We start from the raw sequence: 123,571 nt of genomic DNA on the forward strand, positions 1-123,571 counted from the left end.
GGGTCAAAATCCTGGAACTCCCTTGGTGTACCTACCCCACATGGACTGCAGCAGTTCAAAAAGGTAGCTCACCGCCATCTTCTCACGGGCAATTAGGGATGGGCAATAAATGCTGGCACAGCCATCAACGCCCACATCCCATGAACCAGTTAAACAAAAGGAGCCAGCACAGGCACAATGGGCAGAATGGCCTCCTTCTGTACTATATCATTCTCTGACTCCACTCCTGCCCTCTAATACGTTATCGAAATGGCCATTCTGAATTCGGACAGTGAATGTTGGTAGACTGTGTGTTCTCACCCAGTGCCTATATGTGCCCACTTTTGGCAGGATCGTGACCAGGAGCAGGAAGTCTGGCTGATGTCTTTCTTCCTACCCTGGTGCTAAGGCCAATTGATGTTAATGTCAGGAAGCAGAAAGGGTAGTGGAAATTTGGAACTCTCCCCTCTCAATAAATTTCAGAACTAAGATTGATAGATCTTTGTTAAGTAAGGTTGTTAAGGGATATGTCTAGGGGACACAGATTGAAGATTTTGGGCAGGAGATGCAGGGGAAATGTGAGGAAGCACTTTTTTACACAGTGGGTGGTATTGACCTGGAACTCGCTGCCCACAAGGGTGGTGGAAGCGGAGACACTGTGGGCGTACGTACACCGCACAAACTGCAGTGGTTCAAGAAGGCGGCTCACCAGCACCTTCTCCAGGGCAATTAGGGATGGGCAATAAATGCCAGCCTTGCCAAAGATGCTCAGATCCCATGAATGAATAAAAAAAAATCCAGAACTGCAACATAATTCCAATGCAATGCTCCAGACTGATTCTATTCAAGGCCACTGGTTAAAGGATGGAGTAAGTCAAATTCTATGATATTATATGGGATTACAGAACTCCTGCCATTGGTCGGGACATCACCTCCCCTGACTCTGTCCATTTTCTGCACTCACCTTTATTATACAAAAGGGACCAGTGAGTTATGGCAACTGAATAAGTCAGACGTGGTTAGGGAGGTGATTCTGTTCATGAAAACCCTAAAACCAGTGACTGTGATCGTGAACACTTAACGGAGCTTCGCGAACAACAACAACTTATATTCATACAGCATCTTTAACGTAATGAAAAAAACCTCAAGGTGCTTCATCGGAGAATTATAAAGCAAAATTTGACACTGAGGCACAGGAGGTGATATTAGGGACGGGTAACAAATGCTTGGTCAAACAGGTAAGTTTTAAGGTGTGTTTTATGGGAGGAGGGTGAGGTGGAGAGGTTTAGGGAGGGAATTCCAGAGCTTAGGGCCCAGGCAGCTGTGGAGTGATTAAAATCGGGGATGCTTAAGAGGCCAGACTGATATGAGTGCAGGTATCTCAGAAGGTTGTGGGGCTGGAGGAGATTACAGAGATAGGGAGGGGCGAGGCCATGGAGGGATTTGAAAACAAGGATGAAAATTTAAAAATCGAAGCGTTGCTTGACCAGGAGCCAGTGTATACAATGGTTTGCACAGGGATGATAGATCATAAAATGGTTACAACACAGAACGAGGCCACTCGGCCCATTATATCTGAGCCAGCTCTCTGCAAGAACAGCTCAGCTAGTCCCACTACCCTCCCCATTATCTGTAGCCCTGCAATTTTATTTTTCTCTTCAGGTGTTTATCCAATTCCCTTTTGAAAGCCATGATTGAATCTGCCTGCACCACACTCTCAGGCAGTGCATTCCAGATCCGAACCACATGCTGGGCAAAAATGTTTCTCCTCATGTCGCCTTTGGTTCTTTTGCCGTTCACTTTATATATCAGTGTCCTCTGGTTCTCGGCCCTTCTGCCAATGTGAACAGTTTCTCTCTATCTACTCTGTCTACATTGGAAAAAAAATGCAGGGAAGAGTCAGCTCTGTGACTGGGTCTGCGGCTATTCCATTGTCTTCCTGGACTGTCTCCCGCCTTCCCCCTCCGTAAACTCGAGCTCATCTATAACTCTTGTTGTCCGTGTCCTAACTCGCACCAAGTCCCATTCCCCTGTGCTCGCTGACCTACGTTATTGTTGTTTTCAAATCCCTCCATAGCCTCGCCCTCCCCATCTCTGTAACAACCTGCAGCCCTACAATGCTCCAAGAACTTTGCACTCCTCCAATCTGGCTTCTTTGTATCCCTGACTTCCTTTGCTCCACTATTGGCAGCCACACCATCCGCTTAAGCTCTGGAATTCCCTCCCTAAGCCTCTCCACGGCTCTCTCTTCCTTTAAGACACTTTTAAAACCTACCTCTTTGACCAAGCTTTGGATCAATCACCTGTCCTAATATCTCCTCATGTGCCTCGGTGTCAAATTTTGTCTGTTGAAACTGCTGTGAAGCGCCCACGAAAGGTTTACTCAGCTAAAGGTGCTATACAAATGCAAGTTGTTGTTGGTAATGGTCACAGGGTTGGGAGGTGCTGTCAGATTAAGCTTAGCGAGTTGTGTCCTGTCGATACAGGATACAGTACAGCAGACTCAATGCTTTGGTGGTGGAGGGAGTGGATACTGGGTCCAGCAGCAATTCTGAAGGTGAGGTCATTTATCTTGGTTACGGTTGTTACCTTCAAGCTCTTGGAAGCTGACTCAACACACACCTCTGCAAACCACCAATCAGGAGGAAAATACAGACAAGCAAATCGAGAGACTCCCATAGCCAGAAAGGCAGGACTGCCAAACAATGCCAAAATTACACTACAAGAACAAGAGCAAGTTGGTCTAACCCTTTACGAGAAAAATGCTTTGGATGTAGACACACCCATGTTGACCTCAAGGGAACAAAAAGAGCTTGTCTCTAACAGGGTGGCTTTAATGTAGAAAATGACCCAAGGTGCTTTCCCAAGGCGAGGTGGAGAAAAATAAGAACTAGGAATGATGTGAGGGAATGAATGCGAAGCCACAGAGGGAGAGATTGGGAGGGGTGACCGAAGGCTTTATGGGAAAGATGGTTTTGACAAGGTGATGAGAAAAGCAAAAGGAGGGAAGGGTTTAAAGAAGGGGGGTTCCAGAGAGTGGGACCAAGGTAACTGAAGGCTACCAGTGAAAATAACGTGTATTTATACAGCCTCGTCATGACATCCCAAGGTGCTTAACAGCCAATTAAGTACTTTTGAAGTGCAGTTGTAATGTAGGAAACACAGCAGCCAATTTGTGCACAGCAAGCTCCCACAAACAGCAATGTGATAATGACCAGTTAATCTGCCCAATCTGCCCTCTCAGGTGGATGTAAAAGATCCCATGGCACTATTTTGAAGAAGAGCAGGGGAGCTCTCCCCAATATCCTGGGCCAATAGTAATCTCACAATCAACATCCCAAATATTGATTATCAATAAAAGCAAAATACAGCAGATGCTGGAAATCTGAAATAAAAACAAGAAATGCTGGAAATACTTATATATAATATATATATATATATATATAATATTTACAGATATCAGTATTCAGCCTGAACCCATGCCAACTCTGGTTGGATGTATTCCTGGAGGTTTTATCTTATCACCAAATCCCACCCTCTCCCTCCCACGCTTGGTCAAATGGCCTTTTCTCCACCCACCCCCTATTTCTTTTGTTATAACTGAATGAAAGATTTCAAAGAAAATGGAAACATTTGTTTTAATGCCCCCACTTTGATTTTTCTCCCTGGGTTTTTCTTGTCACAGAGTCCTGGAGATTAATCTTCACTTCATGCAGATGCTCCAGAGCAATCCTGGAGGGTTGGCAACCCTAAGGTTAAGCAGCCCAAACATTCCTTCACCATGGTTTCATTCTGTGATTGTGATGCACGAGGGTTCTGTCACCAAGGATTCCCTGCATTTATGCTGGAACATTCTGTCACCGGTATCAATTAACAATTGTATGTACCCATTATTTTTCTTTTGGGTTGGATAATTGCTGTAAAGTGGGAGTTGCTTTCCATTCTGATCATGACTGGTTATTCCAGTTTGAACTGGATTGAGGGATATTATTAAAGTGAGATCATTGTCCTCTTTACAATAGTTGTTTTTTTCCTGCTTTGTGAGTGTGTAAAATGATGGACAGACACATTGCTGAGGTTTTCAGTGCATTTCCATTCCAGTCGTCTTTGACCGAGATTGTTCCTTAGTTTGCATTTAACTGTACACTGGCTATTTTGTTTACCTGGGAACGTTGGCAGGTGATAAGAGGAAGGCGTTGTCGGCTGTACCTTCAGCCGCCTCAGCCCTAAGCTCTGGAATTCCCTCCCTAAACCTCTCCTCTGCTTTAAAACGCTCCTTAAAACCGACCTCTTTGATCAAGCTTTTGGTCACTTGTCCTAATATCTGCTCAGGTGTCTGATAATGCTCCTGTGAAGCGCTTTGGGACGCTTTACTACAAGGTGCTATATAAATTCAAGTTGTTGTATTGTTGGGGGGGGGGGGGGGTGGAAGGAGGGGCTCACATCACACCAGAGTCTCACTTGACTTCCAAAAAAAGCTGCCCTCCAATAGTTTTTATTTTAGAGATACAGCACTGAAACAGGCCCTTCAGCCCACCGAGTCTGTGCCAACCATCAACCATCCATTTATACTCATCCTACATTAATCCCATATTCCTACCACATCCCCACCTGTCCCTATATTCCCCCTACCACCTACCTATACTAGGGGCGATTTACAATGGCCAATTTACCCATCAACCTGAAAGTCTTTGGCTGTGGGAGGAAACCAGAGCACCCGGAGAAAACCCACGTAGACACAGGGAGAACTTGCAAACTCCACACAGGCAGTACCCAGAATTGAACCTGGGTCGCTGGAGCTGTGAGGCTGCAGTGCTAACCACTGCGCCACTGTGGGGAACATTGCTACAAACTGGTGCTGAGTACCTTAGGTGAATAAATCAGCCATTGTAGTGTATGCTGGTATGTAGGTCGATGCCAGAGCTACTCTACAGCAGGATGTATACAACACAATACCAGACTTTATTCTTCCCATTTCACTATTCTTTCTGTGATTGCTTAAATAGATTTGTAATCAGAGGGATTTTTCTTCCTTTTTTCTGGATGATGCAGGAGAGGTTATACCCTGTCTGGAATGCACTGCCTGGGAGTGTGGTGGAGGCAGATTCAATCAAAGCCTTCAAAAGAGAACTGCATCATTATCTGAAGAGAAAGAATTTGCAGGGCTGCAGGAGAAAGGCAGGGAATGGGACTAGGTGAATTGCTCTTGCAGAGAGCTGGCACGGACACAATGGGCCAAATGGCCTCCTTCTGCACTGTAAACACTCTATGATTATATGATACCCTTAAGGAAAGATTGAATGGGCTGGGGCTCTTTTCTCCAGAAAACAGAATCCTGAGGGGTGACCTGATAGAGGTCTTTAAAATTCTGAAAGGGTTCGATAGCGTGGACACAGAGATGTTTTCACTTGTTTGGGACGTCAAAACTAGGGGCCATAAATATAAGATAGTCACTAATAAATCGAACAGGGAATTCAGGAGAAATCTTTACCCAGAGAGTGGTTGAGATAAATAATATTGATGCATTTAAAAGGGAAGCCAGATAAACTCAAAGGAGAAATAGGAGATGCTGATAGGGTGAGATGAAGATGGGTGGAAGGTGGCTCAAGTGCAGCATAAACACCAGCACAGACCTGTTGGGCCGAATGGCCTGTTTCTGTGCTGTACATCTATGTAATACATGCATAATTTACATCGTCAATCTGAACAAGAAATTCTAATGGAAATAAAAAGACTGAACACTCCGGGCCAATTATTTCCTGCTCCCTAATTCTGCTTTACTTGCAGATTATACTTGGTCTTGAGTCCCCGTGAGCAACTTGCATACAGTAAATATGTAAGTTTGAAATACACTTTCAGACTTCATTTTGGCATTTTGGCACAGTGTTTATTTCAGATGCTGCATGAAGCAACAAGACATGTTGGGGGATCTGATGATGTGCTGTAAATTCTATGTAATTCTCCTATCTCTCTTGTCTGCGATGCCGCGGCAATTGTTCCGATCAGTTAATTTCCCTAGGCTTTGTTGTAACAGAACTTCCCAAAGTGGAGATCAGGCACCCAGTGGGTGTTGACAGGAGGAGTGAGTAGAGGTGACTGATGCCACCGTTGAGATGGTTGACAGTCTCCGGATAGCTCAAGCTGCTGATGCTACTTGATCTTGTTTTTCCGATTTGGGATTTAACCTCCAGTATGGCAAACGGCCCTTTCCAAATCTCTGGACTCATGATTTCCATGAGAAAACAGCCTGAAAACACAGATGAAAGGTTATTGACCTGAAACGTTAGTTAACCTCCAGTATTTTCTGATTTTAATATATATTATATTAGCATCAATTTCCGTTTGCGGAATGGAGTTCCAAACTTCCACCACCCTTTGTGTGGAGAAGTATTTTCTAATTTCACTCCTGGAAGTTCTGCCTCTAATTTTTAGACTATGCCCCCTCATCCTCGTTTACCCAGCCAGCAGAAATAATTTCTATTTATCCTATCAGTTTGTCTTCATATCGCAGAATCAGATAATTGTTACAGCAAAGACAGAAGACGGCTATTCGTCCCGTGTCTGTGCTTGCTCTCCAAAAGAGCAATTTACCCAGTGCCACTCCCCAGCCTTCTCCCTGTAGCCCTTCTTCCTTTCCAGATAACAATCCAATTCCCTCTTGAATGCCTTGATCGTAACTGCCTCCACCACACTCTCGGGCAGTGCATTCCAACAGAATATCTTGAAAACTTCCATCAAATTACCCCTTGAACCTTCTAAATTCCAGGGAATACAATTCTACAATTGTGCAGCACTCTCCTCGTAATTTAACCCTTGGAGCCCGGGTATCATTCTGGTAAATCTACACTGCACTCCTTCCAAGGCCAATCTATCGCACCTAAGGTGCGGTGCCCAGACCTGCTCACAGCAACTCCAGGTGTGGTTTGCAGCTGCAGCATGACTTAAGAGTGAAGGCATTCACTACACAAATGCAGGGGAATGATGTCATCAATTTTCATAAATTGTAAGGTTGGCACTGTTTTATTTTTGTTAAACTCAGCAGGTATGATCTCCACTTCGCTTATTGTTTTCCTTCTCCTCTTTTTCATTATCCGGTATATTGTTGACCGGATGAAAAATTCCAGCCTGCCACTATCCAGACAAAACATCCGCTTGTACTCAAGGTAGGAACCTTTCTTTTCCATCTACAGTTGGCCGGCCGGAAGGGTTTTGGGGCTGGACCGGAAACGGTGGGGAACATTTCTGCCGCGGTAGAAGAGCGAAGTGAGGAATAAACAAAAGGACCGTGTGGACGTCAGAATTCCCAATTAAAAAGGCGGATTGAATTTTTTTAAAAAACATCACAACAGTGGCGTTACGAGCTTTTTCAGAGCGCCGGAATGAACTCAGTGAACAAAATGTTGTGGCTTTGCTATGACGCAACCTGATTGATTGACAGGTCCTCTAACCTATCAGGTCAAAGCTCCTGTCGGCGACTGAGCCAATCACGTTAGGGACAGGGCAGGACCTCATTGCGTAACAAAGGACTCTTAAAGTATTAAAGGTCCTATTAGATTGAATTAATGTCGGCAGGGATTTTAATTCTCTATTAAGGCAGCCACACCTCCAGCCTTTTATGGCTTTATCAAACAAAATTCGCCATTGAGCCATATAAGGCGATATTAGGGCAGTTGACCAAATGTTTGATCAAAGAAAGTGTCTTAAAGGAGGAATAGAGGTTCAGGAAGGGAATTCCAGAGTTTAATGGCCCAGGCAGCTGAAGGTGCGTCCACCAATGATAAAGCTGGAGCTAAGCCACACTCAAAACTTTAATGTCTTTTCACGGGTGCTGACGGGTCACTTGCATATTTCCAGGATTCTTGTTTTAGACTTCAGATTGGCACTCTTGATTCATGCTTGGTTGCATCACTTCTTGGCTGCATTCCTGTACCTCACAAAGAGTGGCCACTCAGCACTTGACACTAGACAGTGAAAGACTGAATAAAAGCAAAATACTGCGGATGCTGCCAGACCTGCTGAGTTCTTTCTTTCTTTTGGGCCTCCTTATCTCGAGAGACAATGGATACGCGCCTGGAGGTGGTCAGTGGTTTGTGAAGCAGCGCCTGGAGTGGCTATAAAGGCCAATTCTGGAGTGACAGGCTCTTCCACAGGTGCTGCAGAGAAATTTGTTTGTCGGGGCTGTTGCACAGTTGGCTCTCCCCTTGCGCCTCTGTCTTTTTTCCTGCCAACTACTAAGTCTCTTCGACTCGCCACAATTTAGCCCTGTCTTTATGGCTGCCCGCCAGCTCTGGCGAATGCTGGCAACTGACTCCCACGACTTGTGATCAATGTCACACGATTTCATGTCACTTTGCAGACGTCTTTATAGCGGAGACATGGACGGTCGGTGGGTCTGATACCAGTGGCGAGCACGCTGTACAATGTGTCTTTGGGGATCCTGCCATCTTCCATGCGGCTCACATGGCCAAGCCATCTCAAGCGCCGCTGACTCAGTAGTGTGTATAAGCTGGGGGTGTTGGCCACTTCAAGGACTTCTGTGTTGGAGATATAGTCCTGCCACCTGATGCCAAGTATTCTCCGAAGGCAGCGAAGATGGAATGAATTCAGACGTCGCTCTTGGCTGGCATACGTTGTCCAGGCCTCGCTGCCGTAGAGCAAGGTACTGAGGACACAGGCCTGATACACTCGGACTTTTGTGTTCCGTGTCAGTGCGCCATTTTCCCACACTCTCTTGGCCAGTCTGGACATAGCAGTGGAAGCCTTACCCATGCGCTTGTTGATTTCTGCATCTAGAGACAGGTTACTGGTGATAGTTGAGCCTAGGTAGGTGAACTCTTGAACCACTTCCAGAGCGTGGTCGCCAATTAGAATTAGAATTAGAATATTACAGCGCAGTACAGGCCCTTCGGCCCTCGATGTTGCGCCGATCATCTGACCTACACTATTCCATTTACATCCATATGTCTATCCAATGACCACTTAAATGCCCTTAAAGTTGGCGAGTCTACTACTGTTGCAGGCAGGGCGTTCCACGCCCCTACTACTCTCTGCGTAAAGAAACTACCTCTGACATCTGTCCTATATCTTTCACCCCTCAACTTAAAGCTATGTCCCCTCGTGTTTGCCATCCTCATCCGAGGAAAAAGACTCTCACTATCCACCCTATCTAACCCTCTGATTATCTTGTATGTCTCTATTAAGTCACCTCTCCTCCTCCTTCTTTCTAACGAAAACAACCCCAAGTCCCTCAGCCTTTCCTCGTAAGACCTTCCTTCCATACCAGGCAACATCCTAGTAAACCTCCTCTGCACCCTTTCCAAAGCTTCGACATCCTTCCTATAATGCGGTGACCAGAATTGCACGCAATACTCCAGGTGCGGCCTCACCAGAGTTTTGTACAGCTGCATCATGACCCCGTGGCTCCGAAACTCGATCCCCCTACTAATAAAGGCTAACACACCATATGCCTTCTTAACAGCCCTATTAACCTGGGTAGCAACTTTCAGGGATTTATGTACCTGGATACCAAGATCTCTCTGCTCATCTACACTACCAAGAATCTTCCCATTAGCCCAGTACTCTGCATTGCTGTTACTCCTTCTAAAGTGAATCACCTCACACTTCTCCGCATTAAACTCCATTTGCCATCTCTCAGCCCAGCTCTGCAGCCTATCTATGTCCCTCTGTACCCCACAACACTCTTCGACACTATCCACAACTCCACCGACCTTCGTGTCATCCGCAAATTTACTAACCCACCCTTCTACACCCTCATCCAGGTCGTTTATAAAAATGACAAACAGCAGTGGCCCCAAAACAGAACCTTGCGGTACACCACTAGTAACTAAACTCCAGGATGAACATTTGCCATCAACCACCACCCTCTGTCTTCTTTCAGCTAGCCAATTTCTGATCCAATATTGATGGATGGAGCATTTCTGACGTCCTGCCCCATGATGTTCGTTTTCTTGAGGCTGATGGTTAGGCCAAATTCATTGCAGGCAGCCGCAAACCTGTCGATGAGACTCTGCAGGCACTCTTCAGTGTGAGATGTTAAAGCAGCATCGTCAGCAAAGAGGAGTTCTCTGATGAGGACTTTCCGTACTTTGGACTTCGCTCTTAGACGGGCAAGGTTGAACAACCTGCCCCCTGATCTTGTGTGGAGGAAAATTCCTTCTTCAGAGGATTTGAACGCATGTGAAAGCAGCAGGGAGAAGAAAATCCCAAAAAGTGTGGGTGCGGGAACACAGCCCTGTTTCACACCACTCAGGATAGGAAAGGGCTCTGATGAGGAGCCACCATGTTGAATTGTGCCTTTCATATTGTCATGGAATGAGGTGATGATACTTAGTAGCTTTGGTGGACATCCGATCTTTTCTAGTAGTCTGAAGAGACCACGTCTGCTGACGAGGTCAAAGGCTTTGGTGAGATCAATGAAAGCAACGTAGAGGGGCATCTGTTGTTCACGGCATTTCTCCTGTATCTGACGAAGGGAGAACAGCATGTCAATGGTCGATCTCTCTGCACGAAAGCCACACTGTGCCTCAGGGTAGACGCGCTCGGCCAGCTTCTGGAGCCTGTTCAGAGCGACTCGAGCAAAGACTTTCCCCACTATGCTGAGCAGGGAGATTCCACGGTAGTTGTTGCAGTCACCGCGGTCACCTTTGTTTTTATAGAGGGTGATGATGTTGGCATCGCGCATGTCCTGGGGTACTGCTCCCTCGTCCCAGCACAGGCATAGCAGTTCATGTAGTGCTGAGAGTATAGCAGGCTTGGCACTCTTGATTATTTCAGGGGTAATGCTGTCCTTCCCAGGGGCTTTTCCACTGGCTAGAGAATCAATGGCATCACTGAGTTCCGATTTGGTTGGCTGTATGTCCAGCTCATCCATGACTGGTAGAGGCTGGGCTGCATTGAGGGCAGTCTCAGTGACAGCATTCTCCCTGGAGTACAGTTCTAGGTAGTGCTCAACCCAGCGGTCCATCTGTTTGCGTTGGTCAGTGATTATGTCCCCCGATTTAGATTTGAGGGGGGCGATCTTCTTGATGGTTGGCCCAAGAGCTCTCTTCATGCCGTCATACATTCCTCTGATGTTTCCGGTGTCTGAGGTCAGCTGAATATGACTGCATAGGTGTTGCCAGTAGTCGTTTGCGCAATGCCTAGCTGTTCTTTGTGCAGTACTTCTGGCTGCTTTAAGTGCTGCGGATGTTAAATCGCTGGGGGCTTTCTTGTAGTTCAACAGTGCAATGCGCTTAGCGGCTATGACAGGTTCCAGCTCTTCATTATGAGATTGAAACCAGTCTGCATTTCTCTTCGCACTTTTGCCGTCGGTGGTCAAAGCTGACTCATAGATGGCGTCTCTGATGTGGGCCCACTTGGTCACAGCATCCCCTGTGGGAGTGTTTTGAAGGGCTGTTACAAGTGAATTTAGACATTTTTGTAGCAGCTGTGGGTGAGAAATTCTGCTCGTGTTGATGCGCGGGTGGCCCTTCTGCTTGGAATGATGCAACTTCTTTGGTCTGAGTCTAACCTTGCTGCACACCAGGGAGTGGTCGGTGTCGCAGTCCGCACTGTGGAAGCTGCGTGTGATTTGAACACTGTTTAAGGCGGCTCGCCTTGTGACAATGAGGTCTAGCTGATGCCAACGACGCGATCTTGGGTGCCTCCATGAAACCTGGTGACAGGTGACAGAGTATTTCCAGTGAAAGACAGAAGGCTGTTTGACCATTGGACGGCGTAGAACCGAGGCCAATAACATTTTCAACCGGCATTTAAAAGCGCTCATTCTCTCGCACAAATCTAGTACTGAGGGAGTGCTGCACTGTCAGAGGTGCCGTCTTTCAGATGTGACGTTAAACCGAGGCCCCACCTGCTCCGTCAGTTGGTCACAAAAGACCACATGGCAATATTTCAAAGAAGAGCAGCGGAGATCTTCCCGGTGTGCTGGCTAAATATTTATCCCTCAATCAACATCGTTATAATAGATTATCTGGTCAATATCATGATGCCGTTTGTGGGAGCTTGCTGAGCACAAATTAGATGATGCGTTTCCTACGTGACATCAGTGATGACACTTTATTCCTTGAATAGAGTCCAAAAGCAAGGAAGTAATGCTAAACTTTTATAAAACAATGGTTAGACCTCATCTGGCTAGCTGTGTTGAATTCTGGGCACCACATTTTGGGAAGAATGTCAAGGCCTTGGAGAGGGTGCACAGGAGATTTACTACTTTGGTACCAGAGATGAAGTTTGGAGAAGCTGGGATAGTTCCCCTTGAGGCAGATAGATGTGTTCAAAATCATGAATGGCTTTGATAGAGTAAACAAGGAGAAACTGTTTCCACTGGAGGGAGGGTCAGTAACCAGAGGGCACAGATTTAAAGGTGATGGGCAAAAAGAACCAGTGGTGACATGAGGAAAGATTTTTTATTTTTACAAAGTGAGTTGCTGTGATCTGGAACACGCTGCCTGAAAGGGCAGTGGAAGCAGATTCAATAGTAACTTTCAAAAGTGAATTGGATAAATACTTGTAGGAAAAAATTACACGACTATGGTGAGAGAGCAGGGGGAGTGGGACTAATTGGATATCTCTACCAAAGGACAAGCACAGGCACGATGGGCCAAATGGCCTCCTCCTGTGCTGTACCATTCTATGAGTCTCTGATTCTTCTGAGAGGATTGAGAAGTTTCCCATACTGGCACATGGAAGCGTCAGCAGGGAACCATCCGCAGCAGCCCTTGTCATGTCAAAATATTACCCCTGTGCACAATATCATCGCATTCTATTGTCCACACTTAAAAATTAACATTTTATAATTCCCTGCCAATCACTTTTGAGATTGCGAAATGTGCAGTTCCCTATCTGATTATTTATTTATTTATTATTTATTTAGAGATACAGCACTGAAACAGGCCCTTCGGCCCACCGAGTCTGTGCCGACCAACAACCACCCATTTATACGAACCCTACGGCAATCCCATATTCCCTATCACCTCCCTAAACTAGGGGCAATTTACAATGGCCAATTTACCTATCACCTGCAAGTCTTTGGATGTGGGAGGAAACCGGAGTACCCGGCGAAAACCCACGCAGACACAGGGAGAACTTGCAAACTCCGCACAGGCAGTACCCAGAAATTGAACCCGGGTCTCTGGAGCTGTGAGGCTGCGGTGCTAACCACTGCGCCACTGTGCTGATTGTTCCTATATTTTCCTTGATGTTAGTTAACAGCTCTGGAACTCAGGCTATCCACAAGCTGTCCTACTGAGTCACTGATCTGCAATTATGCCATCACTTCTCATTTAAGTTTAGGGGTTGCAATGATTTTTTTTTTAAATTGTAAAAATGCATTGCATGTGCCACTTCCCATTAACATTATGATTATATTCTCTTACGCAGCTATTGTGTTCTTTGTATTGTCTGTCCTTATCCTGCTTCTTATTGACCGCATGGAATTGACGACCAGGCCAACGTCCCAACACAGCATTCAGCTATACAATACAAATCCTTAGGGCGGAACCTTTGTTTAGGTCCCCAGTTGCCAACCGGACGGATTTCCGGGCTGGGCAGAATCCGGGGGGTGGGGTGGAGTCGGACCTGTGAAGGCGGCGGACAGCCAGCCGGTGTGACAATAAAGCGGCTCCATGTCGGAATCAGAAGGTGAAAAAGCGGATTAAACCTCAGCTCATAGAGGCGGTCCCGGCGCTCTTTATAGCCGTGTTTAATTTTAAATTCGCTCGAGGAGGAGTTGACCGGTTCGAACGGGGAAAAGATGGCGGTGGGTTGCCGTGGGGGCGGGGCTTTTGCGGTGACGTAATGTGATTGACATAGCCCTAGACCAATGGGAAGCGTGTGTTCCTGCGCCATTGTTAAACGAGCCACTCAGAATCTTGGGTAGGCGGGCCTTAACCACATGTCGGCAGTTAAAGGGGATAATTAAATTAGGGGGATAAATAATACATTTAAAGTCAAGATGGTTGGAAAACAGTAAACAATTTGGCTGCACTCATTCTCCACTCAGACCTCCTATACTGTTCTAGTGAAACCTTGAGGAACAGCAACTCAATTTTTTTTTGATTAGGTACTTTTACAGCCTCCCTGACTCATCAGTGAGTTCAACAATTTTAGTTCATACAATAGTTACAGCACAGAAGGAGGCCATTTGGCCCATCCTGTCTATGCCGGCTGTCTGGAATAGCAGCTCACCAAGTCCCACTCCTCCGCCTTTTCACCCCGTTAGCCTGAACATTTCTTTGCCTCAGATAATTATCCAATGCTCTTTTGAAAGGCTCGGTTGAACCTGCCTCCACCACACTCTCAGGCAGTGCATTTCCACTTATTGTGTTTTAAAAAAAAAAGGTTTTCCTCATGTCGCCATTGCTTCTTTTACCCGTCACCTTCAATCAATTCCCTCTGATTCTTGCCAACGGGAACAGTTTCTCCCTATAACTTCTGCCCCAATTTGTTTAATGGTTTTTGGATGGCAGCTGTTGGCAATGCTTCTGCTTTTTCCCATTTACGCCTCATCCGGCCCCATCCTTTATTTTTTTGTCCTATTATTGTCTACTTTTGCTTTGCATCGTTATCCCTTTTGTCATTTAATCTCTGCTGCCTTCCACCCAATCACAGACCTTCCCCTTTTTATTTTTCCTCCTCCCCTCCTCTCCCCTCCCCCTTTCCTGGCCTCTATATTTTTTTTAACTGCCACGTTTCTAATTTTTCCCATTTCTAATTAAAGACCATCAACCGAAAACGTTACCTCTGTTTATCTCTCCACAGAGTCTACCAGACCTGCTGGGTATTTCCAGCATTTTCTGTTTTTATGCTATATTAGGCATTTTGCACTTTCAGATTTTGCCTGCTTTACCGTATTGCCAGAAAGTGACAACTTGGCTTACTTGGTAACCCTCTTGCGTCTGGGTCATGCTAGGATTTAAGTGCTTAATTGAAAGGAATGTCAGTGCAGCACTGAGGGAGTGCTGCAGTGTCTGAGGTACCATCTTTTAAATGGGGTGTTGAACCAAGTTTCCCATTGATGTAAACTTGCCCCTTGCACTATTTGCAGGAGAGCAAGGGAGTTCTCCCCAGTGTCCTTTTTGGCTAAAACTCCTCCCTCATTCAACCCCTGCAAAAATAAAGGCTAATTGGGCTTTTAATCTGAATTCTGTATGTGGAATCTTGCTGTGCACAAACTAGCTACTGTGCTTGCCTACAAAACAACAGTGACGCTATGACAAAACAGTGGCTGTCAAGCATGCAACTGGTCCACAATCAGCAGGAGAGAAGCTTTCCAATATCAACATTAGTCAGACAGACCTTTGGCACTGTTAGAGCAATGGGCATTCCTCCCCAGTGTCCTCGTCTACATTGGGTGCTAGCTCTTTTCTCCTCTTTCTAGTGTGTTGTCAGCAGGCACCAAAACATCTTGGTCTTTATGCTTTATTATTGTGAGAGTAGCAGGTGATGCCCTTAAAATCCCAACTTATGTCCAGGTATTGCAAGCGGTGCCATTTGCTTCTATGTTTGCAGTGCTATGTACAGTTGTCCTGTATTGTACTGGTGACTAACAGTGGAGTCCAACTCTTGACTCTGTCAATAGAATTTGACCGGACACTGCTCGGGTGGGAGTTGGGGGAATGATGAACTTTTATTTGGCAGGGAGAAGGTCGTGTGTTATTTTCCACCATGTTTGATGTGATTGTGCAGTGGATGTGTAAGTGAATGGGGAAAAAAGCAGTCTGCCAGATCCTTTCTTCTGACGCTGATTTTACGCCCTTTAAACCCAAGAAAATGTACTTGCTAACTAAAAGAATTATCTTAAATGAGTTTCTTTTCCTTCATCAGCTCTGAACGCGAAGACCGACGCTAACTCTGGAAGTGAGGTACACAAATAATATTATCGTTTATTGTAAAAGTACATCTTTTGGACGTTAGAATCTTGTGATCAATCCTGATCCCAAAAATCGTCTTAGTATCTTGACAACAACTTGTATTTGTGTAGCGCTTTTAACAGAATAAAACATCACAAAGTGCTTCACAGGAGTGTTATAAAGCAGAATTTGACATCGAGCCACATAAGGAGATATGGGGGCTGACGACCAAAAGCTTGGTCAAAAAGGTAGGTTTAAGGTGCGTCGTAAAGGAGGAGAAAGAAGTCGGGAGTCAGAGAGGTTTAGGGAAGGAATTCCAGAGCTTAGGGCCTCAGCAGCTGAAGGCCTCGGCCACCAGTGGAGGACCAATTAAAATTGGGGATGCTCATGAGACCAGAATTTGAGGAGTGCAGATATCTGAGGGTTGTGGAGCTGGAGGAAATTATTGAGATTTGGGGGGGTGGGGGGATGGAGTTTGAGGCCATGGAGGGGTTTTAAAACGTGGATGAGAGTTTTAAAATTGAGGCATTGCCGGTCTGGGTAGGTCAGCGAGCACAGGGGTGATAGGGGAACAGGACTTGGTGCAAGTTAAGACATGGGCAGCAGAATTTTGGATGACCTCAAGTTTACGGAGGGTAGAACGTGGGAGGCCCAGGAGTGCATTGGAATAGTCAAGTCTAGGTGTAACAAAGGCATGGATGAGGGTTTCAGCAGCTGAGGCAGGGGCAGAGTTGTGCAACGTTATGAAGGTGGAAATCATTGTTTTTGTGTCTGTAGTCACACGACATGAAGTCCTGTGACATTGATCACAAGTCGTGGGAGTCAGTTGCCAGTGTTCGCAAGAGCTGACGGGCAGCCATAAAGGCGGGGCTAAAGTGTGGCGAGTCGAAGAGACTTAGCAGTTGGCAGGAAAAAAGACAGATGCGCAAGGGGAGAGCCAACTGTGTAACAGTCCCGACAAACAAATTTTTCTGCAGCACCTGTGGAAGAGCCTGTCACTCTAGAATTGGCCTTTATAGCCACTCCAGGCGCTGCTCCACAAACCACTGACCACCTCCAGGCGCTTACCCATTGTCACTCGAGACAAGGAGGCCAAAGATAAGATATAGTTTCATTCAGCAAAAGGGAAGATAAATGTTATTGCTGTGACTGTTGAACCCCTCTTGGGTGAGGTGTGATTCACATTATAGGCTGAGATGCCTTACTCTCTGGATAAAGTTAGTGTATCAGTAACAATGCATAAACCTGGGGCTTGCACTAGGGGGAAATTAAACATTTTTTCCACAAAGAATTATCAGAAAGGTTATGGCTCAGTGGATGGCATTCTCTCTTAGTCAGATGGTAATAGGTCCAAGCCAAGGTTATTATGCAGGTACAGCAAGTGATTAGGAAGGCAAATGGAATGTTGGCATTTATTGCAAGGAAATGGAATATAAAAGTAGGGAAGTTTTACTGCAGCACCAGGACCTTGGTGAGACCACATCTGGAGTATTGTGTACAATTTTGGTCTCCTTATTTGGAAAAGGATATAATTGCATTGGAAGCAGTTCAGAGAAGGTTCACTCGACTGATTCTGGGGATGAAGAAAGTTTGAACAGGTTGAGCCTTTACCCATTGGAGTTTAGAAGAATGAGAGGTGATCTTATTGAAACAGATAAGATCCTGAGGGGGCTTGATAGAGTGGATACCGGGAGGATGTTTCCTCTTGTGGGCGAGACTAGAACTAGGGGACACAGTTTAAGAATGAGAGGTCGCCCTTTTAAGACAGACTTGAGGAGAAACTTTTTTTCTTTGAAGCGTTGTTAGTCTGTGGAACTTTCTTCCCCAGAAAGCAGTGGAGGCTGGGTCATTAAATTTATTCAAGGCTGAGTTAGATAGATTTTTGATAGACAAGTGAGTCCAGGGTTATGGGGGGAGGGGAAACAGGAAAGTGGAGTTGAGACCACAATCAGATCAGCCACGCTCTTATTGAATGGCAGAGGAGGCTCGAGGGGCCGAATGGTCTACTCCTGCTCCTATTTCTTATGTTCTTATCTCATTGCTGAAGACATTTCAAAAGTACGTAATTGGTTGTGAAGTGCTTTGGGGCATCGTGAGGTTGTGTAAGGTGCAATACAAATGCAACTTCTTTCTTTGTAGCACGCAATGTTTTACCACAAGTGGTGACTGAGACGGAGATTGTAGCGCCATTGTAAAGGAACTGGATAATTATTAGAAGCAGAAGGTACAAAGAAATGGGTTAGAGTGAACGGTTCCAGTTGATGAATTGCAGCAGCGACTCTTGATCAGTTTTCTCTGTCTTTCAGAGCTCGGATTCACAAAGGGAAGGGACTGAGCCTTCTGATTCTGAAAGTACGTACAGTTTCTGTGGATAGTGTTTTACTGACTTGATTATTCATGATTCTAATCATGCAATTTCCCCTCCCTCCTCTTATCCCTTCCCTCTAGCCTGAAGGCGCTGACTTATTTTTGGAAGGCATTTCCACAGCCTCCAATGTGGCACTTTATTGGGATTAGTCAACAGGTTGCTATTTTGTTCCCAGGCCTCTGCCTATGGGTCCTTGCATGTGGTTTGATAGTGATGGCCTTTCTCTTCAGTCCTGTGTTACTTGGACCAGTCTACAGTGAATTCTAAAATCACAACATGTAAAATATGTTGGGGAAGTATACACATGTGCTTTGGCAGAATGGCTATTGCACGAAATATGGGTAGGCTCAAATGTAGCAATATGGCCAACAGTTAGTTATCTGAAGCCCTTAACTCGGGCTAAAATATCTTGAGCACTACCCACCCCCCCTCCCCATACAGGACGCCGCAGTTTAGTATTTCCAAATAGGTTATTTTAACCAGCAACGCAGGCAAGTATTTTGGCAGAGAAACATGTAATGGAGGATAGTTGACCATTGTGTAAAAGGATGATCCTTTTTGACAATGGAACAGGATCTGATAAGGTTGAGGCTCCTGTGGTTGTGCACATTCAGCAAGCTGTTCATGACCTAAGGGGTTATAAGATGCCCAACCAACAATTTCACACTTTCCCACATTCCCACATTATACTCCATTTGCCAGGTCTTTGCCAACTCACTTAACCTATCTATATCCTGTTGTAGCCCCCTTATGTCCTGTTCACAAGTTACTTTCCTATCTATCTTTGTGTCATTAGCAGATTTAGCAACCATACCTTTGGTCCCTTCATCTAAGTCATTTATATAAATTGTAAAAAGTTGAGGCCCCAGCACAGATCCCTGTGGCACACCACTCATTACATCTTGCCAACCAGAAAATCACCCATTTATGCCTACTCTCTGTTTCCTGTTAGCTAGCCAATCTTCTATCCATGCCAATATATTACCCCCCTACACCATGAGCTTTTATTTTCTGCAATAACCTTTGATGTGGCACCTTATCAAATGCCTTCTGGAAATCTAAGTACAATACATCCACCGGTTCCCCTTTATCCACAGCACATGTGACTCCCTCAAAGAACTATTTGTAAAAAATGAAATAACTATTGTGAGGGGCAAAGCTTTTGTTGTTCCTCAATTTGGGAAAATAGGAGACAGACTCTGAACCCAACTCAGCTGTCCCGAGCGTGAGTTAACAGTCAACTGCTTAATTATAGCTTAATTATGTTTAGAATAGACCTGAGACTGTTTCTAACTGTCTATTAATCTAACGTCTAATTAAGTTTGCACGGACTACTAAATATGTTAAACTGATGATGCATGAGTTAATTAGAACTGGGACAGAGCTAACGAAATATAAAATCTTCTGTCGGTCACAAATCTAAGTGTCACACTTTAGCTGTTATACTTCAGGTGAATCCTCTGAATCAGTGCAAGCAATGCCACGGGAGGCCTGCTAGTATTTATAATTATTTAGGGGTAAAAATGGTGATTTCGAACAGAAATAAGTAGTTTTAAACTTTTTATTGTGTGCTGAAGTGGTGAGGGATGCCAGTCAAGGGGGGGGGGGGGGGGGGGGGGGGGACACACTTCCGGTTTCCGGCAGTCAGTCTGCAACCAGGATTGATAGAATGGTACCAGGGATGAGGAACTTCAGTTAAGTGGAGAGACTGGGAAAAGCTGGGTTTATTCACATAACAGCAGAGAAAGTTAAAGGGAGATTTAAATAGAGGTGTTCAAAATGATGAGGGGGTTTTGATAGATTAAGTAGGGAGCAACTGTTACCACTGGCAGGACGGTTGGTAACCAGTGGATACAGATTTAAGATAATTGGCAAAAGAACCAGAGGGGAGTTAAGAAGTTTTTTAACGCAGTGAGTTGTTGTGATCTGGAACGTGCTGCCTGAAAGGGCAGTGGAAGCAGATTCAATAATAACTTTCAAACCGGAATTGGATAAATACTTGAAAGAGAAATATTTGCAGAGCTATGGGGAAAGAGCAGGGGAGTAAGACTAATTGAATAGCTCTTTCAAAGAGCCAGCACAGGCACGATGGGCCGAATGGTCACCTTTTGCGCTGCAAGATTCTTTGATTTCTTACTGTCTGAGCTTTTCCCTGCAGTGGACTTTCTGAGGAACTTGCTGTCGCGTTCACTTAATCTGCAGGATCTGCAACCCACGAAGGTTCTGGAGGAACGTAGTGTGGAGGGGATAGCGAAATACATACTGAGTGGAAAATGTAAGTTGTCTATTAAATCTCAAATGCCGTTTAAGTCTAGGATGTTGCTTGGCTTTAGTCTTGCTTTATGTTTTGGGGAGTGGGGGGGGAGCTTTTTTGAGATTTTGGCATTCAACAAAGCTTGACTTCGTACTTTTTGCAGATCTGTTACAACACCCGTGACAGATGACATTCCCTTGTCGAGAATACGTTTGGGGGGTGGGTAGGGACCTCCATCCCCCCCATCCCAAACCACCCCTTTTAATGCACTGAGATCCAAAGACAGGTCCTACGCATTGCACTTGTTGTGATGTCCCTCCTGGTCGCACAGGAGGGATGTCAGTGGTGTGGGATGGAACACTTTTAACAACAACAACTTGCATTTGTATAGCATCTTTAATGCAGTAAAACATCCCAAAATGCTTCATAGGAGCGTTATCGAACAGATTTCGACACTATGCCGCATAAGCAGATCTTAGGACAGGCGACCAAAAGCTTGGTCAAACAGGTTTTTAAGGAGCAACTTAAAGGAGGAGAAAGAGGCGGAGAGGTTTAGGGAGGGAATTCCAGATCTTAGGGCCCAGGCAGCTGAAGGCACGGCCGCCAATGGTGGAGCGAAGGAAATCAGGGGTGTGCAAGGGGCCAGAATTGGAGGAGTGCCAAGATCTTGCCGTACAGGGATAGGGAGGGGGGGAGCGAGGCCGTGGAGGGATTTGAAGACAAGGATGAGAATTTTAAAATCGAGGTGATGGCAGACTGGGATGCAGAGTAAAGTGCCCTGTACCCTACTCCAGCAATATGCTGCAGCCCTGGTTTTCAAAAGTGTTCCCACTTCACCAATTTTTGATTTCCCGAGCAATATCCATCCATCCAGTGGCCTCTTTGGACCATATTGCCAATTAATTAGTGTTAAGTTTTTATTTCCCTCGCCCTTTCTTGCACTGTGCACCATTGCCTTTAGCAGATGGGCCAGGTACCTCCTCCCAGGCTTCAGGCAGCCAGTATTATATAGCATCCCCATTAGAGGTGATGTGAGGGAAAGCTGAGGTGACATTTCTCTATTCAGCTCCTGCTATGAACTCAATCTGCAGGAAACGGAATCGAAATTACTGTCTTACCATTTCCGGTCACAACCCTTCAAAGCAGCACGTGCTCTGGTATCTTACTGGCTGGTGTTAGATTCGTGGATCTTTAAGCAAATATATTTTTTATTCGTCTTTTCATGAGCTGTTGTCTGGCAAAATTGAAAGGCAGAGGGAGGAAAGAAAGGAATATTCTTGAAGTGTTTAGTCTTTGTCAAACAATAATATTTTTTGTTCAATTTCCTTCCAGGTCAAAAGATTATATGCATGGTTGGAGCTGGCATATCAACATGTAAGTGTGCGGACTTAAGAGTCATAGAGTTTTACAGCACAGAAACGGGCCCAATGCGCCTGCGCCGACCATCAAGCACCCGTCCAAAACTAATCCCACTTCCCCGCACTTGGCCCGTAGCCTTGTATGCTATGGCATTTCAAGTGCTCATCTAAATACTTCTTAAATGTTGTGAGGGTTCCTGCCTCCACCACCCCTCAGGCAGTGCGTTCCAGACTCCAACCACCCTCTGGGTGAAATTTTTTTTCCTCAAATCCCCTCTAAACCTCCTGCCCCTTACCTTAAATCAATGCCCCCTGGTTATTGACATCTCCGCTAAGGGAAGAAGTTTCTTCCTATCTATGCTATCTGTGCCCTTCATAATTTTGTATACCCCAATCAGGTCCCCCCTCAGCCTTCTCTGTTCTAAGGAAAACAACCCAAGCCTTTTCAGTCTCTCTTCATAGCTGAAATGCTCCAGCCCAGGCAACATCCTGGTGAATCTCCTCTGCACCCTCTCCATTGCAATCACATCCTTCCTATAGTGTGGTGACCAGAATTGTACACAGTACTCCAGCTGCGGCCTAACCAGCATTTGATACAGCTCCATCATAACCTCCCTGCTGTTATATTCTACGCCTAGTCTGATAAAGGCAAGTATCCCGTATGCCTTCCTAACCACCTTATCTACCTGTGCTGCTGCCTTCAGTGATCTATGGACAAGCACCCCAAGGTCCCTCTGACCGTCTGTACTCCCTTGGGGTCCTACCATCCATTGTATACTCTCTTGCCTTGTTAGTCCTCCCAAAGTGTATCACCTCACACTTCTAAGGATTAAACTCCATTTGCCATAGCTCCGCCCATCTTACCAGCCCATCTATATCGTCCTGTAATCGAAGGCCTTCCTCCTCACTATTTACGACACCGTCAATTTTCGTGTTGTCTGCGAACTTACTAACCCTACCTCCTATATTCACGTCTAAATAAGGGTCCCAGCACCGATCCCTGCGGTACACCCCTAGTCACAGGCCTCCATTCGCAAAAACAACCCTCGACCATCACCCTCTGCCTCCTGCCACAAAGCCAATTTTGAATCCAATTTGCCAAATTACCCTGGATCCCATGGGTTCTTACTTTCTTAATCAATCTCCCACGCGGGACCTTATCAAAAGCCTCACTGAAGTCCATGTGGACAACATCAACTGCTTTACCCTCATCTACACCTCTAGTCATCTCCTCGAAAACTTCAGTCAAATTTGTTAGACACGATCTCCCCCTCACAAAGCCATGCTGACTATCCCTGATCAATCCCTGCCTCTCCAAGTGGAGATTAATCCTGTCTCTCTGAATTTTTCCAATAATTTCCCTACCACTGACGTTAGACTCACAGGCCTGTAATTACCTGGTTTATCCCTGCTACCCTTCTTGAATAATGGTACCACATTCGATGTCCTCCAGCCCTCTGGTACCTCTCCTGTGGCTAGAGAGGATCTGAAAATTTGTGTCAGAGCCCCTGCTATCTCCTCCCTTGCCTCACTTAGCCTGGGATACATCTCATCTGGGCCAGGGGATTTATCCACCTTTAAGCCCGCTAATACAGCTAATACTTCCTCCTTTTCAATGCTAATTTGATCAAGTATATCACAATCCCCCTCCCTGATCACTACACCTACATCGTCCCTCTCCATTGTGAATACAGATGAAAAGTAATTGTTCAAAACCTCACCTTTGTCCTCCAGCTCCACACACAGATTGCCTCTTTGATCCCTAATGGGCCCCACTTTTTCCCTGGTTATCCTCTTGCCCCTAACATACTTATAAAATGCCTTGGGATTTTCCTTTATCTGGTCTGCCAGTGATTTTTCATGCCCCCTCTTTGCTTTCCTAATTACTTTTTTAAGTACTCCCCTACACTTTCTATACTCCTCTCGGGCCTCCACTGTTTTCAGCACTCTGAAACTTCCATACGCCTCCTTTCTTTTCCTTATCCAATCCTCTATATCCCTTGCCATCCAGGGTTCCCTGGACTTATTGGTCCTACTCTTCACCTTTACAGGAACATGCTGGACCTGAACCCTCACAATTTCCTTTCTAAATGACTCCCACTGGTCTGATGTAGACTTTCCTATAAGTAGCTGCTCCCAGTTCATTTTGGCCAGATCCTGTTTTATCATATTGAAATCTGCCTTCCCCCAATTCGGTACTCTTATTTCCTGTCTATGTCCTTTTCCATAACAACCTTAAATCTTAGAGTTATGGTCACTATCCCCGAAATGCTCCCCCACTGCCACTTCTACCACTTGTCCGTCTTCATTCCCTAGGATTAAGCCCAGTACCGCTCCTCCCTACATACCGGCTCAAAAAGCTCTCCTGAATGCACTTGAAGAATTCTGCCCCCTTTAAGCTTTTTGCACTAATACTATCCCCTCTAATATAGGGGAAGTTGAAATCTCCTATTATTATTACCCTATTATTTTTGCACCTCTCTGAGATTTGCCTACATATCTGCTCCTCTATCACTGCCTGACTGTTTGGAGGCCTGTAGTACACTCCCAGCCAAGTAATAGCCCCCTTTTTGTTTTTAAGTTCTACCCATATGACCTCATTAGAGGAACCTTCTAAGATATCATCCCTCCTTACTACAGTAATTGACTCTTCAATCAACAGTGCAATGCCACCTCCTCTTTTACCCCCTCCCCTATCACGTCTGAAGATTCTGTACCCTGGGATATTCAGCTGCCAGTCCTGCCCTTCCCTCAATCATGTCTCAGTAATAGCAATAATATATTCCCATGTGTTAATCAACACCCTCAATTCATCTGCCTTACTAGTAAGACTCCTTGCATTAAAATAGATACAATCCAACCTTGCATTATTTGCTTGAGCTTTAACAGGTCTACATTTACTCTGTCCTCCAGATTGACTTAGCTTCACATTTATATTTGATTGTACAACACCCCCTACTGTTCTTCCACTCTGTATCCCATCCCCCTGCCAAATTAGTTTAAACCCCACCCCCCCAAAAGCACTAGCAAACCTCCCAGCAAGGATGCTGGTCCCGTTCCGGTTCAGGTGCAACCCCTCCATCTTATACAGATCCCAGCTTCACCAGAAACAGGCCCAGTGATCCAGGAAACTAAAGCCTGCACCATCTCCCCCCCCCCCCCCCCCCCCCCCAACCATGCATTCATCTGCTGTAAACTCCTATTCATATACTCACTAGCCCGTGGCACCAGAAGAAACCCAGAGTTTACAACCTTTGAGGTCCTACTTTTTAATCTGCTACCTAGCTCCTTAAATTCTTTTTGCAGGACCTCATCCCTCTTTCTACCTATGTCATTGGTACCAACATGGACCACAACCTCCAGTTGTGCACGCTCACCCTCCAGAATAACAGAATACTTCTGTTATCTAGTTTGTTCTCACTGCAGCCTAAGCTTAGTCCTGTACAAGGAAGTGAAAACAGATTTTCAGAGCTACAGCCAACAGAACAGTCTGAACTTTTGTCTTTACCACTGACTCGCAGTGTAAAACCAACAACCTTATATTTATAAAGCATTCACAGGAGCTTTATCAAACAGAATTTGACACCGAGCCACATAAGCTGTTAGACGAACAAAGGCTTGTTCAAAGAGGAATCATAGAATGGTTACAGCTCAGAAGGAGACCATTCGGCCCATCGTTTTTGTGCCACCTCTCTGCAAGAGCAACTTGCCTTGTTCCACTCCCCCCCCCCCCCCCGACCGACTCTTCCTTGTTGCTCTGCAAATTTTTTTCTCTTCAGATAATTATCCAATTCTCTTTTGAAAGCCACGATTGAATCTGCCTCCACCACATTCTCAGGCATTGCATTCCAGATCCTAACCACTCGCTGCGTAAAAAACGTTTTACCTCGTGTCGCTGTTGCTTTTGCCAATCACCTTAAATCAGTGTCCTCTGGTTACGGATCCTTCAGCCAATGGGAACAGTTTCTCTCTCTCTACTCTGTCCAGACCCCTCATGATTTTGAACAATCAATCAAATCTCCTCTTAACCTTCAGTAAGAGAAAAATACTGCGGATGCTGAAACTCTGAAATGAAAACAGAAAGTTCTGGAAATATGCAGCAGGCCTGGCAGCATCTGTAGAGAGAAAAACAGAGTTAACCTTTCAGGTCTGCGACCCTTCATCAGAACAGATGTTAACTCTGTTTCTTTCTCCACAGATGCTGCCAGACCTGCTGCATATTTCCGGAACTTTCTGTTATCCTCTTAACCTTCTGTGCCCCAAGGGGAACAATCCCAGCTTCTCCAATCTCTGAAGTTTCTCATCTCTGGAACCATTCTTGTGAATCTTCTCTGCACCCTCTCCAATGTCTTAGCATCCTTCTGAAAGTGTGGTGCCCGGAACTGGACACAGTACTCCAGTAGAGGCCGAACCAGTGTTTTATACAGGTTTATCATGATTTCCTTGTTTTTGGACTCTATGCCCCTATTTGTAAAGCCTAGGATCCCGTATGCTTTATTAACCATTTCTCAACCTGCCCTGCCACCTTCAATGATTTGTGCACATATACCCCCAGGTCCCTCTGCTCCTGCTCCCTCTTTAGAATTGTATCCTTTATTTTATATTGCCCCTTCTCGTTCTTCCTACCAAAATGAATCACTTCATATTTTTCAACATTAAATTTCATCTGCCACTTGTCCGCCCATTCCACCAGCCTGTCCATGTGCTCTTGAGGTTTATCACTATCCTCCTCACAGTTCACAATACCTCCAGGTAGGTTTTAAGGGTCATCTTAAAGGAGGGGAGAGTGATGGATAAGTTTAGGGAGGGAATTCCAGAGCTTAGGTCCTCAGGCAGCTGAAGGTACAGCCGCCAATGGCGGAACGATGAAAATCGGGTTGCTCAAGAGGCCAGAATTGGAGGAGCACAGAGATCTCGGAGGGCCGGAGGAGATTACAGGTGGGCGTGGGGGGGTGGGGGGGTGCAGAGTTGGGGGTAGGTGCAAGGACATGGAGGGATTTGAAAACAGGGGTGAGAATGTTAAGATTGAGTTATGGCATGACTGGGAGCCAGTGTAGATTTACATTCATTTGCACATTTGTCACCTTCTGCTGTCCATGGGATAATGGTGATGCAGCACAGAAGCTGCCCTTTCCTGAATGGGAGATCCTTCACTTTGAAAGCAGTTCAGTGTTGAGAGACTGACGGCCTGATCAGCAACAAGTCTCTTTCTAAATGCTCTTTCTGTGAATTCTTTTTTCCTACACAGCGGCAGGGATCCCTGACTTCCGCAGTCCTGGTACCGGTCTCTATGACAACCTTCAGAAATACGACCTGCCATATCCCGAAGCAATATTTGAAACTGGCTACTTCAAGGTAATTGTTGCTTATTTTCCTAGTTGCACTTGTTGTGTTACAATGCATTATATTTCTGCTAGGCAAGGATGTCCATGCACAAAACTTGACAGTGCCTTATCAAGTGGTTTATATCCTGGCTCTGGAGGGGGGTTGCTGCTACGCTGCCCTCGCTCGTCGAGTCAATCTCTGGTTGCATCACGATAGACTGCGGGTTACAGTGTTTAATCACGAGTTAAGACACTCCTTAAAGCCTGCCTCTTTCACTAAGCTTTTTGGTTGCCTGTCCTAATCAAAAAATCTAATCAAATCTAATTACAGAAAATGCTGGAAATGCTCAGCAGGTCAGGCTGCATCTGTGGCGAGATAAAGAGTCAACGTTTCAGGTCTGTGGGTGCCAATACAAAGTCACACAGACCTGAAACGTGAACTCTGTTTCTCTCTCCACAGATGCTGCCTGACCTGCTGAGCATTTCCAGCATTTTCTGTTTTTGTTTCAGATTTCCAGCATCTGCAGTATTTTGCTTTTGTGTCAAATTTAATTCCGCTCCTCTGAAGTGTCTTAGGACATTTTTACTACGTTATAAGCACTGTATAAATAGAAGTTGTTCGTCTCCTTAAAAACATGAGATATAGGAGCAGAAGTAGACCATACGGCCCATCGAGCCTGCTCCGACATTCAATTACGATCATAGCCGATCTTTGGCTTCAACTGCGCTTCCTTTTAGTCTGGGTTTCTCCAGCTAGCAGCCTGTGTTACAGGACTAATGTACTGTGCCAAGAAAGGCATGGAATTGCACCTGGGATTCCCTCCCCATCGTGTTTCCTATCTTGGCTGGATTGTCCGAGGGAAGGTGAAGATCCTATTAGAGGATTGGGGGGGTGGGGGAGGGGGAAGTATTATTGTGGTGCTGTAGATTGGCCCTTTTCTCTTTTCATTAAGTTAAAGGTTCTCCATTCGAATTGGTTGCACTCCCCAGTGTCTGCAACTGCCTGTCAATATCCTCTGTCAACTTTAATGTTACTGACGTTCATCTGTTACATTTCAGCAAAATCCAGAACCATTTTTTGCATTGGCAAAGGAATTGTACCCGGGACAATTTAAGGTAAGGGATGTTGAGTGCAGAAGCGTTTGCAAAAAAACATTTTAATCTAGCTGCCCCATTGTAACTGTAGCCAGACAGACCCAGGCTTATTTCTTCCTGTGCAGTTAGTTGCTACCAGCTAGAGTAGGGTCTCTGCAGTTACCGCCAGTGCTATACATGTTTATTCAATGTAAAACGGGTTCATACTTTGGAACAAATGCCATCCTCCTCCTTTCTGTCTCCTTCTGCAGCCCACAGTTTGCCATTACTTCATGCGGATGCTGCGAGACAAGGGACTGCTGTTACGCTGTTATACACAGGTACGATCTGCCATTGTCGAATTGATTTGCTCGCAAACTGGGTGCTACCATAATCTGGCTGTGAAAGGTCAGTCGGTACAGGCTTTCTCCACAGATTCACTACCCCTCCCTCCCCCCTGCTAAGCCTGTTAATACACTCACTATAAGTGTTGGGGTCTGTAATAGGAATGAAGCAGTTATATATTTCCCCTTCCTGTTGCTTCTGATCTGGCTGCCACCTTGTGGCCCAGCGGATAACTGCAGCCATTATCTTGCTCTTGAACTGCATTTACTGCTGTACAAGGGGCTCTGGTTGCTGACACGTGGGTCTCAAACAACCCACAGCTTCGTCAAGGTGAACTTATTTGATTGGGTGTGGGAAAGGCTGAAGACAAAGCTGAAGCATTTGCAACAATCTTCAGCCAGAAGTGCTGAGTTGATGATCCATCTCGGCCTCCTCCTGAAGTCTCCAGCATCACAGATGCCAGTCTTCAGCCAATTCGATTCACTCCACCTGATATCAAGACACAACTGAAGGCACTGGATACTGCAAAGGCTATGGGCCCTGACAATATTCCAGCAATTGTACTGAAGACCTGTGCTCCAGAACATGCGGCGCCCCTAGCCAAGCTGTTCCAGCACAGCTACAACACAGGCATCTACCCGGCAATGTATAAAATTGCCCAGGTATGTCCTGTACACAAAAGGCAGGACAAGTCCAACCCGGCCAATTACTGCCCCATCAGCCTACTCTCAATCATCAGTAAAGTGATGGAAGGTGTCATCAACAGTGCCATAAAGTGGCATTTGTTTAGCAATAACCTGCTCAGTGACGCTCAGTTTGGGTTCTGCCAGGGACCACTCAGCTCCTGACCTCATTACAGCCTTGGTTCAAACATGGACAAAAGAGCTGAACTCAAGAGGTGAGGTGAGAGTGACTGCCCTTGACACCAAGGCAGCATTTGACCGAGTGTGGCATCAAGGAGCCCTAGCAAAACTGGAGTCAAATGGGAATCAGGGGGGAAACTCTCCGCTGGCTGGAGTCGTACTCTAACTTCCACGCTAAGGAAGATGGTTTTGGTTGTTGGAGGTCAATCGTCTGAGCTCCAGGACATCACTGCAGGAGTTCCTCAGGGTAGTGTCCTAGGCCCAACCATCTTCAGCTACTTCATCAATGACCTTCCTTCAATCATAAGGTCAGAAGTGGGGATGTTCGCTGATGATTGCACAATGTTCAGCACCATTCGTGACTCCTCAGATACTGAAGCAGTCCGTGTAGAAATGCAGCAGGACTTGGACAATATCCAGGCTTGGGCTGATAAGTGGCAAGTAACATTCATGCCACACAAGTGCCAAGCAATGACCATCTCCAACAAGAGAGAAGCTAACCATCTCTCCTTGACATTCAATGGCATTACCATTGCTGAATCCCCCACTATCAACGTCCTAGGGGCTACCATTGACCAGAAACTGAACTGCAGTAGCCATATAAATACCGTGGCTGCAAGAGCAGGTCAGAGGCTAGGAATCCTGAGGCAAGTAACTCACTTCCTGACTCCCCAAAGCCTGTCTGTCCACCATCTACAAGGCACAAGTCAGGAGTGTGATGGAATACTTTCCACTTGCCTTGATGGGTGCAGGTCCAACAACACTCAAGAAGCTCGACACCATCCAGGACAAAGCAGCCTGCTTGATTGGCACCCCATCTCCAAACATTCACTCCCTCCACCACCGACGCACAGTGGCAGCAGTGTGTACCATCTACAAGATGCACTGCAGCAATGCACCAAAGTTCCTTAGACAGCACCTTCCAAACCCGTGACCCCTACCAACTAGAAGGACAAGGGCAGCAAATACATGGGAACACCACCACCTGCAAGTTCCCCTCCAGGTCACACACCATCCTGACTTGGACCTATATCGCCGTTCCTTCACTGTCGCTGGGTCAAAATCCTGGAACTCCCTTCCTAACAGCACTGTGGGTGTACCTACCCCACATGGACTGCAGCGGTTCAAGAAAGCAACTCACCACCACCTTCTCAAGGGTAATTAGGGATGGGCAATAAATGCTGGCCTGGCCAGTGACGCCCACATCCCATGAATGAATAAAAAAAATGATCTGTCTTCCCAGCTTGCGAACCCAGTGTATTGTGATTGACTGCTGCTGGAGCCAGAGGCACAAGCTTTGTTTCAAAGCCTCCTTTAAGGCAACCCCAGTGAGGAGTTGGTTACTGCCTACCATCTACGGATCTGAAGGTGCTGGCTCCTGTTGGGATTCAGTTCTGTGGGAGCTCTACGCATTTGAATACTTTGCCTAAGCAACCCTTCTCGGTGTGTGAGGTTAGTGAGTGTCATTAGGTTATTTGGCCATGGGGGGCATCACAAGCAAGCCCCATCTAGTCTTCACCTAATATGTGCCAGCTGTGGCTCAGTTGGTAGTACTCTCACTTCTGAGTCAGACGGCTTATGGTTTAAAATCCTGCTCCAGATCTTGAGTGCAACAGGCTAGGCTGGCACTCCCAGTGGAGTACTGAGGGAGTGCTGCACTGTCGGAGGTACTGTCGTTCAGATGTGCTTTTACATCGAGGCCCCTGTCTGTCCTCTCAGGTGGACATAAAAGAACCCATGGCCCTAATTCGAAGAAGAGCAGGGGAGTTCTGCCTGGTGTCCTGGCCAGTACTTATCCATCAATCAACATTACAAAACAGGATAATCTGATCATTATCGCATTGCTGTTTGTGGAAGCTTGCTGTGCACAAATTGACTGCTGCGTTTCCTACATTACAACAGTGACTACACTTCAAAAAGTGCTACATTGGCTGCAAAGTGCTTTGGGACATCCAGTGGTCATGAAAGGCACTCTAAAAATGCAATTCTTCCTATTTTGTAATGCTGAAGTGCACACTTTTAAGCAGGGGTCACTAGAGAGCAATTAGGAGCAGGGAAGCAGCTGAATTTTCCATTCCCTAGACCAGTAGCAACACAGCAGAATGTGTTTATAAAAAATATACATAAGCGTTTATTAGCATTAAGGCATAGCCTTAAAGTTAAAGCGATGTTAGAAAGCATTTTTTCATACAAACGTTAGTGGAAATCTGGAACCCTGTTTCCCAAAAATCCTGTCAGTTGGAATTTTGAAAACTGATACCAGTAGATTTTTGTTGGATAAGCTATTAAGGGATGTGAAGTTGAGGTACAGATTAGTCATGATCAAATTAAATGATAAGACAGGCTCGAAGGGCTGAATGGCCTCTTCATGTTCTCAGGAGAATTAATAATGCTATGGTAATGATCCAGACAGCTGATGAATTCTGCACAGTTCCCGTGCGCCTTTCTTACAAAAGTAAAAAAAAAAAAGGTTGGGATGAGACCATCATCCATGTCCCATCTAATCATGATGTCGCCCAAGTGCATCTTCGAGGCCCCAACTCCCAGGCACACAATCCACAGGGAGAAAAACAGAAGAGAGGAAATAAAGACTGGTCAATTTATGAAAAAAAACGGAGAAATTCCTCCTTGACCCCAAAAGGCAATTAAGCAAGTTTCAGGCGAGAGTAGGAACGCATATCAATAACTACCTCTTCCTCCTCACCTGCCGTTATCACTTGAGAATGTCATTGGGTCTCAGTGAATTCAGACTTGTACATTTTGGAAATCTGTGGCTCTGTGTGATAAGAGATACCATCTGGCCTCAAACCTCAGCTTGTCTTGTTATTCATTTTCCTTAATGCTCCATTGTAGAACATTGATACTCTGGAACGAGTAGTTGGGCTGAAGGACGAGGACTTGATAGAAGCGCATGGAACGTTCTACACCTCCCACTGCACCAACAGTGTGTGCAGGAAGCAATATAACCTTGACTGGATGAAAAGTAAGTCTGCATTGATAACATCCCTCGCCAACGCATGTACCAGGATGGTAATTCAGCATTTATACACCCTCCTGTACCGGTACAGTGAGCTTGCTTTGCCAATGAAAGCCAGCATTTATACGCTGCTGCTCAGCACTGCACAGTAGTGACAGCCTAGATTTTTTGCTCAAGCCTCTGGAGTGGGATTTGAACCCACAGTCCTCTAACTCAGGTGAGAGTACTACCCACTGAGCCTCGCTGGCACCTACTTTTCCCTACTTGTAATTGTCGAGGGATTTTAGTCATTTTCATCAGTAAAGCCTGCCTCAGGACTTGAAGCAATCTCCTGCCCTGGCCTTCCCTCCACTGATCAGCCCCCGCCCCCCCCCATCAGTTGTAGTAAGAATAAGAGGAGTTTTCAAGTTGTATACAGTTTTTGGGCAGCCTGGATTGTTTGCTAGGCTCTGTCTGTAGGAAGGAACACAGCACCTTACTGAGTGTTAACTTCAAGAGAGCGAACTTGGGAATGATGAGACGGACTGGAACAAAGCCACTTCCAAGCGATAGGTGGTGCTGCGATTCAAGAAAGCAATCAGTTTAACTTGCCTCCTTTACTTTCTGTTTCCCTTCTCGTGTTTGATCTGCCGTTTGCTAAAACTCGCTTTCACAGCTACATCGCTTTCCTCAGCAACTGTCTTCCGCTCCAACTCAAAGGGTGTCCGTTTGTCTAGTTTAACATGAACATGCAGATTGCACCTGCTTGTAAAAGGATCTCTATCTACATTTATTATGTGCTGTACACTACAATTGCCAGCGTTCGCCAGAGCTGGCGGGCAGCCATAAAGACGGGGCTAAAATGTGGCGAGTCGAAGACACTTAGTAGTTGGCAGGAAAAAAGACAGAGGCGCAAGGGGAGAGCCAACTGTGCAACAGCCCCGACAAACAAATTTCTCTGCAGCACCTGTGGAAGAGCCTGTCACTCTAGAATTGGCCTTTATAGCCACTCCAGGAGCTGCTTCACAAACCACTGACCACCTCCAGGCGTGTATCCATTGTCTCTCGAGATAAGGAGGCCCAAAAGAACACTACAATAACAACTTTTCTACATTACAATATTGATTACATTTAAAAAGTAATATAAATATCTCCCAGAATTAGAGGTTCAAGGGATTAGGGGGAATGAGGAATTGAAGGAAATTAGTATTAGTAAGAAGGTTGTATTGGAGAAATTATGGGGCTAAAGGTTGATAATTCTCCAGGACATGATATTCTACATCTCAGAGTGTTGTAAGAGGTAGCTATGGAGATATTGGATGCATTGGTGATAATATTCCAAAATTCTATAGATTCTGGAGCGGTTCCTGCAGATTGGAAGGTCGCAAATGTCACCCCACTATTTAAGAAGGGAGGGAGGGAGAAAACCGGGAATTACAGACCTTACATCAGTAGTAGGGAAAATGGTAGAATCTATTCTAAAGGTGATAAATCGACACTTGGATAATAATGATTTGCTTGGGCATAGTCAACATGGATTTATGAATGGGAAATCATGTTTGACGAATCTGTTGGAGTTTTATGTGGATGTTACTAACAATTGATAAAGGGGAGTCGGTGGACGTGGTATACTTGGATTTTCAGAAGGCTTTTGATAAAGTCTCCCACAGGAGATAGGTTAGCAAAATTAAAGCACATGGGAATGGAGGTAATGTACTGGCATGGATTAAGGATTGGTCAACAGGCAGAAAGCAGCAAGTAGGAATAAACGGTCATTCTCACGTTGGCAGGCTGTGACTAGTGGGGTACCGCTGGGATCAGTGCTTGGGCTCCAGCTATTCACAATATATATCAATGATTTGGATGTGGGGACCAACTGTAATATTTCCCAGTTCGCAGAAGACACAAAACTAGGTGGGAATAGAGTAATAGAGCATTACAGCACAGAAACAGGCCCTTCGGCCCAATGTGCCTGCGCCGACCATCAAGCACATTTTCCAGCACTTGGCCCGTAGCCTTGTATGCTTTGGCGTTTCAAGTGAATGTGTGTTGTGAGGAAGATGCAAAGCGGCTTCAAGGGGATTTGGACAGACTTAGTGGGTGGGCAAGGACGTGGTAGATGGGATATAATGTGGAAAAATGTGAGGTTATCTACTTTGGTAGGTGGAATGGATGTGCAGAGTATTTCTTAACTGGTAAGAGATTAGAAAGTGTAGATGTACAAAGGGACCTGGGTGTCCTTGTCAATAAGTCACTGAAAGCTAACATGCAGGTGCAGCAAGCAATTAGGAAGGCTAATGGTATGTTAGCCTTTATTGCAAGAGGATTTGAGTACAGGAGTAGTGAAGTCTTGCTTCAATTGTATAGAACCTTGGTTAGACAGCACTTGGAGTATTGTGTGCAGTTTTAGTCCCCTTACCTTAGGAAGGATATTATTGCCATAGAGAGAGTGCAATGAAGTTTCACCAGACTTGTTCCCGGGATGGTGGGACTGTCCTATGAAGAGAGATTGGGGAAACTGGGCCAGTATTCCCTAGAGTTTCGAAGAATGAGAGGTGATCTCATTGAAACCTACAAAATACTTAGAGGGATAGACAGGGTAGATGCAGGTAAGATGTTTCCTCTGGTTGGGGAGTCGAGAACCAGGGGACACAATTTCAAAATAAGGGGGAAGCCACTTAGGACCGAGATGAGGAGAAATTTCTTTACTCAGAGGGTTGTGACTCTTTGAAATTCTCTACCCCAGAGGGCTGTGGAAGCTCAGTCATTGAGTATGTTTAAATGAGAGATTGACAGATTTCTAAATACCAATGATATAAGGGGATATGAGGATAGTGTGGGGAAAAGGCATTGAACTGGATGATCAGCCATGATCATATTGAATAGTGGGGCAGGCTCGATGGGCTGAGTGGCCTACTCCTATGTTCCTAATTCATTGGCTGTAAAGCGCTTGGAAAAGTCCGGTGGTCATGAAAGATGCTACATAAATGCAAGTCTTTCTTTTTTAAACTTGGTTGTGAAGTGCTTTGGGACATCCCAAGAACAGGAAGGGTTTAATAAAAGTAAAATACTGCAGATGCTGGAAATCTAAAATAAAAACAAGAAATGCTGGAAATACTCAGCAGGTCTGGCAGCATCTGTGGAGAGAGAAGCAGAGTTAATGTTTCAGGTCAGTGACCCTTCTTCAGCAGTTCCTCAGGAGTTCTGAGGAAAGGTTTAATGTCTCATCTGAAAAACGGCATCTCCGACAGTGCGGCACTCCCTCAGTACTGACCCTCCAACAATGCGGCACTCCCTCAGTACTGACCCTCCGACAGTGCGATGCTCCCTAAGTACTCCCCCTCCAACGGTGCGGCGCCTCCTCAGTGCTGACCTTCCGACAGTGCGATGCTCCCTAAGTACTCCCCCTCCAACGGTGCACCGCTTCCTCAGTGCTGACCTTCCGACAGTGCGGCGCTTCCTCAGTACTTACCCTCCGACAGTGCAGTGCCCCCTCAGTACTGACCCTCTGACAGTGCAGCGTTCCCTCAGTACTCCACTGGGAGTATGTAAGCCTGCATTATATGCACTAGTCTCTGCAGTGGTACTGAAATCCACAATCTTCTGATTCAGAGGTGCATCTGCTACCCACTGATTCACAGCTGAAGGGATTAAAACTAAAATCATACCTAAACAAGCACAATTCTTCACCTTGCCACCACCAAAAACCACAAACTTGGCCATGGGCAGGGGAGGGCACTGGAGGTGAGGGCACATGGGGTTAATCTATTCTAGAGCTTCTGGCAATTCCACATGGGAGTTTGCTGCGATGAAGTTAAAATGAACGGAGAGTGATCAACATACGTTGCCTATTTAGGAAATCCCTCTGAGACTTGTGCAGTGGTTTCCAGTGTTTAAGTTGCAACTTTATAATGCGTTGAGTTACGAATTTCATTTCCCCTTTTTTGTCTCCCTCAAACAGCACAGATCTTTACAAAGCCGCTTCCAAAATGTGAACAGTGCAGTTCTGTCGTGAAACCTGGTGAGTAATATCAATGATGTGGTAAAAGCCCTCAGACACATCTGTGCTCTCCATAGTCCAGCTTGGATCATCTGTGTTGATTAACTGTTCTTGGAACAGGAGGGGGCTGTTCAGTTTCCTGAGCCTGTTCCACCATTCAGTTAGACCATGTCTGAATCATATCTCTAAATTGCTGCCTTCCTTCGTTTATACGCTTACACCTCTGTGACCTTACCCCTCCCTATCACTGTAATCTCCTCCAGCCCCACAACCCTCCAAGAGATCTGCACTCCTCTAATTCTGGCCTCTTGTGTATCCCTGATTTTCACGCTCCACCACTGGTGGCTTAGCCTTCAGTTGCCTAGCTCCCAAGCTCTGGAATACCATCCCTACACCTCTCTCCCTCTCCACCTCACTTTCCTCCTTTCAGGCAGTCCTTAAAATTTACCTCTTTGACCAAGCTTTTGGTCATCTGATCTAATACCTCTTTTTGTGGCTCAGTGTTATATTTTGTTTTTATAATGCTCCTGTCAAATGCTTTCATATGTTTTATTACATCAAAGGTGCTATATAAACACACTCTCCCTCGCACACTGTCTCTCTGTTCCCCCTTGCACACTCTCTCTCTCTCTCTCTCCCCCTCGCGCGTTCTCGCTCTCTCTGTCCCTCACACACACTCTCCACCATGCACCCTCTCTCTCTTCCTCGTGCACTTTCTGTCTGTGTCGCGCTCTCTCCCTCGCGCTCTCTCCCTCGCGCTCTCTCCCTCGCGCTCTCTCCCTCGCGCTCTCTCCCTCGCGCTCTCTCCCTCGCGCTCTCTCCCTCGCGCTCTCTCCCTCGCGCTCTCTCCCTCGCGCTCTCTCCCTCGCGCTCTCTCCCTCGCGCTCTCTCCCTCGCGCTCTCTCCCTCGCGCTCTCTCCCTCGCGCTCTCTCCCTCGCGCTCTCTCCCTCGCGCTCTCTCCCTCGCGCTCTCTCTCCCTCGCGCTCTCTCTCCCTCGCGCTCTCTCTCCCTCGCGCTCTCTCTCCCTCGCGCTCTCTCTCCCTCGCGCGCTCTCTCTCCCTCGCGCGCTCTCTCCCTCGCGCGCTCTCTCCCTCGCGCGCTCTCTCCCTCGCGCGCTCTCTCCCTCGCGCGCTCTCTCCCTCGCGCGCTCTCTCCCTCGCGCGCTCTCTCCCTCGCGCGCTCTCTCCCTCGCGCGCTCTCTCCCTCGCGCGCTCTCTCCCTCGCGCGCTCTCTCCCTCACTCTCTCTCCCTTGTGCGCTCTCTCCCTCACTCTCTCTCCCTCGTGCGCTCTCTCCCCCCCCTCACGTACTCTCTCTCTCCTTCGCGCGCTCTCTCCCCCTCGCATATTCTCTCCCACCCTCTCCCACCCTCTCCCACCCTCTCCCACCCTCTCCCACCCTCTCCCACCCTCTCCCACCCTCTCCCACCCTCTCCCACCCTCTCCCACCCTCTCCCTCCCTCTCCCTCCCTCTCCCTCCCTCTCCCTCCCTCTCCCTCCCTCTCCCTCCCTCTCCCTCCCTCTCCCTCCCTCTCCCTCCCTCTCCCTCCCTCTCCCTCCCTCTCCCTCCCTCTCCCTCCCTCTCCCTCCCTCTCCCTCCCTCTCCCTCCCTCTCCCTCCCTCTCCCTCCCTCTCCCACCCTCTCCCACCCTCTCCCACCCTCTCCCACCCTCTCCCACCCTCTCCCACCCTCTCCCACCCTCTCCCACCCTCTCCCTCCCTCTCCCTCCCTCTCCCTCCCTCTCCCTCCCTCTCCCTCCCTCTCCCTCCCTCTCTCTCCCTCTCCCTCCCTCTCCCTCTCCCTCTCCCTCTCCCTCCCCCTCCCTCTCCCCACTGCGCACCCTCCCTCTCTTTCCCTCGCGAACCCTCTCTCTTTCCCTCGCGAACCCTCTCTCTTTCCCTCGCGAGCCCTCTCTCTTTCCCTCGCGAGCCCTCTCTCTTTCCCTCGCGAGCCCTCTCTCTTTCCCTCGCGAACCCTCTCTCCCTTGTGCACGACTACTCTCTCCGGCAGGAATCATTGAGTGGTGTTTAGGAGCAGGATGCTGGCTGTTTAATGTTAATAGGTCAAGCCAACATTGGTTTGAGAGAGTGGGAGAGTATACATGTAAAGAGAGTGTCAGTTATACAGCTTGGGTCAGATTTGTAGGGTTAAAGCATGAAATTTGATGGTATGCAACTAGGCCATCTAAGAAAAAGAAGAAAACTGTTGTCTCTCTCCTTTCCTGCACCCAACAGAGAAACATCATTGAATGTCTTGCCATGCTGGCTGAGAAAAAAATGACTTTAAAATGTGCCTTTAGTCTTGTGAAAGGAAACTTTTGTGTGCTGAGTTTAATTCTCATCTCTATCCTCTAAATAGACATAGTTTTCTTTGGCGAGAGCCTCCCCCAACAATTTTTTGCTACCATGGAGTCTGTAAGTATCATTGCAATCAGCAGAGTCAATATTGAAACATGATTGATCCCCAAAGCTTGTGTTTCCACGTTTCTCTTGAGTATTATGTTTGATTAATGATGCATCTTCAGGAACCCTGGTCTCCTGGAGCTTGCTATAGCCAAGGAGGGATTGCTTTGAGTTTTGCTGAAAATTGGCAGCAGGTTTGTTTGTTTTTTTAGCCGTCCACCCTTGAGGAATTATCCCACCGGTTGCCAAGGGCTTGGACTAGGTTCCATTTTCTGGTGGCTTAGGGTGAAGGTTATTTTGTATTTAATTAAATTCCCTTTTTGCACTTGTGTATTTTCTTTGCCTTCCTTTCTGCTCCTCTTCAGCACAATACCGATTTCCGCAGAAAGAGCTAACAGGAGCAGCTCAGGGTGTCTTAGTCAGTGCAGTTTCCACCCCTCCCTCGTAGCCTTCCCACATTCCTACTGAAAATCGGCATCCTCCAGACCTTTCTGTCATCGCTTTGTGCCAACAGGAAGCAGGTGGGGAAAATCGGGCTGTGCCCCGTTCCGGCACTACGTGAAACCTGACTGCCTCGCTGCACTCCAAATACTGTGTGTGCACAAAATGACACACTTAATGAACAGCTTGCATTCATATAGCACCTTTTTAATGTAGTAAAATATCCCAAGGCTTCACAGGAGCATTATCAAACAAAATCTGACACCAAGCCACTGAAGGAGATATCAGGACTGGTAGCCAAAAGCTTGGTCAAAGAGGTAGGTTTTAAGGAAACGTCTTAAGAGGAGGAGAGAGAGGTTTAGGGAGGGAGCTCCAGCATTTAGGGCCCAGGCAGCTGAAGGCACGAACAACTAAGATAAGGTGGCAGCTTTGATCTGAAGCCAGTCACTTTCCGCAAGCAACAACAGCAGGAGCGTGTGTATCCCGAAAGCTTTCCATTGGACTAGTTGGTTTGGACTGATCTGCAGCGGCTCATAATGAAACTCAGCATTGTTTCTTGGAAGTTTGAATGGTATCCCCCTTCTCCAAAGGTGCTGGTTTATTTCTGGGGTACAGGTCAGTGAGTACCTAGCCACCCTCCAGTAAATCGCCTAAATATGCAAGGCAGTAAATGCTGGCAGACTATGGAGGGCATCAGAGCAGATCCCAACCCATCCCCCTTCACCACCTGATTTCCCCCCCCCCCTCTTCCCCCCCCCCCCCCCCCCACCTCATCTCCTCTGTTCTCTTAGCTCAGAGTGTGGAGACATTATTTATGTCGGGAAAATGCCACACCCATGACACAGGACCACGAATTTCAATTGAGATTCCCTCATCAGAGTCTGTGTAATTATGAGTAGAAAAATTTATGATACTCCCAAGTAGAACAGCAAGTAATTTATCACGAAAGTGATCGGACCTACGAAAAAGGGGAATTTGGATCCACCGAGTTACTGTAGTTCAAATTCTGCATAACTGAATTGATATGTAGCAGTGAGCAGTATTTTAAAATTGTCGCAGTGAGTTCCCTTGAAATGAATAAGACAGGAAGCAGCCAGTAAATAAGGCATGGGCAGTGGTGATTTTGAGATATGTTTGAGGTCACTCTGTGCGTGTGTGAGACGTAAATTCTATTATTGGTTTCTCTTCAGGGAATCTGTCTGTGCAGCAGTTTATATTCAGTGAAAAACCTTATTGACCTGCTGTTCCGGTAAAATATGACATTTATCTTAAATTGGTGTCCTCTGGTTACCAACCCTCTGCCAGTGGAAACAGTTGCTCCCCATCTACCCTACTCAGAGGACAATCCCAGTGAAAGAGCTTGGACTGATTGATTTGAGTTCATCCAAAACTCTGCTTACTCTCAGAGCCCATTTACCCATCAGTCCTGTGCTCGCTGACCTACACTGGCACCCGGTTAAGCAGCATCTCAATTTTAAAATTCTCCTCCTTGTTTTCAAATCCCTCCATGGCCTCACCCCTCCCTATCTTTGTAACCTCCTCCAACCCAACAACTCTCTGAGATATCTGCGTTTGTTTAATTCTGGCCTCACGAGCATCCCCGACTTTAATCGCTCCACCATTGGTGACGTACCTTCAGCTGCCTGGGCCCTAAATTCTACAATTCCCTCCCTAAACCTCTCTGCCTCTCTCTCCTCCTTTAAGGCACTCCTTAAAACCTGCCTCTCTTCAAGCTTTTGGCCATCTGCCCTAATATCGCCTTATGTGGCTCAAAGTTTGCTTTATAATGCTCTTGTGAAGTGCCTTGGGGTGTTTAATTATGTTAAAGGCACTATATCAACACAAGTAGTTGCAATTATAAAGTGTCATCGCTCTTTGTAGGGAAGTGGAGTTGCCATCTTGCACACATTAAAGTCACACCAACAGCAATGATGTGAGTGACTAAGCTAATCAGTTTTGATGATGGTGAGTGGGGATGAGTGTTGGCCTAATCACCTGCAGAGCTCCCTGCTCTTCTTCGAAAAAGGTGCCAGGAAATCTTTTATGTCTACTTGAATAGGCAAGCAGGACTTGGTTTAACGTTTCATTCAAAAGGCTGCACTTCTGACAACACAGCTCTCCCTCAGTGCTGCTGCGACCTGTCATTCTAGGTAATGTGCTGGAGTGGGACTTGAACCCACAAACTCTCTAACTCCGAATGCAATAACTGAATCATTGCAATGAGGTGATTGACTGATTAATCCATCCCGTGGTGGTTTTGGGAGAATATTTACTGGGATACTGGTAAAACTATACTTCACCAAATAATTTCTTGAAGTCTTTATCCACTGAACAGAAGGGACTTCATTTCCAAGTACTCTTTCCCACTCTTCATGTCTTTGCTAAGAAGTTAAATAATATATTTAAAAATTATATGTCTAAGCATGCGTCCATTTGTGATATTTGTGTCACATGTTTGTGTTTGCTTTTCCCTATTTTAATTTCTGCTATTCAAATTTCCAATAGTAATGACCTTTGTAATTACACCCTCCCACCTGTGATGGTGCTGTAGTGCAGCTGTTGTGCCTCTCCCAACTCCTTGGACTGTAAGACAAAGAAACTGATCCTCAACCAATCTATGTCTGTGCTTCCCAAATTTCCCAATTGTTTGCGGATTTAATTACAAATAAGTCGAAGTATTATAAATTTAAAAAAGGATAGAGCAGGCGTCTTCAAAATGAGGACAAAATTACATCTGCACGCCCTTGTCTAATTATCCCCTGCCCTCTATTGCTGAAGACTGCACTGAGCCTTCATTATATGCAATGGTAATTACAAAAATAGTTTCCATCTTTTGTTTCACTTCAAGTCTCCAGCCCTAAGGAAAGTTCAGCAAAGTCCACAGTGTGCAGTACCTGTAGCATGTTTCATTTCATTGCATCGAGGGCTTTCTTGGAAGTATTCAAAGGACGTTTGTCAATGACTTATGACACATCTGACATGGGAGCTCCATGTTCCCTTCCCCATTACCCAGGGGCACCCGATCCCTGCATTTAATATATAAATATATTTTTATTTCACAAGGAAATTGTCTTTTATTTTAAATTAAAGACACCAGGTGAGCTAGAAGGAGGTGCTTAATTTGTGTATGGTGTATTTCTTCACCTCCAGTTTAATGAGCACTTCTGTCTTTTGTTCAGGATTTCCCAAAATGTGACCTCCTCATCATCATGGGCACCTCTCTGCAGGTCCAGCCATTTGCATCTCTTGCCAGCAGGTCTGTGCGACCAATCTTTCCTAATTCTTGAGGGGAGGAGAAATGATTGGAAAATCTGTAAATTAGAAATTAAAACTATAAAATGCACCGCAGAGAAGCTTATAGTGCCGAAGGCAGCCATTGGGTCCATTGTATTGGTGTTGGCTCTTTGTTGGGGGAGAGTGGTCATTCAACATCAAAAAAGCAAAGAGGTTAAAAAGAATTAAAGGGGAGGTTAGAATGTGACATCCCTTAAATACTCTTCAAAACGGATTAGATAGTTGTCTGAAAAAAGGAATGTTAAAGGGCATGTGGAGCGAGTAGGAGAGTGGAGTTAGACTAGGTGGCTTGTGTGTAGAAAAACACTGGTACAGGCTTAATGTAACGTGTTGGAAGGTCCTGTAATTATTGGGCAAGGGCATTAAGGGTTATGGAAGCAGCGCGGGTAGGTGGAGGTGAGATACAGATAAGCCATGATCTGGTTAAATGGCAGAGAAGGTCAAGAGGTGAAATGGCCTCCTCCTCTTTCTATATTCTACGATATCTCAGTGTTTCAAGTAGAAAAACCTAGAAGTGAAAGTCCAGTGTCTAACCCACTGCCCACAGCTGTTCTAACAGTGGATTTCTAGTTAAAATGCTGATCTTTTTTTCAAACATTGTTGATCTTGCTGCATGTTTCCATTTTCCCCTTCCTCCTACTTTATAATGTTTTGGTTTTACACTTAGCTTTGGTTCTGAATGTGCCTCCTAATCCAGTATAACCTCCCCTGCTGTGGTTATATATCATCACTGGGTCACAATCCTGGAACTCCCCTACCTAACAGCACTGTGGCAACACGCACCACAGCAGACTGAGAAGGCAGCTCACCACCACCTTCTCAAAGGGGTGACTAGTGATGGGCAACAAACACTGACCTTGCCAGCGATGCCCACATCCCAAGAATGAACATTTTAAAAAAAAGCAGTGCCCAAACTCAGCCAACACAGGACAGACCTAGGAATAAAACAGGAACCTACCTCTCTAGGATTCTGCAAGCTTTATTTGAAGGTTTTCTTGTGGTATTTGATCAGAGATGTGTAGAAGGGTGAGCTGCTACCCACAGAGCTGACTTAATCACTTGAAATAGATCTGATTTGAGTCTGTACTGCTGCTAGTGGCACTGCAGGAAGTTGGGATATTATGATGTGTCCTGTGGTTCACAAGGGTATAGTGCTAATGATGCTTTCTTCCTCTCTCACCCAGGGTGTCTGATGCAACACCAAGACTTCTCATTAACAAGGAAACCACTCGTCAGGTGGGTGCCAGCACTGGAAATGCTCCATTTCCAACTTGGCTAGCTAACCTTTTATTAACTCTATTCTATCCCCTATCATCCCACACTGAAACTGAAAGGTTATCAAGTGTAGTGGTTAGAGAGAGAGAGAGACCTTGCATTTCTATAGCGCCTTTCACAATCTCCAGACGTCCCAAAGCTCTTTACAGTCAATGACGTATTTTTGAACTGCTAGAATGTAGAGAAATGAGACAGCCAATTTGTGCGCAGCAAGCAATGTGATTATGACTGGATAATCTGATTTTTTTTGTGTGTGATGTTGGTTGAGGGGTAATTGTTGGGCTGGGAAACCAGCACAACTCCCCTGCTCTTCTTCGAATAATGCCGTAGAATCTTTTATATCCGCCTGAAAGGGCAGACGGGGCCTCAGAGTAACGTCCCATCCAAAAGGCGGTACCTCTGGCAGTACAGCATTCCCTCTGTACTGCACTGGGAGTGTTGGTCTAGACTGTATGTTTAAGTCTCTGCAGCGAGTCCTGAACCCAGGAGGTTCTCACCCAGAGGAGACAATGCTATTCACTGAGCCACAGCTGATACTGTACTGGATGAACAGTGCAGGGATCGTGTGATTACCCATGGCATATTGTGAAATTGAATTTTATATGTCTGGTAATTTGTGCAATAGCTCCAGTAAAATGACTCTGACAGCTGCTGGACTGTTGTAAAAACCCTCATGGTTCATTAATACCCTTCAGGAAAGGGATCTTGCAATCTGTACCCAGTCTGGCCTACATGTGTCTCTTCATATCCCCACTTCTGTAAACTTATTACTTCGCCTTCTCTGCATGGCTCAAAATTATAAAGGCTTTTTAAAAAGAGGAAACCAGTTAAATGCACGACAGAGAAAGGAATTGAAGGTTATGCTGCTAGAGTAGGTGGAGACTTGTGTGTAGGGCGGCGCAGTGGTTAGCACCGCAGCCTCACAGCTCCAGGGACCTGGGTTCGATTCTGGGTACTGCCTGTGTGGAGTTTGCAAGTTCTCCCTGTGTCTGCGTGGGTTTCCTCCGGGTGCTCCGGTTTCCTCCCACATGCCAAAGACTTGCAGGTTGATAGGTTAATTGGCCATTATAAATTGCCCCTAGTATAGGTAGGTGGTAGGGAAATATATAGGGACAGGTGGGGATGTGATAGGAATATGGGATTAGTGTAGGATTAGTATAAATGGGTGGTTGATGGTCGGCACAGACTCGGTGGGCCGAAGGGCCTGTTTCTGTGCTGTAAATTTTGTGTTTCAATGAAGGAAAGGAGGGGAAACTATTTCCACTGGCAGGAGGGTTGGTAGCCAGAGGACACAGCATGAAGATAATCAGCAAAACAACTAGAGGGGAAATGAGGCAAATTTTTTTTAACACAGCGAGTTGTGATCTGGAACGCACTGCCTGACAGCACGGTGGAAGCAGATTCAATAGTAACTTGCAAAAAAGGAATGTGAATTTGAAAAGGAAGGGGCAGGAGGAGCTGGCACAGGCACAGTAGGCAGAATGGCCTCCTTCTGTGCTGTTTCATTCTCTGACTCTGCTCCTGATCAGCTGCCCTCTGATACCTTATTGAAATGGCCATTCATTGTGTTCTCACCCTGTGCCAATATGCACCCACTTTTAGCAGGATCGTGACCAGGAGTAGTAAAGGCCTGTTCAGGTCGGGAAAAAGAACCCAACCCGAACCCGACTGAACCACAATGGACCCGAGCCCGACCCGGCCTGAGTCCCTCCGACTTTGCCCCGACCCCGACTCGCCCCGACTCAACCCGACCTGACCGGACCCGACCATCCCTTTCATACCTTCCGACTCGGAACCTCCAGGAAGCTGCAGCGCATGTGTGATGACATCATAGTGACATCATCGCGCACTGCGCAGACGCTGTTTCGTCCCGGACTCCCAGCTCGGGTGAATTTTTTTAATTTCAGTACTTACCAGCAGAGCACTTACCATGTGTGTCCGGCCCGACCTGACCCGAGCCTGAAAGCCGGAGCTGGAAGAGGGGCCCAACCCAACCCAAACCCGACACATGTCGTCAGGTCCCGTCTGGTCTGGGTCAGGTAGCAGGCCTTTAAGGAGCAGGTAGTTTGGCTGATGTCTTTCTTCCTACCCTGGTGCTGAGACCAATTGATGTTAATGTCAGGAAGCAGAAAGCATAGTGGAAATCTGGAACTCTCCCCTCTCAAGAAATTTCAGAACAGAGATTGATAGATCTTTGTTAAGTAAGGTTGTTAAGGGACATATCTGGGGGACACAGATTGAAGGTTTTGGGTAAGAACTGCAGGGGGTGGTAATGACCTGGAACTCGCTGCCCATGAGGGTGGTGGAAGTGGAGACGATCAATGACTTCAAGGGGAAGTTGGATGGGCACCTGAGAGAAATAGACTTGCAGGGCTACGGGGATTGAGCTGGGGAGTGGGACTCTGTGGAGAGCCAGCACAGACTCTGGGCCGAATGGCTGCCTTTTGTGCCATAGATAACATTATGACTCTATATAGAATCAAGGCGGGTAAAAGGAGCTGAGATACAAGTCAGTCATGATTTAATTGAATGGCAGTGCAGGCTCAAAGGGCCGAATGGCCTGCTCCTGCTTCTATGGTCCTTAGTACGGATTGTAACTCAAACCCCGAGATCTGTTCTGTGTGGGTCTGTGCAACATCTTTTCCCAGTGCAAACCATTTCTTGCTATAATATAACTGAACTGATTTTTCTTCCCTTCAGGGTGACCCTGTGATGGCATTACTAGGACTTGGAAATTCACTTGACTTTGATTCAGAGAAAGCCTACAGGCAAGTTTGTGTAAAAATAATGATTCACATACATACATTCATTAATACTGTGCTGCACCCTTGGTACAAGAATATTTCAGGTTTTTTTTTCCCATTTGGATATTAACCTGAAGTTACCAAGAGTGGATTTGGAAAGTTACCAAATGAGTAGATGCTCTGGGAAGCAAGATAGTGGAGCATAAATAGATGTCAGGGTTCCATAAATAAAGAGGTTAGAGCAAAAACAAGGTTTAAAAGAAGAGGGACTGCAAAACAAAACTAGGGAGATAAGAAAAGACTCTGTGACTCTATAAGTGTAGGAGGGAAACTAGAGCCACATTAGATAATCTAAAAGAAGGAGTATGAAAGTAGAAAGGAACAGAAGCTTTCATAAGCAGAACGTTACCACAGTTTGGGTTTCCTTCCAGAGGGACAGATATGTTTGTCTTGGCAGTGGTTAACAAATGGATTGATTCCTGGGATTGAGAGGGTTGTTGTGCATGGAGAGATTAAGTAGAACGGGCCTATGTTCTCTGGAGTTTAGAAGAATGGATGGTGATCTCATTGAAACATATAAAATTCTGAGAGGCTGGAGAGACTAGAAATAGGGGGCATCGTCTTAGGATAAGGGGACAGCCATTTAGGACTGAGATGAGGAGAAATTTCTTCACTCAGGGTTCTGAATCTTTGGAATTCTCTATCCCAGAGGGCTGTGGATTCTCAGTCAGTGAGTATGTTCAAGACAGAGATCAAGTGTACTTGTCCATAGATCACTGAAGGCAGCAGCACAGGTAGTTAAGGTGGTTAGGAAGGCATATGGGATACTTGCCTTTATTAGCCAAGGCATAGAATATAAGAGCAGGGAGGTTATGATTGAGCTGTATAAAACGCTTGTTAGGCCACAGCTGGAGTACTGTGTACAGTTCTGGGCACCACACCAAAGGAAGGATGTGATTGCACTGGAGAGGGTGCAGAGGAGATTCACCAGGATGTTGCCTAGGCTGGAACATTTCAGCTATGAAGAGAGACTGGATAGGCTAGGGTTGTTTTCCTTAGAAAAGAGAAGGATGAGGGGGGACACGATTGAGGTATACAAAATCATGAGGGGCATTGATAGGTTAGATAGGAAGAGACTTTTTCCCTTAGCGGAGGGGTCAATAACCAGGGGGCATAGATTTAAGGTAAGGGGCAGGAGGTTTAGAGGGGATTTGAGGGAAAAGTTTTTCACTCAGAGGCTGGTTGGAATCTGAAACACACTGCCTGAAGATGTGGTTGAGGCAGGAACCCTCACAACATTTAAGAAGTATTTAGATGAGCACTTGAAACGCCATAGCATACAAGGCTATGGGCCAAGTGCTGCAAAATGGGACTAGAATAGTTAGGTGCTTGATGGCCGGCACAGACACGATGGGCCGAAGGGCCTGTTTCTGTGCTGTATGACTCTAAGCAAATCAAGGGACATGGAGATAGAGTGGGAATGTGGAGTTGACAGAGGATCAGCCATATGCCCCACCCCTTCTCTTTTTCTTGCCACCTTAAATAAAAGGCTAGTAAAAATGATTGCAACCACCTAGAGACTAAAGGGGTGATCATGTACTTGAGGATAAGGAAATAGTGGAGATAATGAGTATTTCACTTCGGTTTTTGCAAAGGTAGTTAAAAGTAGACTGTAAGAGTATCTGAGATGCGGAAGGGTGACAACTGGAGATAAGTATTTTAAAAGAAAGTGTAATGAACAAGGGTTAAATAGACTAAAAGTAGAAAAGTCACCAGGCCCGGATGGTATCCATCCCAGAACACTGAAGGAGGTTGGAGAAGAGGTAGTGGAAGCTCGCTACAATTCTCCAAATGAATGCTTTGTAAATGAAAAAGGTGTCAAAGAACTGGAGGGAGGCAAATTATTTAAGAAAGGGAAAAAGGGGAAAGCCACAAAATCATAGAAGAGTCTGATTTAGTTGTGGTGAGTTAATAACGTCGGATGATTAGGATAGTCAGCCTGGATTTATAAAGGGATGGTCGTGCTTGACTGAACTTTTTTGCAGCAGTCGAAAGGTTAAAGAGGATGGAGTTGTACATACAGGTTTTAAGGGAGTGCACGCAAGACTTGTGAACAAATTAAGGAAAGTGTATACGTACAGATAGATGGGTGGCAATAGGACAGAAAGGGGAAATGATAAGGGTAAATAGATTTTTCTTTGCAAATTGGCAGGATGGAGTGCAGCTGGGATCTTGCTTGTTTTCCATTTGTAGAAATAATCTGAACACCATGCACAAGAGGAATGATTTTTTAAGTCTGCAGATAATAAAATAGCAAAATGAGGAAGAATGCAATGGAAAACGGGAATAGGTTTGCAGAATGGCAAAGTGGTGTCGGCTGCAGTTCAATACAGAGAAATGGGAAGTAGTTCACTTTGTGGGGGATGGAGGGGAAAGGACAGTGAAAGGAAGTATACGAATTAATATTCTTAACCGTGGAGGAACTGATAGATCTTGGTGTACTGATACGTGGATCTTTACAGACAGGTGGAATAGGCCATTAAAAAAAGCAAATGAGATTCTTGGCTGCATAAGCAGGGGCATTGAATATAAAAGTAAGTTAGTGATGTTGCATTTGTTAACTACCTCGGTCAGGACACAGTTCGGAGTGTTGTGTGCTCCTTTGGGTACCTTTATTATTGATGGCAAGGAAAGGATATACTCTAGATTTGAGAGAATGATGCTTGGAAATTCATTTGAATCCTAGAATCTTGCAGCACAAAAGGAGGCCATTCTGCCCTTCATGCCTGTGCTGGCTCTTTGAAAGCGCAATCCATTAGTTCCACTCCCTTGCCCTGTCCCCCATGGTCCTGCAATTTTAGTTTTCACCCTTCAATTATTTATCCAATTCCCTATTAAGAGTTAATATTGAACCTGCTTCCCTTTTAAGCAGTGCATTCCAGACCATCATAACTTTCTGCGTTTAAAAAAAAAAAAGCCTCACCTCACCTCTGGCCCTTTTTTCCAATTACCTGAAATTTGTGTCCCCTGGTTAGAGAGTGGTGAGAATGTGGAACTTGCTATCACATGAGCGTTTGAGGTGAATAGAGTTGATGCATTTCAGAGGAAGCTTGATAAACACATGAGATAGAAAAGAATAGGTTATGCTCATGGGGTGAGATGACGTAGGCTGGGAGCATAACCAGCAGCACAGACTAGTCGGGCTGGATGGCCTGTTTTTGTACTGTCAATTCTGTGTATTGCTGGCCTTGAGTTGAATGGAATTCAGCTTCAGAATGCTTTGCTTTCAAATTGTCATGATGACGAGAAAACCTTTACCCTATCTATTATTCTTTAGATAAACCATCCAACCCCTTTGGTTAGATTCTAGTTACACTCAGTATATATCATCCTATTCATTTTTTCTCCAGCTTGTATCCTCACTGTGTTGAAGTCCAGACTCGTTGGACAATCTCCTACCCGTAATGTTTCCCAGCACTTCGAAGCTGTGCACCTCCCGTCCTCCTCCAATCTTCTACAGCCTAGAGCGTTTTGAAATCCCGAGTTTGGTGTCCAAAAGCCACTCATGGGTTTGTCCCATCTTCTGTCCTACTCTCTTTCAACCTGCTCAGTATCCTGTACTGTGGATCTTGGCCTTTCATTAAGGTTTTTGAATCATCTATTACATTTTTTTTGCACATCCGTCTGTCGCTGTCGAAGTGGCAGTTATGATAAAGGAGTAAAAGAAGCTTCATTGGAATGAAGCACATTGCAAACTGAGTGCCGCTGCTGGGATCGTCTTTCAAGCCAGCAACACCTCGATTTTTTTTTTAAATTCTCCTTGCTTTTAAATCCCTCCTAGCCCTCACCCCGCCCTATCTCTGTAACCCTCCTCCAGCCCCACAACCCTCTGAGGTCTTGGCACTCCTCCAAATCTGGCCTCTTGTGCATTCCCGATTTTCATTGCTTCCCCCATTGCCTGTCGTGCTTTCAGCTGCCTGACCCTAAGCCCGGGAATTCTGTCTTTTATCCTCTCTGCTTTACCCTCCTCCTTTAACACGCTCCTTAAAATCTACCTCTTTGACCAAGCTTTCGGTCAGCTGTCCTAATATCTTCCTATGTAGCTCAGTGTCAAATTTTGTTTGATAACGCTCCTGTGAAATGCCTTGGGACATTAAAGGCTCTATATAAATGCAAGTTGTTGTTTGATTGGTGCAGATTGCATCGGGATGGAATGTTCCTTGTCATACCAATCTTTCTATATCTCCAATCAACAGTATGTAGGCCAAATGATACAGATGGGTTTGGTTTTACTGGGATGTCCCACAGGTTACTTCTGTGCCCTGAAATTGTACCTTTTTGTCTCAGCAGGGATGTGGCTTACGTGGGTTCATGTGATGATGGCTGTCTTGCTCTCGCTGATCTGCTGGGTTGGAAGGTACTATAATATTTCTTTTACACCTCATCTCCCTTCCCCCACCCACTGTACCTCAGTCTCGGGCCAATACGGGTGATGGCTAGTCACGACAATATCGCTGCAGGAGTTCCTCAGGGTAGTGTCCTAGGCCCAACCATCTTCAACTGCTTCATCAGTAACCTTCCCTCCATCATAATGTCAGAAGTGAAGATTTTTGCTGAGGATTGTACGATGTTCGCGGAACATCGCAACTTCACGGATACTGAAGCAGTCTGTGTCCATATCTAGCAAGACCTGGACTAGATTTAGGCTTGGGCTGATAAGTGGCACATGAGTGTCAGGCAATGATCATCTCCAACAAGAGAGAATCCAATCATTTCCCCTTGACCTTCAATGGCATTACCATCACTGTTGTTAAATTCCAGAAAGCTGGTTTTGAAAGGATGATGCTGGAGCCTATCTTTACTCAGTTTCACATTAATTGTACAGAGTAAAAAGGATTAGAAACAAGTAGCTCCTCACTCACACCCTCCCCCAGTCTCAGTGTCTCCTTATAAGTGCTCAAGTAAGACCCCAATTAACACCCTCAACCTGCATATAATTAGACAATTGATGCACAATTAACAACTGAATCCTCCACCATCTACATCTTGCGAGGGGTTACCGTTGACCAGAAACTTAACTGGACCAACCATATAAAATTTGTGGCTACAAGAGCAGGTCAGAGGTTGGGAATTCTGCAGCGAGTAACTCACCTCCTGACTCCCCAAAGCCTGTCCACCATCTACAAGGCACAGGTCAGGAGTGTGTTGCAATACTCGCCACTTGCCTGGGTGAGTGCAGCTCCAACAACACTCAAGAAGCTCAACACCATCCAGGACAAAGCAGCCTGATTGACTGGCACTCCATCCACCACCTTAAACATTCACTCCCTCTCTCGCTACTTATCTGTTTCCCTTAATGTCTTTAAAAACTTCAATCAAATCACCCCTTCTAAATTCCAGGGAATACAGCTCTAGTTTGTGTAGCCTCTCCTCGTAATTTAACCCTTGAAGTCCAGGTATCATTCCAGTACATTTACACTGCACTCCCTCCAAAGTCAATATATCCTTCCTAAGGTGTGATACCCAGAACTGCTCACAGTAACTCCAGGTGTGATGTAACCAGGGCTTTGTATAGCTGAAGCATGACTTCTACCCCCTTGTTTTCTAGTTCTCTAAATATAAAGGCCGTCATTCCATTAGGGTTTGTAATTATTGTCTATAGCTGAAGTCGATAGTTAAGGCATGTTTTGGGGGCAGGATAGAGCGAGCTTTACTCTGATAGGAGGCAGAGGGTGGTAGTGGAGGGTTGTTTTTCAGATTGGAGGCTGGTGACCAGTGGTGTGCCGCAGGGATCGGTGCTGCGCCCTCTGTTGTCATATATATCAGTGACTTGGATGAGAATGTAGGGGGCAAGATTAGTAAATTTGCAGATGAAACCGAAATTGGTGGTTTAGTGGACAGTGAAGAAGGTTGTCTAAAGTTACAACAGGATATAGATCAACTGGGAAAGTGGGCAAGGGATTGGCAAATGAAATTTAATGCAGACAAGTGCGAAGTGATGCATTTTGGGAAGTTAAACCAGGGCAGGACATATACAGTGAATGGCAGGGTCCTGGGGAGTGTTGCTGAGCAGAGAGACCTTGGGGTGCAAGTACATAGCTCCCTGAAAGTGGCAACACAGGTAGACAGGGTGGTGAAGAAGGCGTATGGCATGCTTGCCTTCATCGACCGAGGCATTGAGTACAAGAGTTGGAATACAGTTGTACATAATGTTGGTTAGGCCGCATTTGGAATACTGTGTGCAGTTCTGGTCGCTGCACTACAGGAAAGATGTGATTAAGCTAGAGAGGGTGCAGAAAAGATTCACAAGGATGTTGCCTGGTTTGGAGGGCTTGGGTTATAAAGAGAAATTGGATAGGCTGGGTCTGTTTTCCCTGGAGCGAAGGAGGCTGAGAGGGGACATGATAGAGGTATATAAAATTATGAGAGGCAAAGATAGGGTGGATAGCCAGAGTTTGTTTCCTGTGGTAGGGGTGATTAAAACTAGAGGGCATAGATTTAAAGTGAGAGGGAGGAAGTTTAAAGGGGATCAAAGGGGTAAATTTTTCACACAAGGAATAGTGGGTATCTGGAATGAGCTGCCAGAGGAGGTGGTGGAGGCAGGAACAGTAGCAACATTTAAGAGGCATCTGGTCAGGTACTTGAATGAGCAAGGCATAGAGGGATATGGAATTAATGCAGGCAGGTGGGATTAGTATAGATGGGCATTATGGTTGGCATGGACGCAGTGGGCCGAAGGGCCTGTTTCTTTGCTGTATAACTCTACGAGTGACTGGAGTCTTTTTTTTTTGGTAGAGATACAGCACTGAAACAGGCCCTTCGGCCCACCGAGTCTGTGCCGACCATCAACCACCCATTTATACTAATCCTACACTAATCCCATATTCCTACCACATCCCTACCTGTCCCTATATTTCCCTACCACCTACCTATACTAGGGGCAATTTATAATGGCCAATTTACCTATCAACCTGCAAGTCTTTGGCATGTGGGAGGAAACCGGAGCACCCGGAGGAAACCCACGCAGACACAGGGAGAACATGCAAACTCCACACAGGCAGTACCCAGAATTGAACCCGGGTCGCTGGAGCTGTGAAGCTGCGGTGCTAACCACTGCGCCGAATCCCTCCATTGCCTCGCCCCTCCCTATTTCTGTAACCTTCTTCAGCCCTATAACCCTCTGGGATCTCCATGCTCCTCTAATTCTGGCCTGTTGCACATCCCCGATTTACATCCCTCCATCATTCAGCTGCCAAGGCCCCTAAGCTCAGGAAGTCCCTTTCTGAACCTCTCTCTCCATCTATCTCTCCTTTAAGACGATCCTTATAACCTCTCTCTTTGACCAAGCCTTTGGTCACCTCTCCTGATATCTCCTCATGCAGCCCAGTGTCAAATTTTGTTTGGTAATGTTCCTGCGATTTATAATATTAAAGGTGCTATATAAATACAAGTTATTATTGATGTTGACATTGTGAGAAAAAAATATTCAAAACCAAGTGTGGTGCCCATATTTTATCATTGTTGATCATGTGGTCAGCTGGTGCATAGGTTTGTGTATTCCGTCCCCCTCTGTTTCTACACATTCTGTGCATTTTTGTGTAATTCTTTATGCAGGAGGAGCTTGAAGACATTGTGAAGAAGGAATGGGCCTTAATAGACAGTAAAACCGAGGGCGCACAAGCCTCGGCCATCCCCCAGGCTCCAGACGAGATAAAGAAAAGCGGGCAGGTGGCAGAGACTGAGGCGGAAAAGCCAGCTGGCTAAAAAGGATGCCAGTCAGACAGACCACCAAATAACCCAGCCAGGTGGCTGTCAGTGGTGGGGGGAGCGGGGAGGGTTGGAAGGAGGGGGGGGGGGTGGTGGTGAGAGCTGTCTAGCAGCACCCCTTTAATACTTTGTGTTAACTGCATTGAAGAGTGACTGTACAGTTATGGGAATCATCCCCCACCTCCTATTGCACTTTCAAACTCAACCTTGTAGCATCTAACATAAAGATGATTCTTGTCACATTTTGGACTCCACCACTAGATGTTGCTGGTTTGCTTTTCCTTTACACATTTGAAAATAGACATCTAGTGGGGGAAACGAATATAACTAATCCTATCGGATCAGATGTATCTACAACGACCTTAACTGCGGGAAGTCTTTTTTTGAAATCTTTGCGTATCATTCCTGTAAATTTAAATTGGGGGCGAATTGCTGCTGTCTGGGAATCAGCTCCAGAGTGGTCAAACTTGAAAGCAGTGAATTGTAAATGAAGTTTTTGTCGTGTCAGTTACTAAAAGCTTGCTGTATGCGAGTGGCAAGTGTGAGCAGCATTGATTGATAGAGAAGGGAATTAATTGGATGGAAATACAGAGTGCTGAAGCTTAAATTTTTAAATGCCTTAACTCTGACACCTTTAAATCCCCCTCAGTGTGCATCTACAGGTACTTGATTATGACCTTTCTATAATAATTATTTTACATCTGTGTGTGTGTATATATTATATATATAATATCTATAAAGGATGGCATGTTTCTGGTGTTAAGCTTTCATTTATACCTTGGAATTAATTCAGTTTGATTCTCTTTGCCATCCAACTTTTAAGTTTGTAATCTTCCAGATATTTTCTGTTTGATGTGCATATATTGTGAAATAAGATACATTACAAGGCATCTTGTCTCGAAGAGGCTCAATTGCAGTTCCCCTACTGTTACTGGGCTTGTATTCCCCCAAGTATAATAGATTAAGGGGTGATTCACGGGTTGGCCACATAGTGGTAATGTTACTGGACTGATAATACAGAGGCCTGGACTAATGGTCTGGAGACATGAGTTCAAATCCCACCACGGCAACTGGGAGAATTTCAATTCAATTAATTAATAAATCTGGAATAAAATGCTATTCTCATTAATAATGATTATGAAACTACCGGATTGTCATAAAAACCCATCTGGTTCACTAATGTCCTTCAGGGGGGAAATCTGCCATCCTTGCCCGGTCTGGCCTACATGTGACTCCAGATCCACAGCCATGTAGTTCGCTCTTTAACTGCCCTCTGAAATGGCCTAGGAAGCCACTCAGTTGTATTAAACCACTACAGAAACGAGCACTGTGGGTGTAGCTACACCACACGGACTGTCGTGGTTCAAGAAGTGGTGGCTCACCACCACCTTCTAAAGGGCAATTAGGGATGGGCAATAAACACTGGCCTTCCCAACGATGCTCACATCCCATGAAAGAATAAAAAGCTCCACAGAGCCACTTAGAGGTCAAAGCCTGCAGAGTAGTTGATATCATCGAGAAATTGAATAGGATCTGTTTGCCTACCAATTTACAATGGTAAATGTTACCAGAAAAAAATGAACTGTGACAAGAAGTAGTCAGGTTTGTGGGCAGGTACATAATGGATATATATGTGTGTGTGTGTGTCTTTTTTCTTTGGCCACTTTTTTCAAGAAAGATCACGTACCTGATCTAGAAGTCATGAATGATGCAGCACAGAAGGAATCCATTCGGCCCCTTATGCCTGTGCTGTCTCTTTTGAAAGAGCTATCCAATTATCCCGCCACCCTGCTCTTTCCCAATAGCCCTACAATTTTTCCCCCATCAAATATTCACCTAAATTCCCGTTTGAAAGTTGCTATTGGATCTGCATTCCAGATCACAACAACTCACCTACAATGTCTCACCCAGAAAGGCTACTGTCTCAGTAACTGGGTGAGATCAATTGTACCTCGATCTGTTTTTAACTGCGATAATGGAATGTTGGTGATAACACTGGCGTGGAGCTGCGCCACAGATGGGAAGGTACCACAGCTTAATTGGCAGTTGCCCTCTGTGCTGGCACAGACATGATGGGATGAATGGTCTCCTGTGTTGTAAGTCTTTCTATGTTTCTATCAAAGGGGAAGGAAGACTTCAATCCAGATTTCATCTCCTAATTGCTGTCCAGCGATCGCTGCCTCAAAGTACAACTGTGATTGAAAATGGGCCAGAGCCCGGATTGAATTTTCGGGCGGGGCATGCGAGGGCCTTCACAGCTGAATAACCTCCCTGTGCTCACTGTCTGGAAAATTGGTCACTTGGGTTGGCAGTCTCAGAAATGGAAGGAGGGCAAGTGTAGAGAATGAGAGGTGGAAGTGAAATAGATGTTTCAAACAGGATTTTTGTTCAGTATATTTATGTTAAAAACAGATTTTCCTTGCACACGCTCAACACGAAGTGGAGTTTGTTACCAGATGTAGGTGGTTTCTGAGTAGAGAAAGCAGTGAAATTCAGCTCTCCCACTGGCGACTGGTGTCTATATTGCACAAAGGGACAACTCATGTTTCAGCAATTTTGCAGTGCAAACGGAGGCCCTTCAGCCCATCATGCCTGTACCAGCTCTTTGAAAGAGTTATCCAATTAGTCCCACTTCCCCTGCTCTGTCCCTCATAGCCCTACAAATTTTTCCTGTCTTTGAGGGTTTTTAAAAATTCATTCACAGGATATAAGTGAACCAAATGGTTTTTTACAACACTCCAGTACTTTCGTGGTCACTGTTACCGATGCTAGTTTTTTAATTCCAGATTTATTAATTGCATTTAAATTCCCCAGCTGAAATGTGACTTCACATCACTGGATTATTAGTCCAGGCATCTGGATTACCAGGCCTGGTAACCGAACCACTATGCTGCCGTACCCCTTTACCTCTCTGCCCTGCATCTGTTTTGCAAATTTCACTTCTGAAAGAAATCACCTAATTAGCATTTTTAAATCCCCTTTCTCCATCTCGCAACGTGCTGTTTGATTTTTTTTTTAAATGTCAAGCTTTCTTTCAAGTTCTGTAATCTTCTCACCTTGCAGTTGAGGGCTGTTTATGCACAGAGCTCTGCAGCCTCAGCTCGAGTTACTGGGAGGCAAACTACACTTAGAGGCAGGCATACTGGACACGTTTCATCTGTTATCTGTTTTAACTGGATGAAGGAGATGAGTGCTGGGGCTAAACAGACTGCAACAATAATTTTTTCCTACTTAGTGATGCAGTTTAAATTGGTCAATTACAACAGTGACCACACTTCCAAAGTACTTCATTGGCCGTAAAGCGCTTTGGGATGTCCTGAGGCCGTGAAAGGCGCGATATAAATGCAGGTTCTTTTTATTCATGCTGTGTCCCGCACTCCTAATGCCTGTGTCCCACATTGTTGACGGCGGCAATGAAGTAAACTTGCAGAAGTACAAAGGCAAACAGAAGAAACACCAACTTGCATTTATAGAGCGCCGTTAACATTGTAAAACGTCCCTGCTTCACAGGAGCGGTTATCGGACAAAATTCGATACTGAGCTACATAAGGAAATATTAGAACAGGTGACCAAAAGCTGGGTCAGAGAGGTTGGTTTTAAGCAACGTCTTAAAGGAGGAGAGAAAGGTGGAGATGTTTAGGACAGAAATTCCAGAGTTTAGGGCCCAGGCAGCTGAAGGCACGGCCGCCAATGGTGGAGCGATTAAAATCGGGGATGCTCAAGGGACCAGACTTAGAGGAGTGCAGATATTGTGCAATTAAGGAATCAGTTTCCTTTTTAATGGCCTTATCCATTTGCACTGACCTCTTTTAATGACTTGTATATCTACACACTGATAGCTCTCTCCGTTCCTCTTCTGTACTTAAAAATATAAATGTATTTGTTTTATAGCAAAGAGGAGTTAGAATATAAATAGTTTAACACTGCTTTACTTTTCAATTATCGTGTAAGACGTATGTGTTGCTTCGAATATCTTCCCCACTGTCTCAGCAATTCTCCGGTGAACTGGGTGTGAATCTTAGCTTGATTGTTCTCCATAATGTGGCAGGATTGGAAATTGTACTGAGCACACATTTGGAAATGGGAAACTAAGCTGATGATTGAGTTTAGTTTCAAACACCCTCTGTGTTGTGATAACAGGCTAACTGCTGTGTCTGTCTATATTGGAAGCACTGCTTGCATTTATCGATATTACTTCGTGTTTGCACCTTAAAGGCACAGTACTCTCCTGCAACTCTTCCATCTATAGCACATTCCTTACCTACTGGCATGTTGGCTTAACCATAACACAGACCAGACATTGAAGCTGGGACCTTGCTGACTCAGTACGTTAGACCGTGTGCTTATACCGCGCCTCATCACGTCTGCCTTTCGGATAAGACATTAAACTGAGGCCCCGTCCGCCCTCTCGGGCATTAAAGATTCCACAGCAGAATCTCGAACAAGAGGAGGGGAGTTCTCCCCAGTGTCCTGAGGCAACATTTATCCCTCAACCAATGTCACTAAAACAGATTATCTGGTCATTATTACGTTGCCTTTTGTGGGAGGTTTCTGTGCGCAAATTGGCTTCTGTGTTTCCTACATTATAACAGTGACTACACTTGAGAAAAAGAAGTATTTCATTGGCTGTGAACTGTTTTGGGATATCCTGAAGATGTGTAAGATGCTAGCTAAATGTAAGTTTTTCTATCTTTTTAGGACATGCCATCCAATTAATTACTTTTTGAAGTACGGTCACTGTTATGTGGGTAAACATCAGCTAATTTATGCACAGCAAGATCCCACAGCCACCAGATAAGGTGAATGACCAGTTAATCTATTCTTGGCAGAGAAATGTTGACCAGACACACAAGAGAACTCCCCCTGAACCTTGCTAAATAGTGGGATCTTCACCATTCGCATCAGCAGGACCAAGGGGCCTCGGTTTAATGTCTCACCTGAACATAACATAAGAAATAGGAGCTGGAGTAGGCCATTCGGCCCCTCAAACCTGCTCCGTCATTCAATAAGATCATGGCTGACCTCAACATGCCCCAAACTTCAACTCCTCTTTTGTGCCAGGTCCTCAAAGCCCTCAACTCCCTGATATTTCAAAACTCTATCAACCTCCTCTTTAAATACTTTCAGTGATCTAGCCTCCACAACTCTCTGGGTTAGAGAATTCCAGAGATTCACCACCCTCTGAGAGAAGAAATTCCTTTGCATCTCAGTTTTAAATGAGTGTCCCCTTATTCTGTAACTATGTCCCCTAGTTCAAGATTCCACCACTAGTGGAAACATCGTCTCAACATCTACCCTGTCAAGCCCCCTCAGAATCTTGTACGTTTCAATAAGATCACCCCTCATTCTTCTAAACTCTAATGAATAAAGGCCTAACCTGATTAGCCGTTCTTGATAAGTCAACCCCTTCATCTCAGGAATCAGCTTAGTGAATCTCTTTTGAACTGCCTCCAATGCCAGTATATCCTTTCTTAAATACGGGGACCAAAACTGTACACAGTACTCCAGGTGCGGCCTCACCAACACCCTGTACAGTTGTAACAAGACTTCCCTGCTTTTAAACTCTAACCCCCTCGCAATAAAGGCCAAAATTCCATTTGCCTTCTTAATTACTTGCTGCACCTGCATGCTAACTTTTTGTGTTTCATGCACAAGAACACCCAGATCTCTCTGTGCTGCACTTTTTTGAAGTCTCTCTCCATTTAAATAATAGTCTGCCTTTTGATTCTTCCTACCAAAGTGCATGACCTCACATTTTCTTACATTAAACTCCATCTGTCCTTGCAGATTTCTTATGTCCTCATCACAACATGCCCTCCCACCTATTTTTGTATCGTCAGCAAATTTGGATATATTACACTCTGCCCCCTCCTCCAAGTCATTAATATAGATAGTAAATAATTGAGGCCCTAGGACTGATCCTTGTGGCACTCCACTAGTTACGTCTATCCAATCTGAAAAAGACCCATTAATCCCGACTCTCTGTCTTCTCTGTGTTAACCAATCCTCAACCATTACCCCCAATACCGTGAGCTCTTATCTTGTGCAATAATCTTTCATGTGGCACCTTATCGAATGCCTTCTGGAAATCCAAATACACGACATCTACCGGTTCCCCTTTATCAACTCTGCTTGTTATATCCTCAAAGAATTCTTGCAAATTTGTCAAGCATGATTTCCCTTTCACAAAACCATGTTGACTCTGATTGCGTGAAGCTTTTTTAAATGTCCTGCTATTTCTTCCTTAATAATGGACTCTTGCATTTTCCCAATGTTAGGCTGACCGGCCTATAGTTTTTTGCTTTTTGTCTCCCTCCCTTCTTGAACAGGGGCATCACATTAGTGGGTTTCCAATCCGCTGGGACCCTCCCGGAATCCAGTGAGTTCTGGAATATTTCGACCAATGCCTCCACTATCTCTGCAGCCACTTCCTTTAAAACCTTTGGATGTAGGCCATCAGGTTCTGACGACTTGTCTGCCTTTAGTCCCATTAGTTTTTCAAAATACTTTGTCCCTCCTGATAGAGACTGTGACAAGACCTTTCCTCCTATTAGCTCCTTGCTTATCTGATATCTGGGATGTTTATAGTGTCCTCCACCATGAAGACCGATGTAAAATATTAGTTTAAATTATCTGCCATTTCCCTGTTCCCAGTTATCAATTCTCCAGTCACATCCTCCAAGAGTCCCACACTCACTTTAGCTACTCTCTTTTTATATACCCGTAGAAGATCTTACTGTTTGTTTTTATATTTCTGCCCTCTTTATTAGCATTTTAGTCATCTGCTGTTGGTTCCTAAAAAAGAAATCCCAATCCTCTGGCCTACCACTTGTTTTCGCCGCTTTGTATGCCTTAGTTTTTGATTGGATACTCTCCTTGACCGCCTTTGTTTATCATGGGTGGTTCATCCTTCTCATCGAGTCCTTTTTAACCGGGATAAATCTTTGCTGAGCGTTATGAAAGTTCTGCTTAAATGTCTGCCACTGCTCATCCACTGACCTTCCCCTTAGTCTATCTTCCCAGCCCACTTTAGACAACTCTTTCTTCATACCTCTGTAATTGCCCTTGTTTAAGTTGAGGACACTGGTTTGAGACCCAAGTTGCTCGCCTTCAAACTGAAACTACCATGTTGTGATCGCTACCCCCGAGTGGATCCTTAACTACGATATCTCTTAATAATCCCACCTCATTACACATTACTAGATCTAAAATAACCTGTTCCTGGGTAGGTTCTGCAACGTATTGCTCTAAGTATCAATCCCTGATGCAGTCCACAACTTCGTCTTCCATGTTACCTCTGCCAGTCTGATTTGTCCAGTCAACGACATGGAGATTAAAATCACCCATGACAATTGCAGTGCCCTTCTTACACACCTCCGTTATTTCCCGATTTATACTTTGTCCTACAGTGAGACAACTCTTCGGGGGCCTATAGACGACTCCCACCTATGATTTCTTCCCCTTGCTATTCCTTATTTCCACCCAAACTGATTCCACATCAAGATCTATTGCACCTATATCACAACTCACCACCACACTGATACCGTCCTTTATTAACAAAGCTACCCCACCTCCTTTTCCTTTTTGTCTATTTTTCTGGAACGTCGAATACCCTTAAATATTGAATTCCCAGTCTTGGTCACCCTGCAATCTTTAATAGCTATCAAGTCATATTCATTTATTTCTATTTGTGCCATCAACTCATGTATCTTGTTACAAATGCTGTGTGCATTCAGATAAAGAGCCTTAAGATTTGACTTTTTGCCTTTATTACTCATTCTGGTTCTAATTTCTGCTGTACTTTTCTGCTTATATTTTCTGCCCCTTCCTGTCGCACTTTGATTACCGTTCGCCTCTTCACTACCCTGTACCCCTGCTGTCTCATTTCTTTTTGATTTTTAAAAAAAACTTCCCTTCAATTGAACCCCCCCCCCCCCCCCACTATTTAGTTTAAAGTCCTATCTACAACCCTAGTTATACGATTCGCCAGGACACTGGTCCCTGCATGTTTCAAATGAAGCCCGTCCCAACGGAACAGCTCTCTCCTTCCCCAGTACTGTGCAGCACCCCCTCCATACTGCAGCAAAGCATCAACCCAGATTCTGCGCTGAAGTCTGTAGTGAGGCTTGAACCCACAACCTTCTAACTCAGAGATGAGATGCCACCAACCGAGTCAGCCCCACCCCACAGGCTATCAACATTCAACTTCATCAAGTCGATAATTATTTTCTTGTTGCTCTGTTCCTGACACAGAGTTGCCAACCCAGCAATTAAAGATTGGTCTCCAGGACGATGCTGTGAACAACTCAGGAGAAAAATCATAAATGTAAAAAAAAATTGTTTTTTTTTCATTGTATATTTTTACAAAAATATTGGCGATGGGGGGGGAAGAATAGCTGTTCGCATGATTCATTGCTCTCAGTCAATCAAATAATAGAGGCCTTTTGCTGTCCAATGGCTGTGGGGGGATGGGCAGGTGGATGATAGATTTCTGGATACTAATGACATCAAGGGATATGGGGATCGTGGGGAAAATGGTGTAGGGATAGAAGATCAGCTCGATGGGCCGAATGGCCTCCTCCTGCTCCTATTTCCTATATTCCTATGATGGACACGCTGAGCAACCGCTGGTGCGCGTGTGCTGCTTGGTGGCGGGAGGTCATGTGCAACCTCCAGGAATATGTCCAATGAGAGTTGGCAACCCTCTCACCACACCGTGCCCGAGTCTGGGCAGATTTTCCCCCCTTTTGTTAAATTTGAACAAAGTGCTGAACGCAAGACGTTTCAATCAGACGTGGGTTTATTGAGACATGAGCGAAGCGGGTAATCGCAGTCCAGGCTCTTAGTCGCCATGACAACAATAATACAATCAACCCGACTACAATCGCACCCACTTGCTATACAGTTACAAGCAGAGTTTATACATGGTTCACATCCACACGCAACACGTCAAGTTACTGACCAAGAAGCTAATTTATTGCGGAAGGGACACATTGCTTAACCTTGAATTGATTGATTTAATAGAGGCGTTTAAAGTCCTGAAGCGTTTTTAAAAGAGCAAATAAGGAGAAACTGGTTCCACTGTCCGGGAGGTCAGTAACCAGAGGACACAGATTAACTGGCTGAAAACCCAGAGGCGACAGTAAATGAATAAATTTTACACACTGATTCGTGATCTGGAACGCGCTGCCTGATAGGGCAGTGAAAGCAGATGCAATAGCAACTTTCAAAAGGGAATTGGATAAATATCTCCAGGGGAAAAATTTGCAGGCCTATGGGGAAAGAGTTGGGGAGTAATTGGATTTTGTTCTAAGATCCAACAGAGGCACAGCACCTTTCATGGTCACCAGACATCTCAAAGCACTTTACAGCCAATGATGTATTTTGAAGTTTAGTCACTGTTGTAATGTAGGAAACTCAGCAGCTAATTTGCACACAGCAAGATCCCACAAACAGCGACGTGATAATGGCCTGGTCATCTGTTTTTGTGATATTGGAGGGATAAATATTGGCTAAGACGCACAGGATAACTCCCTGCTGCTCTTCAAAATTCACCTAAGAAAGCAGGGCTTCAATTTAACATCTTATTTGAGACACAGCACTTCTGATAGTGCAGCACTCCTTCACTTGAGTATCAGTTGTGATTTTCCTGAAGTGGGACTTGAACCCCCAACCTTCTGGTTCTAAGAGGAGAGTGCTACCAACTGAGCTAAGGTTGACAATGGGTTTTTTTTTGGCTGCTCTGTATCTTTCTACAATTCTACGATATACCTGCGCTGGCCTGAAAGGACATCTTGGGCCCCAAATTATCACATTCTCTTAATGGCTGTAATCACAAGAGAGTCGAGAGAGAGAGTGTTGAAATGGAGGACATCATGGTGAAGCTTAATCCTGTCTTCAGTGGATGCTAACACTAATTAACAGCTTTCTGTCTCTAACACTGTCATCAGTTTTGATGTTCACCATCTCTGCCTATGGTTTCAAGAGAATGAAGCCCAGAATTGTTGCCATACTGGGTTGGCCTTGGCGAGGTCTTAAGCAGTTGATAAGCTAAATGTAATGATGGACTTTGGAAGAAGCATTTTCAACATCTACTTGGAACCTCAGTTTAACATGTGGGAGGAGGCTGGTGTGGAACATAAACTCTGGTGTTGGCGTGTCTCCTGTGTTTCAACTACTTTGTAATATCTCACCTGAAAGGCAGCAACTCTCTCATCAGCCTCGATTTTGTGCTCAAGTCCCTGAAGTAGGAACTAGAACCAACAAACTTCGGACCCAGGTGAGAAGTGCTACCCACTGAGCCACAACTGACACTCCTAATAAATTGTGTATAGTCACAACTGAGCTGGGCACAGAGGTTTGGTCTCTAGCTCAAACAGAGCCATTCACTGGCTCCCACATTCAATGTAAAAATAGATTCAGGGCTAGATGGTTTAGCATCAGACTATCCAGAATCGTGGGCAGAGTGTGAGCAGATCAGGTTACAAACTTTTGTCACTTTCACCACTGAAGGAACTCCATCCCACAGACGATTTAATTTGCAGCCTACACTCGTAAACAGGTCTTATGGAAATTGCTAGCAACACGTGGAAACTGTAGTGGAAATCATTAGGGTGTGTGGTTGGGGGGGTGTCCCAGCACGTGAACTTTGAGAGCTGCACTTTAATCTGTTGACGAGAGTTTCTGATCGTCTGGTAATTAAAAACAACGAGAAAATAGATAGGTGGCATTTGGCAGACTTCCTTAACTTCTTAAAAATAAAACTTTAAACAACTGTCAAATTATAGAATCAAGGAATGATTGCAGCACAGAAAGAGGCCATTCGGCCCATTGTGTCTGTGCCAGCTTTCCGCTAAAGCAACTAGTTAAAATAGAGACCATCCCTCTCCCAGGAAGGCTGAGGTCAGATTTAAGGCATAAAGAAACTGGTAAAGAAAATTCAGAAGATTCCAGGGATGAAGGGCTTATCTTATGAAAAGAGGTTGCACAGGTTGGAGTTTGGAAGAATGAGCGGTGATCGTATTGAAACATAGAAGATCCTGAGGGGATTTGATGAGTGGATACCGGGAGGATGTTTCCTCTTGTTGGCGAGACTAGAACTAGGGGACACAGTTTAAGAATGAGTGATCTCCCTTTTAAGACAGAGATGAGGAGAAATTTCTTCTCTCAGAGGGTCATTATTCTTTGGAGTTCTGTTCCTCAGAGAGCAGTGGAGGCTGGGTCATTGAATATATTCAAGGCTGAATTAGATCTTTGATATAAAAGGGAGTCAAGGGTTATGGGGGGCAGATAGGAAAGTGGAGTTGAGACCACAACCAGATCAGCCATGACCTTATCGAATGGCAGAGCAGGCTTGAGGGGCCAAATGGCCTACTCCTGCTCTGAAGTCCTAAGTTCCTATGGCCCCAATTGCTGCCCCAGCAGAGAGGGATTTTCAGGACAATGGGGAAAGAGTGGGAAACCAGATTGCTCTTTCAAAGAGCCAGCACAAGCACAATGGGCCAAATGGCCACCTTCTGTGCTGTATGATTCTAAGAACTGGTGCATCCCCAACTTACTTCGTCCCACAATTGGTGGCCGTCCTTTCAGCTGCACAGTCCTGAAGATCTGGAATTCCTAAACCTCTCCACATCTCTCTTGCTCTCTTCTTTAAGAAGCTCATTCAAACCTACCTCTTTGACCAAACCTTTGGTCACCTGTCCTAATATCTCCTTGTGTGGCTCAGTGTCAAATTTTGTCTGATTACACTCCTGTGAAGTGTCTTGAGATATTGTACCAAGTTAAAGGTGCTATATAAATGCAGGTTGCTGTTGGGCACAGATTGAAGACAAGACAGGGATCTCCTGAGCTCCAGGACTCAACAGCACACCCGTCAAGCAATGGGATGGGCAGAGAGAGGAGTTACCTTTCAGTAATTGTTCCCTTTAAGTGGGCATTTCCGCCACAGTGGGTGGTGTTCATTGATATTTGCTGCATTAGCAAACTTGAGTCACCTTTTACAGTCATGTGGTCATTTCTGCAATTTGTCAAATAGCTTACGGTCGAGACCACATCCTTGAAACGTTCTACAAATATTGCTAGCCGACTCAGTGCTTTAAAGTCACGAAGGTCCCATGTTTGACCAGGTCTGTGCAGAGTTGGCTGATGTCAACCAGGGACGGAATTAATAGCTCAACATTTCACCCAAGCATCCGGGATTGCCGCTTACGATTGCTCTCCCTCCTGGAGAGTGTGTGTGTGTCTAGACATAGGGTAAGATTGAGCTCAGCCGTGATGCCTACGGAAACCCTACACCAGCGAGAATCAGCTGAGGAGTGGAGACAATGGAAGGGGAAGATGAAATGAAGAAGTAGATGGTTAACAAGCTCAACAAGATACAAATAGCACCATCTAGATAGATGCACACATGGTAATCGATACCTAGACTTGTACAGACAGGGAACCACACTTTAGAACAAATAACACACACATCTAATATGCTTGCCTCCCCTGCAGTTGTAACACCATCTGACTCTTCTCCAAGAGATTACACTTGTTTACCTGTCTCATCAAACCAGACGCCGCTAAGAAAGTTGCTGGGCAGTAGCTAGAAGTCTCCAATGTGTGCTGATAAAGATTACTACTCATGACGACCTTATCAGCGTAAGGCAGAGAAGGGTAGACCTGGGGTCTGTAAGGGTGATGCAACGGCTGTTGACCATCTACTGGACGCAGAAGATCTCTGGTGTGGCCTGAATGAGGATGGCCATCCATCCAACATGGCAGAGGAGCATATTCAGGGCCGTTACCTCGTTGACTCTGGAAGTCCTCTTCTGTTTGAGCTGGAGGTCTATTTGGATTCAATGTGTCCTCTGGGGTCTCTCTATTTTGTTTGATGTCGTGGCAACTGTGGTGATCCTTCACCCGAGCACTGCACTGCATTTCTCTTTTCTTCTGTTGGGTGGCAATGATACAGTGGGGCTTGTGCCACCTCCGGTGAGAAGCAAGGTTAGCTGGGCACCCAAACACCTTACTACAATCGGAGCACCGATACTCCACTCGGACTATCCTGGAGCATTTGTGCTGAGCCAGGGCAAAACAGTCTGGATATTCCTCCTTGCATAACTGGCAAATGAATGCCCCTAGAACATTGTGACTCAATCTCTTTTTGTCTTCAGTGTGCCTTACCTTGATACCACCACTGCACTTTTCAGGTTTGGGTGCCTTGTCTTGGCAGTCCAAGCTTCCTGGCCGCTCTGCTGGTGAGTCAGTGCTCCTTTGCCCCAGTGCCTTGGGGAGAATTGACTGAAGCGAGCCAAGTGCTGGAGATGTCAGATGGTCTGTGGACACTGAGCCTGTGACAGACCCATCTGAAGATGACAGCCTTGCTCCCGGGTTTTGATTTGAAAAAGCATTTTTGCTAGAGTATCCCACTGGGCTGGGTTCCTGATGTCGCTCTTTGCTTCGATCTCCATTCCATGCCCCATGCCTTGCGACCAAGGACAATGCATTCGTACATTTCTCTTGAGTCACCTCAAGTTGCCTTTGTTTTGTCCGATATGACATTGTCCTTTTGCTTCTCTTCACCAAAAATCCTCTGGGCATCTTGAAGGAAAGCCTCAGACAGCCGTAAATCTAAAATACACACATAAACACGCTCCAAAAGATCAGAGGTAAGAGATGTTTCTGCCTCTGTCTCTCTAAGTGGCTCCTGTATCCTGAGATCCACATAAGGTTCTTAATTAACACATACCCAATTAACACACAAGTATCTACAGCAGTGCTGATTGGAAGAGGACAATTCTGACTAATCACAGATCATTAACACTATGTTAACGCTGCGGTGGTCTGTTGTTAAAAATAGGCTTGTAAACCTTTAGGCTTCGACAGTAAAATATTCCTAATAATGTCAGTCCAAAAATATTTGCAAAGCAATTCAGATAGCAGAAACATATTAGTCCTTCATCACAGTCTGGTTGTCATCAGTGAGCTTCTGAAATTCCCAAAATTGCAAGATAGGACATGAATAAGAAATGCCTTTCAGTCTATCCAAGAGGATACAGCACAGAAACAGGCCCTTCGCCCAAGCAGTTTAGCCCCCATGTACGCAGTAGTCCTAATTCCATGTGCCCAGCATTTTGATGCATCCCTTTATCCTTTTTTCCTCAGCCTCCTGTCTAACCTATTCTCAAATATTGACACGGTAATAAAGTACAATTCGCAAGGTCGTTGCAGATGAGAACAAGTCACCTCAGGTCACCCACCCGCAAGGAACGCTCGACCGCCCTTGCCGGAGATTCCGGTTCTTTCCTTTCCTAAGTGCCTCCAGAGTTTTGCCATCACTACTGTATGCAGAGGAATGTGGTTACAACAAACACACCAACAACAAACCACAACCCAGCCAAACCCAATACTCAGGCGAGGAAGGAAATCGAACGGTGGATGAAGAAGCAAGAAGACAAAGCTTGAGGACGTTACTGCAGATCATCCAGAGCAGGAGCAGGACTCAGAATCCCAACATAGGCCAGCAGAACGGGCAGACAAGAGGCAGATGGAATTTAATACAGAGAAGTGTGAGGTGATGCATTTTGGCAGAAGGGATGGGGAGAGGCAATATAGACTTAATGGCACCGTTCTAAAGAGCGTGCAGTAACAGGGGGACCTGGGGGTGCATGTGCATCGAGCTTTGAAGATGGTGAGATGTATTGAGAGAGTGGTTGGCAAAGCATATGGGATCTTGGGCTTCACAAATAGAGGTATTGGGTTCAAAAGCAGGGAAGTTATACTGAATTGTTATAGAGCTCTGGTTAGGCCACAACTAGAATATTGCATCCGATTCTGGTCACCACACTTTGGGAAGGATGTGAGGGTCCTTGAGAGGGGAGCAGAGGAGATTTACCAGAATGGTTCCAGGGATGAGGGATTTTAGCGACAAGGTTAGGTCGGAGAAGCTGGGGTTGTTCACCTTGGAGCAAAAGAGATTGAGGGGAGATTTGACTGAGGTGTACAAGATTATGACAAGTTTAGATAAGGTAGAAAAAGAAAGGCTGTTCCCACTAACTGATGGTACAAGGACTAGGGGGCCCAGATTGAAGGTTTTGGGCAAGAGATGCAGGGGGGGATGTGAGGACGCAGCAAGTGGTAATGACTTACGAGGGTGGTGGAAGTGGAGATGATGAATGATTTCAAAAGGAAATTGGATGGGCACTTGAGGGAAATAAACTTGTAGGGATAAGGGGATGGAGTGGGGGAAATGGGACTGATTGGATTGCTGGCATGGACTTGATGGGCCGAATGGCCTCCCGTGCCATAATGACTCTATGACAAAGGAAGGGACAAAATGTGGCCAAACTGGACCAAACTCTCAAGAGAACCCTAAAGTGTCTACAAACTCGTGCAGGTCATGAGACAAAAGTCCAAGGTTTAAAAAAAATTACTGAAGCTAATAAAAACAATCAGAATATTTTCAATGACGTGTGGAACATGATAATTGCTGAGCTGCTGAAAATAACAAAACCTCAGGCCAGGTAAGGCATCATGTTAAGGGTGTGTAAGATTAGACCCAGCGCCGAAACCCCATTGGAATCCAGATCCACCAAAAAGGCCCTTGTCGACGTGCGAACACAGACTCCGGGTTTCTATCCTGTTCAGCACGTCATAGTAGCCAACTAAAGAAAGACTTGCATTTATATAGCGCCTTGCACAGCCTCAGGACATGCCAAGGCACTTTACAGCCAATGAAGTACTTTTTGAAGTGTAGTCACTGTTATATTGTGGGAAAGGCAGCAGCCAATTTCTATACAACAAGCTCCCGCAATCAACAACGCGATACGTGACTCGATAATCTGTTTTATTTTTGTGATGTTGATTGAGGGATAGTGGCCGGGTCACCAGGGAAAACTTCCTCCCCCCCCCCCCCCACCACCTCATCTTCCAAATTGTGCCACACGATCTTTTACGTCCACTTGAGAGAGTAGATGGGGCCTCAGTTTAAGACGGGGCGTCCAACAGTGCAGCACTCCCTCAGTACTGCACTTGGGAGTGTTAGCCTGGCTTTTTTGGGCTCATGTGGGACTTGAACATAGAAGAGAGCCAGGGCTAATACCTCCCTTTTCCTCTTTGCTTTCATTCCCACTTTCTTGTACTTTTCCAGGCCTCTCACTTCCTTCACTATTTACCCCTCTCTTTAATATCCTAAATTTTAAGCCCATTTCTTGCGATCATTCTACTCATAATTCCTCTCTGGGTGTTTTTTTTAAAGATATTATTCACTCCCCCCCCTTGTCTGATGGTATTACTATCCCTCTTATTTTTCAGTTTTGAAGGCACAGGAAGGGTTAACTTTGTTTGTTCTCTCCAGGAATGCTGATGACCTGTCGTGTGTTCCCTGCATTTTCTGTTTGTGTGGCTCACCATAGTAATAATCATGAAATAGAAACAGTCAGGATTGCAACAGAGAGAGGGGGAGGGATAGAGAGATTGGAGGCAAGGGGTGAGAGAGAGAGAACCTATCACACCTCAAACTTTCTTTGTAACCTGACCAGGAATGTGGGAATGGTTCGACGAGACTCCCCAGTTTGGGGGTGAGGTTTATGCCTCAAGACAGCTTGAGTTTTAAGCATTTACTGGAAGCAATGTTTAAGAGCACTGCCAGAATGAAGATCAACTTAAACTGGGTCACGCCATTTGGTCGTGCAAATGCTGTGCTCAGTGTTAGCTGAAAAAGAAAGGCATTCGTCAAGACATCGAGTGGGGTAACCACAAAAGGGGCTGTGGTTTCGCTTAAACTATCATAACCTTGTCTCCCTCTCGCTCGCTCTCAAAACAAATTCCATGCTTACAGAGCACTGCGAACAGAAAAACACGACTCCGGATGTGAAAGAACCGTTAATCTTGAGAGTGGCTCATGCAGGGTTTGAGTTTCAATTTGTGATTCATTCTCGTTCACTCTCTGAAGGGAGCTCGAGTGGATTACTAACAGTTTGGAAATTCAGCGCTGTGCTTTATGTTCCTTGCCCCTCTGCTGTTCAGCTGAGGTCCGCGGAGCTCAGTGAGTGGAAAACCCACAGCTCATTGGCAAGTGTGCATTTTTTTGTGTGTCGATGCAGGACAGACTTGCCAAGCAGTATGGCTGAACTGGGAAAGCATCCCTGTGAATAGAAGATTCATGGACTGTGAACAATGCTGAGGACACCATCCCATGATACGAGTGACTCGGAGCAACAGATGAGGTACCTTGCAGATATTTTCCTTTATTCATAGAATTACATTGAGTCTACAGCACCGAGACAGGCCATTCAGCCCATCTGCTCCGTGCTGGTGCTTATGCTCCACACGAGCTCTTCATCTCATCCCATCACCAAATCGTTCTATTCCTTTATCCCTCCTTTACTCATCTAGTTTCCCCTTAAATGTATCGATACTATTCACCTCAACCATCCCCTGTGTTAGCGAATTCCACATTCTCACCACTCTCCTGGGTGAAGAAATTTCTCCTGAATTCCCATTTGGATTTATTAGTGATTAGCATATTTACAGCCTCTCCCACAAGTTGAAACATTCTGTCTCACATCTACCCTTTCATAATCTTGAAGATCTCAATTAGGCCACCCTGCAGTCTTCATCACTCAAGACAACAGAGCCCCAGCCTATTCAATCTATCCAGATAGGTGTGGACTTTGCAGCAAGAGTCACCAGTTAACCAGCAGGTGTGGGAGCCCCTGCCGATTCCCCCATGTCTTCCTTGGCCCATGGTACTGAGCACCCCTACTGCGGTTCTGGCTAAGATCACTACCCTTGGCAAAGAGCAGGACCTTCACTGTATAGAGCTTCCTTTTGCTTTGGCCTGTCTAGTGAGGAGGCTCGTGTGGGGCTTAAAGGCCTGTATGGAACCGTTGGGCTGAATGGCCTGTTTCTGTGCTGCACGTTCTATGAGGTCTCAGTAAGTTACAGATCTCAAGCAACCAGATGCCACCCAAAGGACACTGTTTCCAGGCTTCTGTCATCCACTGGCAATTGCAAAAGGTGACCTCGACATTACTGCCAAGTTGGCTAGTTCAATGTCTTTTATTAAACAGTTGGGTCTGAGACCTCAACAGTTAAATGCACCACCTAGAATGGTATTAAGCCTTTATAGAGCAGAAAGACTCCAGGTTCCGACTCTGAACCATGGAACCACAGAAACGTTACAGCACAGAAGGAGGCCATTCAGCCCATCGTGTCTGCACTGGCTGAAAAAATGAGCAGCCCAAGCTAATCCCACCTTTCAGCACCTGGTCCATCGCCTTGTCGGTCACAGCACTTCAGTTACAGATCTAGGTACTGTGCACAATACTCCAGCTGAGGCCTAATCAGCCTTTTGTACAGTTCCCGCATCACATCCCTGCTTTTGAATTCTATACCTGGGCCAATAAAGGAAAGCATTCCATATGCCTTCTTCACCACTCTATCTACCTGTCCTGCCACCTTCAGGGACCTGTGGACATGAACTCCAAGGTCTCTCCCTTCCTCTACCTCTCTCAATATTCTCCTATTTATTGTGCATTCCCTCACTTTGTTTGCCATCTGGGTCTGTGTTGAATTCACTGCTCTCAGCCTGAGAAGGGCCAATGGAGGTGCTTTGAGCTGGGGTAGGAAACCTGCTAGACTCCCACTCTTATTCACTGATTTATGGTGTCATAAGGATTTGGAGCAGGAATAGGCCCTTCAGCCCTTCAAGCTTGCTCTGCACTTCTTTAATGTCCTGGCTGAGGATCGACTTCAACTCCACCTCCCACACATTCCTTAATTCCTGTAGGACCCAAAAATGTATCACTATCTATCTCGAATATGTTTAATGACTGATCATCCACAGCTCTCTGGGGTAGAGAACTCCAAAGATTCACAACCCTTTAAGTGAAGAAATTTCTCCTCATCTCAGTCTTAAATGACCCTTATTCTGAAACCGTGACCCCCTGTTCTAGATTCTCCAGTCAGGTTAAACACCCTCCCAGCATCTATCCTGTCAAGCCTCTTAAGAATTTTATATGCTTCAGTGAGATCACCTTTCATTCTTCCTAGGAATCAGTCTAGTGAACCTTCGTTGCACTCCCTCTAAGGCAAGTCTATCCTTCCTTTGGTAAGGATACCAAAATTGTACACAGTACTTCAGGCAGGGTCTCACCCTATACAATTGCAGTTTGACTTCTTCACCTGATACTCCAATCCCTTTGTTGCAAAGGCTAACACGACATTTGCTTTCCTCAATGCTTGTTGTACCTGCATGTTAACTTGCTGTTATTTGTTTACGAGGAGACCCAGGTCCCTCTGAAAGCAAATATTTCCCAGTCTCTCACCAAAAAATATTCTGCTTGTTTGATTTTTCCTACGAAAGTGGATAACTTCACATTGCTCCACATTATATTCCATGATTTTGCCCATTTACTTAACCTATCAAAATCCTTTTGCAGCCTCTTTGTGTCCTCCTCACAGTGTACTTTCCAACCTAACTATGTATCATCAGTAAACCTGGATACTTTACACTTGGTCTCTCATCTAAATCATTGATGTAGATTGTAAATAGCTGATCATTGGGACTTCGCTACTAGTTACAGCCTGGCAACCTGAAAATGTCCCATTTATTCCTACTTTCTGTTTTCTGTCTATTAACCAATGCTCAATCCATGCTAATATAGTACCCCCAATCCCATGAGTCCTAATTTTTTGAAATCACCTTTGTGTGATGCCTTATCAAATGCTTTGTGAAAATCCAAATATACTATATCCACTGGTTCCCTCTTATCCATCCCACTAGTTACATTCTCAAAAAACTCTTAACAGATTTGTCAAAAATGATTTCCCTTTCATAAATCCTGTTGCCTCTTCCCAATTATGATTTTCTAAGTCCCTGTTCTGATAATAGATTCTAGCATTTTCCTTACTCCTGATAAATAGCGGGGTTACGTTTACAACCTTCCAAGCCACTGGGACTATTCTAGAGTCTAAGGAATCTATCTCTGTCAGCTGTAGTTTAGTGGGTTTTTCCTCCGAGTCAGATCAAGCCCCACTTCAGAGACTTGAGCACATAATCCAGTACAGTACTGAGGGGGTGCTGCACTGTCAGGGATGCTGTCTTTCAGGTTAAACCAAGGCCCTGTCTGCCCTGTCAGGTGGACGTAAAAGATCCGGATGGCTGCTATGGGAATAGCAGGCCAGTTCTCCTGGGTGTCCTGGCCAATATTTATCCCTCAACCAACATCAATAAGCAGATAATCTCATTGCTGTTTGTGGGATCTTGCTTTGCACAAATTGGCTGCCGTGTTTCCTGCAGCAGTGACTACACTTCAAAGAAAATATTTAATTGGCTGGAAAGCGCTTTTGGATGTCCTGAACTTGTGAAAAGTGTGAAATCAATCTTTATTTTTAAACCAGCTGAATTCATTGAACCAATAGGGATGCAAGATAAAGAGGATGATGGTGAGACTGTTGTAACAGCACATTTATCAAACTCAACTCGCGGTCGCTGAACAGGAAATGACATCAGCCCGAGTGGCGGAGCACGTTTTTTTTTTTGCTTGGAGCTAAAGCTTGGTTGTTGTAACTGTATCACATTTCATCCTTTGTCTGATCCCACTAAGATAAGACAGCTGTTCAAACCAAAGTTAGAAGGCTTGACACCATTTGTGTGCGAGAGAGATGTCAAAAACTCTTTATCAAAAGAGATGTAGTTGCTTCTAGGCACAGAGGAATAAGAGGAGGCCATTCAGCCCCTCAAGCCTGTTCTGCCATTCAGTTGGATCATGGTGGTTGAACTCCATCTACCTGCCTTGGTCCTATAACCGACAATACCCTTGCCTATGAGTGAGATCATTTTCTTACTGTAGTCTGTTACGGGGAGGTTAGATAAGCACATGAGGGAGGAAGGAGTTAGAAGGATATTATAAGAATAAGAAGGAAGCTTGCTTGCAGCATAGATGCCAGCCTGTTGGGTAAATTTTATGTAATCTTATGGTGGACCATGTGCAAGGTGTTACATGCACCATTTCCTTGTGTGTTTCGTTGCCAATTTCAGTCACGCCATTCTGTCTGGGGTGGATATTAGGGAGGGAGGAGTCATAGATTCATTTACAGCACGGAAGAAGTTCATTCGGCCCTTTGAGTCCATGCCAGCTCTCCACGGAGCTATGCCAATCCCCGGCTCGATCTCCGTAGCCCTGCAAGTCTATTTCTCTCAGGTGGCCATCGAACCTCCTCTTGAAGGAGTTCCGGGTGGAGGACGAGGAGCGTGGGGAGGACGAGTGTACGAGACAAACTACCCCTAGTCATTGTTGCAAGTTGCAGCAACCTAACAGGTGCCACTAGGAAAATTGACTTTCCCCTGTTGATATAACGGGTGATTTGGGCAGACTTCAACAGGGGATCAACAAAAATATACTTGTTGAAAAAATATATCAGACATAAACAGAATAAAGCTCGTGTCTGACCATAGCGAGGTCTTTGGGTATGTTTGGTACTCCAATAACTCACTTCAAGCTCCATGACATCAACCTGTGGAGAACATTCCAGAATCTCAGCTTTTACTTTATCTACAATATAGAAAAAAAAAGGTAGGGAGGAAGAAAAGATGAATTTATATAGCGCCTTTCAAGACCTCCGGAGCTCCCAAAGCACTTTACAGTGAAGCATTTATTGCCCACCTCTAGTTGGCCTTGAGAAGCTCATGGTGAGCTATTTAAACTTGCTTGAGTCTCAGGATGCTGGACCATTACACTAATCCTATTTTATTGCAGTCCCTACAGCCCCAGCACGCAGCTTTGCAACGGAGGATATCAGAGACCTCAGGAGGAGAAGAACCTAAGTGAGCTTTCAGCACATTCGAAGCTTAGTCTCTTTGACAAACTGACGCTGTCCCATCGTGTTTGGCTGCAGCTCGGAATCGAGTCAGTGCAAGTCAAGGACATTCTCGGGAGGCAACCTCCAGGGGTAGGTCGCTTAAATCGGTAAAGTGGCTGAGTAACTACTGGAAAAACCAGAATGTTGTCTCCTTCTGCCCTCAGTTGTTGTCAATTAGTGCCCAGTTATACTAGAAGTCCAGGACTGAGACCAGTAGTTGCTTAGAGGGATGTGCTGGGCATCAACCTTGTACTGTCACCTCTGCATCACTATTAGAGCCCAGGCAAACTTTCACACAGTAGCTAGCCTCACTTCCTGCCAGCTGACTGCTGGTTACATTGAAATGTTCATGAAAGAAAAGGACTTGCATTTATATAGCACCTTCTTTCACAACCTCAGAACGTCCCAAAGCCCTTTACAGCCAGTGAAGTACTTTTGAAGTGTAGTCACTGTTGTAAACGTAGGAAACACAGCAGCCAATTTGCACACAGCAAGATCCCACGAACAGCAATGTCCAGATAAATTGTTTTTTTATTGATGTTGCTTGAAGGATACGTACAGGCCCAGGGCACCGGAGAGAACTCCCCCGCTTTTTGTCAGATTATTGGCTGTGAGATCTTTTACAACCACCTGAGAGGGCAGACAGAGCCTCGAAACACAGCATCTCTGACAGAGCAGCACTCCTTCAGTACTGCACTGGGAGTGTCAGCATGGATTTTGTGCTCGAGTCTCTGGAGTGGGATTTGAAAGCACGAACCTCCTGACTCTGAGTTGAGTTTGACAGGCAGTCTATTCCCTGCTGATATCAAAAAGATTACCCATCTTCCCTGAAAAGAAAAATCTATGTTCTGTCCCTCACAACTGCAAACTTTCTTAAATGATTCCAGAGTTTGTTTGTTTTTTATGCTTCTGATCACCTTCCAAAGTTCATCCCAGGCGTCGATCACTCCTTACATAAAAATCTTTCAGATTGCTGGAATTTGCCTTGTGTTACTTTGACACTGCACTCTCTCTCTAAGCTGCAGTCTGTGGGTTACAGACCGACACCCACCCTTGGCAATCTGGTCTTTGAAGCCCAGTCATCGGGGCCCAGTTGGCCCAAATATTTTGTCATCTGTTGATTTGTCTTTGTTTGAACTTTGTGAGCCTGGAAAAGGGCTATCCTCATTAACCCAAAATCAGAATACACATTTATATTTCTCCTGTCCTTGTATAAATTACTATGAGAATCCACTCATATATAACTTCTATTCAACTGTAAATGTCCTTTTTTCACCTTCATAATTTCAGACATTTTTGGTGTGGAGTAATAATTGCAGGAAAAATAAGATCCTGACTGTTCGACTAGAAAATGGAATGTCTGAATCGGAGGACTTTATCATCCAGGAGGATGCTTCAGGTAAACCTTCTCGCACAACTATTTTCCTCACATTTCTCTGCTTTCCTGAAGGCCCTGGGGAGTGGGCATTGTCAGGCTCTTGAACCATGAGAGGTATCACACCCATGCCCAGGATGGAGTGAGTGCCACATGAGTATCAATCGTGCCAGCCGCCCTCTGACAAGTCTGGCAATCCGCGATAGTGGGTGTTGGCAAGTTATTCCACCATGGGGGCATCACAGCAAAGCCCGGCTCGGGTGTACAATTAAAACCCAACCCAGGCCCGACCCGACAACAGCCAACCCGAATCCGACCCGGGCTCCAGTCTTTTAATTTTTTCAAATGCCCAACCCAACCCGAACCCGACACATATCATCGGGTCTGGTCGGGTTCATACAGTCATACAGCATACGGGTTGGGTTAGCCATGCTTTACATCACAGTTGAGCCCAATCCTGCTTTTAAAAACCACCACTGCAGTTTCTAATGGATAATGATCAGAAACACAATTCCTGGGCCCCTCCCTCTCTACTCCTCCCACTCTCTCCCCTCCCCTCCCTCTCTCTTTCTCCCTCTCCTCTCCCCTTCATCCCTTCCCAACCCTCATCCAGTGGCACTGAGATCAACTGTACCACCTCAGACCCGGGACCCTCCATTCCGACTGACTCAATCCCCCAGACGGGCCTCAGAGATGCCGCCAATAGGGGAGCCTAGGGACTTGTTCCTTACAGACACTTTAAACACGGCTTCGAGCTTGGATTCATTGAATTTTTTTTACTTAAATCCGATTGTCACAACACAAAAATATATAGGAAATGGAAAAAGACAAATAACAAGAGTTATGTCATGATGTTATTTCGAAGGGACATGTAATTTACTACACAGATGAGTTTACCCTGAACTCACAGACTAAACTCTCTGTGGGTGTAATAAGAGAAAAATATGTTTAGGTCAAAGATGCAAATGGAAATGTAACAATGGAAAAATAGAGCTGATTCTGACTGGCTCATGTAATCCAAGAAATAGGTATCAAAAATATGTTTTGTTGTCATGACGGCCAAGGGATTAATGTCTCCCCTTCCCCCAACTCCCCCCCCCCCCCCCACCTACACTACCTTGGCTCATGTGGTGCTGAGTCATGTTAGCTAAGCAAGTCCCAGGTTAATTTCCTGGTCTGAACTGAAATGCCCGATCTCAGCTGAGGACTGGTTATGGGGCAATGGGCTCGGGATCCCGGGCTGGACTGGAGAAAATCTGCTCCTGACCCTAACCCAGCTAGAAACAAATTGCACACGGCTAGGTTCAACCCGACACTTAAATAACCCGCCTCCACTCACTGCCCGAATGTCTCCGCCTCTCTTTCCTCCTTTAAAAGCTGTTTGTCACCTGTCCTAACATCTCCTTGTCTGGCTCAGCGTCAAATTTTGTCTCATCACACTCCTGTGAAGTTCTTTATTATGCTATAGGTGCTATATAAATGCAAGTTGTTGTTGTTGGCCACAGATTGTGGAAGTAGAAAATGACACCAAATGATTTTGTACACAAAGACAAAATAGAAAAGCGAGGATGTGGTAGTGAATCTGTAGAAGACTTTGGCGAGGCTATAATTGGAATATTGTGTGCAGTTCTGGCCACTTCCTCCTAGTTTAGTTTAGAGATACAGCACTGAAACAGGCCCTTCGGCCCACCGAGTCTGTGCCGACCATCAACCATCCATTTATACTAATCCTACACTAATTCCATATTCCTACCACATCCCCACCTGTCCCTATATTTCCCTACCACCTACCTATACTAGGAGCAATTTATAATGGCCAATTTACCTATCAACCTGCAAGTCTTTGGCATGTGGGAGGAAACCCACGCAGACACAGGGAGAACTTGCAAACTCCGCACAGGCAGTACCCAGAATTGAACCCGGGTCGCTGGAGCTGTGAGGCTGCGGTGCTAACCACTGCGCCACTGTGCCGCTCCTAGGTGAGACTTTTTCACTGTCAAAAACAAGGTTAAAGGGAGAATCTAATTCATATATAAGGAGCAAGAGGGTAACGGGAGAAAGGATTGGCCCACTCAAGGACAAAGGAGGAAAGTTATGCGTGGAGTCAGAGAAAATGGGTGAGATTCTAAACGAGTACTTTGCATCGGTATTCACCGAGGAGAGGGACATGAAGGATGTTGAGGTTAGGAACAGATGTTTGATTACTCTCGGTCAAGTCGGCATAAGGAGGGAGGAAGTGTTGGGTATTCTAAAAGGCATTAAGGTGGACGAGTCCCCAGGTCCGGATGGGATCTATCCCAGGTTACTGTGGGAAGCGAGAGAGGAAATAGCTGGGGCCTTAACAGATATCTTTGCAGCATCCTTAAACACGGGTGAGGTCCCGGAGGACTGGAGAATTGCTAATGTTGTCCCCTTGTTTAAGAAGGGTCGCAGGGCTAATCCAGGTAATTATAGACCGGTGAGCCTGACGTCAGTGGTAGGGAAGCTGCTGGAGAAGATACTGAGGGATAGGATCTATTCCCATTTGGAAGAAAATGGGCTTATCAGTGATAGGCAACATGGTTTTGTGCAGGGAAGGTCATGTCTTACCAACTTAATAGAATTCTTTGAGGAAGTGACAAAGTTGATTGATGAGGGAAGGGCTGTAGATGTCATATACATGGACTTCAGTAAGGCGTTTGATAAGGTTCCCCATGGTAGGCTGATGGAGAAAGTGAAGGCGCATGAGGTCCAAGGTGTACTAGCTAGATGGATAAAGAACTGGCTGGGCAACAGGAGACAGAGAGTAGCAGTGGAAGGGAGTTTCTCAAAATGGAGACGTGTGACCAGTGGTGTTCCACAGGGATCTGTGCTGGGACCACTGTTGTTTGTGATATACATAAATGATTTGGAGGAAAGTATAGGTGGTCTGATTAGCAAATTTGCAGACGACACTAAGATTGGTGGAGTAGCAGATAGTGAAGGGGACTGTCAGAGAATACAGCAGAATATAGATAGACTGGAGAGTTGGGCAGAGAAATGGCAGATGGAGTTCAATCAGGGCAAATGCGAGGTGATGCATTTTGGAAGATCCAATTCAAGAGTGAACTATACAGTAAATGGAAAAGTCCTGGGGAAAATTGATGTACAGAGAGATTTGGGTGTTCAGGTCCATTGTTTCCTGAAGGTGGCAACGCAGATCAATAGAGTGGTCAAGAAGGCATACGGCATGCTTTCCTTCATCGGACGGGGTATTGAGTACAAGAGTTGGCAGGTCATGTTACAGTTGTATAGGACTTTGGTTCGGCCACATTTGGAATACTGCGTGCAGTTCTGGTCGCCACATTACCAAAAGGATGTGGATGCTTTGGAGAGGGTGCAGAGGAGGTTCACCAGGATGTTGCCTGGTATGGAGGGCGCTAGCTATGAAGAGAGGTTGAGTAGATTAGGATTATTTTCATTAGAAAGACGGAGGTTGAGGGGGGACCTGATTGAGGTGTACAAAATCATGAGAGGTATAGACAGGGTGGATAGCAAGAAGCTTTTACCCAGAGTGGGGGATTCAATTACTAGGGGTCACGAGTTCAAAGTGAGAGGGGAAAAGTTTAGGGGGGATATGCGTGGAAAGTTCTTTACGCAGAGGGTGGTGGGTGCATGGAACGCATTACCAGCGGAGGTGGTAGACGTGGGCACGATAGCGTCTTTTAAGATGTATCTAGACAGATACATGAATGGGCATGAAGTAAAGAGATACAGACCCTTAGAAAATAGGCATCATGTTTAGATAGAGGATCTGGATCGGCGCAGGCTTGGAGGGCCGAAGGGCCTGTTCCTGTGCTGTAATTTTCTTTGTTCTTTGTTCTAATGGAGTGTTTCAAAATTAGGAGGTTTTGAGTGGGTAAACAGTGAGAGGTTGTTCTAGCAGTTGGTGCATCGGGAACCAGGGAGACAGACTGCGGGTCATCGCTACAAGGTTAAGAGGGAGGAAATATTTACACAGCGAGAGAAAGACGTACGGACGTGCATTTATATAGCACCTTTCACAACCTCAGAACATCCCAAAGTGCTTTGCAACCAATGAAGTACATTTAAAGTGTAGTTATTGTTGTAATGTAGGAAGCGTGACAGCCAATTTGCACACGGCAAGATCCCACAAACAGCAACGTGATAATGAACCAGTTCATCTGTTTTCGTGATCTTGATTGCGAGCTGAGTGATGGCCCAGGAAACCAAGAGCTCCGCTGATCTTCTTCGAAATAGCACCATGGGAGGGCAGGCAGGACCTCCACTTAACACCTCATTTAAAACTCAGCACCTCTGACAATGCAGCACAGCACTCCCTCAGTGCTGCAGTGGGAGTGTCATGCTATATTGCTGGAAATCAATCACTGGAGTGGGACTTGAACCCTCAAACTTCTAAGTGAGAGCTAAAAAAGCACTATCTACTGAGCCGTGGCTGAGACAGAGAACGTGCTCTGCTTTATCAGGGGCTATTGTGATGGAGTTAATACTTAAAAGGGGCTTGGCCATGTGTTTGCAAGTAAGAATATAAAGGGTACGGGGAAAGGGCAGAGAAATGATCTGAGAGTGGATACTCCAGTTGGGGAGCTAGCACTGACAAGATGGGCCAAATGGCATTGTTCTGTGCTGCCGTTTCAATGCAATTATTCAGTGAATGAATTTTGATATTTTCAATTGTTTTCAGTTTTGCTATTTGTCATGAAAACTGTCTGATTGAATTCGATCCCTTAGGTGAGAGAGGAAAGAATTTGTCACGACTTGATTGTCACTCTGGTGGAAACTCTATAATCTCTCCACATTTTCCGTTAGTTGGCAGGTGCTCTGTGTGTCTTGTAGATGAAGGGAGAGTTGACTTGAGCTCAAAGTAACCAGGGTTAGGTTAATGCCCAACTGACTCTCCTCTGTGTATTCTTAAAACATTACTTCTCCACTCTGTCATCAGTGGTTTTCACAGTGTTTAATTTTTAATTCTAGACAAAAGGAAAAAGGAATACTCATATTAGCTGTTTGTTTCAACCTCAAACCATGGCTCAGTGGTAGCGCTAGAGATTTGAGCACAAAATCTAGACTTGACACTCCAGTGAGAGGGCAGTGCACTGGTGGAGGTGCTGTCTATGGATGAGACATTAAATCGAGGCCCCCGTCTGCTCTCAGATGGACATAAAGGATCCCACTATTTGAAAGAGCAGGGGAGTTCTCCCCAGTGTCCTGGGGACAATATTTATCCCTCAACCAACTTCACTAAAAATAGATTATCTAAGAACATAAGGAATAGGAGCAGGAGTAGGCCATTCAGCCCTTCGAGCCTGCTCTGCTATTCAATGAGATCATGGCTGATCCACTTCAACACCATTTTCCTGCACTATCCCCGTATCCCTTGATGTTTTTAATATGCAGAAATCTATCGATCTCAGTCTTGAACATACTCAACAACTGAGCCTCCACAGCCCTCTGGGGCAGAGAATTCCAAAGATTTACCACCCTTTGAGTGAAGAAATTCCTCCTCATCTCAGTCCTAAATGTCTTGCTCTTTAGTCTGAGATTGTGTCCCCTGGTTCTGGACTCCCAGCCAGGGGAAACATCCTTCCTGTCGAGCCCTGTAAGAATGTTGTATGTTTGAATGAGATCACCCCTCATTCTTCTAAACTCCAGAGAATAAAGGTCCAGTCTATTTAATCTTTCCTCATAGGACAATCCCTCCATCCCAGGATTTAGTTTGGTGAACCCTCATTCCCTCTACGGCAAGTATACCTTCCCTTAATATAAAAGCAAAATACTGCGGATGCTGGAAATCTGAAATAAAAACAAGAAATGCTGGAACCACTCAGCAGGTCTGGCAGCATCTGTGAAAAGAGAAGCAGAGTGAACGTTTCGGGTCAGTGACCCTTCTTCGGAACCTTTCCTTATGTAAGGAGACCAAAACTGTACACAATACTCCAGGTGCAGTCTCACCAAGGCTCTATACAAATGCAGTAAGATATCTTTATACTCAAATCCTCTTGTTATAAAGGCCAACATACCATTTGCCTTCTTAATTGCTTGCTGTAACCTGCATGTTCACTTTCAGTGGCTCATAAACAAGGACACCCAAGTCCCTTTGCAGTTCAACACTGCCCAGCCTCTCACCATTTAAGAAATACTCTGCATTTTTGTTTTTCCTACCAAAATGAATAACCTCACATTTCTCCACATTGTATTCCATCTGCCAAATTTTTGCTGACTTGCTTAGCTTCTCCAAATCCCCTTGAAGTGTCTTTGCATCCTCCTCACAACTCACACTGTCACCTAGTTTTATGTCATCTGGCTATTATCATATTGGTGCTTTTGACTGCTTACTGTGCATAAATTGGCTGCTGCATTTTTGTGAAGTAAATACACTTCAAAAGTACTTCATTGGCTGTAAAGTGCCAAAGTTGTGAAAGGTGCTATATAAATGCAAGTCTTTCTCTCTCTCACACACACACACACACACACACACAAAGCTCTTGTGTAAAAGTAACAATTTATTCCTCTCTAGATTATAATGTACAGCTTATGGGCATCTTTGTGTTCAGTCTGCAGATGTACAGTGCACACAGGGTAAAAGGGAACAGTTCATTTCCTCAGGTACCCTACGCCTCATCTGCAACTGTACATCTTAAAATGCAGCAGCTTTGTAACAAGGAGTCTGAGATTGTTGACTGTCCGTGCAACTAAATAAGCACCACAGGGCAAAACGATTATGGCTTTCTATCCTTTCACAGGGATATTTGAGGAATGATAGGGAGCAGAGACCTCACTGATTATATTCTTCCTTCCCTCTCACAGAAGTAGAGGACAACCACAGCCAGCACAGTCTCAGATCTGCAAACTCAGCAGAGAGTGGGAATCAAAGCTGAGACCTCGGTACCACACAGTTCCGTGCATTTATTAACATAAGGGCGAATACTGTTTAATGAGGAGAAGCTTCGGTTTAACTCAATTGTGGGAGCTGACTCCAGTTTAATTTTATTTTTCACAGTTTTCTATCTGGAACATTCATATCTGGGATTCACCAGCTTATTCCAGCTGATTGGCTATTACTGTGTGAGCAGGTAAGGGAGTCTTTCTACTTACCCACATTTATATTCATAAACTAAGGCTGATTGGGAAAATAGATCACTTCAAAGGGGTTGCCAACCCTCCAGGATTGGCCTGGAGTCTCCAGGAATTTGGGTTATTATTAATAATTAATTAATAATTAATCTCCAGATTAATCTCCTGGACACTGCTGAGAAGATCGTGGAGCAAAATCATAGAATCATTTAAAAGAACTTAAGTTTATTAGTTATAGTAATAGTTATGGTGGGGAGGGGCAAGTCTGTTTGACTGACAGTCGAGACTCATCCAATTAGGTAATGAAGGAAACAAAAACAAGAAATGCTGGATTCACTCAGCAGGTCTGGCAGCATCTGTAGAAAGAGAAGCAGAGTTAACATTTCGGGTCAGTGACCCTTCTTCGGAAGGTAGGTAATGAAGGATCTGTTCACCTTCCAATCGATGTTAGAAGATGGGGTGCTGCTGTGATTGGCATGTTGGGCAACCAATGGCACGAGAGTGGGGTGGGGCAGTTCAGCGGGAGATCAAGTGATGAAACCTCCAGGAATATGTCCAACCAGAGTTGGCAACCCAACCCCTCAGCCTCAGCGTCCAGTATGGTCCAACCTTTTTCTTGTGTTTCGTTCTTCCACCCTCCTCTCTCAATAGGATAAACAGGGAGAAACCTTTTCCTCCAAAACAAGGGGGGATCAACCTTAGAATTAGAACCCCAGCCATTCATGGGCTGATGCTAGGGAAGGCTTCTTCACATTAAGGCTAGTGGAACTCTGAAACTTTCTCTCCCAGAAAGCTATTGAGGTTAATTGAAAATATCATAACTGAGACTGTGGCATTTTGTTAGAACATAGGAAATAGGAACTGGAGGAGTTCCTTCGGCCCCTTGTGCCTGCTGTGCCGTTCAATAAGATCATACCTGATCTCCTACATAAACTCCTTTCCCACCCTAACCCCATATCCCTTAGTGTCGAAAAGTCTATTGATCTCAGTCTTGACTGTATTCAATGACTCAGCATCCACTCTTGGGCAGAGGATTCCAAAGATTCACAACCCTCTGAGTATTAAGGGTTACAGAAGGAAAGTAGATGGAGTTACTATACTGATCCGTCATAATCTACTTGAATGGGAATGCAGGCTCGAGGGGTTGAATGGCCTCCTATGACCTAAAACATCTCAACAGAATGCGATGAGAAACAAGAACTCGAGCTGATTTCGTCAGCACCCCCTGGGACCCTCAGATCAGTTGTAGAGCCCCATGTGCCCCAACCTACCCCTCCTACCTTCCTCCGTCTCCCCCCCCCCCCCCACCCTTTACTACCATGCCACCTGATGCCAACTAACCCAATACAGACTTGTGATCAGCCCTGCGACTCTACATCTCTGTATAACTGCCTGCCACATTCAATGGTGCAACTACCCACTGACCTATCGTGCAAACTCTCGATTAGCCTGGATTTTGAATTAAGCTGTGTGGTGTTTGTTTTTCGAGAACATAAGCTTACTCTTTACACAGAATTTTTTTTCATCCAATCTTTCTATTTATTCATTCCTGGAATGTGAATGTTCCTGGCAAGGTCAGCATTTGTTGCCCATCCCTAATCGCTCCTGAGAAAGTGGTGGTGAGCTGCCTTCTTGAACTACTGCAGTCCATTAATTAATAAATTTGGAATTGAAAGCTAGTCTCAATAGTGGTGATCATGAAATTACCGGATTGTCGTAAAAACTTGTCTGGTTCCCTAATGTCCTTTAGGGAAGGAAATCTGCCGTCCTTACCTGGTCTGGCCTACATGTGACTCCAGACCCACAGCAATGTGGTTGACTCTTAACTGCCCTCTGAAATGGTCTAGCAAGCCACTCAGTTGCAACAAACCGCTGCAGAAAACATCTTAAAGCACTGAAAGAGGCCATTCGGCCCATCACGCCTGTGCTGGTTCGTTGAAGGAACTATCCAATTTGTTCCGCTCCCCCTTTTTCCCCATAGCCCAGCAGATGTTTTCTTTTCAAGTATATTTCCGATTCCCTTTGAAAGTTATGCTTCCACTGCCTCCCTTTCAGAAAGTGTGTTCCAGGTCATAACGACTCCCCGCATTCTAAAAAAATAATTTTTCTCTCTCTCTCTCCTGCTTTCTTGAGCTAGTTTATAAACAGTCACCATTTGTCAGGAAATGATTGTGGCAGATCTTGTAAGTGTGGGTGTCTCACTCGCTCTCCAGTCCCCTACAGAAAGTGATGCAAAAACACTGAGGAACCTTTAGATGTGGGATATACAACCAGTTAGGCTGTGAGAGAGGCTGAAGAAAAAAAGAGACGCTGAACTTTGCATGTTTGTAATTGGAGAAAGAGGAAGCCCAGAAGTGAAATAGGGAACTTTGTAAATATTCACTGCATTTCTCTGCTGCTGCACTAACACTGTTCTGCTACACAGAGATGTCCTGCCATTTCGGCTGCAATTGCCACCAGCCATCTTGCACACGGTCAACAAGGAGGAATTGGGGAAGATCTCGGCGCTTGGCATGAGTGAGTCTGTCTGACGCTATTCCATTCAGATCAGTTTCATATTCAGTTCGTTTGATTTCCTTTTCGAGTCTGTTTCCTTCTTTGTGTTTCCTCCCCATTACTCTCGCCTCAGCAGTCATTATTGGCAAGAGTTCAGTCTCTCAGTGGCTCTCTTTTATTCTCCTTTCTCCCTCTCCCCTCATTCCTCCCTCTCCTCCTCTCTCTCCCCCATTCCTACTCCCTCCCTCCCACCTTCTTTGTCCCTCCTACCCTCCCCTTTTCTCTTCCTCTCCTTCCCTCTCCCCTTCTCTGTCCCTCTTCTTCCCTCAACCCCCCCCCTTCCTCTTCCCTTACCCGCTGCCCCTTTTTACCCCCTCCTTCTCTCCACCCTCCCTCCTCCCAAAGGCAATGACCCTTTGCTAGCACTCCACAGACTGCAGTCTCCCTCCTGCTCATCACCCAAGCCTTGACAGGTTGCAATGGCTCACTTGTCCTTTTGGCTGTTTTGCATCCTTAAATGATGGGTTCAGGGCCAAGAGGGAAAACTATATCAATATATTCAATATAATAAAAAAATGCTTGGTGCATTCACAGCCAATATTTCGGGCCAATAATGCAAACTTGTTGGGGTTTTTTAAGGTCTTTGAGAAATCTAGCCCCTGAACATTCAAAGATTTTACTTGTAAACCTTCTCATACCCAGCTGTGCTACACTGTCAGAGATGTGAGGTTATTCACTTTAGTAGTAAGAATAGAAAAGCAGAATATTTTTAAAAGGCGTGAAACCTGTAAATGCTGATGTTCTGGGTGCACTCGTACAAGGAACACAGAAAGTTAGCATGCAGGTACAGCAAACAATTAGGAAGGCAAGTTATGTTGGCCTTTATTGCAAGATGATTAGAGTACAAAAGTAAGGAAGTCTTGCTACAATTGTACAGGGCTTTGGTGAGACCACACCTGGAGTACTGTGTGCAGTTTTAGTCTCTGTATCTAAGAAAGGATATACTTGCATTGGAGGCGGTACAGTGAAGATTCACTAGACTGGTCCTTGGGATGAGAGGGATGTCCTATGACGAGAGGGTGGGTAAATTGGGCCTATGCTCTCTGGAGTTTAGAAGAATGAGAGGTGATCTCATAGAAACATATAAGATTTTGAAGGGGTTTGACAGGGTGGACACTGAGAGATTGTTTCTGCTGGTCGGGGAATTTAGAACATGGGGGCACAGTCTCAGGATAAGGGGCCAATCATTCAGGACTGAGATGAGGAGAAATTACTTCACTCAAAGAGTTGTAAATCTTTGGAATTCTCTACCCCAGAGGGTTGTGGATGCTCCATCATTGAATACATTTAAGGCTGAGATAGATAGATTTTTGGTCTCTCAGGGAACCAAGAGATATGGGGAGCTGGTGTGGAAGTGGATTTGTGGCAGAAGATCAGCCATGATCGTACTGAATGGGGGAGAGGGCTGGAGGGGCCGAATGGTCTATTCCTGCTTCTATTTCTTACGTTCTTATGCTTTTAGGTGTTATTAAACCCGTTTGCCTTTCAGCTGGGGGGTAACAGATCCCGCAAGACCATTTCAAAAGAAGAGCAGTCCCGGCCAATATTTATCCCTCAACCAACATCACTAAAAACAGAACTTGTCATTATTAGATTGCTGTTGGTGGGAGCTTGCTGTGCACAAATTTGCTGCCATGTTTCCTACAACAGTGATGATATTTGAAAAGTACTTCATTGGCTATAAAGTGCTTTGAGGTGTCCTGAGGTCATGAAAGGCGCTATATAAATTTAAGTCATTCCCTTACTAGAAGCTATTAATCTCAATTAATCTCTTCCTTGTTTCTATCCAGTGTTTTGGGACTCGCCATTTAACCGAAACCCAGATGCCTTCTGCCAGGAAACTACTAGCAATCTCCGAGAAGTCAGCCCGACCCGCAGCCTGGAGCTCCTGAAACAGCAGCATCTGCCGATGTGTTCCATCCAGGTCACTGCAGCAAACGGGGCACTCTTCTTCATCAACCCCCTCTTCTTGAAGGAGCACGGGGATAGCTGGCTTAGCCAGATGCCGTTGCGGGCACATGCCTTCAGGCACTCGAGACTGGCGACAAGATGCAGGAAATCATCGACGAGCTGCAAAGCAATTCCCATTGCTCCTCAAAAGCACCAGGAGACCGTGGAGCGAAATGACACGGAAGGATCGGTTTCTGGAAAAAGCTTGGAAAAAGAAGAGGAAATATTTAAAGGTAACCAGCTTTCTTCTGCATTTTAATTTAAAGGGGGTGTCCCATCGGACGGTTTGGTGGTGTAGTTGATTGGCACAATGCCCTTTCATCTATCCAACATGGGTTTGAATTCATAAAACATTGGATGAACGTCTTTTTTGCCTGTCAACAGCAGAAGTCCGCTGTGAGATTAGTTTGAGATCATAACTACTTCAGACTGGACATCTCCAACCCAATTCCTACTGAGTTCCTCTATCTAATTCCAGATACAGAAAATAATCAAAAAGCCTAATGGAATGATGGCCTTTATATCTTGAGGACTAGAATACAAGGGGGCAGAAGTCATACTTCAGCTATACAAAGCCCTGGTTAGACCCCACTGGATTACTAAAAGCAGTTCTGGCACCACACTTTAGGAAGGATAAACTGGGCTTGGAGGGGGTGGAGTGTAGATTTACCAGAATGATATCTGGACTCCATGGGTTAAATTACAAGGAGAGATTACACAAGTTAGGATTGTATATCCCCTGGAATTTAGAAGGTTAAGGGATGATTTGATTGAATTTTTCAAGCTATTGAGAGGAAGAGATGGTGGGGTCGGGTGTAGTGGCAATGTCACTAAACTAATAATCTAAAACCTAGGCTAATGCTTTGGGGAGATGGATTCAAATCCCACCACAGCAGATGGTGAAATGTGAATTCAATTAATAAATCTGGAATTTAAAAAAAAAACTAGTCTAATGATGACCATAAAAACCATTGTCAATTGTTATAAAAAGCCATCTGGTTCACTGGGCGGCACAGTGGTGGGCGGCACAGTGGCGCAGTGGTTAGCACCGCAGCCTCACAGCTCCAGGGACCCGGGTTTGATTCTGGGTACTGCCTGTGTGGAGTTTGCAAGTTCTCCCTGTGTCTGCGTGGGTTTCCTCCGGGTGCTCCGGTTTCCTCCCACAAGCCAAAAGACTTGCAGGTTGGTAGGTAAATTGGCCATTATAAATTGTCACTAGTATAGGTAGGTGGTAGGGAAATATAGGGACAGGTGGGGATGTGGTAGGAATATGGGATTAGTGTAGAATTCGTATATATGGGTGGTTGATGGTCGGCACAGACTCGGTGGGCCGAAGGGCCTGTTTCAGTGCTGTATCTCTAAACATAAATATAATGTCCTTTCGGGAAGGAAACCTGCTGTCCTTACCTGGTCTGGCCTACATGTGACTCCAGACCCACAGCAATGTGGTTGACTCTTAAAATACCCTCTGAAATGGCCAAGCAAGTATCTCAGTTCAAGGGTAAAATTAGGCTGGCAGACCCAGTGATGCCCACATCCCACAAAAATTTAAAAAAACTCTCTGGGGAAAGAAATTTCTCCTGAATTCCCCATTGGATTTATTAGTGACACGCATATATTTATGGCCCCTAGTTATGGTCTCCTCCACAAATAGAAACATCTTCTCTACATCTACCCTATCGAACCCCTTCATAATTTTAAAGACCTCTAACTCTTCTGTCTCATGTGCTTCTTTTGAAGGTCTCAGTCCCAGTTGCAGTCCCAGTGTGGAGAGGGACACAGTCTCGGACCATGCGTTAACAGCTTTGAGGAGGAAGAACTTCATGCGACGGGCTGCCTGGAGCTGGGGAGATGACTCCGAGTCCGATCTTCTGGAGCAGAAGAGCACGGTGCAAGAACGGACGAGGCCCCGGAGCACTGGCGCGGAAACGGGAATGCGGGAGAGCCACACACTGCCAGCGCACTATCGCGCCTCCTGGTTGGAAGGGGGAGATCAGGGAATGCCATTGTCCCTCAAGAAATACCGCTCGGAGACCTCCCTCTTCGCCTGCGACAGTCCGCCTCTCCCACCCATTTCAGAGCTGGACTCGCTGTCGATCAGCAGTGTGGAGGACGATAATGACGTGGCGAATATGCCCCAGAGGCAGCAACAGAAGCGTCATTCGACAGCCCTGTCCGACAAGGTCTGGTACCGCCTGTCAGCCGTCAGTCACGCCTTCACTGGCCTCATGTCCGTGGACCGGAGGATCAGGAATAAGATCGAGGAGCTGGGACAGGACAAGGGTTCCTATTTCGGGAGCCTTGTGCAAGGCTTCATCTCCTACACCACAGAGAAAAAGAACAAGCATGCGAGCAGCACTGAGATGCTGCAGGGAGTCTACCAGATGATCACCAGCCTCCGGAACTACCTGTCCCAAAGCTCGGAGCTCACCCACATCCTGGACCAGTCGGATCACGAGGAATGTGATACAGGTAATCACATTCAACAATGTTATATCGAATGTACAGCACAGAAACAGGCCATTCGGCCAAACCAGCCTGTGCTGCTGTTTGTGCCACACTGAAGCCTCTCCCATCTCTCCTCGCCTAATTATCAGCAGAACCCTTAATTCCCTTCTCCCTCTAAATGTATCATTCTCTCAGTAAAAAAATGTCCTTCTGAATTCCCTATTTGATTTGTAACGATCATATATTGATGACCTCCCGTTTTTCTCTTCCCTGCAACTTGCATTTATATAGCGCCTGTAAATTAACGAAATGTCCTAAGGCATTTCACTGGAGCATAATCTGACAAAATTTGACTCCGAGTCACATAAGGAGACATTAGGTCAGGTGACCAAAAGCTTGGTCAAAGTGGTACGTTTTAAGGAGCATCTTAAGGGAGGACAAATAGCTAGCAGAGAGGTTTAGGGAGGGAATTCCAGAGCTTGGGGCCCCAGGCAGCTGAAGGCACGGGCTCCAATGGTGGAGCGATTAAAATCGGGAATGCACAAGAGGCCGGAATGGGAGGAGCGCAGAGATCTCGGAGGACTGTAGGGCGTAGTAACAGTGACTGAACTTTGGAAGCAGTGTGGGACCCCCTGAAGTTCTATATTACTGCAAATTCTTTCTTAATAGTCTCTCCGGTCCTTAAATGATTCCAGTCTATTATCCCCAGTGCCCGACCTAGTGGCTCATTCCCCGTGTACTTGCCCTGTGCATCATTAGCCTGCTCAGAAAAGGTCAGAAACTCTAGAACCAAACTAGAGTCTCCCAATCTAGGCCCACATCTCAATGGACAACGTAACCAAGAGTGTGACCATCAGGACCTCTGAGCTGGGAGTTTGCAGCTTAAGACATCACTACAGTGTCTCCTAAGGCAAGGAATAGATAGTCAAACCTGGGCTACCCCGTAACTTTCTCAATCTACAGGCCTTGATCCTTCACCGAGTCTGCTCTTTCAAATGCACATAAAAGATCCCATGGCAGTATTTTGAATTAACATCACTGAAACAGATGATCTGGTCATTATCATGTTGCTGTTTGTGGGAGCTTGCTGTGCGCAAATTGGCTGCTGCGTTTCCTACATTACAGCAGTGACCACACTTCCAAAGTACGTCATTGGCTGAGGCTGTGAAAGGCGCTACATAAATGCAAGTCTTTCATTTCTGGGTGTAGCTGCATCTTAAAGTGTCTGTCCTACTACCCTCTCAGTGGAATTACTTATTTTCATGTGTCATAATTAGGGAGAATGGCTTCTGCGAGAAATCACATGATAAGCAAAAGCCAGTGGCTTTGTTGCAGGTCTCTATTTATGCCGATCTGTATCTGACCAGCTTTTTGTTCGGGTTTCACAGCCACAGGTGACGTCAGTGAACAGTTAGAATCAGATTGTTCATTCATTCACTTCCTGCCCAGGAATGTTGTCAGGCAGTTAGGCAGCCAGCTTCAAGCCCTTTCAGCTAGCAGTTGCCAACCCTCCAGGATTCCCCTGGAGTTTCCTGGAATTGCAGGTTAATCTCCTGGACTGCTGAGGAAAACGCTGGGAGAAAAAAAACAGAGAGGGGTATTAAAATAACATTGAATTCTTTTTCAATTTCTTGGTACACTTCTATTTATCATTAATAAAAATGTTGGCGAGGAGGGGCAGTTGGAGGTGAAAAGTCATGTGACAACACCTCCAGGAATATGGCCAACCAGAGTTGGCAACCCTACTTTAAGCAGACCACCCACCTCTCCGATGCGCCAGATGAGTAGAAGGGTCTGATCAGACATGGTATTTAATTATACAGAGTGATAAAACGGGCAGCCATTAGGCAAAAAAGTTAGATACTTACAACTTTTCAAGAGGAAAATGTTTGGTAAAAGTTTTAGCGCTTGTCTTGTGATGGTGCTGAGAAATTGGACACTTTCAGCAATACATTTCCACCGTGTGATACTCCTAACTATATATGGCATTAATCCTCTGATATTTTAAGGATTTAAAACAAGCAGGTGAATTTTTTTTGTCAAAATGGCAAACTCTAGGTTTGTAACTCAGTACAATTTCAGTGCATGCGTTGCCAGCCTTGTTTCTGTAATCTGTTTTAAATTCAATTCACAATCTCAGTCACTTTGGCAAGGCTATATCCACAACCTAGACCTCATTGTTAACATTCAAGCCAGAATTTGGGCTTCATTCATAAGGCTCCACTGGACCTATATCGAAGCCCAACCAACAGTCTTACAGCCCTGCTTTGTGGTTTTTCTGTTTCAGTCTGCAGTACACGATATCATTATTTATTCTGCATTTAATTATTCAGGAGAACAATCTCCTCAACTTTTTTTTTTAAAGAAAAGTTGATCTTGAGACATTACTGTTTTCAATACCAGTGGTTTGAGGGATGGGCAAAGTTGACCAGGCTTTGTGCTCCTGATTGCCATCTAGTGACTCCTGCTGGGAAGTGCAGTACGTAGAGTCATTTACGGATAGGAGGCCATTCGGCCCATGGAATCCATGCCAGCTCTCCGTGGAGCAATTGTCAGTCCCACTCTCCCATTCGATCCTTGTAGCCCTGAATATTTATTTCCTTCAAGTGCCCATCCAATCTTTTGAGCTAAAAACATGGTTAGGCTCACCTGTCATGCCTACCTGTACTGAATGGGCTGCTAACCCTCACTAGGCATGACGAACGACTCCAGAGCAGAGGGTAACTGGCACCTGAGGACTCAGTACCCAGAGTTTCCAGTTTCAGGAGACCAATGGAGAAAACTGGAAAATTGGGGAGGGGGGGAGGAAAAAGAGAAGGAAGGCCAGAAAGGGGAGACAGTGGCATAGTGGTAATGTCACTGACTGAACTTGTAATCAGAGACCCAGGCTATGCCCTGGGGAAATGGGTTCAAATCCCACTATGGCATTTGGTGGAATTTAAATTTAATTAATTAATAAAAATATGGAATTGAGAACTAATCAACAATGGGGACCATTACACTATCATCGATTGCTGTAAAACCCCATCTGGTTCACCAATGTTCTTTAGGGAAGGAAATCTGCCATCCTTACCTGGTCTGGCCTACATGTGATTCCAGACCCACAGCAATGTGGTTGACCCTTAACTGCTCTCTGAAATGGCCTAGCAAGCCACTCAGTTGTCAAGAGCAATTAGGGATGGGAAACAAATGTTGGCCTTACCAGTGATGCCCACATCCCATGAAAGAATGTTAAAAAAAGTCATTGACCTGGAGCCTAAAACTTACAAAGAGCTGCAATTGCTCTCTGAGTGTCCTCATCAGTTTAGAAGCAGTGACAGTGACCTGGGTTTTCCTGTTTAGATCACCCCCTATGGGGAATACCTGAGTAGTAGCCTTAACGGAGTCCTCCCAGAAAATGGTTTCCTCATGACCGTGTTTGTGTGCATCTCTCTTTCAGAAGCATCCATTGAAAAGGCTTTGCAGAAGTGCGTTTTGAAGCCTTTGCAAGACCACATCTACTCCTGCCTCCTCGACTTCCACACAAAGGATGGCACATTGAAGAAGCTGAAGGACAACCAGCTGGTCCTGCAGGCCCAGAGCCTGGTAGAACTGGGCGTGACAGCTGGTGTGCCTGACGCCATAGGCCTGGAAAAAATCCAGCAGAAACTCAACGCCATGCACTTGTCCTATTCTCCCTGGAAGAAAGTTACCCAGCTCCTGAAGGCCTGCAAACTTATTTATGAAGCAATGTCTGGGACGTCAGGTGAGAAGCAGTCTACAGGAGTCACCTTTCCAGATGGCTTTGCGTTTAAAATCTCCATCCTGACGTAAAAACAGATTCCTGAATAACAAAGGTTCCTAATTCAAGTCCCACTAAAGGTGAAAGAACTCCATAACTTTCATAACCTCAGGGCATCCCAAAATGATTCACAATCAATGAAGTACTTTTGAAGAGTACTCACTGTTGCGATGTAGGAAATACGGCAGCCAATTTGCACACAGCAAGCTCCCATAAACAGCAGTGAGATAATGACCAGATCATCTGTGTTTTTTTAGTGATGTTGGTTGAGGGTTAAGTATTGGCCCCAGCACACTGGGGAGAACTCCTCTGCTCTTCTTCAAATAGTTCTATGGGATCTTTTACATCCAGCTGAGAAGGCAGACAGTTTAGTGTTTCTGGTAGTGCTGCAGTGTTGGAGGACAACCTTTTGGATGAGACTTTAAATTGAGGCTCAGTCTGATCTCTTGGGTGATTGTAAAACATGCCATAGTCACTATCTGGCCGAAAAGCAGACGAGTTCTAGAGGACGTCGAGTGAGTGTGGAGTCACTGTGGTCCTTGTCAAGTTGCTAAGAGGACAAACAGGAGGCAAGATGCCAGTTGCTGAAGACTCTGATGAATCGCAGGCATTTTTTTTTTATTTGTTCGTGGAATGTGGGCGTCGCTGGCCAGGCCAGCATTTATTGCCCATCCCTAATTGCCTTTGAGCTGGTGAGCTGCCTTATTGAACCGCTGCAGTCCACGTGGGGTAGGTACACCCACAGTGCTTTAGGGAGGGAGTTCCATGATTTTGACCCAGCGACAGTGAAATAGCTCCAAGTCAGGACAGTTTTGTGACTTGGAGGGGACCTTGCAGGTAGTGGTGTTCCCATGCATCTGCTGCCCTTGTCCTTTTAGGTGGTATAGAGGTCACGGGTTTGGAAGGTACTGGTCTATGCATGCTTTGCTTGAGCATCTTATGGAGTCCGAGAGGAATATTCCGGAGATTTTCCAGAATTTTCTGTTGCTTTATTACCTCTGCCAGGAAACAGTAAGTTTGGCGGTGGGTGAACTGTGTGCAGACTGGCGCCATTAACTGGTAAGGCAGGTTGGACAGGCCTGTTCCCTTGTCTTTTTTGTTTCAGGGTATCCACCGAACTTCTTCCAAAGTTACACCGGCAGAGCCGGAGAAGGCTAGAGGAAATTCCCAGTTTGAGGTGTCTCACAAGCTCATTGTTCCCCAACTCTTTCCAATCTTGGCTGTGTCCAGTACTCTGGACCTCATAGCTTATGGCATCTTGTAATCCTCTGGAGGTGTGGTGCCCCCCTCCCCACTACATATCCATTGTTCAACCTGCTCTGTCACGTAACGTTACCCAATTTCACTGTTACAGGGAAGCCTTACGGAGCTGATGACTTCCTCCCAGTGCTAACCTACGTTCTGGCAAGCAGCAACTTGACAAACCTCTACCTCGATGTGGAATACATGATGGAACTTCTAGACCAAAGTCAGCTACAGGGCGAAGGTGGAGTGAATTGATGTATTTCCTTTATACTGTTCTACAGCGTACAATCTCAGGCCTTCTAAATCCATGATGGGCCTTTGATGTCCAAGGCTTCTCCTATTTCTGAACTCCAGATTTCACTGAGTTAATGGACTTGTGGCGCTGGAGGGCCACAGGAAGTCATGTTCATCGGGCAAGCACCAAGGGAACAATGGGTGTGCTTTCTGACCGGCGTTGGGAGGGGAGCACTGCTCCCTTCTCTCTCTCCTTTCCTCCCTCCTTCTTTCCCTTTCTCCTTCCATCTTTCTCCCTCCCTTTCACTGGGATAGATCTTGACCTTTGTGCAGTCGTGTAAAATGGATGGGTAGGCACTTAAGTGGGAATAGATTTATGGATTGCGCTCTGATGTTTAATCAATAAGATATACTTGGGTTTAAATGTAGAATTAGGGGAAGTTTTTGGCCTAGTTTAAACTTTGGGCTTCAAGCTAGAATTACAGGATCTTTAGTTAAGGCCTTGAATTTGGCTTGTTGGCAGTCTAAACATCAGCACAGATCAGTTGGGCCGAATGGCCTGTTCCTGTGCTGTAAATTCTATGTAATTTTGTTAAGGGCTAAATTAAGACTTGATTCAAACCTAGAATTAGATAGAGCAAGCCTTAGTTAAGGCTTGATTTAGGCCTTGAGTTTGAGAAGGGTAAGGCCTAGTATAAGGCCTTGCTAGTGGAATAGTCTAACATAAAGCTCAGGGATGGGTTCAAATGCTACTGAATTTAGAGTCATGGAGTCATTTACCGAATAGAAGGAGGCCACTTGGCCCATCGAGTCCACAGCAGCTCTCTGCAGAGCAATCCAGTCAGTCCCCCCACTCCCCCCCACTTGATCCTTGTGGCCCTGCAAATTTATTTCCTTCAAGTGCCCATCCAATTTTCTTTTGAAATCACCGTTTGTCTCTAATTCCACCACCCTTGTGGGCAGCGAGTTCCAGGCCATTGCCACTCACTGCGTAAAAAAGTTCTTACAAGAACACAAGAAGTAGGAGCAGGAGTAAACCATGTGGCCCTTCGAGCCTGCTCCGCCATTCAATAAAATCATGACTGATCTTAGGCTTCAATTGGGCGGCACAGTGGTTAGCACCGCAGCCTCACAGTTCCAGGGACCCGGGTTCGATTCTGGGTACTGCCTGTGCGGAGTTTGCAAGTTCTCCCTGTGTCTGCGTGGGTTTTCGCCGGGTGCTCCGGTTTCCTGCCACATCCAAAAGACTTGCAGGTGATAGGTAAATTGGCCATTGTAAATTGCCCCTAGTGTAGGCAGGTGGTGGGGAATATGGGATTACCGTAGGGTTAGTATAAATGGGTGGTTGTTGGTCGGCACAGACTCGGTGGGCTGAAGGGCCTGTTTCAGTGCTGTATCTCTAAATAAAAAAAAATAAAATAAAATTCCACTTTCCCACCTGCTCACCATATCCCTTGATTCCCTGAGACACCAAAAATCTGTCTATCCCAGCCTTAAATATATTCAACGATGGAGTATCCACAACCCTCTGGGGTAGAGAATTCCGAAGTCCTATTTATCTCAGTCCTAAATGATCAACCCCTTATCCTGAGAGTGTGCCCCGTGTTTTAGATTCCCCGACCAGCAGAAACAATCTCTCAGTGTCTATGGTACCTTCCTCACATTCCCCCTGCATCTCTTTCCCAATACCTCCAATCTGTGTCCCCTAGACCTTGTACTATCAGTTAATGTGAACAGTTTTTCCTTGTCTAACTTATCGAAGCCTGTCATAATCTTGTACACCTCTATCAAATCTCCCCTCAGTCTCCTTTGCTCCAGGGAAAACAACCTAAACTTGTAACTAAAATCCCCCATCCCTGGAACCATTCTGCTAAATCTCCTCTGCACCCTCCCAAGAACCCTCACATTTTTCCGAAAGTGTGGTGACCAGAACTGGGCGCAATACTCTGGCTGGGACCTAAACAGAGCTTTATAAAGGTTCAGCATAACTTCCCTGCCTTTGTACTCAATGCCTCTATTTGTGAAGCCCAAGATCCCATATGCTTTGCTACCCACTCTCTCAATAGGTCCTGCCACCTTCAAAGATCGATGCACATGCACCCCGAGGTCCCTCTGTCCCTGCACTCTTTAGAACTGTGCCATTAAGTATATATTGCCTCTCCCTATTCCTTCCACCAAAATACATCGCCTCGCACATGTCTATATTAAATTTCATCTGCCTCTTGTCTGTACATTCTGCTAGCCTATGTCATGTTGCAGGCGGTTTGTATTATCCTCCCTGTTTGCCACTCCTCCAAATTCAGTATCATTGGCAAATTTTGAAATTCTACTCTGTATTGCAAGATCTAAGTCATTTATATATAGCAAAAAAAAGCAGTGGTTCCAGCACTGACCCTTAGGGAACACCACTGTCTACCATCCTCCAGTCTGAAAAACAACCATTTAAGCAGGATGAACTGAATCTCTTTTTGTTCTTAAACATCTTGTATTGTTGTTTTCACTTTATCCAGGTGGATATTATTTAACAACAATGTTTGGTGCACTCTACCACATCAGCAACTTCCAGCCCAGGCAGCTAACCCGAAAGATGAGTGATGAGGCCAAGACATCGATTCGGCAGTGGAGAAGGAGGAGAACAGTACATCACACCCAGTCAAAAAGGCGCTCAGCACAGGTTGGTATCACTGGCAGGGCTGGTATTGGTAACAGAGGTGTGGGGTTTCACGTACAATATACTGCCCTGGAGTACAATTACTGGTAACCCATTCCCCCCCGTGCTTGCCAACCTACATTGGCTCCCAGTCCAGCGACACCTTGATTTTAAAAGTTTTATCCTTTGTGTTCAAACACCTCTGTGGTTCTCACTCCTTCCCTATCTCTGTAACCTCCTCCAGGGCTACAAACCCTCCAGAAACCATCCACTCCTCCAATTCTGGCCTCTCGACAATTTTCAACACTCCACCATTGGTGACCCTGTCCTCAGCCATCTCAGGGGTCCTAACTCTGGAATTCCCTCCCTGGCTTAAGTGATCGTCTCCCTATTATAAAAAGGATATGTAGAGACCCGGGAGAAGGTGTAAAATAGATTGAGAACAGAAAGTGCCGGAAATACTGAACAGGTCTGGCAGCATCTGTGCCGAGAGAAACAGAGTTAACGTTTCATGTCTGTGACCCTTCATCAGAACTTTGTAGTACAGGGACTGTGCTTACAACACTGTCTTAGTATCTCTGACTGTTGAATAAAGGAACTGGGAGAAGGGCTTGAGCGCTGTCCAGTTGGCCAGTAGTGTCCAACTCAGGGCTCATCAAGGGGTTCAAACGTTGGCCGATTCACCTCATGATGCTTGAGCTGCTCAGTTCTAGACTTCTTATCCACTGAGTTTTGTGGGCCTGGAGTTTTGAAAAGAGATGTTCTTAGCACTGTCCCCTAATTGGGGGATGAATCCTAAATCAGAACACCAAAAACGTTAATATCAGTCACTTGAAATCCACAGAGATTAAGGGGAACAGCTCGATATGTAGCTCCAGGTTTCCGCAGTGTACCCCTAAACAGGTCCAGAGGCAAAAAGAATTGGACACGCACACATTGTGGTGAATCTGTGAAATCTATCCTGAGATGCAGTGCCCAAACTTGAGTCTCTCTCTTGACAGATCCAACGTTAGTGAGTGGGGACCCTAACCATTTGCGGTATGAAAATGTCACCCTACAAAGGGCAGCTCTGACTCTTTCTCAATTTTCTCCCCTTGTCCTAAAGGATTTGCTCTACATTTCTTTACGGGAGCCCTGTGATAACCAGGTCACCATCTTAGCTCCTGCTCACACGAGTGTGACGGAAGTGCGGAAGGCGTGCGCTGAGAAGTTCGAAGTGCCGGACCCGGAGAATTACGGCCTCTTCACGGTGAGCGGTGACTCTTACCAGCTGCTGGAGGAAGATTCCTGCCCTCAGAAAGTTAAGGAAGAGCTGCAGCAGAAAGGGGAGCTGACATTTTATTTCGTGTACGGACCCAAGGACAGAAATGAACCCCCCCAGTCTTCATCGGAGGAACAATCGGCTGCTTCATGATAAGTTGCCTTGGGACTGAATCCGAGGGATTTGCACGGGCTGCTTCGCTTTGAAATCTAAGAAATACCGAGGCCGGGGTCACCTAGTACCAGATGGTAGAGCTCTTAAACTGTGGTATCCTGTTTCTGGGCAGGACCAACGGCACATAGGAAAAGAAGAACGCCATTCAGCCCCTCAGGCCTGTCCCGTCATTCATGTAGCTGATTTGTCTCAGATATGAAATATATCCCAGTCTCAGTAAAGCATTCCATGATGTAAAAACCGTCTACGAGCGGAAAAGGAATCTTCTTCTTCCTTCTCCCTCATTCTTAGTTTGGTAACGTTCAGTCTGTGCCCCTTCTTTACTGATTCAGCAGCTGGTGGAAACAACTGTTCCTTATTCACCTATTCAAAAAACCTTTCAGAATTTTGATAACCTCTACTAGATCCTGGACCTTCTCTGTTCCAGTGTAAAGAGGACCAATTTTTCAGGTCTTAACAACATCATTACCTCTCATTTCTGATATCACCCCCCATGAATCTTCCTTGTCCCCATTCCATTGGCTCCAATATCCTTCCCATAACAAAATGCCCAGAGTAGCACATAATACTCCAACCCCGGCCAAGCAATGTCTTGTGCAAATCCAACATCGTTTCTAAAAAGTGGGCGTCGCTGGCAAGGCCAACATTAACTGTTCATCCTCCAGTTAATGGTTAATGGTCCCTGTCCTTCAGGGTGACTGTCTTGTGGCTACGTGGTCAGATCATTTCAAATAGCCAGTTATATTTTGTGGAACCAGACCAGACTGGGTAGGTGGGAGGTTCCCTTCCTCAGAAGGATATTAATGAACCAGTTGTTTCTTTTAAAATAATTCAGAGGTTTAAGGTAATCATTTTCGGATAATGGTCCACAACCGACTAGATTATATTTGTCTGACAAGTGCTACTGTTAAGTGAGGTTGAAAGATCATGCCGTAATTAAACATCCCATGGTGCTTCACAGGAGCGTTATAAAGCAAAATGTGACTCCGAGCCACATCAAGAGATATTAGGCCAGTTGATCAAACACTTGGTCGAAAAGGCAGGTTTTAAAGCTAGAGAGTCCTAAAGAGAGAGTCGGAGAGGTAAACCTCTCGGAGTCGGAGAGGGAATTCCAGAGCTTAGGGCCCAGGCAGCTGAAGGCACGGCCACCAGTGGTGGAGCGATTACATTTGGAGATGTTAAAGAGGTCAGAATTGGAGGAGTGCAGAGATCGTGGAGGGTTGTGGGGCTGGAGGAGATTACAAAGATACGAACATATGAATTAGGAGCAGGAGTAGGCCACTCGGTCCCTCAAGCCTCCTCCACCATTCAATAAAGTTCATGGCTGAACTGATTACTCCACATTTCCACCTATCCCTGATAACCTTCCACCCCCTTGCTTATCAAGAATCTATCTACCTCTGCCTTAAAAAATATTCAAAGATTCTGCTTGCACTGCCTTTTGAGGAAGAGAATTCCAAAGACTCATGACCTTCTGAGAGAAAAAAATTCTCCTCATCTCTGCCTTAAATGGGCAACCCCTTATTTTAAATATTGACCCCTAGTTCGAGATTCTCCCACAAGGGGAAACAGATAGGGAGGGGTGAGGCCATGGAGGGATTTGAAAACAAGGATGAGAATTTTAAAATTAAGGCATTGCTGAACCAGTAGCCAACGTCAGTCAGTGAGCCTGGTGGCAGGGGGGGGGGGTTTACTGGGTAAACAGAACCCGGCTTCATATCTGCAATACCAGCAAGAACATCCCTGCGGCCATGAAATCCTGTCCAATCTTAATTTATTTTGCTTCTTTAGGAGAAATATTTTGTTCCCATTATTCTCTGAGGGACAGCAAATTTGGAAGATTCTGCTCGCCCATGTTAAGCAGAGACACTCCCTAACGGCTGGAGTGAAGGGTCCTTCACTGCTCCTCCATGTTGGAGTGTGCATGAGTGATTATCTTCGTTCCACAGCTGCCTACAGAACAAATTAATTTCTTCTAAAAAAAAGTTCTAATGTATCTTAAATCACTTCTGTGCCTTATAAAAACATGGAAATATGTGATTAAATTGTAAATTGAAATAAAAGTACCAATTTATATACCGTCATGTTATGTTCTTACGTTCTTAAATAAAGATATATAAATAAGTATATTTGATCTTGCCAACTAATCTGGTCTTGCTACTCCCATTGTGGTAATCACAGGTTTCTGATCATTTCCTTACGTCACTCTCCATCTACATCCCTCTTCCACTTTCCAATCCTACCTCCTTCTAGGTCCATCTCTGGCCAAAACTCTCTCCCAACTCACTTACAATTGCACCTTCCAGAATCCCAACTGTCTAGCCTATGGCTCTCCATTCACTTAGACATTTCTGCAGCTACCGATCGGCTCAACCACACACTCATCTCCACCTTTGATTCCCTAATCCCCGTTAAAGACATTACTCTCTCACCCTGGCACGACCCTCATCTCTGCTCCCGTTAAGTCCAAGGGATGCAGACTGGAACAGATACAGCAGACAACTGGTTTAGCCTCTTGCTGTCAGATCTGCTTGGGCCACTTAAAAACACTATTGGGTCCTGCTCTCATCTGCCAAAACTGCTCACTATTCCAGGACCATCCTGGAATGCAAAGATAACCGCCGATTTCTTTTCTCTACTACGTATGGTCTTTAAACCCTTCTCCCCTGTCTCGTCTCCTCCACCCTCACCTCCAACAGTAAGCGTGAGGAGCTTATGGATTTGTCAGTTAGATTGAGACTCTGATCAGCCCCCTCTGCCGCTTCCCTCCATTCCCCTAGCCCACCAGCCAAACATCCTCTAACGCTCCCGCTGCCCTACCCTGAACTCACATCTTTCTGTAGTTTCTCTCTTATTTTCCCCTCATCTTGCACACGAGACCCACCTCCTGCTCCCTCGACCCTATTCCCACTAAACTACTAACCACCTAACTTCCCTCCCTCGCTGTCATGTTAGCTGATATGGTTAATGTTTCTTTCTCCTTACGGACTGTCCTTCTCTCTCCTTCAAATCTGCCGTCATCTCCTCACTTCTCAAAAATCCAATCCTTGAATCTTCCATCCTTGCAAGCGACCTCACCTCCGACTTCCCTTTCCTCTCCAAAGCCCAATTAAGTGGCTTGGCATTCAATTTTGTTGGTACACACTGTTGCCACTGTCGGTCGGTGGTGGAGGGAGTGAATGTTTGTAGATGGGGTGCCAATCAAGCGGGCTGCTTTGTTCTGGATGGTGTTGAGCTTCTTGAGTGTTGTTGGAGCTGCACCCATCCAGGCAAGTGGAGAGTATTCCATCACACTCCTGACTTGTGCCTTGTAGATGGTGGACAGGCTTTGGGGAGTCAGGAAGTGAGTTACTCGCCTCAGGATTCCTAGCCTCTGACCTGCTCTTGTAGCCACGGTATTTATATGGCTACTCCAGTTCAGTTTCTGGTCAATGGTAGCCCCTAGGATGTTGATAGTGGGGGATTCAGCGATGGTAATGCTGTTGAATGTCAAGGGGAGATGGTTAGATTCTGTCTTGTTGGAGATGGTCATTGCCTGGCACTTGTGTGGCGCGAATGTTTCTTGCCACTTATAAGCCCAAGCCTGGATATTGTCCAGGTCTTGCTGCATTTCTACACGGACTGCTTCAGTATCTGAGGAGTCGCAAATGGTGCTGAACATTGTGCAATCATCAGCGAACATCCCCACTTCTGACCTTATGATTGAAGGAAGGTCATTGATCTCAGACGATTGCTACCATCCACTCTCCATTGTCCCTGTGTTCTTAAACATCGGGAGTGGGTCTATGCTTTGTCACAATGGACTCAGTGCCCCTGTTGGAGGGGGTGTTGGGAAACACGGTGCTGGGGTGAGTGGAGAAACCAGTTATGGTTTCAGCACCTGATCGACGTCTAGAAGTTCCAGCTGCAAAGTGAAAGGGTGAGGACAGAATCAGAACTAGCTGTGATGCCCCTGTCAGTCAAATAGCCTGCTGATACCCACTGACTGTCTCGACAGAATAGGATAAGCACTTGGGGAAGTTATCAGCAGGCCCAAAAGGCAGCCCCCCCCCTCCCCCAAGAAGAGCCTCTTAGAGCTGCCGGGGTGGGTAGGGTGGGTGGACGAGAGAAAATGGAGTATACGCAAGATTTAACAGCAAACAGTAATACTCGTTGTTCTAAATCGCCTACATTATTGCTCAATATATAAATTATATTTTGCCTTTACTATTTGTCATTCCGCTGTCATGTACGATGACGTTTTAAAAATATAAAAAGCACAATTTTGAGTAAGTTCGCCTCAGCTTCTCCGAATTGCAATGCTCACAGTTAACACTCTTTCCCCATCTGCTCCCTCTTCCTCCCCCACCCTGACCGCACACATCACTTCCTCTTCAAACTGGGAGGGCTAGCAGCTGCTCTCCGAGGCCAGGCAGCCCACATGTTACAAGGCAAAGCTATATCGCCCTCTCTCTCTCTCTCCAGATCGGAGACACTTTGCATCGTACGACCCAGAGCCCAACACAACCCAGGGCCAGTACTGAGGGAGACCTACACTGTCAGAGGTGCCATCTTTCGGATGAGACGTTAAACCGAGGTCCCGTCTGCCCTCTTGGATGGGTGTTAAGGATCCCACGGCCACTATTTCTAAGAGCAGGGGAGTTCTTCCTGGTGTCCTCATAGTCATAGAGTTCTACAGCACAGGAACAGGCCCTTTGGCCCATCATGTCTATGCCGGCCATTTAGCATCTATCTATTCTAATCACATTTTCCAGCACTTGGCCCATAGCTTTGTATGTTATGGCGTTTCAAGTGCTCATCTAAATTCTTCTTAAATATTGTGAGGGTTCCTGCCTCTACCACCCCTTCAGGCAGTGTGTTCCAGATTCCAACCACCCTCTGGGTGAAAATTTTTTTCCTCAAATCCCCTCTAAACCTCCTGCCCCATACCTTAAATCTATGCCCCCTGGTTATTGACACCTCCGCTAAGGGAAAACGTTTCTTCCTATCTATGCCCCTCATAATTTTGTATAACCTCAATCAGGTCCCCCTTCAGCCTTCCTGCTCAAAGGAAAATAACCCTAGCCTATTCAGTCTCTCTTCATTGCTGAAATGCTCCAGCCCAGGCAACATCCTGGTGAATCTCCTCTCCAGTGCAATCACATCCTTCCTTATAGTGTGGTGCCCAGAACAGTACACAGTACTCCAGCTGTGATCTAACTAGCATTTTATACAGCTCCATCATAAAGTCCCTGCTCTTATATTCTATGCCTTGGCTAATAAAGGCAAGTATCCCATATGCCTTCCTAACCACCTTATCTACCTATGCCTTCAGTGATCTATGGACAAGTACACCAAGGTCCTTCTGACCCTCTGTACTGCCTACGGTCCTATTATCCATTGTATATTCCCTTGCCTTGTTAGTCCTCTGAAAATGCATCACCTCAGACCTCCTGGTCAATATTTATCCCTCAATCAACAGCACAAAAACAAATTATCTGGTTGTTATCACATTGCTGTTTGTGGGAGCTTACTGTGTGTAAACTGGCTACCATGCTTCTGACATTGCAAAGGTGTCTACACTTCAAAAATACTTCATTGGCCATAAAGTCCTGAGGTCAGGAAAGGTGCTATATAAATGCCAAGGTTTTTTTTTGTTAAGAAAGAAGCTAAAAATTCAGTTAAGATGATCTGGGATTTTCCATTTTTAAAAGGTCAAAATCCATTTTTCCTGGGACAACATAGCTTGGGAGGGGAGAGGATGCTGGATTACGTGGCTGAGTGAACATAGCTAAAAGGGCAGCGCCATTTGTCAGGAGCATCATTTGTTGAAAAACACACGACATCATTTGCATCACTTGTGCGTCCATTTACAGTCCGACAGAAGGATGACTTACTTCTTCCCTTCCCCCTTAAAAAAAAACACTTTTGGACCAAAAAAGCTAGCAAACCCAGAAGCAAAGATGTAATAGTGCCTGGAGTTAATGCCACTCAATTCTAGGTGGAGTTTCATACTGGGATATGAGATTTGAGCGTATTAAGGATTACGGAACCAAGGCAGGTGGATGGAGTTAAGAGGTAGAGCAGCCATGGTCTAACTGAATGGCAGAACAGGCTCGTGGGGCTGAATGGCCTCCTCCTGTTCGATAAGAACAGTGGCCCTTTGCCAAAAGTCCATTACAGTGAACAACTGCGCCATCTGCTGCTAGAAAAATGGGGCACAGCTCTGGTTATAAAGCATTCTATTGAAGTACGTTGTTATTCCACAGCTCCCTGGTTTCTGTTGACTGCGGACCCAGGAATTATAAGCGCTCAACAGCCCCTCACCCAGTCCCAAACACAAATTTCAGAAATAAAACTCCATAAACTGAGTGCATTTTAAATCCCAGGGTAAAGAAGTAGCATTTGTGGCAAATTCTGAATCGTATGTTTTATGTTGATGAATGAAGCAAAATAATCGAGAGAGAGTCAGGATTAATTATTTATTAAACAATACATATTAGATAGCAAGTTAACAACAGACTAAATGTTATTTCTAAAAGGAAAGACTTCATTTATATAGTGCCTTTCGTGACTTCAGGACATCCCAAAGTGCTTTACAGTCAATTAAATACTTCTTTTGAAACGTAGTCACTGCTATAGTGTAGGAAAAGCAGCAGTCAATTTGCGCACAGCAAGCTCCCACCAACAGCAATGTGATAATGACCAGATAATCTGTTTTCAGTGATGTTCATTGAAGGATAAATATTGGCCACGACACCAGGGAGAACTCCCTGCTCTTTTTCAAAATAGTGACCATGGGATCTTTTACGTTCACCTGAGAGGGAAGACGGGGCCTCAGTTTGCCATCTCATCCGAAAGATAGCGCCTCCAACAGTGCAGCACTCCCTCAGTACGGCACTGAGAGCGTTGGCCTAGATTATGCACTCAAGTCTCTGGAATGGGAGTTGAACCCACAACCTCAAGCAACTCCCGAGGGTACAGTGGTTACAGACCCAACACTGCGGAGGAACCATTCATCCCATTCAGCATCTTCATTCAGAAAGATGAAGGAGGGGAAAAAGAAAAGAGGGATATGTATATTTCAATGCTGCCTTGAGGCACTGTTCACCTGTGGGACACAGCTTCATGTTCCATGACCTTTCCAGATAAAACAACTCATTGTCTGTTGAAACACAAGACGGAAGATTAGAAATCATTTTCCACTTATCAACTTCAAGACCTCAGTGTAAATCTCTTCCACAATTCCTCGCCTCCCATCTTCAGCCACTCAGTATCTTGGTAGTTTTTAACAGGGGTAAAGACTGCACTTTGGTGTGGGGTGGGCTGTTATAGAGTTTAATTTTCCCCCCTTTTTCCTGCTAAGCTCCTCCCAACACAAGGGGTTTATTATCGCTTCAAAGCTCCTCTTGATGCCTAGCGGTTTAAAAACGCAGCTTTCATTTCGAAGAATGGTCAAGCGCGTCCTGTCCTGTGGGGAAAACGGGAGACAAATCCAAGGGTAGAACGAGGGCAAAATAAATTACCAACAAAGCTCAGCAAGTTTGACTTCAGCCGTTACATTCAGCTGCCAGCTCCCGATCGGTCTCCGCAAAACTCTCTGGCGCATTCGTCGCCTGCATTTCGGCCTCGGGCTCAGCAAGGGCCTGGCTCTGTGACAAATTCTTCTCCAAAGCTGGCACTCTAGAGTGAAGCCTCTGCAAGACCAGGCTGGCTGTCTGGGTTAAACTATGCTGCAACACACAACAGGAAGAGGCAATTTTTAAATTTTCCTTTTAAAGAATATCATTGGCGTTCATTTTGCAGTTTGTCTTCCAAGGGGAAAGTTTAAAGAATGGGGCTACAAAAGGGGTAAATTATAAGGACAGGTGCAATGGGACAGGAGGAGGTCATTCAGCCCCTCGAGCCTGTTCCACTATTCAATTAGATCACAGCTGATCCGTATCCCAACTCTAACTAGCACAAACTAGGCTTGTATTCCCTAGAGTATAGAAGATTAAGGGTTATCTAATCAAACTGCGTAAGATGGTTAAAGATGTCGATAGCGTAGATAGAGATAAACTATTTCCTCTGGTGGGGAGAGTCCAGAACAAGGGGGCTAACATTAGAGTTGGACCATTCATTCATGTCACGAAGCACTTTTTCTCACCCATGGAAGTGGAAATCCAGAACCCTCCCCTCCAAAAAGTTGAGGCTGGGAGTCAAGTGGAAAGTGTTAAAACGGAGATTGACGTCTTTTTGTTAAGGGTATTAACAGGAGTTAGGATCCAGATCAGCCACAGTCTAATTGAATCATGGCACAGGCTCGAGGGGCTGAATGGCCTCCTCCTGCTCCAAGCGTTTCCCATTTAATGACCACCAATGGCAGTCAAGGATGAGAAAGTCAATTGAAGACTTGATGTCCATCTCTCTCATATATCCTGGTGCCCGTGGTCCACCATCCAACTGCTAAGAATCTCAGAAGTTTACAGCACAAACCATTAGCTCGTCAGGCCGGGTATAGCTCTTTGCTTGAGCAATTCAAAACTAATCCTACTCGCCCGCTGCCTCTCCAATAGCTCTGTATCTTAGCTTCAAACATTTATCCAATTTTCTCTCAAAAAGTTCAACTATCTCTGCCTCACATGGCAGCGAATTCCATGCTCCAACACCCTCGTGTAAAGTATTTTCTTCTGAACTCCTTCCTTACTCCCAGTAACAACTTTAGCTCCTTGTCCCTGGCTCCCAAACCAGCGTAAATAGTCTTTCCCAACCAGCAAGTCATTTGTCCCTTTCCTTATCCGACTGACCCCACCCACCCTTCTATCGCTTGCAGACCAAACAAACTTCTTCAACTCTCCAGGTCTCTCTCACTTCCAGTGCAAATGTAATTAAAAGAATATAGAATCTGAGCCCTGAAGGCGGCCTTTCGGCCCATCATTTCTGAGCCCGTGCTAGCTCTCTTGGACGAGTTCAGGAGAGCACTTGGGCAGAGAAAGAGACACAATGGGAGCCGGTGGCCTTCCAAGATGACAGCAGCCACCCGGAAGCAGGGAAAAGCCCATGGATTACCTGTAAAATGTGCAGCCCCTTTAGGGACTCGACAGCGAGCTCACAGAGACCGTCACAGGTCAGGTCGACGTAGGCCATGGACAGCAGGGGGCTCTGGAAACTTCTTTTCCACAGGAGCCGGAATTCCCCTCGGAGTCGGGGGGCAAGTCCCGATTCCACAGCCTCTGGGTCTGGGGCCCCACTGGCACAGGATTTGTAGCACAGCAACTCCTGCCAAGGGAAAGAAAATAGCTCAAAAAAAAAATCAGACCTTGTGGGGTCGCCAACTCTGGTTGGACATTTTCCTAGAGGTTTCAATATATGACCTATGACCTTCAACTGCCACGCCCCTGCAGCCCTGCCATTGGTTACCTGACACGTCCATCTTTTCAGCACCCCGCATTGCCCAGCCAATCGGGAAGCAAACAGTCGCTTCATTTCCGAATTGGATAATTCGCAACTGTCAGTCAAAACAGCCTTTCTCTAACCCCTACATCTCCAATATATTCGTAAATAAAGAGAAATGTTCAAGGAAAATGGAAAGAAAAGACATTTCTTTCATGTTCTGATAATTTTTCTCCTGGGTTTTGCTCGAAGCGGTGCCCTGGAAATTAATTTTCAATTCCTGGTGATTCCAGGCTAATCCTGGAGAGTTGGCAACCAGTAGACTTTGCTGGTCTGGTGGGTGCTGACTCTCTGTATCGCCTTCAACAGGAAACCCGAGGCTGAGATCACATCAGGTGCAGCAGCTGAAAGCCAGGGAGATTTGTGTGTGTAAAGTAATGCATTGAGATCACTAATATATCTGAACAAGTTGACAATCGTATCTGGACAAACCCTGTGATGGATGAGGTGATGTTTAAAATATTTGCTTCCAAATCCAGCTTCGTCCATTTGCCCTACTGTGTAGACAATATGTCCATTACCAGTACACCTCATTCTTTCACATAACAAGTGCCATTATTCGCCTTAAGTATGAGCCAAGTCTAAGTGGCAATGTGCATTTATATAGCGCCTTTAACCTAGTAAAAGCCCCATGCCGCTTCACAGGAGTGTCAAATAAAATTCAACACCAAGTCACATTATGAGACATTAGGCCAGGTGAGCAAAAAGCTTGGTCAAGAAGGTAGGTTTTAAGGAGTGTCTTAAATGAGGAATGAGAGACGGAGAGGTTTAGGGAGGGAATTCCAGAGCTTAGGGCCCAGGCAGCTGAAGGTACGGCCACCAATGGTGAGACAGTGGAAAGCAGGGATGCACAAGAGGCCGGAATTGGCGGGCAGGGCAGGGCATTTTGTTCATTACCTGCCCGTAGGTGCCAAGGAGAACTTCCTTTACTCCATCGAAATCTACATCAGTTACCAGTGTACAGAGGACACTGTCATACTGATCACTCTCTGGCAGAATGGCCTGGTCATTGAGGCCATTCTTCAGCACGTCCCTGCAATCAGAAAGAAAGGGAAGTCAGCACAATGGCTCTTTAAAGGCGGGAGAGTCTGCTGAAGCAGGACCAGACCCCGCCACTCTGGTCCCACGGGCGCTACTCACCATCCCGTACCCTGAACTTCAGCTCATCCAACACTCTGCTGCCCATGTCCTTACTTGCACCGTGCCATTCGCCCACAACCCTGCCTAGGTTCGCTGACGTACATTGGTTCCAGGTCTAGCAACATCCCACATTTAGAATTCTCATTGTTTTCAAATCCCTCCACAGTCTTGCCCCTCCCTATCTCTGTGATCTCTTACAGCCTTACCGCCCTCTGCGCTCCTCCAATTCTGGCCTCTCCCCAGTTTTAATCGCTCCACCACTGGCAGCCATGACTGGCCCCTAAGCTCTAGAATTCCCTCCCTAAACCTCTCTGCCTCTCTCTCCCCCTTTAAGATGCTTCTTAAACCTACCACCCTGCCCAAGTCTATTCCAAAATCTCTTTATGTGGCTCTATGTCAATTTCTGTCTGATTTATGCTCCAGTGAACCACCTTGGGACGTTTTACCACACTGAAGGCGCTATATCAATGCAAGTTGTTGTTGTTGTTGTTCCCAGTCTCCGAGTGCACCCACCCTGCATGACTACCAGGGAGCCCCTCACCTAACGTCCAGGTGGCAACAGCAACATGCATTTATATGGTGCCTTTAACGTGGTAACACATCCCAAGCAATGTTCCCCCTATGTAGCACAGCCACCTAAAACGGCCCCTTCAAATTACCGTGCATGTGCAGCCTCGCAAAAATTTCTTAAAAGGCCATGCACTTAAACAAACCGCACGCCAAAAAAAGATGAGAGGGTACGTTGGTCCCAAAGCGCTTTGTGAATGTCCTGGATGGCAACGGTCTCCAGTATCCCTGAAGATATCGGGGCATATTGGGGAGTGGAGGGGGAGGGGTGAATGCGCGGGTTCATGGAAAACGTCCAATTATGCGCCATTAGCAGCTTTCCTTTGGGAGTTAAGGGAGGAATTTCCCAGAAATTTGACAATGATGTTGGTCTTGATATGTTGGACTCCCCTGGGATTCAAGAGCACTGGCGATAGGCGGGAGAGGTGCCCATGGCAGCAGGGAGAAGGGTGGGCACCAACGACCCCAGTGACCTTTTCATGCCCTTCCTTTTCTATCAACCAAGACTGAACAACTAACCTGTAAACAACAGAGAGCTCGATTGTGGAGGTCACCAACAGGTTATAATCCTCCAAAGAGGCACCGCCTTCACCTGTGTCAGAACCTGCACCAAATAGAGAGAATTATACACAAACAATGCAAGCTTGACGGCTTTTGAAGGGTTTACTCTTGAAAGTGGCCTCATTTCCAACAAAACACCAAATCTCAGACAATCTGACCAGAAGAGAATGGGGCCTGAACCACTGGAGATGGTGCTGCAGGCACCAGACGCTAAAAGTGAACAAATGCAACAAAAAAAAACACTTGAATTTCTATAGCGCCTTTCACAACCTCAAGATGTCCGAAACTGCTTTTCAGCCAATGGAGCACTTTTGAAGTGTAGTTGTCTTTGTAATGCACGAAACCCAGCAGCCCCAATTTGTGCACAGCAAGCTCCCACAAACATCAATGTGATAATGATCAGATAACTGTTTTAGGGAGGCTGGTTCAAGGATAATTACTGGCCAGATCATCGGGGAAAACTCTCCTGCTCTTCCACAGAACAGTGGCCATGGGGTCTTTCCTGTCCACCCAGAGAGGCAGACTGGGACCTCATTTAATGTCACATCTAAATGACACTTCAAAGAAGCCTTGTCTGCCATTGCCATTCCAATATCCATCTTTCCAAGTATCTGCCAGAATTTCCAAGGGACAAAGCCTTGTGCAAGATGCTACTTCACTCCCCAGGCTGGTACTGTCCTTCTGATATTTACCATTTCCTTGAATTCATTCTATGCTGAGTGAACAGCTGGAATATATGTATAAGACCCAACTTTGGGGTTTTTAAATCTTCCAACATTAATATCGCGCCTTTAAAAAATGCAAGGTGCTACAATGAAGCAGTCCAATGACACTACCACTATGCCACCGTCTCCCCGCAAGGAGATTTAGACAGGTGATCAAAAGCTTGGTCAAAGAGGTAGGTTTTAAGGAGTGTACTGAAGGAGGCGAGAGGGGTAGAGAGTCAGAGAGATTTCCACTAAGACAAATAAATGTAGATTAAACATCGCACTTTTGTTGGTCTAAGTACTGAGGTCCATTCTCTTTACTCACTCACCAACACTCGTTGTACAGCTCCCGGGTGAAGAGCACTTCTTGCTGTCAGTGGGTAACCTGAAGAGCAGGACAGTAGAAACTGGCCCATCCTGCTGTATATTCCAACTCTGCAGAACAGCTGTGCTTAAAATAGAGACAGTGGGTGAGAAATACACAAAGACAGGGAGAGAGAGAGAGTGAGGGAAAGAAAGACTGAGATGAAAAGATAGATAAATTGGCCAAGATGAGAGAAACCAAATAAAGACACACTCAACAACATCTTGCATTTATGTAGCACCTTTAACACAGAAAACGTCCGAAAGCAATTCACAAGTATAATCAGACAGAAATGTATAGTCACAGAGTCATAGAGAGATACAGCACAGAAACAGGCCCTTCGGCCCACCAAGTCTGTGCCGACCATCAACCACCCATTTATACTAATCCTACAGTAATCCCATATTCCCTACCACATACTCACCTTCCCTCAATTCTCCTACCACCTACCTGTACTAGGGGCAATTTATAATGGCCAATTTACCTATCAACCTGCAAGTCATTGGCTGTGGGAGGAAACCGGAGCACCCGGCGAAAACCCACGTGGTCACAGGGAGAACTTGCAAACTCCGCACAGGCAGTACCCAGAATTGAACCCGGGTCGCTGGAGCTGTGAGGCTGCGGTGCTAACCACCGCGCCACTGTGCTGCCCCAAGTATACTGCTTGAATGTTGGCTGTCCAGAAATGGTCACAGTCACAACTCTTGTGGAGGGTCTTAAAGCAGGAGCAAGAGACAGAGACGGAGGTTTAGGGAGGAAATTCCAGTGCTCGACACCCAAAGAGTCGAAGGCACGGCCGACAACGGTGGGGTAAAAGGAGGGACGGGGAGCCCGTTTCTTTGCTACAACTCGCAATGTGGCATTTCTGACCTTTAGAGTTCTGATCCACATGGGAAATTCCCACAAATCCATTCTGACAACCGAAAGCGGTCAGGCGTCTGGTGGAGTCCGGGATATTGACCACATCAAGCCAGAGGACACTGTAACAATCCGACACAGGGCATTAGCATTCATGTCCCAAACACCTTCCCACAAGCACAGCATGAACTGTCTGAGAGAAAAAGTTAGCACCAGATTCCACAACTCAGACACAAGGAAACACTGAAATGTTACAGAACCCGGAAGATCTGGAGAAGTTTTAGCTGACTGAGTAACAGGAAGGAAAATTCAGATCACATTAATCTGGTCTATGCAGCTAAAATACTATTGATATTTCTAGTGCCTTTATACATGGTCCATCTGATTTAAATAATTAACTAATATTGCCAGATATATTGTATGGAATATCACTCTCAGATATAAAGAAAGAACTCATATTTATATATAGCACCTTTCATGACTTCAGGACATCACTTTACAGCCAATGAAGTACTTTTGAAGTGTGGTCACTGTTGGAACCTAGGAAATGTGGCAACCAATTTACACACAGCAAGCTCCCACAAACAGCAATGAGATCGCCTGTTTTTGTTCGTGGTGTCGCCTGAAGAATAAATGTTGGTCCAGGACGCCAGGAGATCTCCCCTGCTCTTCCTCAAACAGTGGCAAGGGATATTTATGCCTGAGATGGGGCCTCGATTTAACATCTCATTCAAAAGGTGGCACCTCCGACAGTGCAGCACTCCCTCACTGGAGTGTCCACCTGGATCATTTGCTGGAGTGGGGCTTGAACCCTCAATCTTTTGACTCAGAGGTGAGACTGCTAACCACTGAGCCAAGGCTGACACAGTTAAAATGCTCCCAGATACCGTCTATAATACATAATAGAACACTCTGATGAATGCTAAACTCTTACTGGCTGGGTAGGTCAGTTAACTCTGGAAATAGGAATTCTGTTGGCCGTTCTTCAAACTGATGCAGTGTTTCGTTCTGTGAAAGTGAGAGAGAGAGAGAGAGATATATAGAGTTATTCAGAATTACTGAAGGAGATTCGAAATTGAGAGTGAAGGGAGCTGCTCACCTCTTTGTACAGATGTATCTGGTGGTCATGGCCACTGAGCAGGAACACAGTCTCAAGTTGCCTCCTCTCCTGAACCCTTTAACATAGAAAGAGAAAGGTGAAGCCTGTCCCACTTAGAGGTGCAGCAATGAAGACAAAAGCCTCTTGCTATTCCAGCGATATTACCATCTTAAAATTAGATTTAGATTATTAAGGAGTGACACACAGTGGGTAGTGGAAATTAGGAATTCTTTCCCTCAAAATGTTGTGGAAGCTGGGGGTCCATTATAGAGCTTTCGAGACTGAGAGCGATAGATTTTTATAGTTGAGGGAGAATTGAGGTAATGCAATAATAATGTTACTGGAATAGTAATCCAGAGGCCTGAACTAATCATCCATCTGAATTAATTTTCCCCATTTTCAGGATGTGGGCATCACTGGCAAAGCCAACATTTATTGCCCATCCCTTGTTGCTCTGAGAAGGTGGTGGTGAGCCTTCTTATTAAACCGCTGAGGCCTGCCTTTTGTAGCAGTTTGATACAACACTGGGGGAGGCGGTGGCATAGGGGTAATGTCACTAGACTAGTAGCCAAGAGCCCCAGGCTAATGTTCTGGGGACATGGGTTTGAAACCCACCGCAGAAGGTGGAATTCGAATTCAATTAATAAATCTGGAATTAAAAAGCTAGTCTAATGGTGACTATGAAACCATTGTCAATTGTTGTAAAAACCCATCTGGTTCACTAATGTCCTTTAGAGAAGGAAATCTGCCGTCCTTACCTGGTCTGGCCTACATGTGACTCCAGACCCACAGCAATGTGGTTGACTCTTAACTGCCCTCTGAAATGGCCTAGCAAGACACTCAGTTGTATCAAACCACTGCAATGCCTAAGGGGAGGAATGAAACCAGACGGACCACCCAGCATCGATCTAGGCACCGGAAAAGACAACGGCAAACCTAGCCCTGTCGACCCTGCAAAGTCCTCCTTCCTAACATCTGGGGGCTTATGCAAAAATTGGGAGAGCTGTCCCACAGACTAGTCAAGCAACAGCCTGACATAGTCATACTCACAGAATCATAACTTGCAGACAATGTCCCAGACACTGCCATCACCATCCCCGGGTACGTCAGAGGCGGGGGCACAGGGGTATACAGTCAGGAGGGAGTTGCCCTGGCAGTCTCAACATCGACTCCGGACTTCATGAAGTCTCATGGCATCAGGTCAAACATGGGCAAGGAAACCTCCTGCTGATTACCACCTTCCACCACCACCACCCCCATCCCCCCCCCATCAGCTGATGAATCTGTGCTCCTCCATGTTGGACACCAATTGGAAAAAGCACTGAGGGTAACAAGGGCACAAAATTTACTCTGGATGGGGACCTTCTGGCCAAGTCCCAAAAGGACATAGCTGCTAGACTGGGCAGGTGGTGGGGGAACCAACAAGAGGAAAAAACCTACCTGACCTCGTCCTCACCAATCTACCTGTCGCAGATGCATTAGTCCATGACAGTATTGGTAGGAGTGACTGCACAGTCCTTGGAGACTAAATCCCATCTTCGCACTGAGGGTACCTACCATCTTGTTGTGTGGCACTACCACCGCGCTAACTGGGATAGATTTTGAACAGATCTAGCAACTCAAAACTGGGCATCCATAAGGTGCTTTGGGTCATCAGCAGCAGAATTGTATTCACCACAATCTGTAACCTCATGGCCCGGGATATCCCCCACTCTACCATTACCATCAAGCTGGGAAATTGCCCAGGTATGTCCTGTGCACAAAAAGCAGGACAAATCCAACCCAGCCAATTACTGTCCCATCAGTCTACTCCCGATCAGCAGCAAGGTGATGGAAGGTGTCGTCGACTGTGCTATCAAGCAGCACTTGCTCAGCAATAACCTGCTCACTGGCACTCAGTTTGGGTTTCGTCAGGGCCACTCAGCTCCTGACCTCATTACAGCCTTGGACCAAACATGGACAAAAGAGCTGAACTCCAGCGGGAGAGTGACTGCCCTTGATATGAAGGCAGCATTTGACTGAGAATGGCATCAAGGAGCCCTAGCAAAACTGGAGTAAGGCTGAATCCTCCATTATCAACATCGTGGGGGTCACTATTGACCAGAAACTGAACTGGACTAGCCACATAAATGCTGCGCTTACAAGAGCAGGTCAGACAGAGGTTTGGAATTCTGTGGCAAGTAACTCACCTCCTGACTCCCCAGAGTCTGTCCACCATCTACAAGGCACAAGTCAGGAGTGTGATGGAATACTCTCCACTTGCCTGGATGGGTGCAGCTCCAACAACACTCAAGAAACTCAACACCATCCAGGACAAAGCAGCCCGCTTGATTGGTACCCCATCCACCACCTTCAACATTCACTCCCTCCACCACCAACGTACACTGGCAGCAGTGTGTACCATATACAAGATGCACTGCAGCAACTCACTACACCTCCTTCAACAGCACCATCCAAACCCACGACCTCTACCACGTAAAAGGACAAGGGCAGCAAATGCATGGGAACATCACCACCTGCAAGTTCCCCTCCAAGCTACACACCATCCTGACTTGGAACTATATCATCATTCCTTCACTGTCGCTGGGTCAAAGTCCTGGAACTCCCTTCCTAACAGCACTGTGGGTGTACTTACACCCAAAGAACTGCAAGAAGGCAGCTCACCACCACCTTCTCAAGGGCAATTAGGGATGGGCAAAAAATGCTGGCTTAGCCAGTGACGCCCACATCCCCCGAACGAATAAAAAAAAAACTGAGTGATTTCTTTTGCCACTTCAGAGGGTTGTTAAAGAGTTAACCACGCTGGTGCGAGACTGAGATATTCTGAGAATGATTTTATTTTTAAATTAATTTACGAAACGACAGAGCAGGGCAGTAGGTTTAGTTTTGCTACAGCATACCTTACCATTGAAACAAGACTAAGGAGAGCGCGGGGAAAGTGAGATTATGATTGGATTGGTATAAGGAGAGGGTGGGGCAGTCAGATTAGTTTGGATTTATTTCTTAACCTGAGGGGAAATAAACGGGAGGGGAGAAAGTCTAGTAAATCAAGTACCGTGAAATGAAAAGACAGGATGGAAAAGCACTTACTCCACATGATAGAGCTGGAATGGAGTGAACTGGAGCTCCAGGTTGAGGCAGCTTTCTGCAAAAACAGCGAGAACACAGTTCAAAGTCCACCCTCTGTGAAGGAAAGTCATTTCAGTAAACAGTTAACCTGGGACACAGGGTCGAGGGATTTTATCTCAGGGAGCTGGTGCTTCTGCCTCGACCCTCACCCCTGCCATCTCTTCCCACCACGCCATCACCCCTCCCCCTCCCCCTCCCCACAACCCCCGAGCCCAACCTATTATCCTGTAGGCATTAACAGTAGCTCAGTGGGGAGCATTCTCATCTCTGACTGAGAATCTAGGCTGATGCAGTATGGAGGGAGTGCTGCACTGTCAGAGGTGCCGTCTTTCGGATGAGACGTGAAACCAAGGCCCCGCCGGCCCAGAGGCCTGTTGTAGAAACATTGCCCGTGTTCAACCAACAACCACAAAATAATTCAGGCGCATCCATTTACTCACGCGCTATGGAGTCCAAATTATACTCTGATCCGGGCTCGTAATCACAATAGATGTTGAGGAATGGACTTGCTTTATCACCAGAGTCCTGAGAAGGAGCACACAACATTAGGAGATACCTCAGTGTGGGAACTCGACCAGGATCCCAGCATTTAACTTAATTGGGCGCAGTGACTGCACTTCTTCACTGACTGTAAACCACTTTGGGACGTACTAAAACCGCGGAAGGTGCTATACAAATACAAGCTCTTTCTCTCTCTCTCACTTTAAGGATCAAGGACATTTTAAGAAAGATTTGCATTTATATAGTGCCTTTTACTTGAACCAGCAATAGAGTTTGCAGTGACCTCACCTTAATAAAGGTTATTCCCACGACCAGACCTCCTTTTGGGGCTGACTTGTTGAAAGCATCAATGGATACAATCTCTGCATCAACTAAGGAGGGAACAGAAGAGGGAGATTCTGAGAATTTCCACAATGCCACACAGTATCAAGCTCTCACCTATTTGCACTCTTCACTGGACCGATGAGCAGGTTTTGCACAGGGTGTATCCTCACTGTGTTTAAATCCAAGACTTCCTCACCTCCCCTTTTCAGGATCTCCAGAATCTGCGACTCCCTCAATCTTCCTTACCTCCTGCAAGCGATCTATTTACAACCCGAGCTTGGTCTCACCTAACCAGCACTTCCTCGTTTACACTCCTATGCTTTCAGTCTTAATTCCAACCTTCTGCCCCATCACAACCTTTCTCATCTCTCTCTCTCTCCATTGCCAGAATTGAGAGCACACTGCACTGTTGGTGGCGCAGTCTTTCAGAGGAGATGTTGAACTGAGGCCCCGTCTGCCCTCTCAGGTGAACGTAAAAGATCACATTGTGCTTTAACAGAGAGGAACAGGAGAATTCTCCAGGCCAAGATTCACCCCATAAACAGCACCTAAAATAGATGATCTGGTCATTTAACTCATTGCTGTTAGTCAGAGCTTGCTGTGCACAAATTGGTTGCTGCATTTTCTACATTACAACAGCAATTACACTTCAAAAAATATTTTATTGCCTGTAAAGCTCCTTGGGATGTTATGAGGTCGTGAAAGGTGCTATATAAATGCAAGTGTCTCTTTTATTACTATTACTCAGGTGGGCCTAAAAGATCCCTTGACACTATTTAAAGAGCATGGGAGCTCTCCTGTGCATAGAAGAGCCCCAAAGCTGATCCAATGTCAGGGTCTGAAAGGCAGTCTTACAAAGGTTTATAAGAGGATTTTTAAAAAATCCCTGAATGTTACTTAACTTAATTTGCAGGAGCAATAACTAGGAACCACTAGTTCAAACAAGGAAACAATAATTTTAAGACTGACATCAAGGCACTCCTCTTCTCAGAGAGCGTGGTCAATGTCTGGAATAATTTCTAGATCATATTCCAGGGTGGTGTTGGTGACTGACCAGCCCAGAGTGACTGTTTAATGGAGCGGAGAGACAGTCACTGGGAATCCATTGATGGAACCCGGAGGGGCTGGGAATCCATTGATGGAACCGGGAGCTGCTGGGAAACCATTGACAGGGATGGAAACACATTGATAGGCCAGGAGATGCTGGGAATCCAGCGATGGGACTGGGAGAGGCTGGGAATCCATTGGCAGGGCTGGGAACCCATTGACTGGGCTGGGAACCCATTGACTGGGCCGGGAGATGCTGGGAATCCATTGATGGGACCAGGAGGGGTTGGGAATCCATTAACAGGGCTGGGAATCCATTGATGGTACCAGGAGGGGCTGGGAATCCATTAACAGGACTGGGAATCCATTGATGGGACCGGGAGAAGCTGGGAATCCAGTGACGGCCCTGCGAGGAGGGACCGGTCAGTAGGGGCTGGGAATCTCATTGGTCAGTTCTAGATGATCCTCCAGGCCACTGGCTGGCCAGACTGGCTGGACCAATGAATGGCAAATGGTAACAGAGCATGAGCTGACATTGGGGCAGGCCCACATTACCTGGGATGTAGGTGAACTGCACCTCCTTGGCCACTGGCCGGATTTTCTGCCGGAGGTTCTGGTATCTGAAACATATGACCTTCCCTTTAAGGGTGGCCGTCAGCAAGTCGCAGCCTCCCTCAGGCTTGGGGAAGGCAGTTAGGCCGTAGATGTTGCTCTGGGAGGAGAGGCGGCTGAAACTGTCCTCCACAAAGGGACAAGAGCCGTACAGACTGCTCGGCGGCCCTTCCATAATGGACTAGTTTAAAAAGACAACCTCGACATCCACAACCTATTTATTCTGGGGTCCTCAACTGCAATTGATAGTCGCTTTAAGATGACGTATTCCTTGTTTGCCCCTATCAAATATGGCGCCTCGTTATTGTCTGTGAAGTATGCCCCGATCAAATATGGCGACTGTTATTGGCGATGCTGCAACAGTGATTCCTGACAACGCTGGCCAGCGCCGACGTCATCAGCGCATGTGCCAAAACAGCGCCACCTACCGATAGCGTTGTCAACAAATGCAGTCATGCTGCAAACCCTATCAAAGATGGCACTGTGTTAGCATTTGAAGCATGCCCCTATCAAAGATGGCGCCTTGTTATTGTTTGTGAAACACGCCCCGCTGGCATCGTGTTATTGGATGTGATATATGCCCCTATCAAAGATGGCGTTGTTATTGTCTGTGAAACATGCCCCTATCAAAGATGACTGGTTTTTAATCTGCAGATAAAATCCAAATTAGATTCTTACCTAATCTGGGTTCATAGAAGACTCTAAATTGGCCATTATAAATTGCCCCTAGTATAGGTAGGTGGTAGGGAAATATAGGGACAGGTGGGGATGTGGTAGGTTTATGGGATTAGTGTAGGATTAGTATAAATGGGTGGTTGATGGTCGGCACAGACTTGGTGGGCCGAAGGGCCTGTTTCAGTGCTGTATCTCTAAACTAAAACTACACTAAACTAATGGAACTCAGCAGTTCTGAACTACAGATATTCCAAAATCACTACCAGAGCACCCGGAGAAAACCCACGCAGACACAGAGAGAACTTACAAACTCCACACAGGCAGTACCCAGAATTGAATCCAGGTCGCTGGAGCTGTGAGGCTGCGGTGCTAACCAATGCGCCACTGTGCCGCCCATAGTGTTATACATTGGTGTTATGAGTTTATTGTAAAGACTTGCTGTACTAATGGGAAAAGCAAACCATCCAACCAGCATTTGTCCAGCTAATAGTTTCTAAAGGTAACATGCAGTTACACAATTTTATTTGACCTCATTAACAGCAAGCTGCTAAAATGCTGTTTTAAAACCTTTTTATTTTCCTAGACATGCTTGGCAGTTTACAGCATGAAGATTTATTTTCTTCAAAACTGGCTGCAACTATACCTTCTACTATTCCTGGGTGTGTTGATTAATTAGTTTTATTTCAACCATCCTGTCTTTGCATTTGTGGAATTTCCATGATTTGGAAACAAAATAGGGAGTGAACTTGTTACACTAACAGGAACAGGAGGAGGCCATTCAGCCCCTTGTATCCGCCATTCAGTGAGATCATGGCTGATCTGTAGCCTAACTCCATATACCCGCCTTTGCCCCATATTCCTTAATGCCATTGGCTAACAATTGGGAGATGGTGGTGTAGTGGTAATGTCACTAAACTAGTAATCTAGAGGCCCAGGCTAATGCCTTGGGGACAGAGGTTCAAATCCCACCAGCAACTGGTGGAATTTAAATTCAATTAATTAACAAAAAGGCGGAATTGAAACCTAGTGTCACTAATGGTGCCATGAAATTATCACCGATTAGCAAACCAGATGTGTTTTATGACAATGCCCTTTAGGGCGGGAAATCTAATCTGTTGCCTTTACCTAGTCTGGCCTACATGTGACTCCAGACCCACAGCAATGTGGTTGACTCTGAAATAGCCTAGCAAGCCATTCAGTTGTCGAGGGCAATTAGGGATGGGCAACAAATGCTGGCCGCGGTGGCTGTGGTGGGGAAGAGACGGTTGCCCACCTCCTCCTGGAATGTGTCTTTGCAAAGCAGGTGTGGAAAGAGATGCAGTGGTTTTTGTCAAGGTTCATCCCAAGCAGCCCTGTAACACAGGAGTCTGTGCTCTACGGGCTGTTCCCAGGGACGCACACCGAGACAAACATCAACTGCTGCTGGAGGACTACCAATTCGGTGAAAGACGCCCTTTGGTCTGCCCGAAACTTGCTGGTCTTCCAGCGCAAAGAGTTGTCCACCACCGAATGTTGCAGACTGGCACATTCCAAGGTCCAGGACTACGTGCTGAGGGACGCACTAAAGCTTGGGGCAGCCGCAGAAAAGGCTCAATGGGGAAAGACCACAGTGTAAGGTCCCCCCACCAAGCTGAACTGAGGGGCTGGATCCATGGGAAACCCC

General features: G+C 45.7%; 4 protein-coding genes across 7 annotated transcripts; 2 read left to right on the forward strand and 2 right to left on the reverse strand.

Moving 5' to 3' along the window:
• Positions 1-13,510: 13,510 nt before the first annotated feature.
• Positions 13,511-58,252, forward strand: sirt2 (sirtuin 2 (silent mating type information regulation 2, homolog) 2 (S. cerevisiae)). 2 transcript variants are annotated; one of them, XM_068018926.1, is made up of 16 exons: positions 13,511-13,638; positions 15,823-15,860; positions 18,155-18,200; positions 20,375-20,491; positions 21,803-21,844; positions 27,077-27,183; positions 28,212-28,268; positions 28,499-28,567; positions 32,288-32,417; positions 36,352-36,411; positions 38,749-38,804; positions 42,413-42,489; positions 43,712-43,763; positions 46,503-46,570; positions 50,897-50,963; positions 54,161-58,252. In XM_068018926.1, the coding sequence occupies exons 1-16, from the start codon at positions 13,623-13,625 to the stop codon at positions 54,308-54,310; spliced, it is 1,152 nt and encodes a 383-aa protein (XP_067875027.1). In that variant the 5' UTR covers positions 13,511-13,622; the 3' UTR covers positions 54,311-58,252. The 2 variants fall into 2 exon arrangements, with proteins under 2 accessions (XP_067875027.1, XP_067875028.1); XM_068018927.1 differs by lacking the exon at positions 28,212-28,268.
• A 6,007-nt stretch (positions 58,253-64,259) lies between these two features.
• LOC137353150 (insulinoma-associated protein 1a-like) lies at positions 64,260-67,897 on the reverse strand. The gene is made up of 4 exons (XM_068019197.1): positions 66,854-67,897; positions 66,353-66,454; positions 64,863-65,004; positions 64,260-64,363 (listed from the first exon to the last, which is right to left on the reverse strand). The coding sequence occupies exons 1-4, from the start codon at positions 67,895-67,897 to the stop codon at positions 64,260-64,262; spliced, it is 1,392 nt and encodes a 463-aa protein (XP_067875298.1).
• Positions 67,898-70,748: 2,851 nt separating this feature from the next.
• On the forward strand, positions 70,749-103,032 carry LOC137353020 (ras and Rab interactor 2-like). The gene is made up of 11 exons (XM_068018928.1): positions 70,749-71,523; positions 76,060-76,252; positions 77,453-77,561; positions 84,538-84,610; positions 87,037-87,128; positions 88,958-89,350; positions 90,858-91,589; positions 95,005-95,310; positions 96,701-96,832; positions 99,336-99,499; positions 100,581-103,032. Exons 1-11 carry the CDS (start codon positions 71,474-71,476, stop codon positions 100,887-100,889), a joined length of 2,553 nt encoding a protein of 850 aa, XP_067875029.1. The 5' UTR covers positions 70,749-71,473; the 3' UTR covers positions 100,890-103,032.
• Positions 87,936-121,493, reverse strand: kptn (kaptin (actin binding protein)). 3 transcript variants are annotated; one of them, XM_068018930.1, is made up of 13 exons: positions 121,177-121,493; positions 119,539-119,621; positions 119,190-119,274; positions 118,711-118,765; positions 115,621-115,696; positions 115,456-115,529; positions 114,534-114,643; positions 113,629-113,745; positions 112,551-112,635; positions 111,222-111,357; positions 109,941-110,150; positions 108,416-108,622; positions 87,936-89,321 (listed from the first exon to the last, which is right to left on the reverse strand). In XM_068018930.1, exons 1-12 carry the CDS (start codon positions 121,406-121,408, stop codon positions 108,440-108,442), a joined length of 1,446 nt encoding a protein of 481 aa, XP_067875031.1. In that variant the 5' UTR covers positions 121,409-121,493; the 3' UTR covers positions 87,936-89,321; positions 108,416-108,439. The 3 variants fall into 3 exon arrangements, with proteins under 3 accessions (XP_067875031.1, XP_067875030.1, XP_067875032.1); XM_068018929.1 differs by lacking the exon at positions 87,936-89,321 and adding an exon at positions 107,358-108,054; XM_068018931.1 differs by lacking the exons at positions 87,936-89,321; positions 108,416-108,622 and adding an exon at positions 107,358-108,054.
• Positions 121,494-123,571: the final 2,078 nt, after the last annotated feature.

This window comes from Heterodontus francisci, chromosome 40, assembly GCF_036365525.1.
Source record: "Heterodontus francisci isolate sHetFra1 chromosome 40, sHetFra1.hap1, whole genome shotgun sequence".
NCBI classification, from domain to species: Eukaryota; Metazoa; Chordata; class Chondrichthyes; order Heterodontiformes; family Heterodontidae; genus Heterodontus; species Heterodontus francisci.

What these genes read in the sequence shown, in the direction of transcription:
- LOC137353020 (XM_068018928.1), top strand. Translation starts at nt 71,474, where the DNA reads ATGCTGAGGACACCATCCCATGATACGAGTGACTCGGAGCAACAGATG. An exon ending in TCGGGAGGCAACCTCCAGGG is followed by an intron (nt 76,253 to 77,452) that starts GTAGGTCGCTTA and finishes TCATAATTTCAG; the next exon opens with ACATTTTTGGTGTGGAGTAA. An exon ending in AAGTCAGCTACAGGGCGAAG is followed by an intron (nt 96,833 to 99,335) that starts GTGGAGTGAATT and finishes CACTTTATCCAG; the next exon opens with GTGGATATTATTTAACAACA.
- kptn (XM_068018930.1), bottom strand. Translation starts at nt 121,408, where the DNA reads ATGGAAGGGCCGCCGAGCAGTCTGTACGGCTCTTGTCCCTTTGTGGAG. An exon ending in TTCCAGCTCTATCATGTGGA is followed by an intron (nt 115,697 to 118,710) that starts GTAAGTGCTTTT and finishes TCTATGTTAAAG; the next exon opens with GGTTCAGGAGAGGAGGCAAC. An exon ending in TCCTTGGCACCTACGGGCAG is followed by an intron (nt 110,151 to 111,221) that starts GTAATGAACAAA and finishes TTCCCTTGGCAG; the next exon opens with GAGTTGCTGTGCTACAAATC.
- LOC137353150 (XM_068019197.1), bottom strand. Translation starts at nt 67,897, where the DNA reads ATGCCCAGAGGATTTTTGGTGAAGAGAAGCAAAAGGACAATGTCATAT. An exon ending in CGTCTGGTTTGATGAGACAG is followed by an intron (nt 66,455 to 66,853) that starts GTAAACAAGTGT and finishes GGTTGACATCAG; the next exon opens with CCAACTCTGCACAGACCTGG. An exon ending in TCAAGGATGTGGTCTCGACC is followed by an intron (nt 65,005 to 66,352) that starts GTAAGCTATTTG and finishes TTTAATTACCAG; the next exon opens with ACGATCAGAAACTCTCGTCA.
- sirt2 (XM_068018926.1), top strand. An exon ending in TGTTACGCTGTTATACACAG is followed by an intron (nt 28,568 to 32,287) that starts GTACGATCTGCC and finishes GCTCCATTGTAG; the next exon opens with AACATTGATACTCTGGAACG. An exon ending in TTTTTGCTACCATGGAGTCT is followed by an intron (nt 38,805 to 42,412) that starts GTAAGTATCATT and finishes TCTTTTGTTCAG; the next exon opens with GATTTCCCAAAATGTGACCT.